Source organism: Neltuma alba, unplaced genomic scaffold (assembly GCF_004799145.2).
Source record: "Neltuma alba isolate B1F8T4 unplaced genomic scaffold, ASM479914v2 tig00013372_pilon, whole genome shotgun sequence".
In the NCBI taxonomy this organism is placed as follows: domain Eukaryota; kingdom Viridiplantae; phylum Streptophyta; class Magnoliopsida; order Fabales; family Fabaceae; genus Neltuma; species Neltuma alba.
This window is the reverse complement of record NW_021637635.1, coordinates 229,296-367,086: the sequence shown is the minus strand read 5'-3', so window position 1 is coordinate 367,086 and position 137,791 is coordinate 229,296. Positions and strand designations below refer to the sequence as shown.

The window sequence follows — 137,791 nt, the reverse complement described above, 5'->3', positions numbered from 1 at the left end:
TGTTTTAGGTATGTACCTTAATTATTTATATAAAATTATGGTCTCCAATATATTGTATACTATTACTGCCTAGTTTTCCTAACTAGGGATGCTAGTAATGTGAAAACCAGATCGAAATGAAGCTCTTTGTGCGATTTTTCTCTGGTTGGTGAATCAACATGTGAATTCGACTTTATTTTTCCCTTTCCCGTGGAAATATTAATCATTTGGTTTGTTTGCTCCTAGGACTGGACGTTCTTGGGGAAGTTAAGCTAAATATCCAATTTAATTAGAATTTCAATTGTAGTTCCACTGTTGCGAATTTGTGGATATTGCTTCAATTTTACCTTTTGCACCAATATTATCGATTACCTAGTAAATTCTTTAAATTATTTCGATTTGTGGGGTGTAACTCTTGGTTTTGATGTACTATGTTTGCGCCCCTAGGCATTGGACATGCCTCTGTGTCTACTGTCTAAAATCCACGCATCCATCCAATTGTTCCAAGATGTTCAACTAGCAAATAAAAAATTGTTGTTATCATGCGCTTCTTATTACCAAGTACAGTGTAGGTCTTAGCTTGCGGTGTAGTGCCTAGTTCGTGTAATAATATGAAATTTGGATAGGAAATCAAGCACAAAACATTCAATGATGACATCAAATAGAATACCTTGCCATCTCTCTTTGCTTATCTTATCGCTGACTTGTACAGCGATAATTTGGATTAGATATGCCCAAAACTGAGGATCCTTTCGTTATCAGTTAACCCAAAAAATTATCTCATTAGGGTTATGAAGTCCCTATTATCATTTCAATCACTGTCAATCGACCAACTTAACAGAAGACTGTAATTTTTTAGGGTGAAATCGTCTTTTGCGGTAGGCATAATACCCTGGAGGTTAGGACAATGTTTCAAACTCAACAACTGCGAGTAGTTAGGACATAGCTGTCAAAATATCTGAACCTGCAAAATGTGGTGAATTGTTTTATAGGAAACCATTGGAATCCACAGACGGATAGTGGCAGGCCTTGACCTCATCGCCTTTTTATTTTTCAGTTTTTCATTTCGGGGCTGACTTGACTCGTCTCCTTTGCAGCAGCAATAGTACTGAGAACCCTTCTTCCAATTTTTGTTTCCACTTGTCAGTTGTCTTCCTGGGTTTTACTTGCTGATAGAAACCATGCGACTTTGCCCTCTTCTATGCAGATGCAATTACACCAGAAGATGTTGGCTTGGAGCCTGATATGCCATATTTCAGGACAAATGGCACCCAAAGATTCCCAAGAATTACGTACCTGCATATCTTTGAATGTCCAAATTTCTCGGTAAACAAGATCTTGAACTGGTAATTTGACAGTTTATAGGGAGGCATGCTATGCCGTTGATTGTAACTGTATTTCTACATTGGATGCAGATGGGAATATTTTGCTTGCCGCCTTCTGGTGTTATTCCTCTTCATAATCACCCTGGCATGACGGTTTTCAGTAAACTACTTTTTGGGACCATGCACATCAAATCATATGATTGGGTGGTTGACTTGCCCCCTCGAACTCCCACCAGTCTCGAACCACCGGAAAGTGAGTATTCATTTTTCTTAAAAATAATATTGACCTGTTTCACTGTTTCTAAGTTATTTTGGTCTTGTACATATGCTTTCTTCAATTCTGCACTGTATAAGCATATAGCTAATGAGTTGTATTTGGGGATATGCCATTTTTCTGCCTGATATTCTGGCAGAGATGTGAAACAGAGGGTTTGAATTAAGGATAACATAAAATACAAATGGAAACTGTCTTTTGTTCCCTCTATATCTTCTGTCTCTCTAAAATGGTTCTGTTGTGAATACTTTTACGATTTATCTGGAGCATCATTGAGCGTTGGCATCCACTTGTAGAGCATCCTATAGGGGGGAAAGGCAAAAGTTAAAAAAAAGGAAAAAAAAGGTTAGGTGCAGTTATGCAGTTTTTGCATTTTGTACGTTTTGTTATCAGGTTCTCTAATAAAAACATGACAACTAAGTAGCTTTTACAATTTAAAATCATATCGTTGTGTCTTTTAGGAGTTTCGTCTACATGTTATAAGTTCATTGGAAAACCTCATCGCTAAAATGTAAGGAACTGTTGTTAAATCTTGTCTAAACGACATGCAAGCACTGTCAACAAGCATCACAGACAAAACTTGTTGCATGAGTGTTATTATGTATTTTATTTGGCAATCCCATCAGAATGCTCTAATTTGAGTTTGGTTTCACCGGTTGCAAATTCCTTTAGATTCAGAACATAGTCTGACTTAATCTTGAGCCATGTGTAGCTCCCTGTTGCACATCAATGCTTTCTTGGATTAAAGTATTATTTGTGCATTTAAAAGCTAAATTCAAGATGTTTGGTTTTTTTTTTAAAAAAAAAAGAAAAAGAAAAAAAATTCCATCACCTTCAGTTTTGTACATGAAGATAATCTTTTCTCAGACTTCTGTTATGTGTGGAGAAGCTTGAGTGGCATGGTAATATTTTGATGGAGTGGGCCTTGTTGGTCATGCTTTTGCAATCTTAAATCTCTTCTGCAAGTAAAATTTTTCTCTCTCTACTATGAACCAAACAAAAAGTAAAAAAGAGACTAATATGCGTATTCCAATTATGCAGTTCAGAGTTCAGAAGTGCGGTTGGCTAAAGTGAAGGTTGATGCTGATTTCACTGCTCCTTGCAGCCCCTCCATCCTTTATCCCGCCGATGGAGGAAACATGCATTGCTTCACGGCAGTGACAGCATGCGCAGTTCTTGATGTTCTTGGCCCTCCATACTCCGACCCTGATGGCAGGCACTGCACTTACTACCTTAATTATCCCTTTTCCAACTTTTCAGGTATTATGCCACTAGCTTGTTACTTTCTCATCAAGTCCACCCCTCAAATTGGTGGTATGCTATTATATTGATTTCTCTTGATATTTTATTTTTTTGAAGCTTCAGTAGACGGAATATGCATAGCAGAAGAGGAAAATAAGTCTTATGAGTGGCTTCAAGAGAGGGAGAAACCTGAGAATTTAGAAGTAGTTGGAACCATGTATGGAGGTCCAGAGATTGTGGAAGGCTAATCTGACGCCATATGTCACTCATCTGAGCCTTATCTGAATCGGCGGTGAAAGTTAGGCTGATCCTTGTTCATGTCTTGTTCCCCCACCTTTTAGTTTTAATTTTTCAGATCTTGATGGAACGTGAGGCACCTGGGGACGTTTTCAGCCGACAAATTTGTTAATCATTAATGTACAGATGATGAAAACAGGAAATGATAAAAAAGAGATATACAGCACCGGAAATTGATATTGGCATGAAGGTGCAGTGGCCTTGATGTCTGAAATTGAGCTGTTGAGTTCACTTAGCCTTCCTTGGGGTGATTTAGAGATAATAAACAATGGATGTTTTATTAATCAGGATTAAATATGATTCAGCTTCTGTTTCGCACCCTATTCTTGGGCTATTTTAATGTCCATTATTTCCTATGGTGGTGCCATTCCTTTCCCTGGGCGTGCTGCTTTTCAGGGATCCTCTACATCCAGAGTTGTTAATATTTTATGGAAGTTTCGTCGGGCCAAAAAGAAAAAAAAAATTTTCACATTGTACAATTCCGGTGTCCCCCGAAGGATCTGAATTCTAAACTATGTGGTACGCAAGTACCATTCACGCGCTGTCCCTGTCTTGTATCAACCTATGGACACGTGGTCGGTTGGGTAGTAATATTTCCCGGGGGACCAACCTCTTGGCTCTCTCTCTCAAGGGCCAAGGCTTTGTGGATTTTATGGCAAAAGGAAAAGAAATAGTAAGAAAATAAACGGGTATGTTTCCCTTGCGTTATCGAGAAGAATAAAAGAAGAGTCGGTGCCTGCATCGTCTTCATCGGTGTTAATTATTTCGACATGAACTTAATGAAGACATACCGTTACGAAATATTGAAATTAAGGATGCTTGTATTTTGAGCAATACTGCAGTAAGGTTGAGCCGAGGTTAATTATGTGCATGGTTGAGTTATAACCCGTCCGCATGCACGTCATGTACATTGCATACTTAACTGCAGTTGCTGATATGGCACCAGGAATCTGCATCGATCTTATAGTCATGATCATGATAAGTATTTGGGAGAATGTAAAAAGAGATTTGTCTAAACATTGAAACAAAATGTTACTTTTGAAACGAGAGAGATAAAGAGAAAAAATGAGGCAGGAGTTTAAGAGAAATTAGATCTATGTCCGTGCTGGTCAGTGCTCACTTCTCATTATCCACGGTGTCATTGAAAGCTCTTAATGTCGGTAGATGCCAAATTTAGTAATTCAGATTTCATATAAATATATGGGACAAGTATATTTGTTCTGGAGTTGGTGCTGTCTGATATGTGACATTGACACTTCGCAGCAGCCGATAGATGGATGGAACAATGAAACATGCACGTTGGATTGGATCTCTCAGAAGGGTTTCTCATGTTCATTAATTAGCTTGTTTATTTCATTTTGGGTCGGAACCGTTTACTACGTTTTGGGCCTATGGGTATTTTCAGATTTTCTTTTTTTTTGGGGCAATACATTTCACAGCTCACAACCCACGACAACAATTTGTTCTTCCCTGTCACCAGCTATTGAATAATACGTAGGCTGGAGAAAGGTAGTTGAGAACCTTATCAGAGATTTTAATACCATCGTAATACCATGATGCTCCAAATTTAATTTTAGTTTTCCCTCTGAGGGAAAAAAGTAACGATGTGTAGTCTAAAACAATGATTATGTACTACGTTTCTTTGCGGTGAGTCAATGATTGATGCCAACTTCAGGCGTACATTGCAGCGGTAAGAAAAGTTTCGTACGTTCACGCAGAAGCTAATTATGCAAGGTGAATAATATGGAGGCTCTTGAAAAGTATTATCTACAACGTTTGAAACCTCTTGTTATTATAAATAATTTTTTGATACAAAGAAATTAAAGCGAGAAGTGAATCGTCAGCATACTTTTGCTGTTTTAAGTATTAAAGATCACTTCTTCAGTTTCCGTATTAGTGGTATCTTTGTCATAAATCTCAGCAGGCGATTTTCCATTTTAGTAAATAACTTCAAAATATACAGTAGTTATTACTAGTAATCATAATAGTACAATTAATGAGCTTAATATAAAGCCAACTGTTATATTAATTACCCTCATCAATTGAGCCGTACCATTGGATCTTATCACATCTAATTAACAAAAATATAAAGTGGGAAGTCTGATACAGGAGAACGTTAGTCATTAATTAGAAGGGCATGCGTAATGGCCATAGCACATGTTTATAGCATAGCTAGTCACTTAATTCAAAGGCTAATCCTAAAAAAACCATTGACCTACTTCACTAAACAAAACCTCAACTTGGTTACTTGCCCCCAAAAGTCTCTGCCTCCACAATTAACAATCACACAAAAATCATAAGGTCTCTATAGACTGACGCAATTCGACCACCAAAAGATAAAAAAAAGAACTAATTATCTCTCCTCTCTCGTCATTAAATATTTAATTGTTCTGTGAATTATTAAACACAAGTTCTTGTTGATTACGTAAGCCGTGCAACCTCTTCAAGCTTTGCAGAATAATTAATTAAGTCGCAATAAAACACGAAGAGGTTAATTAGATATAGTAAGGCCATAGATGTATAGGTAATGCATATTTACTTTTATACGCCACAGAAAGACGACTAGCTAGCGTGCTAACAGCTAACCGGATAGACTGAAAAATATTTTCAGTACGTAAACGCTTTGAATAATAAGACCGCTTCAACGTAAATTAATTGAACACATTATCAAAGAAAGGTGAAATTAATATTATGACTGGAACCCGAATCTGTAAGGCATGAGGTCCAAAGAGGCGTCGCCAAACTTAGAGGTTAATTAATATGACTCTTATATGCCATGGATCAGATTTTGACAAACAATCAATTCCAAAGGCCAATATATATATATATATATATATATATATTTATATATAAGTGAATATAAATCACGGGGTTGGGATCAGATTGCTTATATTTAATCTCTGATTTAAAACCTCGGGTTATTACTTAGTGGCCAAGTGATTTAAGTGTAAAGGGGATCATCACTCTTCACACAGTCATGTATCTAAAGAATTAAATATATGTGTAAGTATATAATGTTCATAGTTAATGACCCTTTATATTGACACCGTCGTAGGTTTTTTTTTTTTTAAATCCAAGTGACGACTTTCAAGAATCCAAAGAGTATTTTAATTTTTTAAACAATTGCTTATAGCTTTCAAATGGATGAGATTGTTATATAGTACTCAGATCCCGAGGCATATATTTTGTATGCCAGTGAGAGACGTATCATTTTTAATTAATTGGATTCTGCGATTCAGATGCTTGAAATTTCTTAATATTGAGGTACTTGTATCAAACAATTGGTCTTTAGCCATCCAAGTTTGCATTGTTTGCGACCGAATTCATGTTTGGCACACCTAACTGAAAAGGTTGGAATTTGTAGAACTCATCAAATTTGATGACTTGGACCATCAGTGTGAAAACTTAAAACTAGTAGTTTATAAGCGATCCTTGCTTTGCAACTGAGAATTTGAGAATTTTTTAGACATTCTCTTTCGAAACCAACGATTTAGGTCACTTGATAAGTACCACAACCTTATCGTATTAATATTATATACCATTCTTTTCCATAAGTTATATGTTTAATGCTCAGTAAACTTCTCACGTTAACGGCGCGTTAGCTATTCATACCTAATTCAAATGCAAATGGTTTAGTGTCTAACTTAAAAGATATATAAGAGGAACCATGAGAGGAGACTTGTGAACAATTTTAATATGATCTCTAACAATATAATAAATTCCTTTTTACACGTAGAGAGATAGAGAATCTTGATTTTATGTATCAATAACTGAATAAACAAGGACTTCTATTAATTAAGAAATTAAATCAAGTCAATGGGAGTGTACAGCAGTGCAAGTGCAAGGGAGCATGCAAGAGGCGTATGGACCGCAGAGCTGAGAGAGCCAAACAAGGCTTCACCATTGACAAAGACGTACGTACAGATCACAGAAGAGTTCAGTCGCCGCCATGGCCAACCCATTACATATTGCTACTTTGACTCTTCAGCCATGTGACGTCCTCTCATCTATACGAAGCTCCAACTACTATTGTATACTAAGTAATTACATATACAATTTGCACTCTCTCTCTCTCTCTCTCACGATGAATGATGGCTTAGATTTCTGAGATATAATTATTTTATTCTTTCAAATATACAAAGACAGGAATGAGCTTGGCAGAAATGTTGACCTTTCAGAGTCGTGGCTGCGTAATGGGAGGAAGATGAGCACTCGGATCTGTATTGATTTATATCCTTAGCTTATGAGTTATAGTTGATTGGTTTGTGAGGGGCTATATATACAAATATGGCTATAGTATGGATTGTATTAACGAGGTAAAAGAAAAGGTCAGCCTCTGAAATGTCAGTGGAGACCACGGCAAACATGTGTGGTCCTCGTAGTCTAGAGACTGGCGAGAAGAAAACAATTTCCATTTGCCTCGAAGAAGATCGCTGTGTTCAAGAGGTTAGGAACTACAATCCTGTCTATTTTCTGTAATCTTTTCTTCTTTAGGAATTCCTGTTGGTTTTATGATTTTTTTATCCTGACTTTAACCTCAAGTGTTATCAAAATGTGTACTTTGTGAGAGATAAAACTGCATAACCTGCTTCTCATGCAGATTTCAACCATCGTCAAAATGCTTATCAGGGTGTGCATTTAGATATGGATCTTGTATCAACAGGGTTGTATAAGTATTCATGATAGTAAGGTTTAGTTGAATTTTATTTTATATACAAAGAACACTGCTTAGATGACAACGCAGACTTATAGATCAGGTATCATACAACAACCTAAATTTTGTCGGTAACTAAAATACTGTGGGAACTTCAGTTTATCTTGAGGTGGCGGAACAAGTGCTGCACAATTCATATACTTTGAATGATCCATAAGCGTTCACTCTGATCAGGGGCAACCAAACAGTAGTTTAACATAAATTGAATACGGCCCACGGCTTTTCTTATATATTAAAGCAATCATTCAGGAATTCAGGTCAAAAGCTAATTGGTTGTATGTTGTTATTGATTTTCCAATGAAGAAAGATGAAATCAAGTCTGCTAAAGAAGAGATGGGTGGGGTCAAAGAAGAAAATGAAGAACGGTTGGACATGATGCTGGACCAAGTGGGAAAGGATTACCAGTCCCTCCAAATGCGTTTCTTTGACATCTTGCGCAGAGAAGCTTCTGAAAAAGGCAAAGCAGATTCAGCTGATTCCCATGATGAAACTGAAGAGCCTGAGCTCGTGTCACTTTGCCTGGGAAGAGGTCCAAGGGACCCCAAAAAAGATACAAGAATCGGAAACACTACTAAACCTAAAGAAAGTGAAGATTTGGCGGCTCGCCTTACCCTCAGATTAGACTGCAATTGTGAAACGTCAACGGAAATGGTGTCTGATCAGAGCCCAGGAAACAGCTCAGGAGAAACAAAGGAAGCAGAAATGGGGGGAACATGGCAATCAAATAAATCTGTCAAGGCCAAAAGTGGAGAAGATGAAATTTCAGAGCAGATACCAGCTAAGAGAGCGAGGGTTTCTGTGAGAGCAAGATGTGACACCCCCACGGTTTGTATTTGTTAAGGTTTATATTTGCAGGTTTTACCTATTTAAAAGTTAACTTTGATGAATTTCTTGTTTAGTGTTTTCATGTCTAATGGCAATTGAAATGGCTTCATAAACAGATGAGTGATGGATGCCAGTGGAGAAAATATGGACAGAAGCTAGCCAAAGGGAATCCTTGTCCACGTGCATACTATCGCTGCACGGTTGCACCAGCATGTCCAGTCAGAAAGCAGGTAAGCATTATAATGCACTACATAAATTTGAAAGTCTTTTCAGAGAGATAGAATACAGATATTTCCACAAACTAGTTTCAGATTAGAGTAACCCTAATGAAATGCCTGGCTTCAATCAGGTGCAAAGATGTGCTGAGGACATGTCCATCTTAATCACTACATATGAAGGGACCCACAACCACCCACTTTCAGTTTCAGCCACAGCCATGGCTTCCACCACTTCAGCTGCTGCTTCCATGCTATTGTCAGGTTCCTCAACATCTCAGCCTGCAGATAACAGTTTTGCATCATTTACAAATGCTCCCACACTCCTTAATGGCCTAAACGTTGGACATTTTGATCCATCAAAAGCAAAACAGGTCTTCTTGCCCAACCCTGCCCCACCTTTGTTCCCCACAATCACTCTAGACTTAACTTCTGCTTCCTCCTCATCAACCCATGTCAATAATCGTCCCCCTTCAAACTTTGCTTTAAACCCAAGATTTCCTCCAACAAGTCTAAGTTTTTGCTCAAAGGAGCCAAACATTCAACAAGCAGCATTGGGTAGTGGAATCCTTCATCATGCGAAAACCCACGTGAGGTCAGTTGACCTGTTAAATCAATTTCATGAACAGTTCCATCAAAACTGCATGCAAAACCAAGCTCCTTCACGAGAGGCTTTAGCAGAAACCTTAACCAAAGCAATCAGTACGGATCCAAGACTTCGATCAGTAATAGCTGCAGCAGTTTCATCCATAATGGGTCAAGGATCCACCAGTGTGAATCAGCCAGGGGAAGGGGAAATTTCAGGGTTAGGGTTGAACTTGAAACTAGGAGAACATTCTCGGTTTGCTTCTTCCAATCCGTTGACCCAAAATGGGAAAGGATGCTTGCCAGGTTACTTCAACAGACTGTCATCAAATTCCTATGTTGAAAACTTCTTGCCTCTCCAACCTCCAGTTCCATTTTCTGTCTCTAAGAGAAGCGTGCCTCCTGCCATTAGTGATCAGGTCAATCGTTAAGTTCTCAAGAACAACTCACAGCTTTAGATTCTCTTTCTTAACCGTGTATGTAGTTCAAGCGCAATTCTGCTAAACTCAAGGAGGGGAAGCTGTCCTCTGAAATTACCTTTTATACTATCATTTAAAAGAATCTCTAAATAAAAATAGCGAGTGAGATACAAAAGATGAAAATCAGAGGCTGAAGAACAGCAGGAAATGAATCTTGTCGTCTGACACTGAGCGGATTTAAATTCCCTGCTATGCCTAGATCCATGTAATACTCAAGTACAGTGTAAAAATATGTCATTTTTATATTTTTATTTTACTCATAATAGATTCCCCCACCCTTCTCAATATGCTACATTCGAACACTTCATCAAATCCGAGTATTTCACGGAATCCAAATCCAATTAGGGGTACTAATAACTTGGAAGAATCCATGACTCTCTAACAATATATGTCGTTGGGTGCATTTTATGATTTACATTATTGTAATAAAATCTCCGGGAAAAAAAAAGATTATTGTAAAATCAATGAACGGAATTATGCAATGGACAGCATTCCGCTGGCTCGTAGAAGTAACGACACCCCGCCTTATTGCGGTTTCTGCTTTTTGAAAGTGAAGAGTACAGTTTGAATGATAAAATGCCCCTTGCTTAACTATTGATCGAAGAAAATTCAAAGATACAGCGACCATGCTTTTTCTCACAAAATAACAGCAAGATCCCACGTGTTTGCGATAGATTTTGGACGTAACTGGTTCCATTTCTAAACGTAAAGACAGATCACAAATCATAAAGTGAGAAACAAATTAGAGAGCGTACTTGAATTGCCGAACCAACAAAAAAATGAGAAGATAAAAAAAAATAAGATGACAAAATAAGAAGCAAAACCGAATAACTTGCATTGCACTAGTGTAAAGCAACAACCACAACAGAAACCGCATAATTAGGAAAAAGAATGTCATATTTATTAAGGGATTTTTCTTTCAAAATTGTCACTACATATCAAGCTGAGTGGCCCTCATGAGCACCTGTATTATGTACAACAGATTGCCGCAACAATGAACTATAAGACAACAATTCTCTGTCTCCTAACCCTATCACTTCCGGAAAGAAATCAGTCTTTGATATCCAGATCCCATAAATAAACAATACACAAATTAACACCAGTTCAAATATAATAAAGAAATTTAGAAACATTATCAACAAATATTAAACAGCTACTTAGGCGCCTCCCTTGCAACGAGCTTACTGCTTTCACTGTTTTTTTTATTCTTTTACGCAGCCCCCTGTCCTTTGTATTGTCGTAGAGTTATGTCAGGGCATTGAAATCCCAAACCTACTGAACAGAAACAGGAGTAAAATGGGGGGAGAAATTTTAGTTACTTAATAACATGATTATCAGAATGCCTGTCAATTTTCATGAAGTTCCAAGCATAATTATACAACTTGGAAGGTGGGACCATGTAATCCAACCAACAACTTCTAAACAGAAACTTAATAAACGAATTAAATAAGCCTAACGCTTGTTTTGAATTGCTTTTGTGCTAGATGCTCAATGATGATGAATCACACACGAAACCTTCATCTATATACAAAAGGCGCAAAGGAATAAAGTAATTAGTTCCTGGCTTGCTACCTATAATTCCGTGGGGAAAAAAAAAAATTCATACAAAGCCAACAGTTATGGCCTAGCCTCAAAATATTACGTTAGAATTCAGAGTCGTTTAGTCTCAAACATTGTGTTGGTTGAGTTATAACTTCTCAAGATGCACTGTAATTCCATTGGAGTGCAAAAGGGAAAGTACAAGTCCTTACCAATTTCTAACATGCTATCGGTTTCTGACATGGCTGTTATGAAACTTTCAATAATTCATGGAATGCCTCTTGCGGTATATCAACAGAACCAACTCGTTTCATTCTCTTCTTTCCTTCTTTTTGTTTCTCCAATAGCTTCCTTTTCCGAGTAACATCACCGCCATAACATTTGGCAAGGACATTTTTCCTCATTGCTGAAATCCTAAAATATTGTAAAGAGCGTCAGCAGAGCAGAAAGAGAAAAGTCACTTCAATCTCCCAAGGCATGAGAATCAATGACTTGATCCTCCATCCTATCCTTTAGTTAAAAAGGCTCAGAATCCATTTGCTTAACAGCTACTGAATATAAAAAGATTTATAGATGGCGGAATCTTGATCAATCTTAATAATTGCGTAACAAAAGCACACAGCTCCATACCAACCCCTCTACTGAATCAGTCACTCGCAAAGACACATTAGCATAACAGAAACTTACGTCTCCCTTGCTATAACTTTTGACCCAATAGCAGCTTGTATGGTTATCTCAAACATTTGTCTGCACAAAATTTAGAAAACATTGCTGTTAATAAGGCCAGAGCAGAAGTTTGAAACTAATACTCTCTTTGGATGCAAAACGAATACCTGTCTATAACTTTCTTCAACTTCTCCACCAGTTCACGCCCTACTCTATATGCTTTCAACTTATGAACAATGGTTGCCATTGCATCAACGGGTTGTCCATTCAAGAGAATGTCAAGTTTCACCAAATCAGATTGCTGATAACTGCAATAAAACCCGTCAAATGCATCATAAAGGAGGAAACATGCCATACCAAATTTAATTTCACTTGCCTATATTATTTGATTACACAGGACAGCCAATAAATACATAAAGATAATTTACAGATTAGAACACTCCTTTCCATCAGTTGTTGTAGGCGTTTTACACTTTTTTAGATTAACAAGCATCACATTACAGCATGTCATCATTGTATAGGAGCAGATAGGAACAATGCACAATATTAATCATGCCAAATAAAACACAGGGAAAAAGAAACAGGTTCTTACTCCGCATCCTCATAATCAAATGAAGCATAGCCTGATGTTAGACTTTTTAATTCATTGTAAAAGTCAACAACAATTTCCCTCAAAGGCAAGCGATACTTCATGAATGCCCTTTGACTGCAGAAGTGAAATTTAAATCATCACAGCTTCAGCCACAGATAAGGCGGTCAAGTACGCACTAAAGTCACAAAATTTCAAGAAAAAGAAAAATGAAAAAATTGCGTAACATCTTTCCCTTATTAATGGCAGCCGTAGAAACACACACACACCAACACTCACACACACACACACACACACACACAGAGACCTGTCAATGAATGAGTACTCCAATTGCTGGCCTCTTCTCTCAGAGCAAAGGGTAATAACAGACCCCACATACCTTTGATCAGCAACAAATAAGATAGTAAATATGAGCTTTGTTAGCATCAAATAAACTTTCTCCAGGGTTTGCAAGAGCTTACTGACTAGGAATAATAATTGTAGCTATCACTGTTGGTTCCCAGCATGCTGTCACTCGTTGCTTGGGATTAGAGGGTAACGCAGCAGGATTCTCAACTTGCAATTTGCTGGAAAAGCACAGCAATTATATTAGTAAACAACAGAGGGAATTTAGCCTGACATACCCAACTTTATTACCTACCTTCCATCCGAATACTCAAATATATATGGTACAGTTGGAACGGTTGAGATAACATGAGCTCCGTACTCCTGTTAGTTCACAATAAAAGGCTTTATCAGCATAGCAAGAAATGGCGCAAACAAATTAATGCTTATTGAGAAAACCAACCACCAATGCGGATTCATAGCCAGGTGAGTTGCAGGACAAGTCACATTGACAATGTGTGGAGCACAACCAATAGAGGAATTTGCCCGTTTCATTTCATAAGAGAAATATTGACCATCAGCCTGTAATTATTATTTGGATTCCATAAGAAGACATGTTGTTACCTGTTCAAGCCGCTGATGAAAAACATCCATGTGTAGCAAGCCTAAGAAACCACACCTGCTTTTAGATCAGCAGAAACATGAGAAAATCATCCCACTCAAAGCCAACTACAAGCATATTATAGTAGAAAAATAGTCTCCATTCTTTCAAAAGTAGATACTAGACCTGAATCCCAGACCTAGGGCTGTGCTACTTTCTTTGGTAATAGAGACGCTAGCATCGTTACATGTTAGTCTCTCTATTGCATGATTGAGGGCTTCAAAATCAGATCCATCCGCCGGATAAAGACCAGAGAATACCATATGTTTTGCTGGCTTAAAGCCTACAGTTTGGAAGCATCGAATCTATATTTAAAATAAAGACATTTTGGATAAGGAAGACAAAGGTACAAACCAAAACAAACTATAAGTGATAATGTTGGCACAGATACGGGCTGTAACAAAACTAATGTCACATTTATTTGATTGCTCATGCATTTTTAAAAAAGAAAAAAAGTTTTCAAAAGAATAAAATGCACTTGGGTCAGTTCCAGTAACTTAGAAGTTCCAAGTTTATGATATGCCTGCAACGAATAACAAGAAATTCTTGGTGGTAATGAGGAGTAAGAATAGCCGGCATGCATGGAACTCACAACCCACCATCTGAACCGGCAGATAATGAATTTATATATAGTTCCTTCATCAGAAAGTTGTCAACTAATGTCGGAAGATGGAAGATAAAGCATGGTAGCTGTACCTGGAAGAGGCTCTATGGTGCTTCGAGTATGGAAAAGTGTATCTCCAACGCGCGCATCTTTGGTTGAACGCATGCCACTAACAACATAACCAACTTGTCCAGTAAGCAGGATTCCAGTAGATTTGAGTTCAGGATGCATGATGCCTACATCCAAAGCTTCATAAGCCTGTCCAGTTGCAGCAGATGAAATTTTATCCCCCTTGCGCAGGGCACCATCAACAACGGCAACATGGCATATTACCCCTTTGTATTCATCATAATAAGAATCGAGCAAAAGCATGCGCAGGGGAGAACCACTCTTCCCAGGAGGTGGAGGCATGCGCTCTATGACAGCAGGAAGGACTTGCTCAAGACCCTGTCCTGTTTTAGCAGATGTTAAAAGTGCGTCACTCGGGTCAAGATCAAACATTGATTTTAGTTGCGCTTTAACACCATCAGGATCAGCAGTCGGCTGATCTATTTTGTTTATGACAGGAATAATTGTTAGGTTGGATTCAAAAGCAAGATAAAAATTAGCAACAGTTTGCGCTTGCACTCCTTGAGCAGCATCAACAACTAAAAGAACACCCTGACAAGCAGCCAGTGACCTCGACACTTCATAACTGAAGTCTACGTGCCCGGGAGTATCAATAAGATTTAGCAGAAAGTTAGCTGGACCTTGGTCGTCACTACATGTGGCTTCCTGAGTGCTGTGCTTGTAGAACATTGTTGCTGTCTGGGCTTTAACTGTGATACCCCTTTCTCTTTCTACCTATGACATTTCTAACTTCAGCATATAAGTGGCATTATGGAAGATGAGATTAAAAAAACAAGGAAAGTAGTTTCATCCATCAAAGTTACAGATTATTTCCCCAGTAATAAAAGGCATGTGGAACACTACTGCAAGGCAGATGTTAATAGATGACAAAGAGGCTGCTAATTCGAAGCAACAATTTTAGAGATGCCCTTTATGGTAAATGACGCTCTTATGTAATCTAGTACTGAAAAAAAGATGTTGCACTTTAGAGTACCTGCAACTTGTCAAGATACTGAGGCTGACCATGTCCCTTCTTGATAGTCCCTGTAAGCTCGAGCAGCCGATCAGCAAGAGTGGACTTGCCATGATCTATATGTGCAATTATAGAGAAGTTCCTAATTAGCTCTGGGGGGTATTGAGTCAAATCTATGCGACTGTTTTCTTTGCTGTTTTGGCGCGGTTGAGAACAGAACAATGCGCGGCTCAGAGCAAGGCGACGACAGATTAGTCTACTTTCTAAGTCCAATGATTTGCCTCCATAAATGGTCGACAATGGTGAGGAATTAAACCACAGGGACAAGTACCTAGCTTGTCCTAGCCTCTTCGAAGCTCTACTCAGGTAACCCATTTCAGGGTTTCAGGTTTCAGAACTGCTCGCTCAGAACAGAGGCGAGAGAGAACAGAACGAAGCCGCAAGCGACGTCGTTGGGGCATCTGATCTGAATTCTCAAGGGTCGTCAGTGGCTCGAGAAGGGACAGACATCCTACTTTATGGGCTTGAAGATTTCTTGACTGTGGATCCTAACATGCCAACAAATGACCCGTTAGTTGTTTAAGGCAGATCTGGGCCCAAAGGCCGCTGTTTCGTTGCTGATCAAACATTTCTGAGGCTCATGAGTTTGTCCCACTCTATTCCTGCTAGTAAGTCTGTTTTATGTTGACTTTGAATAACTCGAACGAAATCTAACCGACTTCATGCCTCCCTATTTCATGGTAATAATTTTTCGTAAGATCAAAAACCGGATTATATTTATCTTTAAGTTTTTTGGTCAGATACATTTATGTTTACTAAACGTTAAGAATTCATTTAAGGAAAAATTTTAGTTAGCCTCCCCTAAAAAGATTTAATCTCCAGATTTTGAAACTTCATTTTAACTCTTTTAACCAAAATAAAATTAAATGTTATAGCTGGTGGCCGGCCAGAGCGTCGGCTGCTGAAATGAAGTTTAGGTCAGAAGAACTGACATAGAGTTTCAGGATTTTGTGGGAACTAAAATTTTTGCTTAATTCAATTAATTTGTCCTACATATCAATATGGCAACGTATATAACGGATCACTCACAAATATGTAATTTTCATTCATTTTGGTCTACTTCATGAAGAAAATCATGAATCTAAACACTGATGTTATTACAAAGGGATTTCAATTTATATTTTACAATGAAAAGGCCCGAATTTATAGATCTTATGCTTTGAGAAAACAACAAAATGATACGAACCCATCACAACTCATCATAAAACTACCACTCATCAATAATACACTCTTTTATAAAGACTGCACTAAAATAAAAGCTAAAGCTTCCAACTCATGATTCACGCAACATAATGGATTCTCTTTTATAAAAAGAGACATAGAGGGAAAGTAGACGAAAATCACAAAATGAGAAATGAGCCAAAAGCTTTGATAGATAGCTGGCTCCCACTGTTCACGTTTATATATAGGGAAGCGGTACAGGGTAACCAATATACAAGAGCCACGTACTGATACAAGGACATATACAATACAATGGTGATAACTTTATTCTCATCCTACAGCAATGTCTACTATTATAAAATGATTTTATTCTCTGACTCTCTCCCTCAAACGAGACGGGGGGATACACAAACCAAGTTGGCGGCGAAAAGCAGAAAACTGAGGGAAAGTTAAAGCTTTGGTCAAACAGTCAGCTACTTGGCATGGTGAAGGAATATGTCGAACATCAAGTGCTTTCGCCAATACTTGATGCGAACAAAGTGAATATCGATTTCTATATGCTTTGTTCTCGCATGTTGGACTGGGTTTGCTGCTAAGGCATTTGCACTGAGATTATCACACCAAATAATCGGAGGATGCTTTAAGAAGAGACCCAGTTCAAATAATAAAGAGCATAGCCAGTTGACCTCTGCTGCAGAATCAGCCAAAGCACGGTACTTAGATTCAGTGCTTGATCTTGACACAACTCTCTGTTTTCTCGAAGCCCAATTTACCAAAGTATTGCCCAGATATATGCAGAAACCTGCCATAGACTTGCGATCATCCACATTTGTACCCCAATCTGCATCTGTAAAAGCTGTCAAATGTAGGTTCACAAATGGTTTAATGTGAAGTCCATAGTGATAAGTTCCCTTGAAATATCTAAGTATCCGTTTCACCCCCTAAAAATGAACATCCGTGGGTTTTGATAAAAACTGGCTAAGTTTATTAACTGAAAATGCAATGTCCGGACGAGTTGTTGTAAGCCATTGAAGTGCTCCAATTGCTTGCCGATATTTTGTAGCATCAGTGAGTGGTTCACCATCATAAATAGAAAATTGTCTTCCTGTGACCATTGGTGTAGTTACCGGTGCAGCATCAAGCATATTAAAACGCTTAAGAAGATCAAGAACATATTTAGCCTGATTAAGAAAAATGCCAGAACTATCTCGCACCACCTCAATACCCAAGAAATAATGCAAGGGACCCAAGTCTTTCAAAGAAAAGAGAGAATTTAGCCTATGCACAAAGGACCTTAAATAGGACGAATTATTCCCAGTAATCAAAATATCATCAACATAAATCAAAATGAATACTGTGAGTCTGTTAGTGCGAAGCATGAATAGGGACATATCACTTCGAGCATTCTTGAAACCCCACTGCAACAAAGTTGTTCTTAATCTCTCATACCAAGCCCGCGGAGCCTGTTTCAATCCATAAATCGCTTTGACGAGCTTACATACATGATCTGGTCTCTTAGGATCAACAAAACCCTCTGGTTGATGCATATACACATCTTCTTGAAGGAATCCATTAAGAAAAGCATTATTGATGTCCAACTGCCTTACTTCCCAATTAAAAGTGACAGCAATTGTAAGAACAACTCTAATGGTGGCTGTTTTAACTACCGGGCTGAAAGTTTCACTGAAATCAACACCAGGAGTTTGTTGAAAACCCTTGGCCACCAACCTGGCTTTGTGCTTCAACAGAGAGCTATCAGCATTGAATTTTGTCTTAAACACCCATCGGCAATCAATGATCTTTGAAGACCCATCATAGGGTACAAGATACCATGTTTGGTTTCGTTGGAGAGCTTCGAATTCACTCACCATAGCTTGTCTCCACTGAGGTGAAGCTAAGGCTTCAGGAATGCTATTGGGCTCAGCTACTTGAGTTAAGGACTTTGGATCTTCAAAAGATAAAAGCCCAACAAACGGGTATTTGGGCTTGAAAATACCACTCTTGGCTCTAGTGGTCATAGGATGCACATTAGTAATAGGTTGATCTGTGATGTTAGTGGGACCACTTGAAGAAGAGGAAGATGATAAAGAGTTGCTCCCCGATACAGAAGAAGAGACAGCTAGTTGTGCAGTGATATCATCACTCCTCAATAAATGTTGAGGTATGAAAGTGGCTGGTGAGCTCTGTCTTGGTGAGATAGTGGTGTGTGAGCTCTGTCTTGGTGAGGGAGGCAGCGTATCAGATTGCTCAGAGGATAAAGCTGCTGTAGAATGAGGCACGGAGTGAATGACTATGGGGACCACACGTACACTTTGAATCCCACTAGACTTGCGATTTAAAAAACCTGTTGCAAAGGGAAAAACTGAAGGATCAAAAACTACATGCCTTGAAATGTAAATCCGTCCAGTAGAGCTCAAGCACTTATACCCCTTTTGTTGAGAAGCATAGCCAAGAAACACACATTTTTGACTATGAAACTGAAACTTGTGATTATTATAAGGCTTAAGACAGGGATAACACGCACACCCAAATGGTTGCAAGGATTTATATTCTGGCTCTGTTTTGAAGAGTTTAAACAGAGGAGTGCTATTGTTGAGAACTGGTGTGGGGAGTCTGTTAATTAAAAATACAGCAGCTTGAAAAGCATCAACCCAGTATGTTAAAGGCATGTGAGCTTAAGCCAAAAGAGTTAAACTAGTTTCCACAATGTGCCGATGTTTGCGTTCAACATGGCCATTTTGTTGAGAAGTATATGGACAAGTGTATCTAAGATTAATTCCATGAGTTTGAGCAACATTAACGAAGGGCTTGTACTCTGTTCCCATGTCACATTGCAGGCTCTTAATTTTAGTTCCAAATTGATTCTCAACTAAAACTTTGAACTGATTGAAAGCATGTATTGCTTCTCCTTTGCTCTTTAGTGGATACAACCACATGTAACGGCTAAAATCATCAACAAAGTGAATATAAAAACGATGCCCTTGAACAGATTGAACAGGTGAGGGTCCCCAGAGATCAGTATGAATTAAATCAAGAGGAGTAGAAGCATGAGAGCTAGAATTAGGAAAAGGTAAATATTTAGATTTTCCATACTGACAGGCTTCACAAAAAAGTTTGTCTCTAGACTTGATTTTCACATTACAATCACTTAATATTTGTCTCAAAACTCTGTCACAAGGGTGTCCTAATTTATGATGCCATTCAACTAAATCAGAAAAACATGCTTCTGGAGCAAAAGATAGTGTAGCAGCAAAATGAGCTTGAGCTTGATCGTGATTATCATGCCTCATTGGATACATTCCTTGTCGTGGTTTCCCTTGAAGCAACACTTGTCCTGTCACTTTGTCCTTCACAATGCAGCCATGATCAGTAAACAAAACATCAACCATGTTATCTTCAATCAACTTATAAACACTCATTAATTTCTTAGTTGCAGTGGGAACTATCAGAATATCATTCAGCTTGAGTGAAGAAGGAGAACAAGGAATAGTAGTTGAACCAACAGCTTGGATTTGAGTTTTCTCACTAGTGCAAGTAAGAAGATGACACTTACCAGTTGGAAGAGTCTTATCTAAATGATCAGAAGATGGAGAAACATGGTAGTTAGCACCGCTATCCATATACCAAGCTAAATCAGAGACGGTACTTGGTGAAGCAAAATAAGCCTGAGGAGAAAAGGCCCCTGATGATGCATTTTCGAAGTCAGTTGGTGGCTGAAAGGAACGATCATAGCGATGGTAACAGTTTGCGACTAGATGACCAAAGCGACGACACAGGTGACAGTAGGGACGACCACCACTTACTCTCCGGAATGAGCGCCCACGACCGCGATTGTTGTTTTGAGTCCCTCGTCCACCACGCCATGAACCTCGACTAGCTTCAGGACGGTGATAATCTCGCTGTGCAACATTAACAGTAGGTTGAATAGTCAGAGATGAAAACTGATTGAGCTGTTCGATTCTGCTTTCAAAAGCTAACAACGAAGCTTGAGCATCAATCCATGTGAGTTTGGGTTGATCAATAAGTTTAACGACTATGGCATTATAGTCTGCATCAAGACCATTTAGAGCTTGAGCAATGAGATCTTCGGTGGAGACAGGGGAGCTGGCCAAAGCAAGCTGATCTGTGAGGTTCTTCAGTTTAGTCAGAAATTCGTCTATACGCAACCCATTTTTGCGTGTTCGCTGGAGCTCCGACTTGAGCGCCATGACTTTGGCTTTGGTTGATGCTGTCGCAAGAGCTTTAGCTCCATCCCAAAGCTCCTGAGCAATACGACAATGAAAAAGTTGTGCTTCTATCTCCATGCTCATTGTATTTCTAAGCCATCCAACAAGTAGTCAGTCAACAGCAGACCATTCTTCATAAGCAGGATTGAGTTTCACCTCAGCACCTTCTGGGATGAACTTCTGTGGAACAGGGCCGACTCCATTGACATGAGTTTCAAGTTTGTTCCCTTCAATAAAAGGTAGAATAATTGACTCCCAAAATAAATAGTTCTCTCGGTCCAACTTGACTGAGGTAGCTTGATTATGAAAGAGGGGATTAGTTTTGGAAACAGTATTGACAGTAATGGTGGTAGGTGTATCATTGGTTCTGGTGGAAACAGAGTCCGACATGTTTGGTGAAAAAGAAAGCCCCTGGCTCTGGTACCAAGAGGGAAAGTAGACGAAAATCACAAAATGAGAAATGAGCCAAAAGCTTTGATAGATAGCTGGCTCCCACTGTTCACGTTTATATATAGGGAAGCGGTACAGGGTAACCAATATACAAGAGCCACGTACTGATACAAGGACATATACAATACAACGGTGATAACTTTATTCTCATCCTACAGCAATGTCTACTATTATAAAATGATTTTATTCTCTAACTGACATAAAGATAAAACTAAAACTCATGACTCGTATAATAAGATAGAAAACCATTTACAACGTAATTTAATCAAGATAGGCAACCACTAATCTATCATTCCCTCCGAAGCTGGCCTTTATCTTTATGAATCACATGATCCCCATAGCACTGCATATCATTGCTAGATCAAGACAATGGAAGAGTTTGCCAGAATCTATCAAGTGTTCTAGAGATCTAACTCTCTATGAGCTCATTCAAGTAACATGTCATGAAGAACTTCTTCATAAGAGGCGACCTATCCAATTATCTCAACTGTTTCTTTTCTCATGTAACAACCCGGAACCAGTTTCGGTACTCATCACTTTCATGAGCACTATAAACTCATTAAATCTGGACTGTCTATATCTTATTTAGATAGTTCAGATTTAAAATCTTTAATTAATTATTTCTAAATAAAAAAATATTTTTTGAAAGAATGATAGTTAAGAAATTATCTCTATTTTAGATTATATACATATTAAAATAATTATTTTAAATAAATAAAAATAAAAAATAAATTAAATCTGAACCATCAAAATGAGACATAAACGGTTTAAATTTGAAGAGTTTGGGGTGATGAGTACCGAAACTAGTTTCGTAACAATCCCTACCCTATATTGCCCTGATGCAGTCATATGATGATGAACTTTCTGCTTAGATCACCAGCCATTGAATTCTTTAACAGAGAAAAGGAACTTTCAGAAATTAAAAGGAACCCAGAGTTTTTTCTTTATTTAAAAAAAAAAAAAAACAGTTTTCATACCAATATGTGACAGAGCCACTTACATAACTTTTTTATTTTTTTGGACCATCATTTACATGGCATGAAACACGTGGATTGCACCTCAACTTTTTCAAACTAAACTTAGGAACTAGCTAGAAACGTCTATCAGATGTACAAGCTGATTCGCAATTAAAATGCAGCAAAATATTACAAACCATGGTAAAAGTCATCTCAAAGCCTTTTTTTTAATCCTAGATCGATTTTCCCCTCAGAGATGTTGAGGAAGCAATGAATCATAGACTCATCAATCCCGACTTGCCGTTCTTTTGCCACTTGACAAAACGTCGCTGGCACACAATAAGAACAGAGTGCGTGAGATATATAGATCGCATCGGCTTGCGTCATACACACATTCATTCATATTTCATACATGCAAGATAACGTTTAATAAGAGAAATCATTATCTCCGCGGACGCCTAAGTGTTGAAGACAAGGATGCCTCAACATCAAACTCAATATTAATTGCCAACTAGTGTACGAAGTCAGATGCTACGCTAGTTAATATACTTAATTTACTCAAGTTTACAGCGACCTGTGATTTCTAATTTGTCATTCAAAGTCAATACAGATGAATAATTTAGAGATGGGTTATTTTTATCAGCAATGCACCGCTGCCTTCCTGTGCCGGTAGGGCTGTCTTGAAGCCTATAGTTTCTCAAACTCAATTCTTTCTGCTTGTAAGAGCAACCATCCATTACCATGGCTCGGCCTAAATACGCCTTTCATCTATTTCTCTTTCTGCTCTTATTTTGTCCTCTTGCTGCATTCCCTCAGGTATAATCATGCCTTCTTAGTTACCGTCGTATTTTACACTCATTATTGAATTTTAAAGAGTATTTCATGGCAAAATAGAGGGGTGTCCTGAAAACTTTTGAAGATCTAAACGTAGAACTTGTTCAATATGCTGCAGGGGCCGTCTGGGGCGTGGTTGAATCATGGTGGAGATTTGTTCAACAGAAGATTCGCATCCAAGGAACGTAAGATCAGCCCCGAAACAGTTCACAAACTGGCTTTGAAATGGAAATTCTACACAGGCGATGACGTTTCTGCCACTCCAGCCATCTTCAACGGAACCATTTATTTTCCAAGCAGGAACGGTAATGTGTACGCGGTGAAAGAGGCAACTGGTTTTCTTGTATGGGAGCAAAACGTGGGCAACGTAACAGGATTCAATGCTACTGGTCTTTCGGCTGGAGCTAGCTTTTCTAGGTCAACTCCCACCATTGTCCATGATGCTGATTTGCTTATCACTGGAGTCTACGGCCCTGCTGCGGTCATGGCTCTTAGAAGAAGCACCGGCGAGCTGATGTGGTTGACTCGCTTGGATCCTCACCCTGCAGCCGTTATCACCATGTCCGGTACTTACTACAACGGGTTAGTAAGTTGTTATAGACTGAAATTGATCGTCTTGACAAATTTATGACTTTGTTAATTGAAATATACGAATTGTTGATTTTATTTGCTTTTGGCAATCCTCATATATAGGAGTTTCTATGTTGGCGTATCTTCAGTGGAAGAAACTTACAGCATTAACAAATGCTGCGTATTTCGTGGGAGCCTCGCGAGGTTAGATGCTCGAAGTGGCCATATCTTGTGGCAGACCTATATGCTTCCAGATAACAATAACCAGAGAGGAGACTATTCAGGAGCTGCTATTTGGGGAAGCAGCCCCTCCATTGATCCACTGCGAAACCATGTCTACGTCGCCACAGGAAACCTATACTCCGCCCCTGATCGTATTGTTCAGTGCCGGCGTAGGCAGCTGAATCGAACTGTGCCCATTGAACCAGACCCATGTATTGAGACTGAGAATCACTCTAACTCAATGCTGGCCCTTGACTTGGATTCCGGGAATATCACATGGTACCATCAATTGGGAGGCTATGATGTTAGTAGCGGAGACTGTCTCAACGCTTCAGCCGCTCCTCCTTCTTGTCCTCCTCTGGGTGACGACCCAGATACTGATTTTGCAGAGGCACCCATGGCTCTCACTATATCTCATGCCAATGGAACCAAACAAGACATTGTTGTGGCTGTCCAAAAGAGCGGTATTGCATGGGCTCTGGACCGAGACAATGGAAATCTCGTTTGGTCTACGGTGACGGATTAACTTTCATATATATAAACTCAAATTGATTATATCCTTAAATTAGCAATTAAGAAGTAAGTTATATATATGTTTTAATTTGATGAATGCAGAAAGCTGGACCTGGTGGTGCAGCGGGAGGAGGAATGTGGGGCTCAGCGACAGATGAAGCAAGGGTTTACACCAACATTGTGAACTCAGATGGCAAGAATTTCAGTCTGTTACCATCAAAGAAGACGACGAGAGGCAGTGGGTGGGTGGCGATGGACGCAAGCAACGGCAAAATCTTATGGTCCACATTGGACCCTCAGAACTTAACGCTTGGACCAGTGAGTGTGGCAAATGATGTTATGTTTGCAGGATCCGCAGCCCCAGATGGGTCTATTTATGGGATTCATGCAAAAACTGGTCACATTCTCTGGTCCTTCGAAACTAACGCAACTGTTTATGGAGGCGTATCCATCAACAATGGCTGCATCTACGTTGGTCATGGTTATATTGTGGGCCTCGTCCCTTTCTTTACCAAGGGAACCCATGTCTTTGCCTTCTGCCTCTGAATAAAGAGGAATCACGCTTACGTAGTTAGGTCCCGAAGAATAAATTAAATAAAAGTATTTTTAAAACGAAAACTCAAATATGATCAATGGGCAAATATAGAGGGCATGAGATTGATTGCCTTCGGCTTGGGTCACAACACACATATTTAAATAATTACCGTTATTATTTGAGGCCATAGTTTCTCAAACTTAATTCCTTTTTTGCTTGCAAGAGAGCAACCACCCATCCCCATGGCACCTATAAAGAACGCCTCTCATCTATTTATTTGTTTGCCGTTATTTTGTCCTCTAGCAGTAATATTATCTCAGGAATTATAATCATGCCTTTTTAATTTACCCTTTTATTTTACCCTCAGAATTTGAAGCTTAAAAAGAGTATTAATTTCGGAGCAAATTAGAGAGCTTAACCCCCTTAATCACTGCTAGCTAGGGACAGATGAAGCCAGGGTCTACGCCAACATTGTTTAAGGACATGGATGCTCGTGGGCACGCAGGTTGGCTGGTGCGAGAAAAATTAGTTAAGAACTTTGGGGGTGAGAGATCGCGCGATTTGAAAATTGCAAACGTAAATACACAATAATCAGATTGTTAATTAGCTATAAATATTATATATATATATATATTAACTCTGTCAGATTTGACATTTGAGGAATGACTATCAAGTTTTATTATTTATATCATTTATCTATTTTCAATAACGCAAAAGCATCTATTTTGTAATTTTCTCATAGAAGAAGCGATATTTCCACATTACAGTTTTACTATCCCTATAAATTATTAAAATTTGAATGATGGTGAATTGAATTTAAATTTTGAACATTTTTTTACTCAAATTATTTTATTGACCAACTGTGTTAATAATACAAGGTAAATAGACTTTATTTGGTCAATGAATCTTTCATTCCATCAATTTAATAATCTTTCAAAATTATATGATTACTTAAACTTGTATATACGATGTTCAGAATTAAAAAAAAAAAAAGACAAAGAAAGAAAGCCTGGATGTTTGATTATTCATTGTCAGGAGTTGTGAGCTGTGATATCGTAATTAACGTGAAAATTGATCTTCTAACAGGAAATTTTAGTTAAGAAAAATGTCAAGAGTTCTTTCTCATTCCATATTGATTCTTATGTGTGTAGAAGACTTTCAAGGTAAGCATTTGTTTATGGGTCTCTAATTATCAAATACTGATATTATGTGCGCATTACACTGCATCTGTGCTAATATTATGATGTACATTTCTCAAAGTCAATGAATTTCATAATATATCTGATACTACATGTGAATGTTCCCGTACTTAATAACTCGATTCATGAATGGACGAGGGCATAAGATAGAACGATTAAACAAGTGACTAATATTCATGAGTAGCAACTACCAAATACAAAATTATTAGATGATTTTATTACTAAAAGTATGCCAGAAGAAGTCGTCCTCAGGGCCAATGCATATTAAAGCTTAATTGACTCTGTCAGAATTTATTCAAGAAGTTTTAGAGATAAGGCGCACGTCACGGCACCTTATATGTAGAAATCATTAATTAACCAAGTTCCACGTTGAAAATAAAGCCTCGACTTTATTTTCAATAATGAATTAGCCAAGGACGTTGCTCCTTAATTATTATCTTTAAACTTCAAAATGAGAAATTTCCATTACTATTTTGTACCCGGGGGCCGGTTCTTGTCCTTTTTATCATGTCGGAGCGTTTCCAATCATTTCATTTACTTCGCAAAGTAGGGACCGCGTGGGCATGGCGGACGGAATTGACCAGTCGGTGAATGCTCCCCATAATGAGGCGAGGTGAGCGGCACTTTGCATTTTATAACCCGTCAAGCAGTTCTGACTTGTGAGTCTTGAAACAGTATCTCCTTCTTTCTATCTCGTTTTTCACATGACAATGTCCAACACCTTTGTGCTCCTATGTCTTCTCTTAACTGCTTCTGTGCTTGTTAATGGATCTGTCGAGAAGAAGATTCGGATATATGAGCTCAAGAAAGGTGATGTCTCTTTGAAGGTCACTAACTGGGGTGCTTCCATTTTGTCTCTGGTACTTCCTGATAAGAACGGTATGCCCTCTCTTCAATTCTCAAATGTTCAAATAAATAGCCCAACTTCTAAGCTTGGGTTTTCTATCTAATTCTGTTTCTTCCTCTGTGATTTGACTTCAGGAAAGCTGGGCGATATTGTTCTTGAATATCGTTCAATCAAGGATTACACTGTAAGTTTTCCGTACTTATTTCTCCTCTGGCATTTTCTTCAACAAATTCCTGTGGTTATTAATTACTTCCCTTGCGTAAATAATGATATTGAGAGGGAAAGCTTCATGATTCTTGAGCTTGGAGTGATTCGTACAAGAGGTCTAAATCAAGATAAAGACGCGACATTTGTGATCGAATTTTCTTTTCATTCCCATTAGCAGCATTCATTTCGTTTTACTCTTCAGTTGCATAATTATCTTACTAGATATCAGAAAAGGCACAAACGATACAAAAATATTTCAGAGCAGTGTCAATGCTGCAGTACAAGTGAATACTAATAACACTGTGAGTGCAAATGCGAAAATTATGCAGACAAACACAACAAACTTTGGTGCTACCGTTGGTCGGGTTGCTAATAGAATTAGAGGAGCTCAGTTTAAGCTTAATGGAACAGTTTACAAACTAGTTGCTAATAGTGGAAACAATACAATTCATGGTATGTATGGATCGTTCTTTCTCCTCATTAGTACATATTTTACCCCGACAAATGTTTGTTAATTTATGCCGCTAGCTACCACATCTCATATATGAAGAGACATGCCTAAATGATTAGGTGGAGCCAGAGGTTTCGCTGATGTTATCTGGAATGTTGAAAGGTATCAAAGAGAAGGTGACAATCCAAGCATCACCTTCAGCTACCACAGTGTTGATGGTGAACAAGGTAAGTTCAACTGCACTTTGAGACCCATATGTTACTGTCAAGATATGGAACTGTGAACAATGCATGTGATTTGAATCCAAGGGCGAAAGCACAGAATTAATGAATGCTCTAATTCTAGAGTAAATGTTCTGTCTCTAACTCATCCGAGAGGTAGATTAGTTGAAGTATTCATATCAGTTGACAGACACAGGGTAGAAGAGTACTATACTGTGAAGATTAATGTTTCTCTAACTCAAATGAAACATCCATGTGATTTGTGATATTTGAATCGTGCGTGCGGCAGGATTTCCTGGCGACCTCATTGCAACAGCCAGCTACACTCTTCTTGGGAAAAACCAGTTGAGCATAACTATGAAGGCAAAAGCCTTAAACAAGGCTACACCAGTGAACCTGGTGAACCACGCGTTTTGGAACTTAGGGAATCATAACAGTGGCAATATTCTGGGTGAAGTAGTGCAGATATTTGGATCCCAAATCACAGCTGTGGATAGCAAAAACATCCCCACAGGAAAATTCACATCAGTGGAAGGAACCCCATATGATTTCCTGGAACCACGCACTGTGGGAAGCAGGATCAATCAGTTGGCCAAAGGTTATGACATAAATTACGTGCTTGACGGTGAAAAGGGGAGGATGAAATTGGCAGCCATAGTGCATGATAACAAGTCTGGGAGAGTGATGAAGCTGTTCACAAATGCCCCAGGTGTGCAGTTTTTTACTGCTAATAGCCTCAAGGATGTGAAAGGGAAAGGTGGGTTTGTGTATCAAGCTCATGCAGGACTGTGCTTGGAGACTCAAGCCTTTCCTGACGCAGTGAATCACCCTAATTTCCCTTCAACAATTGTGACCCCAGAAAAGCCTTACCAGCATTACATGCTTTTCAAGTTTTCCGCGTGACTAGGCTTTTGAACATTCTCTCCTTCCATGTGTAGCTTGAGGGTTCAGCTCTTGATTACTTCACCGAAATTGTGATTCTCTGAATTGAATAATAAAAACCTACGTTGTTCCTTAAATGAATAATAATAAACCTATGCTGTGGTCTTGTGGACATTCCTTCACACATCCATCAATTCCTTCATTAAAATTCTAAGAAGACAATCAGTTTGAAGCAAAATAAAAAATCTAAAGTGAAATCAGTTAGAAGAGAGGAAGCGTATGCTTAGTTTGATTTTTAAGGATTATTATTAGCATTTTTTTTTTAAGCAACAGCCATGCTTTTCTTTTCCGCCAAGAATTGAAATAAATAGAGTGGCTTTATAATTCATACAAATAATTTTATTATATACGGAATATTAATTAATAATTAATAACTAAATTTCACAATCCTTGCGAAGTTTGGGGAGTCAAGGTAGCACATGGTGACAGTCGTCTTACTCTATAATTTTAACACCTTGTGTGTTATACAAAACAGGAGCCATGGGTAAAGAAACAGACCTTTTTATTTAAAAAAAAAAAGAAAAAACCATATTGGAGGTACCTATACTTTCTCTCAATTTTTAATTTGGTACCTATGTGTTTTTTTTCCCTTTAATTAAACATTTAATTTTATCTTTTTAGCAACATTAGCTTTTATAACTTTATTCTATTGATATTTTTAGTCTCTACATAAGGATTAATGATGTTAATAGAGGAAAAATAAAGATTTAGTTAAGAATAAAAAACACATAGATACCAAATTAAAAATTAAAAAAAAGTATAGGTACCTCTAATATGATTTTCTCTAAAAAAACAAAGAAACAGATTTTAAGTAAATAAAAGAGAAAAATTACTATTCATCCAAAGTGCAAGGTAGATTTTACTCCAACATGTTGATGTTATCATGTTAAAACCACCTAGGTGTCCTCTAGTGGGCCCATCTTCTGTTGCTGATGTGGAAGCTGGTCATAGACAAAGGAGGGGGAAAAAATATATATAAAAAAAAAAAAAGAAGAGCGAATCGATTTACTGAATCCCTCATCGTTGAACAATGACACTACCACAGAAGATGTCGACGCTCTGGAATCCCGTCATTAACTTCCAGAGCGAGCTGCCTTGCTTAACTTTAAGCTCAGGTTCGCTCCTTGCGACTCTCATGCTTGTATGATTCTTGACTATCACAAGGACATAATCTGTTCACATTGATGGATATCAGCAAAAATTTGGAGCATAAGTAGAAGAAACCCTTGGTACAACTCCGATTCATTGTGTTCTATACATCCCGAGAAAACCCAGTTGCGGTATAATCCTTGTTTGTCAATGACTTCCTCCCCCGAGACGTCTGTGTTGGGCACCGGTAAAAAATCGAAGGCAGTATGGATATGGACGAAAAACAAACAGGTCATGACGGCTGCCGTCGAAAGTGGATGGGATACTTTCATTTTCTCGCCGCAGCATCGACAGCTTGCCACTGACTGGTCATGTTTGTACTCTGCGTTCTTAATCTTTCGTTTCGTTATCTAGAAGAGCGAACTCCTTTTACCCATTTGTTATTTTGAGTCTCATGAAAGATGAATCATGTCACTGAAACTGAATATAATGTGTTGAATACCAAAATTTTGTTCTTTGACTGGTACAGCTATTGCGGTAATATGTCCTCTATTTATCAGCGAGGGAGAGATTCTGGATGGCCAGAGTAACAGGGTTGCTACGGTTTTTGATGTTTCAACTCCTGATGAGTTAGAGCGACTTAGGCCTGAGGACGAGCAGGCAGAAAGTATTGTAGTTAATTTGTTAGATTGGCAGGTATGCCCGTTGCTCACTGCACTAATAGCAATCATGTTGACCTTCCACGGGAGATGAGGTGTTTGCTTTGCGTTAAGATTAACTCGTCTATCATTACGATGAAGTGTCGTTAACATGGGAGATTTTGTAAGGTCGTGCTAGTTCTAACTCATTGTTTTACTTAGCTGTGAGATCTAAGTTATGAATCGTCATTTGCAATCAATAATTTCTCGATGCGTTCTGTAACTTTGGCAATTTCAATTTGCTTTGATTTTTTGTGATTGCTTGATTCTCAGATATGCTTGGTTCTATGATTAATCTAGTGGAGAGTATTGTTATAGCTTCTATACTTGGTGTTAGTCTGTTGGATTCTTGGAGTTATTGAGTTTCCCAGTCATCTTATGGGCATTCATTTGTGTCATTGGCTTCAACTGTAGCATGATCTGTTTTCCAACTCATGTTAGCAGCGTCCACCTTATCGACTGACGTTTTTCTCCTGATACTGGCTGACTTCAGTTTTTTGCTACAAAAGTTTGGTCTGTCTTTTGAAGTTATAATAATAATTTGTCTTAGATAATCGGCGTTTATGATCTTGAGTAATATGCATAAAATGCTAATTCTCTCTGTATGGCATTGCTTAGGTAATACCGGCAGAAAACATAATTGCAGCATTCCAAAGCAGCCAAAAGACAGTGTTTGCTATCTCCAATAATCCATCTGAAGCTCAAATCTTTCTTGAGGTATATAACTGGACTAATATAAATGTATTACTTTCAACTTGTGGAGGCTCTGTAAGCTGGACAGCAATTTGTAGTCCTCTTTCGCTTAACTTTCATCTCGCTATTGCTCCATTTGGATTTAGTAGGCACTGGAACATGGGCTGGGTGGCATAGTTCTGAAAGTAGAAGACGTTGAACCTCTTCTTAAGTTAAAGGTAAATCTTTAGCTGGGTGAAACCTCTTTAGTAATGAGGCTTGACCTCTTGTTTCACTATGGAACTTTCAGGAATATTTTGACAGAAGAAAAGAAGAGAGTAATCTACTGAACTTGACCAAAGCCAGTGTCACACGTGTCCATGTGGCTGGAATGGGTGATCGTGTCTGTGTTGATCTCTGTAGCCTTATGAGACCTGGTGAAGGACTTTTGGTATGCGTCCAGTTCCTCTTTTAACAATTGTCCCTGAGCTAATTTAGCGAAATTGACATTTGTATATGCAAATGCTTTTCACAGGTTGGGTCTTTCGCTAGAGGACTATTTCTTGTCCACTCAGAATGTTTGGAGTCAAATTACATATCAAGCAGGCCTTTCCGGGTGAATGCAGTAAGTTCTACACTCAAGTGTTGTCAAAACTATTTTAAAACTCATTTTTCATAGTCAATGACCTCCGGATACAATTGCTCCTCCTATCTCCAGAGATTCTGCGCAAACTGGTGTAGTTTGAGACCAAATGCCCTAACCCTGTTCCTTTATTTGTAGCCCATCCACGTGCTTGGGAAATGAAAAATCACACACACACACACATCTTTCTATTTCTCTCTTGCATTCGAATGTTTTAGAATTCCAAATTTAAAAGTTAATATTATGGTGAAGAAAAGTTGCGGTTTTTCCTTTTACCAAATTACTGGCTAGTTACCCTACTTGGTGTTCAATTTTTCCAACAACTATGCAAACCGTAGTGACCAATTACATTTCATAATAGGGGCCTGTGCATGCCTATGTTGCTGTTCCAGGAGGAAAAACATGCTACCTGTCAGAATTAAAAGCGGGAAAAGAAGTGATAGTGGTTAATCAGCTGGGTCAACCACGAATTGCAGTTGTTGGGCGTGTGAAGATTGAGAAAAGACAACTAATCCTTGTGGAAGCCAAGGTTTGTGCATGAAAATGGAAATAATTGATAAAACTGTTTCTGCAAATGACTAGACAAGAACTTCTGCAAGTAATATTGTTCCTTTTGCAGAGCCATTCTGATGATCAGACTATCTACAGCATCTTTCTGCAGAATGCGGAAACAGTGGCCTTGGTTGGTCCTTCCGAAGGTAATAGTTTTATTTACTATTTCCAGCAAGTTTGGGTTATTTCTATGTGATTCCTAAATTGTTAATTGTTTTCAGGAAACACACAATCGATCACAGCTGTTCCCGTGACCTCTCTTAAAGTCGGAGATGAAGTTTTGTTGAGAGTACAAGGTGGGGCTCGCCACATAGGAATTGAAATTCAAGAATTTATTGTTGAGAACTGAACTGATAAACATTACATGGCTATGTGTTAAAAAATAAATATTCCTTTTATTTTAACGAGATCGCAAAATTTTCAATCTAGTCCTCTAAAATATCAACCTTTCAATTTTGTCTCCTGATAAGTTTTTCTCCCAACCCAGGAGACAACCAACTAACCGATTTCCCAATTTGAGAACTGCACAAAAGCTCAAAGTAACAAGCAATATGAGACTTTGATGCGTGCAAGAATGAGAAGTAATTGTAACTGGAAAAACTACTTTGTGTGACGTTGCAGAAGAGAAGCGACGCCGTGTTGGAGAAGCAAGGGTTTCGTGAAGTCAGAAGCCACCACCCAGTGGACAGAACCCTCCTGAGCATTGACGTGAATTAATTAGTGAATTTTACCAAGCGAAAGTAGCTTGTTATAGTGCTTGATGAAGAGGCCATGCTTGATGTCCAAACAAGTCCATGAAATTAGACAGTTACAATGGTCGTTCTCATTTCATTGATCTAATGGCTAGATCAACATTACATGATAGGCTAGCTTGATAAAGGAATTGAACATCAACTTGAAAATCAAAATTGTAACTTTTTCAAAATGAAATGTGTGAGGAGCTTCGTGTGACTTTTAAGCTTAGATTGCAATGTTTGCATGTTGCATCGACCATGATAGAGGGGGGGGGGGTTTACCGGGGGGCTATGAATATGATCCTTTCTAAGTTTTTAACTTTTTTTAGTACTACCTATTTAAAAGTAGGTCTTGTTTATCGAGTTGATTATACTCTTTCGGTATTTAATATAAAATCTAATTGTTAAGTTAATTTTGATCCTAAATATAAGACTATTTTTTATATTTATTAATTTTTTCTAAATTATCCTTATAGATACTCTCTTAATCATAATTAAATGAGAGGGAAGATATTAAGAAAAATAATTATAGTGTTTTAAAAAAAATGTCATTTCTTATAATTAACTAACTTACTTAACTTCTTTAATCTAATCAAATTAGTTAAATAGATATTATATTAGGGACAGGAGAATTACATAACTTTTTAAAAATTTGAACCCGATCTTAACGAAATCCGGACAAACACTAACTTAACATGCCGAGGTTTTATCGCGAAGTCATTGAACACGTTTCCTTTCCTGCATCAACATTAAATGACTATCTCTGGTTCTTAATATAAGAACTAGTTGACTAATTTGAGTAAATTAAAATAGTTAGTTATGTTAGTTATTTGTAATAAATAAATGTTATTTTTTAAAAACTATCCTTACGAATCAAATGTATTGGCTAGAATTATCATTATTACAAGAACTATCTTTAAAAAAATTAGATAAATATGAGAGGTAAAGTGAATTAGGATCTTTAGGACTAAAATAAAAATTAAATAAACTAAAAAGCGAAGCTCGTATGTCAGAAGATGACTCTAAAAAATGACAGCAAATGGGAAAACAGAAGAACAAAAGACGATGCCGACAATATATGTGCCTGTACAGAATCAAATCGACTTGTGTTGTTGCCTGTAAATCTCGATTCTTACCTCTAAGGTCATGGAAGTGAAAAAGAAAAACACGCATTTACACACCTCGAGATCACATTTGCAAGCTAAATAAAATATGTGAAAGGGGCTTGCGTGTGTATTGTGCAGATACAAAATGATTGAGGATAAGATTTTATTAAATATTTAATGAAGTTAGTTAATGGCTGGGCTCAATCATGTTATGTCATTCAGGTCCCTTTAACCTCCAATTATTGATGAAGGCATCAGCATCTGATTCTTTGATATATGATGGCCACTTGATACTGTCCTCACACTTGTCACTCTATCCGCAACTGTGTGTGTTCCTCATTCAATCTGCCTTTGACTTTTCTTATTGCAGGAAGCACAGACAAGACTTCACGATATGCCACTATTCACCGCTGCTTCCAAATAATTCTTCCGCTTCCATTCAAAATGCAAGATTTTGATCATATATGTTTATTGGGTGTTTGAATATAATCTAGCCAAAGTGAAACAAATTACAAGTCGCTTACATGTTTGGTATTGGTGGCGTGTTGCATCTGCCTTTGCATGGGTTGTCAAATGTCGAGTTTTGTATTTAAAGAGAGAATTTTAATTTATACTATTTTGATCCTTAAAATATAAGACTTAATTGAATATTCAATTTAATCCTAAATAAAATATCTCAATTTACTTTTTTTTAATATTTATCTATTTTTTCTTTAAATAATTATTATGGTGATTACATATGTTAAGAAGTTTCTATTAAAAGGCGATTCTAGTACACATAATTAATAATGATATTTTAAGAAAAATAATATTTATTTATTATAAATAATCAATTTAATTAATTTTTTAATATTCACAAATTATATATCTAGTTTTTATATTAAGTTGTAGTGTTATAAAAAAACCGTGAAACAAATTGACAATGCAATCTTAGTTTCTTATTTAACTGACTTCTTGTGTCGAATTTTTTCTCTCAAAAAGAAATGCTATTCCAAATAGCCTCCAGTTTACAACAAAACTTCATTTCGAATTGTGTGGATATCTGGATTTGAAATTTTCGATCCAACTTGCTGCTATTCTATAATCACTCTCACTGATATCGAATTTCAACCAAAACATTGTAAATTAATTAAATTGACGAGCTCATGTTTGGAAAAAAAGCAATAAAGAGAATATATATTCATGTAAAAACATTTTTAAAAAATTTAGATCATATATATGTTTTATTAAATTAATTTTTTAATGATTAATGAACTAAATTTACGTAGAGATTCCTCCATATAGTAGTCTTAGCTTCTCTGCTTAATTATTTGAAATGCCTCATGTATAAAATTTATGACTTAATTTTTAAGAGTTAAAATATAATGAAAAAGGTTTATAATTTTAGTACTCCTCCGGTCCTTATTATAAGACCCAATATGACTTTTTATTTGGTCCTAATTATAAGACCCAATCCATTTTCTCTCTTATATTTATGTATTTTTTTCCAAGATAATCCTTCTAATAATGATAGTTTTAGCCAATATACTTAATTAGCAAGAATATTTTAGGAATAACAACACTTATTTATTATAAATAACCAACTTAACTTACTTCCTTAATCTCCTCAAATAAGTCAATTGGGTCTTATAATTAGGACCGGAGGAGTATTATAACATGATAAGCAGACAGACTCAGTAGGCACTAGCCAACCAAAGCATCCATAATATGTCGGCTACGGATTTCACTATCCAAAAGACCAACGGGTAGCTAGAAACGTGCATGCATGTTATCAATAATTAATTACTAAATCTTACTGTAACCGAAAAAATTACTGAGTCACATTTGAAACGAAAACCATAAAAATGATATGGTTTGGTTAGCATTAATTAATGAGGTTAAGAACTGATGAGAAGGGTATAAATATAAGTTGGCGAAGCATGAAATAATGAAGGGGGGGTCGCAGCGTAATGGGTAATTGATTGTATCTAAAGCAGACTCTATTTGAACCGTATCCTGTTATCAACTTTCTGGCAGATACCTACAAACAAACTTTACTCAGTAACTTTGAAAGAGAGAGATAGAGGGAGGTTTTGCTTTGCCAGTAGCTCACATGGCATCTTCTTCAGCTTTCAGAGCTAAGTAGTTTCCCTTGTCAGACTTATATTGGCAAACGTCGCCTTCATTTCTCAGCGCCATCATCCCACTTTCCCAACTCCTAGCCCTTTTATTATTACTGAATCAATGAATTTCGTACTGTTCACTTCACAATACCAGCCCCACACCTCCTTTCTTTTTTTTAACCTTACGCTTCCTGCTTTATAAAGTACCAGCCAGATTTGGCTCTTCATCCAATAACGACATGCTTTCTCCTTGCCTCATCTTTCTCCAAAATCCCTTCCCCCCTCCTCATGATTCCAAAGCACCAACATGAAACTATTATTTTTATGTTTATATACTCAAACATTGCAAGCACTGAATCCCATTTCTAATTATGCCCCATACTTGATGCCAGAGCTGGAAATCCACTAAGGATCACATGTGCCTTGACTTCAACTTATCATTTATTTTTTATTTCTTGTAGAAGCATATATGTATATACGTTGCAGTTTTGGTTTCTAGCTGAAGTGCATATATATGGTAGGGAAGAGAAGTTGCACGGACTACTCAAAATTCCACCAATTCCTCACATGAAGATGATAAGTAGATATGTTCAAATTTTATACACCATTACTACTCTACTTGAGAAACGTAAATTCAAACCGAGATTGAGAAAAAGCTTAACTTTTTTTTTTCCCGTTTCCAATCAATCTCACCAGAATCATTTCAAGGTTCAATGATAATGGTGCTGCTCTTGAGGCCAGGTCCAGAGGTTCTGCTGCTGATCATCGATAGTGTTGGTGCTGAACATGTTGGAGAAGGTTTCGTCTTGGAGGTCTGATCTTGTTGAGAACTGGAGGAGTTGTGTTATGCTGGTGGGCTTCAGATTAGAGCCTACGAGCTGGCTTTTACCGTTCTGAGAACAAACAGGACTGTTTCTAACTGGCGTTCTTGAAAGCTCCAAATTGATGTCTGAGCAGTTGTCACTTCCATTATTGCTCCAAGAACCCTCGGTTTCTTTCTTCACCAGGCTCACTGTTCCGCCTTCACAGTGATCTCTTCCTTTCAGAGCTTGCAGCTGCCAACACCACACAGTAAAAATCCAAACATTAATCATGGTAGTCAACCATGTAATTGATGATATATCCATATTTACTTCTACGTGGATATCGCAGAAACCCGTTAGAGACCCAAAAGCCCAGGAAAAATGGGAAAAAGAATAACAACTATAATATAATATATGTGTGAAAGATCCAATTTAGAATTTTTTTAGTTCTGTCAAACTGACACTTCACAGGCATGATCAGACTAATTAATCAAGAAAAAAATAAAGTTAAGGAGGGAATCGATGACTTCAAAAGTCACTGATACATGTGGGATCAATAATTAAGTCAATGAAACGGAGGTTTACAGTAAATGTGAAGCACCACAGTTCGAACAAGAAAAAAGCACTTCCTTTCACAATAAACAATAAACCGTTCAATGATACTGTTCGGTTCTCCACTTCTAAACACGAAGATATAAACCAACAATTCAACATCCGATTTTTTGGGGAGAAAAGCTTTAGGTCCATTCATATATACATATATAACTGAGAAAACTGAATCCAGCAAGTTAGGAAGAAGAACAAGGATACTCCATTTTAGTTCTCAAAATACGACTATCGATCATATGTAGTTGTCTGCTGAATAAATCACAAGTAAGAGATCCAAGTTCTCACTTTTCCAAAGAATTACTAGTATCATTAAAAAATGATCAAGGCACTAGAATTGAGTAGACAGATGGGACGGAAAATTGAATAAAGCGGTACCTCTGCATGAAGTTTCTGGTTCTGAAGGTTAAGAGCATTATTGTCGGCTTTGAGAGCTTCGAACTGTTTCTTGAGGGATTCATATTCTTTCTCGAGGTTCTTGGTCTTCCATCGAGCTCTCCTGTTCTGAAACCAAATGGCGATCTGACGTGGCTGCAGACCCAAAGCCTTAGCCAGCTCCAGTTTCCTCTCTGGCTCAAGCTTGTTCCCAACTTCAAAGCTCTTCTCAAGTGCCTTGACCTGCTCCATGTTCAGCCTCTTCTTCTTCTCCCCTATCTGCACCGATCCGTCATCCGACAAATCATCATCAGCTCCGTTCACTTCCATATCGCACTTGCTCTCTATCCCTGAAAACGACATCGATCTCTTCACCATGAAAGGTGCACTCCCTGCGTTTTCACGAACAAAAGATTAATTTTTTTCCTTAAAAAAGTGGGATTTATTAAATTTAATTAATCCTTTAAGAGATAGGGAGGGGCACGGAGAGAGAAAGAGATAGAGGAGGGCTTACGAGTTTGGTAGTGTTGGGGTGGTAATGGAGGGAAGGATTTGAGAGATGGTGATGAGGAGAGGTGGGGGTCGTGATGATGATCTTCATGGCAGTGATTGGTGTGAAACATGAAAGTATGAGAAGGAGGGAAGGCCATGGTTAAAAAACTGGGAATTCAGATGAAATAAAACGTAGCACAGATGGGGATTTATGGTGAGGCTTTGTCTATAACAATTTAAGGAGGTGCCGATCATCGCAGGGTTTGGCTCTCACTCTCATGGTGGCAGAGTTTTCAGATTCAGAGAAAGGGAGGATAATGCTAATGGATGCACACAGACTCAGACAGACTCAGAGAGAGAGAGAGAGAGAGAGAGAGAGCGAAAGGTGTAATTTTTGTTAAAAGTATAATCAAAGTTTGGAGCTTTCCTCGACCCCCACCCTCTGATATAAATGGGTCTTCTCTCTCTCTTTATTCTACTACAGTATAGTAATAAGTGTGTAACAAATCGACCTCGCAATAAATCAATGATTCCAGAATTAACTTCTGGGCCAAACAAACTATTCTTATTTATGCATATTTTGGCCATACATTGCTCACCATAGCTCGGAAACAGAGGTGTTATCGACCAATCTGCTCTGGTTGATCCCTGACCACAGCAAAAATCAAATAAAAGACGAAGAAGAAGGAAAAAAACCCAATAGCTTCCTTTTTATTATTGTTTTTTGGCGGGAGAAATCTAGAAGTTACTCGTATTACTTGGTTGGGTATATGATCCTTGAGCGGTAACAAAGTGAAGAGGTTTACATATATAATGAAGAGAAGTGAGATTAACAAGGGAAGAGGAGAGAAGGACAAAAGATGCCAACATTGACAACTTTAGTTGGAATCTTGCACCTGTTGCATAGGCCAAACAATAGCCACTTGATTTTATGTGCTCAGAGAGGTAAGTTGTTAGGTCATGTGTGACGAGGAAACACTGGCATTCCGAACATGAAAATCCAGAATCCAAGGAGAAGTATGTACATATTATATTATTTTGATATATATCAGCATCTGTGATGGAAACTTGCACTTGGAAAATTTTATTTATTAATTGCTTAATGAGATCTCTGGCTTCGCCCCCATATATATATATATATATATATATATATATATATGGTTATTTTGTACTGGAGATACTCTCATTGGGATTTTCAAATAATACTATATATATTCACTCCTAATGTAAACATGTTTGCTTTATTGTTGTTTTTATTGGTTAATTCATAAACTTAATTAATTAGAGCCCAGAAAGATGCATAAGCAGCTAGCCTCGCCCTGGAACCAGCCTGCTGAATTAGTTAAAGCCACCCCCAGCTTTTCCCCATCATTAATTATTATTTTAGCTTTATTCAAGATTCTTAGCCTGATTTAAGTACAGAGCCCTTTTAAAACAAAATTTTGAGGGGAAAAAAAGCGGGATTCTGGCAGGCATGCAATCAAGTTTTGTGGTGAGCTAATTAAATGTGAGGTTATTTTATTCCATGTGCCTGCAGTTAAAGTGCTTTTGTGTAGGGTGTTTTACAAATTATGGAGTAAAAACGAAATAAAATTAACATAATAAGGAATGAATGAAAAATGGCGAAGATCGATGTTATCATCATATATGCATTGTAAGTATATTAAAACTTAAAAGTGAATAGAGTATTGGCGAGTATAACAGGTGCCAAACTAGATATTGACGTTAATAAGTTGAAATGGCATGCACGTACATATGCTGGGAATGCAAGGTTATGGAGGGAAAAAATGACAAATGAAAATCAGGGTTATATAAAATGAAAGGGAAACACATACACACAATACGATAATGATAAAATTATGTTAGATTGTAGGATTTAAAGGATAAAAATGCACCATTAGTTAACATTACAAATTTAGCAATGGAGGAAGAGATGAAATAAGGTTTGTATAGATATCTCACTTCCCTCCTTATTTTTTTTAATACTTGGTCTTTTTATTACATGGAATTCTCACCCATGCAAATTCTGTAAGAATAATGTCATACATGTGTGTGAAAGAATGAATCAGGAATAAATACTGGAACGTATCCAATGACGAGCTACATGTAAAAAAAAAGAAGAAGAATAATGTCAAAGAAAAAGAGAGAGAAAAATATAGGAAGAAAATAACAAAAACTCGTGGGTTTAATCCTGCAGAGAGGGATAGTAAGTTGAGTAGTGTGATAAAGATGAGAATAAAAAGAAATGATAATATATATGTTCACAATCTTATAATTTAGTAATATGAAAATTTTCTTGTAAATAAAAAAAATTGTGAGTATGATGTGTTTGTAATTTTAGACTCTGAAAGAAGCGCATATGGAGTTGAATTGAGGAGGCGGAGGAGACAGCCCATAAAATGACATAAGAAGAGAAATTAAAGGAGAAAATGGATGGGATGGGCATGTCCTTAATCCTTTATCCAAGCAAGGCCATATCAGTGGCCACCTCCCCTATTCCAATGCTCGCAGTATCTATGGGAACCTCTTTCTGTGGCCCCCTCCCCCACCTTCCTGCCCCCTATCCTACTTCTTTGGGCTACCCTCCATTATCTCTCTTCCTCTTACTATAGTACAATTCCATTTTTATTTTCATTTCATTACAGATATATATATATGCCCTCTTTTCCCCCCATGTGCCTTTGCCTTCCCCCTGTTCTCTCTTTTATATTTATATTTCTCTTTCAATTTTCTTTAGTGGCGAGCTCTGCTTGCTAATTCGTCTTCATACTATATATTTTCCTTCACGATCAAATCTTCCGAGGATTCTTTATCCTCACCTAGTTCTTCTATTCCCCTAACCATGCATTATTTTGTTTTTCGTGCTAAGTTGCTCAATTCACATCTTTATTTCTGGTTCAATCTGGGATCTGATGCCCTCCTCATGCCTGTGTTTCCCAAATATTACTACTTTATTCAGCGCGCTTCCCCCCATAGGACAATCATCCAGCGGATCCCATTCTTTAATTAATTCCTACTTGTCAGTGCTTCCTCAGCTTTAAGCCCTAATTAATTAATCAATCACTTCTTTCTTAGTTCTTGTTTTCGCCTTTTAGTTTGATCTCTTGAAAAATTTTCTCTATTCCAGAATGTATTTAGATCCCGAGCAGATAATCTGGACAGATCAAGTGAAAATGTTGTCGTATAAAAAGAAAATCAGTACAGTGAGGGCAAGAATATATAATCACGTGTGTTAGGTTCTAGATTACAATGCATCATGTTAACCTGTCTGTTAATGATTGGAACTTTGCGTAGTGCTTGATATGTTTTGATAACAACTGCTGTGTTTGAAGCGTCAAATAATGAAGAAAATGATGGTTAGGAACTTAGTTATGAACATACTCATCCAAATTATTATTTGAATGCTGGTACGCCAGGCTTATTTATCCATCTCTGAGATTGAGGGGGTCAGGAAAAACGGGTGAAATATAAAAACCAGAATCCTACTTCTTGCATGATCGTAATTAACTACTATAAATGACATACAACCTAGCTGTATCCATTAAGCAGCGTCCAACATTGAATATTTATTTAAGGAAAAAAACAAAAAAAAATCTCGAACAAGTTAGCCAGCCACACCGGCTTTGGAATGACATTTGGATGGGAATAATCAAATGTCGAACAAATTAATGTGTGATATTATATGGGATATGTCGGAACATTATTCTTTGCAACAGTAACATTGGAGCATTATTACGGTTAATATATGTGAGAATGAGAGTGACCAGGGCGGTGTCTCTATCGTGAAATGACTATGGCTACGGCCAAATAGGGTTAGATAGGGTTTAGAGTAGATGACAGGGATTTAGTTAAATACTATTTACAGGCGCACTAACTTAACCCTTCATGGCAGCCAATTCAAAGTATCACACATCAATGTTTCCTCCTGCCCCCACATCCTACTATCTGCCAAACCATATTGGATTAGCAGCCACATTTTTTCAAAATCTTTTTTCTTTTTGAATCATGAATTTTACTCTTTTCCCCCCAGAATTATTTGTGGGATGCTAATTACGTTAACATCATTTTCGGCTAAATATTCGAGTATTTCATATGTTGCATCGGAGAGGGATCATGTGGAGTGAAATTAGGGGCGTGCGTGTGAGACAGGTGGAGGACAGATCATCTCATTTGATTTCACATGTACTCGGTGCCTGAGACCACGATCGCTGTCACAGCTCTTCAAATGATTAGACATTTTTGCTGTTTTGGGGACTTTGATTTGAAAGGGATTCGTCTTTTCAAAATGATAATTAATTGAATTACGAAGGATTGAGAAATGGCCAGATTTACGTTTACGCGCACATCCAAACAATTCATGGGAACGGTGTGGTGGAATTCTCAAATTATTCACTACGCGTTCTTGTAATTAATATAAGAATTAATTTTGAGAGTTGAATTTGATTTTAAACATGAGAACTCAGTTCATTTTATCTTTTTAAATTTAATTTTTTAATTATAAACAATTTGAATTAAGAGATAATTCTAATATATATAATTAAATAAGATAATTTAAAGAAAATATCATGGAATTATAAAAATTACAAATTAGGACCTATGATAATATTAATATGAGTTTTGACAACAACAGTATGAGTTTTAATAATAATTTTTATAAAGCAATCCCTGTATATAAATTTTTTAATTCCATGATTTTTTTTTTTTTACAATTTTTCCTAATTTAAAACTGAATTTAAATGAGTACAAGTAATGATGCATGAGAATCGTAGAGAATCTACATGGCCCTTGGTCTGCAAAAGAAGCCCCATTCCTTGAGAAAAGAAGGGTCAGAGATGTACGGATGATGATGGTGCTGAGGGAGAGTACAGCGTACTGGCAAATCGCAACCATCCATTTGGACTTGTTTCTGTCATGCATCTTTGGGCTTAAAACATCATCCCATTGAAATTAGACCCCTTTTTTGGTTTTTGTATTAAAAAATTGGAAGTTGGGCTTTGATAGATGCGTCTGAAATTTTGGCTGCGTTCCTCTTCCTCCTTCACGCTCCTTCTTTTTGCTGAATTGCTACCATTTTTCAATTCCTCTTTCTCGAAGTGTTTTTGATCATATCTTTTCATATTCCGGTAAAAAAAAGAAGAGATCATATCTTTTCATATTATACATATATAGGAAACACTGATTAATTGCATCAAACTTATTTTGTCAGATTATATTTCCCCCCTTAAAGTGATGTATATTGTATACAACGTATAAGACTTTTCATCATAAGCACCGTATATTCACTACTCTGATCTAATTTAGTTTGGAAAATTGAATTCCAAGAAGTTAACTTTTAAGAAAGCAGATGCTTTATAGATAATTTTCTTATTCAACATTTCATTTCTTGAGATGTCAGAATTATTTATTTGAATAAAATTTGTTAATTTTTACCATCAAATACATAAACAATAACACGACTCTTTTTATTTCATACTATATGAAGAAAAAAAATATTTATGGATTTAACTATATATTTTCTTAAAATATTATAAAACTCTGGGAAAGTAAAACTTCCCTGGATTTTATTTGGAAAGTTATTTTTCGAATTACTCGTATTTGGGAAGTTGGGCTTCTAAATTCTATAAAAAATTACTACTTCCAGTCTTAATTATAAAATCTCGTTCGTATACTATAAATAAGATCTTATAATTAAGATCGGAAGTAGTATGTTGAAAACCAAACAACAACAACTGATTTCCTCCCTCGGAAGTACCTAGTGATCGGCCCCTTAAAAATTTCTTACTCCCAGCATTTCTACCCTTATAGTTTTGAGGTGAGGTGAACAGGTGAAACCAATAAAACCACGTCCGATTTTGGAGTACAATGAATCTTGTATTCAGAAAGGTAGTATTAAATATCTTCTAGGGAAAAAAAAAACTTAAAGGGCTATGTTAAAATCACATTTTGGCAGCGCCCAAAATTAGTTGCAAACACATGCGTGAATGTCGATTATACCATGATCAGTTATGTAGAAACCATGAAGACGACTTTACATGGGATGATATATGTGAAAATTGAAAAGGTAGCGTGTCCCACTGTAATTAAAATGTATGAGAAAGAAGAAAGAAATAGTGAAGAGCGGTTGGGGAGAGCGCAATTTCGGGGTTCAGGACAAACACTCACACAAAAGGCAGACATAAACAAGTGTTTGCTTACGTAGCAGAGGGCCCCACCTGGTTTCTAATTTCCCTACCCTATCCCCTCTCCAATTTCCCATGCCGCTTTTATATGTGTTACAGTGTTAGCCTCTTTCCATGTATCCATAAAAAGAACAAGGGTCCAAAATAAAACTAATAAGCTGCTGACAATCAGAACATAACGCATAAATTGTTCATTAAGCATAAAGCTATATATATATATATATATATGTGGTTTAGTTGGAGACAGAACGAAGCTGATGAAGAAGAAGTCGTGTTTCTAGCTCCTTGTTGGCATGATTGACAAGGGTTCCCCTTGTTACAGTAGGTGTTGGTTCAATTGTTTTTGATATGCTTTTTCGATCTTAAATATAAGTTTTTTTAGTGTAAATTATACTATAAAAAGAATTTTATAATTACACTATAAAAAGGATCTTATACTTAATATAAGAGGAATAACTAATTTTAATCACAATCAATACAGGTGAAGGTAACACGAATCGTACACACTGGAATAATAAAAGGATGAGAGAATAACGAAAGAGTGGGGAAATTAAGGGGAAGCCGCGAGATCCAATAAGCACAGAACAGCGTGGAAAGAAGTAAAAGGAGGGAGCACGTGGGCATCACGTGGCCCTCAAAGGACGTGTAATAATGAGCTGGACCAATCCCCATGCAGTCCCTGTTCCACGTGTGATCTCATCTGGATAGGGGAATTGAGCTCATTGGAACGTGCATCTCATCCTCCTTCCCCATCACTTCTCTGATCTCTTTCATTTTGTGTATAACGTGTTGGCTTTATTTCCTGCTCATCACGTTATCTCTCCACACGTTTGGATTCTCTACGCTCCTCACAATGAAATCATAATTAGATGCATTTTAAGTTGAATAAGAAAAAAAATGCAAACTTAACTTTCATATTTAACTCTACTCAAGCAAGTGTCATGTTTGGGACAAATTTCAGCCCCGCTTCCCTCATTGTTTCTGTATTTTTCTTCATCCGTTTCTCAATTCAGTTTTAAGCCTTCTTTCTCATTTATATTTCACCAATAATCTCAAATCTATATCTCACCAACATTTCTGATTACAAAAACCCTCCCTTTCCCGCCCCCCTCAGGAAATGAAAGTGCTTTCATTGAATAAGTCGGTTGGACCATCATTTTCTTCTGACTATGACTTCTTCCCTTTCATACCAGTCATTTCATCTCAACTGCTCTGATCTTCCTCCTTTTTTTTTTTTTTGAGAGTATGTATTGAGTATTGACCGAAACGATTTTTTTTCCTTATTTAATGAAAACATTCCATTTAAATTTGCACTTCTACTTATCTCACAAATTAGTTTGATAGGACCGTCTCCTTAGGATATGAATCAAGACGGTGAATTTGCATTGTTCTCTTAAATTCATATCCCGAGCCCCGTGCATTGAACCTGGAAATTCTACTATTTACGGCTCCCAAATCATAGGGGCTTTGATATATACATGTACATGTCCCAACTAAATGATTAATCATGACTTATTAAGAAACAGATTTATCATATTTCAACCTTAAAAAGATTCATCATAAGTTGTACGCGTACGTGTTTCAACTAAATGCAAGCAAATGCCCAGCTCACCGTTTTGTTCCCAATCAGGAGAGTTAGTTATTTATTAGCTTGATTGAAAATATTAAATCTTGACAATCTCCCAGATCCATTCACCTTCGAAAATATTGAATTATCATGTCTCTATCTGAAGCTACTTAATTCCGTTTGGTGTGGTATTTGTCTTTCAATTGCTTAAAACCCACCATCACCGTACAAATACCTTTGATATAATCCGCTGCTTCTTTGTCCACTCTAGTTATTATTTCAATTACTTAACACGTACATTTGCCAACAACAAAAAATAAATAAATTAGGTATGCTATCATTGAACCCACCAGAAATATGTCTTCACCTGGTATTATATATATAATACTGTACTTCCTGGCAAATTTTCCCCGCCAAGACTTTTTCTTTCTGTCCGGTCCTGTTACTGTAATTGATTGGAGCTTTCTTCTGTCTTCAAATGTTTTGCTCATTAAAGTTTTCTTGTTCTGTGTTCACAATACTCAAAGCTTTCTCTATTAAATATAAGTAACTACAGATGTTTCTTCTCTACTGATTTTTGTTTAACACGGTCTTGATCGTCATTGGTTAAAAAATTGGAGCGAGCGGGCGCGCGCGCACACATGTAGATAAATTAATTAAAGTAGGTTTTCATGCATAGCTGTAACACCTACCATATTTATCGGTAGCTAGCTAGTTATTAGTTAGTAGATGCTGTTAAATGATTTCAACCGTATTTTATGCGCGTACGCTCGTTATGTATACCAAGGGAAGAAATACAATTACTAAATCAATATCTATGCAATGCATGATACTATCGCCTACTAATTTGGATTAATCGGGCTCACAAAATTTAGATAATTCAAATGTTTAAGCGACGAAGTCCAACGTATATTACCCTGTGCACATTGATTCATCAAAAGAATCCATTTTTATTAAGACAAATCAGGAGAGAATACAAAGAGCATCTTATATTTGATTGCGTACGCACGACTGATCCATTGCATTTCAATGTTGCACGTATTTTCGTTAGATGGTTATCATCATCAACGGCGGTCGAAACACAAAAAAAGCTAATTTTTCTATAACATACCAGTACATGGAATAAATTAACCAATTGAAATAGTAAAAATACGATATTTTTGTACTCGAAGACAATGACTGTTACTAAGCGTAATAATTATGTGACAGGAAGTTAGTAGAATAGTAGTTTACTTACCTGATGTAACAAGTAACAACTAACACTAATCCTTAAAGAACAAACAAAACTAAAACAGAAGGACCACCCGAAGAAGGAAAACAAAAACAAACGCAGTGCAGCCAATGGTTTTGGATATTAATCCCAATTAAGAGGAAGGTTATAACAGTAAATTCGATGCAGAAGTTGTTGGACGCGCTTGTGAGAAAGGATGATAAAAAGGCAAGTGGGGTCCAGCTAAGCGCGGCACGTTAAGCTTATGGAGAGGGTTTTTCGCCTCACTGATGTCAGTGGAAGGCAGCATACGCGCCATAAAGTGCGAGTGGGGGTGACATAGCAGCCCTTCGCCGCAGCCTCCCGGTAACAATACCCGCTTTTAATACGAAGGAAACAAAAACAGAGGTCTCAGTTCTCACATGGCTAAGAAAGACGTGAAGGAAGGAACAGATGTTTCCGACTCGGTTTGTTCGTGGAGAGTCATTCAAGCAATGATTTTCGCATTCTTGCCTTACTGATTTTCCCGTCTGAAATCATATTTTGTTGCTTTATATTAAAATCTCGGTCATGTCAAATTCTTCGTAGGCCGATGTTGCTCCATAATTAACGAAGTTATTATGTTTTTGTTTTTAATAAAGAGATAAGGGGCCAGCCCGTGTGGGATCAGGGTTCAGAGTGCCATTCCATTATGCTACGCGATTCATCTCTCGCCTTCGTTGTTTGACTTTTCCTTTCATTCCTTTTCTATTAGAGACCACTTCTCCTGCCCCGTTGGTTCATATCTTATATCATTTCCTCACCAATTCTTCAGGACCAATTCAATAATCTTCCCCTTCTGCTTCTTTTGTCCTGAACAGGTCGTCTTTTTCTCTGCCAGCCTCCTTCGCACCAAAATCCCAGCACAGAAGCAAAGAGAACCTTCTCCGTTGGATTCACAGAAATGATTGATGAGCCCTGTCATCGATTTTGGTCGTGGATTTTCCACAGAAGCAAAACCTGTGTCCTAGAAACAAATTGATACAACTCTTTGGTGGCTTCCTTCTGTATTTGATTTTTCTTGTGCTTGTCCTTTTTGTATTTTGTAATCATGGGCTGTGCTAGTTCCAAGCAAAAACGGTGTCGGCATTGCAACGCTCCGTATTCCCCTGTGCCGAGAAGTTACTCGATGCACGTCCACCACCCACCCCAGAAAGAAGGCGATAGCCACCATGTCGTCGCTCTCACATCCACCACATTGGGTTCCCTCAAGCTCGATTCTCCTCTCTCAAATTATCAGAAAACCCACAGGCTTCCTGAATTTGGAAGCCAGAATGGATTCAAGTTTTCCAACAGCAAAGTCAGCGACAGTGATGGTTTCAGCTTTGGCGACGGCAATTCGACTGAAGAAGAGAGGAAGAAGAAGAAGAAGAATGAGGCATTACCGGAAAGTGAGAGAAAGAATAAGGAATTCTCCATGGGGCTAATCGAGGCCAAGACATGGTCCAGCATGATCGAGCAGAAGCTACCAAAATCTATTCCCAAGACTCCAACCAGAACTCCTCCAGGTGAACCGGAGACCATCAACACGTGGGAATTAATGGAAGGTCTTGAAGACATCAGCCCCTACCGATCACCCAGTCACTTCAGGAGCTTCTCTTTCGATCAGTCTGTTTCTGCTCCGGCCGATCCACCTAGGCCAGCTGGTATGGTACAAGATGACACTCGGCCCTCCAAACCTCTCTGGCTTCAAATGACGGAAGATGAATTAAATCCCACTATCCCCCCTGCAATTACCGATTTTGATCCTGAAGTTATTTCCTCATTCAGAATGTCGTTACAAGAGCTCTCCCCGGACAACCCTTTTCACCTGCGGCGAATCAATGATGAGAAACAAGATACCATAACTGCGAATAACTTTCCTTTTGATGGCACCAAAGAGAAGATAATTGAAGGTGATACTCTTCCATACAAGAAAGACAAGGTAGTTCTGTACTTTACCTCCCTACGCGGGGTAAGGAAGACTTATGAGGATTGTTGCCATGTGAGGCTCATTCTGAAAGGATTAGGTGTCCGCGTCGATGAACGAGATGTGTCGATGCATTCGGGGTTTAAGGATGAGCTCAAAGAGCTTCTGGGTGATAGGCTTACTGGGATTGGATTGCCTGTAGCGTTCGTCGGGGGTAATTTCATTGGGGGAGCTGAGGAAATTCAAAAATTGCATGAAGATGGTAAGCTTGAAAAATTACTCAATGGCTGTGAAAGAATTGAGAACGAGTGTGGAATTAGTACTGACATATGTCAAGCCTGTGGAGATATTCGATTTGTGCCTTGTGAAACATGCTCCGGAAGCTGTAAAATTTATTTGGAAGCTGATGAAGAAGATGAAGATGGTGAAGCAACTGACTATGGATTCCAGCGGTGTCCTGATTGTAATGAAAATGGGTTAATCCGCTGCCCACTCTGTTGCTCATAAATTGCAACTTTCAATTACATTTTAACAGAGGTAATTTTTCAGTCTTCTGGGTGTATGTTTTGTGGGTTCTTTATTATACATTGAAATTTTGGTGTCAGAGATATGTAGGAAGGGGCATGGGTGAACAATAATCTTTCACTCTTTCTGTACAACAAATACAGTTTAAAATGTATACTTTTTGGTTCTTCTTCTTCTTTTCCTTTTTCCAAAAGAAATAAAATTGATCGCTATCATCTTTGGTGGACATTATATACATACATACATATATATATATATAGAATGATTGCAGCATCATATTGTGTAATTTATAATTGATAATTGATTTTGCTTCATTTACTTGCCAATTAATTTGAAATGTGCAATGTATGGTATTGATTGTAGAATTATAGTTGTAATGTTTAACGATGATTGATTTGAATCGTGTGAATGATGAAAATGATGGATGTGGAAAAGCAAGCGCGCGGACATATATATGAATAATCTAAATTAACAAAACAGAGAAATTTTTATTCAAAACTAACAATAATTTTTCAACCCAGAAGAAGATAACTTGTAGTCACACAATTAATTGTAGAGTTGAATATCTTCTGTGCAACTGACTTGTATTTATTCCTCTGCTAATTAGAAAAAATGTTATCTTTAGAAAGTGGAGTTTATGAGCTCAATGCAAGGCACCATGCCTGCCATGATGATTAGGAGCAGCACGCTTGTTTTCACGGACCCAGGTTATGGGTTGAATTATTTAGAGGTTAAGAATGAACTATATAATTTTTTTTAAAAAAGGAAATCAATTTTTTATACACATGTCATGAAGAAAGTCCAAATCCGCATCCCTATGTTGAAAGAATGAATGATTTCAGGTCTTTAGTTAACGCGTTGTGAAAAATATAAAGTAACGCATGAAAATGTATTTAAGCACAGTAGAAATTAACATGGCAGCGCGTCAGATTATTAAAAAAGTGTGACTTTTTCATGTATATATGGAGTTCATTTCTGTCTACCTCTTTTTTTTTTTTTTGGCCTGATTCATTTCTGTCTACCTGACATTATAATAGTAGGCAAGAGGATTTGAATACAAACATAAAACAAACGTAGGCCAGAGATGTATCTAGTGACCTGGTCAAATCGCATTTCAAGCTAAATAGACTATTTGGCTAAGAAACATACTCTACACAACAATCCAAAGGCGCAAAAGAAAAGGGGAAGTTTAAAGAAGAAGCGGCCACAATTGTTTATGATGCCACTGAAGTCTTCCGCCTTCTTTTTATTTGTCTTCCAGTTCCAGGCCCTTTTGGTTTTTCTGTGATGTTGAATTTTTGGAGGTTGCTTGGCGGGGACAAGAAAAATCACCAATATTGACTCTGAGGAACAACCAGACAGGAATACTCATATTTAAAAAGGGGGAGTTTGAAATTTGAAACTGGGAAGGTTCTTCAAAAAGTACTATTTTTGTTTTTTTAATGATGGAGGGGAGGGCGGTGCCATATATTTCATTAGGGGAACGGCCACCCAATTATGTAAAAGAAAATGATTGGAAATTCCATTGTCCCTCAATCTCATCTACCCGGGGGGGGGGGGAGGGGGAAGATTTCAACAGTTTATCAACACCCAAATCATCCAAATGATGGGGATGGAACGAAAGAAACTATCGTCTGCATTCATTTCTTCTGGTGGCCTCCTCATCGCCCTGTTTAACAGTGTTCACGTGTTTATATTCATATATACAGGGCTAAGAAAATCCCGACAGGGAAGATGTTTTATGCCATCCAATCAAAAGCCTATCGGTGGAATTTGTCAGTGGTAGATGGCAATTGCTTGCCGACTACAATTGGGCCATAATTGAAGTGCCCATTTACCTATCTGCGATTATTATTATTAATATATATATTCAGAATTATATTTGACGGTCAGCGTCGGAAAGAAAAGAAGAGAAAAGAAAAGGTCACGGTGGCTACAGTGGCGGTGGCTGTTTCTGAAAAGTGATGCATGAGATAGAATCCAACCAGAACTACAACGACATGAACATGGATTAAAAGGGACTGCATGAAAGACGCATTTCAGAAAGAAAAAGAGGAACCCATACAGCAAATAAAACCGGCGGATGTCTGTCTGTAATAGTGCGCACCAAGCAAGGTATCTACCTCACTCCCTTTTCCTATTAAAACCATTTCTGCTTCCTTCCCATTAATCAAACACCACCGAGTCAAATAATAACACTAACAAAGGCTTCCCATTTATTTGTGATGCTGTCAAACTAGGCCGGCACAGGCAACGCAGCCTCTGGCTTTTTCGACACCATAAAAATCATTATAAATAGTTTTCTCTGAGATTAGTTGAGTGGGATGCCTATAAAGTGTTAACATCATCTGGTTGGAATCGAATATTTAGCCAGCAACAGTTCCATTAAACTATGACAAAGCAATTCACAAGTTGTTATTTATATTGCTCCAATGTGTAAGCAACACCATTTGGCACGCGCCCTCATCAATATTTAACGACGCTACGTTTCTCACCTGAAATATTTCGTGCCAAGCACCCCAAGAAAACAATATTGTCATCTTTTTTTCTTCTTCTCATTATTGTGTCAATGTCTTGTTTAATTTGCCTCCCTGTTTCACAATACAATTCCGTGAGAGTCTAGTCACGGGCGTCACCTTACGTATTTTGCCGCAACGCGTTTCAGAAGTCAGACATCAGTTCGCGTTTAGACACTCAAGTTTATTTCTGCATATTATACAGAATTATTTATGCAATACAAAGCAAGAAAATATGAAGATCAACATGTTATTGTTCTGTTGACAACAGGAAGCTTGAGTACTTACAAGTTAGCTGCTGATCTGATCTGGGGTCCTCCAAATCTAATGCTCCCAATCAACAGATGTTCCAATGTTTTAATTTAATACGCGCCCATGTACAGCAGATCAATGGCTTAGGCCCAATCACCATCCCAGTATCAGCACTTCATTACTTGTACAGATAGACGGACGCACTTGACAACTGCACAAAGTTCCTAAAGATATTCATCTAGTTTTATACCAAAACCAACCTTAGAATACGACAGTTTCAGTTTGAAGTTTCATTTGTTGCTTCGCTGACCCAAGTCAGCAGTAGCTTTGGCCGCATTAGTCAACATATCTGAAACCCAGAGAGCTCCCTTTGCAAAGTAACTGCTATTGACGACGGCATTACCAGCCGTCACTGCCGCCCTCCCTGTAACTTTAGCCAAAGCTATAGCAGCTGTCCCTGTAACTGTCGCAGCTGATTTGGTGATATCGGTAACATGATACTTCTCGTCCACTGATTTGAAAGTTTCCCGGCTGGAATTAATTGTATCAGTCAACCCAATTTTTTTGCTGAGCTCCGCAACTCTGGCTGCCGCTGTGGATGATACTCGATAAGACTCGTCAAGATCTTTTGCCTTGATCAGTGCACCTTTCCCCAGCACATATCCCTTGGCTACCATTGTTTTCACAACCTCCTGCGCCATAGTTACTGCCTCCCCTGGGGTGGAAACAAATTTGTGCAGATGAATATCCTGTAAAAGAAAAGGACGTTCATTTATTCAATAATAGAAAGAAACAGACTTGAACAGTTGGTATTAATTACATTTTTTAACAGGGAAAAGTAATGAAAAATCGCAGGTTGAACGGAGTTTTGTTTCCAGAATTCAATAGCAAGGATACGTGCCTTTTTAATATAGAAAATCGTATAAGCTAGGTAAAACAATTGAGATGATGGATCAAAACAGTCACTTGTGAGATCATCACATAAGTTACTCTGGGAGAAGAGAACACAAATGTTTTTGAGATATCATAATGATGAAAGGAGCAACTTATTCTGCTTCACATGAGGGACAAACCAGCAGAAGTTCACAGCTTTGATTTACATTTATGTCATTCGCTACTTTCCCATGAGAAGGAGAGAGTTGTGCTCATAGCAGGCCTCCAACGGACAAGAAATAGCGGTAGTTTATTCAAAGCATCCAACCTTCTAAAACATTAATTCATCACGTTCTATAATTGTAAACTACGATATTACAAAAAAAACCAAGGAATATTCATGAAATTTGAAAGGAATTTTAGTTTCTTCATAAACAATAACATGCTTTTTCTTAAAAAGGTTAATACAAATCTTAGTTCTTCAAGTTTACTCTCATTTTGATTTTAGTCTCTCAAATTTCAAACCATAGGCTTTGATCCTTCAAGATTTTTTTTATTTAAAACATTGGTACCTAGGATTCAATAAAAACTTGGACAATTTTTCTCTTGAGAGACCAAAACCTATGGTTTAAAACTTGAGAGACTAAAACCGAAATGAGAGAATATTTGAGGGACCAAAGATTATATTAACCTTTCTTAAAACACCATAAAACAGAAGTTCATTTTATGGATGGTTGTTATATTGTTCTGTTCAATTAAAGCAAAAAGCTTTCTAACGAAGGGTTTCAAGCATACTGATGAGCTACTGTCTTCAGGTCTTGATGCAAGGCTACTCCAGTTATCACAGTCATCTATGGAACCTTCCCAGCGAGAAATGCATATGGGTTGATCGACAATCACAGATCCCTGAGATGGGTGGAGTGAAACACAATATTAAGATTGAGAAATATATTAATGATCAATACCAGAATATTGAATAGCTAATGTTCAACCGCAAAAGATGAGCTATTCCAAAAACAGACTGATGAAGGAGTTAATATTGAAATCTTACAAGGTATCTTGTCATAAATCTATTATAAAGGAAAGTTATTGCGTGTCCTGTTCTAAATGTCCCGCCAGTATACAGTATCACCAGATAGTATTTTTCCTTCCAGCTTTATTATTCTTTGTCCTTAACGTCTTCATGCAATATTTATTCCCGCACAGGCGAATTCAGTCACCAGTCTAGATGTTCAGATGAAATTACTCAAGTGTCTTGTATTCATGTAAAAGGATTTTTATAGGTTTCTTGTAAGCCGATGGGGATTGACTTGGCCGCTGGACCTCAATTGTTGACATATTCTAGGAGAAAGAGGATGAGAGATGGGTCTTTTTTTTGACTTATACTAGGAAAAGTGAGAATAAGAAAGAAGAGGGTCCGTGGGAGCCTTTAGATGGTAAAGGAGGAATTGTGAACATTTGACCGTCAGAAAGAGATAGAATAGTGAATATAGCGGGATGACGGGAAGGGTAGAAGCAAGTGGATTGAGAGCAGAATTTAGATGGAGAGTCTATGCCTCTCTAATGCATTCGAACGCGGGCTTTTTCTTTCCTCTTTGTTTCCTTCTTGCTTTTGCCATCTGTTTAGCTAATCCTGTGAGACTTAGACCCTAGCAGAATCTTTATGCATAAATAATATTATTCTAGAGTAGAATCCATCATAGATTAAAAGTTGGACAGAGACTGTTGACAGGCTGCAATTAAGTCACTAAAGATAAGCTTCTTTAGGAAGACATAATGTAGATGACATCAATCCATGATATCAAACATTTTAAAAACAAGGAGGCAAGACTGATTAGCATCAACATACATTCAGCAACAAGGCAGTTTCCAGAGCATAAGCATCCCTAAAGGTCACATATGCAGTATTCGCATCTTCGTCAGATCTGTATCGTGACAAAAGAGGAATTATATAAACAAGCGTCTTTCACCCCAAGCCTTGCAAGTAATGAAATTTCTATATAACAGTAATGGGAAATAAAAAGTACTCCTCTGGTCCTTAATATATGGCCTATTTAACTAATTTAATTAGATTAAGGAAGTTAGGTAAGTTAGTTAATTATAAGAAATATGACATGTTTTTCCTAAAACACTATAATTATCTTTCTTAATACTCTCTCTCTTTCTTCTACCTGATTATGATTGAGGGAGATCCATAAGGGTGATTTAGAAAAAATTGATAAATATGAGAAATAAATCTTATATTTAAGACCAAAATCAACTCAACAATTAGGTTCTATATTAAGGACCAGAGGAGTATTAAATGAAAGTATCGATACTCAGTAGATTTTGTTCAAGCTAACTTATCAAAAGGGAAATGATCATTATATATTTATATTTCTTTTCTGCAGGTCATTATTATTAAAGTCTATCAATTTGACAGAGGGATATCCATTAAAAAAAAAAAAAAGTTGAAATGTTGTTGGGATAGTAAACAAGGTTGGCCATTAAAAATATCCCATGTTTGCAATGTCTTGTCTTCAAGAAGTAAAGACCAAATAAGCATCGCATCAAAATGTCGCCATGGACTAAAATCATATGTTGAACATATACTTGGTTTGATTTAACTACAGGATTACACATTGCATTCAGTAAATAAGATTGCAGAAAATTACCTGATGATTTCAATATGCTCAATTACACCAGAGTAGGCAAAAAAATTGTGCACATCCTTCTCTGTCGCTCTAGGGGATAATTTGGTGACTTCGGCGGTGTAACCACCGGAATTCATTATTGTCCAGTGACTGAAGCCTCAACTGGAAAATTTGGAATGAATAGACCTACGAAAAGCAACGGAAATCAAATTCCACCGAACAAAAGAAGATGTCCTCGTAGTAAATCTTTCAATCACTCCAGAAATCACTTGTCAGAAAGCATACTTAAGCCACACCTTTTCCTTTCATTGCTCCATTCATAAGGCCTTGTATATAATAACCATGCCGTTCAAGGTACCAGACATTATCTAACAATTCGGAGTATGCTTACTTCCCTTGCCCATATCGAATTCATTCCAAAACATTCAATACATAAATTAGATATCGGCATTGACACATGACATCACGGGCCATATTACAAGTATCTTATTTATTTTTCTTTGGTATTAATCCGATGCTTCAAAAAAGTTATTTTTTTCATCAGAAAAGAAATGAATAAGAAGAAGGAAGAGTGAATTTCACAGTTAATGCAGCCACTGTTTTGGGGGAGAAAAGCTCGCACCTACTTCATAGAAACAGGCTACATAAACAGATTTTTTTTTTTTTATCCTGGTTTTCAATTTCAAGGACGGCAAGCTCACATTCAATCGACAGAACAAATAGAAAATTGACTTGAAATATATACAGGACAAAACAGAAAGCATATATAGAAGGGAGTAATAAAGTAAAATCACCTGAAGGCAGTAGAAGAGCACCGAATGTTATTAAAGAACTTGACGAAAAAGCGAGAATTTGAAACTGAGAAGAAAGGAGGGGCTGAAGTCTGAAGATAGCAGTGGATCTTGAGAAAATAGAAAATTGAGATGAAGCAGGGTATCAGACGAAGGATAGCGCCCAACCAGTCCAAAATTTGGAGCAGGCACAGGAGATTCTGATCCCACGCGCACGCCACTTGTCTCTTTGGAATTTTGGACCGTAATTGATGACGTTCTCAATATTAATGGGAGCGTGATCCCCACTGTCTTTCAAAAGCGTCGATGGGACTTCAGAAAAGCAACTGGCGGGTACTGTAGTTACAGGGGCCGGTGAGGATGACCTGCAAGCGGAAATCGGTAACAGATGATTACCAAATAAAATTACAAAATTCCATTATGCTACCTCCTATCCTTCGAATTAAAAGCTACGTTTCATTTTTATTTTTATTTTAAATATAAAATCTAATTTATTTTGCTTTTATATTTATTTATTTTTTAAGGTAATTTTTATAATAATAATAGTTCTGGCTAATATACTTGATTAATAAATATATTTTCAGAAAGATAAAACTAATTTATTACAACTAATTAACTTAATTAATTTTTTTAATTTATTCTAATTAGTTAACTAACTTTTATATAAGTACTGGATTTAGAATAAAAAAAAAACAAACAAGAAGCAAGTCAAAAGAAAGTATATATATCATTATTATTGTTATATATTAGTAATATAAAATCCGTGGGAAAACTTTGGGAACCAAAAACTAATATCCCGTTTGTAGAATTAATATTTAATAAAAAATAAATCCTTTTTTTTCATAATACTCAGACGGGGATTTACAATATCTGTTTTATATTGTTGTTGTTAATATAATAACTCAACAATACCTACTCATTCTTTCTCTCATATTTCAGTGTTCTTTTTTCAGTTTGATGTTATCACTAAAGTGTGTTTTCTTATGAATGTAGGTTGTCTTACTCACTGTCACCTGTAACTTTCTTTATTTTTAATATAAGCCATTTTGTTTTTTCAGAAACAAAAAAAATTCCTCTAGGGGCTTGGTCCTATTGTGTTGTATTTATTTTCGATTGGGCACTGCTTTGGGCTATACGACAGATGGACAATGCAAATTAGACGAAGGAAATGGGCCGGAATGGACTGGGCCAATAACCCAAATAAGATTCATTTTTCTCCAGTTTGTTTACGGACTAAAGCTTGTCCAACTTTCTTCCGAATCCCGATACTCGCAACACAATTGCACAACTGGTGTGGTGAGCTCTCTCTTTTTTTTACTCGAACCCGGTTAACCTGCATGCTTTTAAAATACAAATTTAAATAACTGCCTTTCAGAAATGATATATATATTAGTTCTGGTTCTTGATATAAGAACTAGTTGACTAATTTGAATGTATTAAGAAAATTAGTTAATTTAGTTATTTATAATAAATAGGTGTTGTATTTTCTAAAATATCATTGTTAATCAAGTATATTAGCTGGAACTACTATTATTAAAAAGACTATATTAAAAAAAATACATAAATATGATAGGCAAAGTGGATTGAGGTCTTGTATTTAGAATCAAAATAAAAGTCAAACGAGCTCTTATATTAAGAATAGGAGGTAGTACATATACAAGTTTTTTCAGCAACTGAGCATATTAGGGGTGTTCATCAAGCCCGCTAGCCCGGTATGCCCGCCCAAGCCCGCAAGAAAATGGCCCTGCCCAGCCCGAAAAAAAAATAGCCCAAAGAAAAATGGGCATTTTTGGGCTGGGCATATTATGGGCAGGGCAGGGCTGCGGGCATGGTATGCTGCCCTGCCCATTTGGCCCTGCCCGTGATATATATATTTATAATTCTTTTTTTTTGCCAAAAATACTTAAAATGATATATAATATATATAATAATATATATTATTCTCCCCTCTTTCATTTGCCATAGATATATTTAGTGGTATGCGTAATTCTTCCTTCTTAGTATCTTTTTAATTTTTTTTAATTTGGTTTAGTATCTTTTAGTTTGTTTTTATTGTTGGTTGTCTTGCAAAGATGCAAAAGCAAGCTCACTTTAGTGTTATATTAAAAGATATATCAATTTAAGACAAAGCAAAGTTATTGATTTGTTGAATTTATTGTTTATTCAAGTATTTATTTCTTTATAGTTGTTATAAGATACCTTTACTTTAACTAAAAAAATTTTCACCAAGGTATCACTATTTGGGCTTGGAAGCCCGCCCTGCCCAGCCCGTTATTGCCCAGCCCGAAAATGGTTAGGGCTTCTGTGGGCAGGGCAGGACAGCGGGCCGCAAAATGCAGCCCGCTCATTTTTCGGGCTGGGCATCGGGCAGGGGGCATGCCCTGCCCAGCCCTACCCATGAACACCCCTAGAGCATATTCATTCATACATGAAAATGTAACATAAAAAAAAAAAATTGGTCAGGTAACATTAAAAAAAATTAATTATGCGAGAGATTAATGCATACGATTGTAATTTTAAGGTATTTATTCCACAGTACTGTCATTTGCTGCTGCATATACACATACAAGATCTGTGGTGGAGGATATGATATAGAGTGACCACAGAACTCATGTATCGTTTTCCAACTGCAGACGAGGGAGGAACGTGTGGATATCATATGGGTTGGTTGACAACGTTACGTAATGTCCCTTTCTGCTGTTGTCGGTTACAAACATGAATCTGCAGGAGTAGTTAATTCAATCTCACAGTGCCCCTCGCAACTTTCACGCAACTTGCACTGTAAAGTCAAACTTTGGTAGCTATGTTGTAGATATATATATATATAGCCCCTCTGTTTTTCTTCATCAATTAAATACTATAGTTTCACTGAGATAAAAAGTAGCCATCCACGGCCTATATTCCTAGCTCCAATTCCCCCATATCATTCAATTATGGCCTGCACACTACCACGTTTCTGGTCAATACCGCTTTTTTCGATTCAGCTTTTGTATGTATAGTTATTGTTGGCAGGGAATGCTGCTGAATGGCCATTTCTCATTGAATGTACGTAACCACAGCAATTGTACATTTTATACAAGACTAACTGATAAGTATATTAAAGACTAGCTATATGCGTTTAGTAATATTCAACAGTATAGAGTGTGAATAAGATATCGATTGCATTCTCTGAAACCTTGCTCGCCCACTTGCATATACATGGATATATACGTTCAAACACAGGTTTCCAGGATTCACCGTAACATCAACTTAAGTGTATTCTGAATTCTTTGGTAAGGGATTCAATATCATTATTAAAAGGTGAAATAGGTAATACTACCTCCAGTCCTTAATATAAGAGTTAGTTGATTAATTTGAGTATATTAAGAAAATTTATTAAGTTAGTTATTTGTAATAAATAGATATTATCTCCCTAAAATACCATTGATAATAATATGTATTATCTAGAACTACCATTGGATCAAACATTTAACATATACATCTATTACAACGACTACCTTAAAAAAATAAATAAATATAAGAGATAAAGCATATTAAAAACTTATATTTATAATCAAATTAAAAGTTAAAATAGCTGTTATATTAAGGATTTGAGGTAGTGTATATGTATTAGGAATCTAAGCATTACTGCATGATATATTAATTCTATTGTCTCTGTTTATATATGATAGACAACATATGCACCACATGCGTGGACTAAAAGTGAGTTCGTTGTTGCCTGTCAATTAAATGTAAACTGCGAACTTTTCTCCACCTTCTCACAATAAGCAATGATATATATAGGTGAGATGAGACTTACAGACCCTCCCATGCATATTCACGGGAAAATATCATTAGAATAGTCAAGGATAACATTTTACCATCCAAGTACTAGAAAATTTTCTTTGGTAAGAATTACATGATATTATCTGATACTTTCAAATTGAAAAAGCATTACCTCATTGTATATCCATGCACACGCGCACGCACACACATATATGCGCGCTGTGGCAGAAACACTGCATTGATCATGAGTCAAAAATAGGACAGCAAAAAACAAACTATACTATTTTGTTTAGTGTGATTTAACTCTAGTTTTGGGCGACAAAACAATTTGTGGACATGGTTTTTGATGACATGACGTAGACACTTTTTATTAAAAATGCTTTTAAAAAAATATTGATATCACCAAATATACGAGGCCCCTATGCTGGAGATTCGCTTATGTTTTGATGAAATGTAAAATATAAACTTTCATATACGTACACACACGCGATTGATCCCTGGTATAAACTAGTCTCTTTCTTGATAAGAACAAATATCGATCTTCTCGGTATCAGTGCTTGTAGAGATTTTAATGACGGAGAGAGGGATAAGCACCAACATTACACAAGGATGGAAAGGAAAAATATAAGTAAGAAAAAGGCAATGGTCCCAACTGCCAATGGTATGTTAAGATCGTATATATATATCATCAGTGCCGGTGGTGGAATCTTCTAAAAACCAAGACGAGGCACGTAACATCATACACATAGAAGGAAACAGTGATATCTAAACAGGGAGATATAGAGGGGTGAGCGAGAGCTGATGGCAGCAAATACATAGTTAACGAAGAGAAGAAAAACATAGCAGTACAAAAAGTCCACAATGATGACAGAAGACCATAGTCGATGAAGCGATCGCATCAAGATGACTGACAAGAATGGCATTTTCTAGCAATATTGTCAATTAGAGTCATCACTCGACATTAGGGGTCACGTACGTTGGTACATGTTGGAGGAAGGATATGTCTTAATTGTTATATGATGATACATAAATATATACATATAATATATAACAGCCAATAAGAAGATAATCAAATTATAAATATTCAAAACTAGCAGCAATAAAAAGGAAACTAAACCTAAAAGCTCAATTCCTGGAACAACCACTTCATTCCAAACCCCCTTTTTCACCGTGTAACCGAAAAGGGGAAGAAACTTTTCTGTGGGTATCTTTTATAGTTAGTGGTCTCTTTCTGAATACTGAAAAACGATGGTCTCTACGCGAAAAAGGACCATCCAAAACATTGGATCAAATCACGTTCATATCATACACTTTCCAGTCGGGGCTTTTATATTTTTAAATATCCACATTGTAGAAACTTGAACCCAACTTTACCGACAATATTTCCGAGTAAAACACCTCTAGATATTCTTGTTATTATATTATAGCCTCTGCTGTTTAACAAGTCTACACATAAGCAAACTCTGAAAATATAGATATATATATATATATAACCCAAGCCATTAAAGTACAGCGCTTCATTAAAAAAAGGCTTAAGGAATTAACAACCACTGCATTTTGGGCTCCCATGGAATATAGAGAGAGCGAGCTAGCTAGTACAACTTAATTTTACTCCAAAGCCTTTCTTGCGAGTGCCCTACCTACCATAAGGGGGTGCCGTACAAGCGTACACCTCAAACTGCACTCTTGCTTGCTAGGAAGCTGGACAACCCTAATTAAACGGGGGGGGGGGGGGAAAAAAAGTACACTCTTATATAATCTTGTTGAAGAAGGAATTAAAAGCACACTTAATATCATTGCTTATTGGTTAATTAGGCTCCTAATGATGGAAGCCTCGGCACTATCAGCATCAATGGTGGACAGTAACTGAGAGAGTCGCTCGCTTAAGTCGTCCACTTCTCTGTGCAAGTTCCTGATGTAGTTGCAGGTCTCCTGTAGGACCTTGGACGCTGATACCTGCGCAACAAAAAGACTAAGTACTCTTAATTACTTACCAGTCACTTTCTTCTACCTATATTTTGCCGTCCTGTGTGCCATTATGGGGCAGAGTTTTTGCTGCCTAGCAACAAGTTTCAGGGTCCAGACTCATTCTCTCACAACGTATTGTTGTAGCTCAAGTGATGTCTCCCTTAACCCAGGTAGCCAGTCAAATATTTCTTTTTTCTTTCTGGGGTTCTACGTTACTTTTTAGCAACTTCATATCCGTTTCATTAGACCAGTCAAAATGTAAACACTCTGACGTCTATAGAAATCTGCACGTATTTTGGATTTGTATGGAAACTACGTCCTTAATACCTGGGTCAATCTCGGACTGTCCGGAGATCGATCTTTTTTTATATTTATTTATAGATAATATCGTTTACATGTGGTTCCCGAGCCACCTCACTAAGTTAATTAGATTGTTTTGGGAGGAACAAGAAACAGCATGTGAGGCCCTTAAGCTGGCCATCTTCATCAGACAAAGGGAAACCTTTTTTTTTTCTTTTTGTATATATATTTTATATGAGCTATAGGCTAGTCCTTGCCCAAGTGTGTGACTCTTTATATGTCAATGAACTTCTCTTAGATGGGTAAAAAAATTAAGCAGTTAGGTGAAGGCTGAAAGCCCCACAAATAGTTTTATATACAACGAGTATAGAAGAAGAGGGCATATAAGGCATACCTTACTGGAGCGTCTATCCCGAATCTCAGGAACAAGTTGACGCAACTTGGAAACAAGTTCGATGATTTGGTCATCGGAGATTCTGGTGGAACCTGATTGCTGCCTGGACCTTCTGCTAGACATGTTTGTGCCTAGAGCTTGTTCTTGTGTTGAATTAATTTCTAAAGCGCGAGCGAGAGCCTACCTAGCTCTTGTCGCTTCCCTTCAGTTTTAAAACAAGCAAGCAGATCAGAAGGAACCAAGAAAGAGCAGGGGGAAGGAGGGGAAATTTAATAAGCTATAGGCAGCTCAGAAGAAGAGGAGAAGGAGGGAGGAGAGAAAGGAGTAGCTAGTGTTAGATGTAAGCTTAGGTATGCAGAAATGAAGAAAGTGATAAGAGAAATTTAAAGAGGGGGGGGGGGAGGGAAGGACCACAAAAGTTTGAGGGGGAGAGAGAAAGAGAGAGTACAATAGCACAGACAGCGATGTTGGATAAGCGGAAAACAATTGCGTTGGAGAAAGCAGTGGTAGGCTTAGTGTTTATAATAAGGAGAGAGAAATTTAAAAGGGCATAGGGCTCTTTCTCTGACCGTGTTCCCAATTGGGGCTTGATACTCAAGTGGATTTATAAGAATGTGTTTGTTTTTAAGCTAACAAAGTGGGCCTTCCTGTACATGTCCCTCTAAGCAGCACCATGTGATCGATCATACGAAACTAAAACTCTCCCCAACCCCTATCTCTATTTATAATTTCTCCCCACTAATCACACAACCCCACGCCACTATTCCCATACTACTACGCCAGCGGTTTCACGAGTCTTCGCTCCTATGTTTCAGGCTTGTGAGTCAAACACCATTGCTTCACAAGAACTGACATGGCGGCCAATCATTGGTCCAAACCAAACCCATGGTTTGTAAGCCAAGCCCCTTCATTGACCATTGGATCTGAACTGCCGTGACCGGCGCTAGCTTCACTTTAATTAATGTTTCTTTTTATTATGTGCATTGTTACGAAAAGCAAGAAACATGCATGAGAAAGAACAACCCAGCATTTATATATGTTTGATTGCACCAGGGACGAACCAAAATCTCCCCCGGAATATTCATGTCTATCTTAGTGGTGTGTATCCAACTTAAGATTTTTATTATGTAGTTGAGATGGAGGATGAGAGCTAGGGACAGGGGTACGTGAGGAAGCCTAACCTAATGAGAGTGAGAGAGAGAGAGAGAGGAGGTGATGGGTCACATGCAATTTCCCTGAAGCACACGACACGCCACGTGGCATGTGTTGAGTGCGAGTGGGCATATATATAATGAAGGGAAGAGGTTTCCCAAATCAGGCATGGATCGGAAATTTCCTTGCTTTTCTCAAGCACCGTCACGTGCAGCTTTCAAACTTGGACGACCCCTTTCGCACCTTGCGGGGACCTCCTCCTTTCTACCCTGTCTCTCCCCCCTTCTCTTCTCGTCTTTCTTCCTTTTTAACATTTTTGCTAACCACCGGCATTTCCCTCCCAATTATCATACTCATCATCATCTTCTTCATCCTTCTGCAGCATCCTCCTCACACTTTAATTCCCCACATCACATCGCTTTCACATGCAATTTGGTTCGATCGTTTCAAAAACTTCATTTTACGGTTCTTCCACCAGCAAATTAATTAATAAGAAACGGATATATATATATATATATATATATATATAATCAACCGACTCCATGTGGACATATATCATCATCATCACGCGCGCACACTACGTGCATGCATGCTTGGATTTCAATTCAGAAGCTCTAACCGAGGTTTAGAAAACTCGGTTTGCCCTCCAAACTAAACAACTAAGCCTACCTGAGTTGAATCTGTAAACTCTGGTTTTCGCAAAATTTAGTTCGTTTAAACTTAAGTTTGTAAATGGATTTCCAAACACATTCCGTAACGTTCCTGTTGGAGCTGGGGGGTGGGATATATATTGTGTCAGTAGATCATTGGATATGGATTGGCGGATGATGAGAATTAATTGTTGTGTTGTGCTATATATATGCCCAGACATTGGAGTATATGGATGTTAGTGCAATGATAAGGCTGTGATGGAAACTCCATATCAGTTGTAACGATAGGGAGTGAGGCTCCTTAATGCAGCAAGAACGTACACATTAGATGCCCGCTGGCCCAACTCATTTATGACTAGCTAGGGCAACAGGCAGAAATTTCACAATAACAATAATACTACCTCCGATCTTAATATAAGATTCTGTTTGACTTTTATTTTGATCCTAAATATAAGACTCCAATCCACTTTGTCTCTCATATTTATATATATTTTTTCCAAAGTAACCTTTCTAACAATGATAATTCTAGTTGATACATTTGATTAGTAAGGATATTTTAGAAAAGACAATACCTATTTAGGACAAATAACTAACTCAACTTATTTCCTTAATCTCTTCAAATTAGTCAACTGGCTTTTATAATTAGAAAAGGAGGTAGTACTATATTAATTGTTGATCAGGCGATGACTCTGCCATCACAAATCGAATACATGTCTCGAAATTAGGAAGCATTAATTAATAATTAATGTGAGTACTACGTCATAAAAGTATTGGCAAGCCTACAGTTATATATTATTTATCCAGTCCGTTTATTTTTACGTGTCATGGTAACAATTTTCAATGAGCTCTCTATATTTCTCATCTCCAACCAATCATCCCCTCGATATTAATGTATGCCAAGCATATAAATGAGTTGTGTTATCATATTTAGCACATGCACCTGGGCCTCAAACTTTATTATTATACCGACTACCTAAAAAAAGTATATTTGTGGACCTCCTCTAATAATTTATGCTTCTTGCGTCATTGATTTTCAGATATGACTTAAAATTTTCTTAGCTGAACAGGTGCTATGCGTGTAGGGAAATATGTGTGTGTGTGTGTGTGTGTATAAACCCAGAAAATTTCATATAATTGAACCACATCACACAGATAGAAAATAGGTAAAAATTAACGCGATTGAAACTATCGTGTTGTGTGGTATTAATTAATATACGGTTGGCTTTATGTTGCACTAATGAAAGCCATTGCTCCCACCAAAATTATATAGGCCTAAAATCAAATACAGACGATCTTAATGCCTCGTATAAAATTGAAGGAATCCTGGTTCAAAGGCTCTGCATTTTTTTCAATGTCCAGTCAGCTGATAGCGATTGGGGACAAAGATTCCACAGTAAGCAAGATTCTGAGTGAAAATCCTAAAACTAAGAATTAATTTGGGGGGGAGGGGGGACGGTCTTCTCTGTGTGGAGTATACTCCTTGATTCAACTTCTCAAAAAAGTTTTAAAAAGGGCTCTAGATCAATGAGTTCTATTTGCCTCTTGGATGATAGGAGTCAAACGCTTTTTGTTTCCTTAATTAGTTACAGATAGCTGATTAGGACTCAATTAAAACGTGTCAAATCAAAAACCAGCATCAGGTTAGTGTGGTGCCCTTAACAACTGATTAAACCGACCGGTTATGTTGCATTTTGGGTTTTGGCTTATTTTTATGCATTACCTTTTCAAATTTGTGTCTGTGCATGCTCCCGGTGGCTTCCTGCAAATATATAGATGAATAAATTCATGTTTAAAATATCGTTAAAGTATTATATTGTGTATCATTAATAATCCTAAAATGATTCCAATAGGTGAACTCGTCGATATACTACTTATATAACAAACAAAGCACATATTCTTTGTTTTTCTTTTTCGCTCATTAATTAATCGTTAACAAGCAATATGATTTTAATTTTGTTAGTTAAGCAAAGAGAGAAATATTCAAAGTGATGTGTGTGGATCTCCTGCAAAATTTATGAAAAGAAAAGAATTGCCGCCGTTTAGAAAAGCTGTACGCACAGATTAAATCAAATCTCCGACTTGATAGCACTAAACAACAAAAGTAATTATAAGTAATTAGTTTATTAGGAAAAAAATAGCTAATACATTGGCCAACCTTAAGAACTTCGTAATCAAGACCTTTTTGTCTAAACATTCTTGAAATGTAACTTTTATTCTAGAAAATAGTCTGGTCCCACCGGAAATTTCCAAGCTTTAAAATGGTTCGCATACATAAAATTTGGGTTTTATTTGTTACTTTTAAAGTCAAAAAGAGGGGGCAACCCCATGATCATGTAGACTCACATATCTAAACCCGACAAGAAGTTGGAAGTTAGAAATCTGTTGGAATGCATGATGAACAATGAAAGATTCAGAAACAACAACAGGAAAGTTCAAAAGTACTTTATAAGCACATAGCCCTTGCCTCCTCATGACAGTGCATGCGTATAGCTCCTACTTTAGTTACTTAAATCTGAAGAAACTCCCCCCCCAATCTATCTTTACATCTTTTTTCCAATTCCAAATCCATTGCAAAAAAAGGGTCATTAGCGCCACGCTTAAATGCTTTTGATGATTTTGCAGCCTAATGATAAGCACATTTTTTCCACTTTATTAGGAGTAAAACTAGGAGATTAAGGAGTACTTCTTTTGAACCTCCGACATTCAGTTAAATTTTGTCTTAACCACATGCGTCAAAGTTGCTGAGGCCAAATTATTATTAATGCACTTTATAATTTTCTTTGGGAACACACAACTATTGATGACCCAGGCCAAGCGACTCCTGGGAGAACCTAAATATTCAACGGATTTCGTGGAACTAAAGCTGCCCTTGAGCTCCACAAGATGCTTACTATGTCCATCCACATATCATTGTCTACGTTGACCTATAAGCGTTTCCATTCCATCCCACCGTTCACGTTAAGTCGGTCTTACTTTTGATTTTTAAGGCTACGTTCAAACTCCCCACCATTCTCAATCTTTTTGCCTAGTTCTCATTTTCCAAAGTCATGCTGTCTAATAAAGAAGCATCCCCACTGACATTAGACCAAGGCGCTTTTTTCTTCACGTATATTATTATTATTATTATTATTCTCTCCATCCTATTTTATAAGTAATAACTACCATTCTTGGTCCAAAAAAAAGTAATAACTACCATTAAATATAAGTAAAATTTACAAGTTGCCTCAAATTTTTATAACAAATTTCCTATTTTGCCCTCATTAATTACTTATTTTAATACTTAATATATTTATTATTTCATTTCTCAAACCATCATCTCTCTATCACACATTCTCTCTCTTCCATAATTCTTTTTATTATAATAATTTTCTATTCTCTCTCTTATACTCTTTTCCCCCATAAATAAGGGTATTTTAGTAAAAGAACTTCTAATTTCTACATATTTATTTTTTTAACTAATTTAAACTAACATTTTGATTTACGTGATGAACTCTAACGTTACTTATAAAACGAGACAGAAGGAGTACTTTTTTGGCACACATTATACTGTTACTGCTTACTTTTCCGATCATGCTCACTAATCAGTGGTACGTAGATTATACCCTCTTTTTTGTAGCTCCTCAATCAGCGCAGTACTTAAAGTTTTATGTTGTCCCATGCGTCTCTTGAAATTAAAATGGCAAGCCCTTGTGAGTTTGTCGGAACTTTCGGCCTAATTTATGTGTTATGCTCTTCAAGGGTTTCTGACTGGACCTTTGTATAGACTAGTTCCTCTGTAAGTACACGCTCCTGAAGATCTCAGAATGAGAGTTCCTTTAGAGTTAGATTGGCCCAACAGCCCATTGGGCTCAGAGTAAGTCAACCATCTGTATCCTCTTGGTCTGGTCTTTTTATCTTGTAAAGGAGCAATCATGTTCACTTCTCTTGCTCGAGAGAACTAATAACGGTTACACGCAGAGAAGGAAACCCGCAGGTTGTTTTTCCTTCGGTGGCTATAGTAATGGAAGAGAACTGTTAAATAAATGTTACGATCAATGGTATAGGCCGGTTCGGTCATTTTGTTACATCCAACTTGGAAAACTCCATTCATGTAGAGACAGCATATTATCGTTAAGCTGTTCATTCCAGCAACCAGACAACTTTGAACAAATCGAAACCATCACGCAATCTTTACACAACATTTCACCGACTCAACACGAGGTTATTCTCATATGTGTGTCATTTTATGAATCCCACAATTCTTATCTATAAACCCAACATTGAGTCCCTGTTTAGTACAATCATTGGTCGCTCGCTAATAATAGAGAGAACACATTGGTTCCACCCCTGATCAATTCAGTTCCTCTATCATGATGACATAACACTGCTCATTTCATTTGTTCATGAAGCAACACTACGGATACCGGCACGTAAGAAAAGATTTTCTCGCATCCTAGTTTATTCCGTAGCTTGCTGTATTCATGTTGACCATCTATGGTCACATTCAAAGTTTCTACAGAGTTATTTGCCGACTGAAATAAGTACTAAATAGAGATTTAAATCAAGCAGTAGCCTTTATTACTCACAAGAAAGTGTCAGAGTGAGAGCAGAGGGGTCAGGTAATCAAGCTCCAACTTCACGTCATAAGAAATCGTCATGGGTCCCCTTCCGTGACTAGATAATGAGAAAAAGCCAAACTGAGGTGAAACCGGTGACCCCAGTGCTTTAGTAAGCGAGAACAGTAATTATTTGCTGTGATTTAAAGTTTCTTCAGCCTGCAATGACAGCAAAACTATTCAATTACCGAATCCCAGGCATGGAACAAGAAGAATGGGCATGGCCTCAGACTTTGATTTTATTATTATTATTTTTCCATTGTGGGGTTCAGACATGAGACATTGGCTTGCTGGAGTCTTCAGAGGCAGACCTTCCTGAGACTAATGGTCAAAAATGGTAGACTCAATTGTCATTACTACCCTCATAAAAGCTGTCTTAAGTTACAGTACTTGTACCCTCTGAGAATCTAACTTGCATATGAAAGGACCCACGCGGACTGCAGCTTCCTGTACAGCAGGTGAACCACCATGCCCTCTTGATTCATATGTATCTACCATCCTAAATCTTTCTTCCCAAGCATTAGCTAATTGTCCGGTTACATAATGAGAGACTCCTGCATTAACGTTCACAATGGGCTTTACAACTATCATTTGGCGATTATATTCGTCAAGTTCTCAACTGTTCATTCCCCAGCATGCGATCTTTTCTTTGGGCCTGATTCCCCAGCTTGTGATTGAAAGATTAGCATTGTAACTAAACTATGCATTAGGATTTAGGAACTTGAGATTGTGGGAAGCAGCTGAATGTTTTCCCTCCAAGAGAGAGACAAGAAGCAGAAAACAAAACTGTACGGTACATGACACAGACTGGCGATTTACTCATTTCGTCAGCCACAGTATTCAGCTCAGGTAGATTCCTCCCTCGAAATATATCAGAGGGAGGACTAGATTCATTTCATCACTTCTGTGTAAAATTTCATTTTTCACCTAATTTGGTGGGAAGGAGTTCTTTGGAACGTGCCGCCTCAGAATTTACCTGTTTGCTGGAAATTTATTTACTTGGGAACCTTTTGCTTTTGTTCGCATACATAGTCTTTGCTCATGAAGTGTCCATAAATGAACCCCTGCATTATGCAGCATCAGTACCCACCATGCAGGCATTCACAATTTTGGTTTGGCATTTACGAACTCTGATGTGATGCAGCAACTCTCTATTTCCTCTCCTATCTTTATTACCTTTAATTATTAATCTTTGCTATGTCTTGGTATTTGTATTATTGTTTCATTTCTCCTTGAAACACTAGCAATTACATCGGAACTGCAAAAACCCAGAGGGGCCAAGCCCTCGTGACCTTTCTCTGTTTTCTTTTGGGGCAGATGAAGTACACACATGGATATGCAGCATCCATTTCAGTAAAGAAAACAAGAAAATCAGATCAATCTGAGATAAAGGAGCTTGTGTGAGAAATGGGCCATACTTGTTCCCCCACAAAAACACCGCCCCGGGGGGGGGAGGGGAGATAGAGTTCCACTCTGTTAAGTGAGATCTGTTAATTGTGATGATTAAAAAGGTTCCCCATATAAAGAAGAAAAGGAAGGCAGAGAAGAGAAAACCTGCTGAGCCAAGTGGGTCAGTCCGAAGCTTTCAAAGAACATATAAAATAAGGTTATGTCCATCCCTTGCTTTTAACAATAATTCCGACCATCGCCTTCACTGATTATGTCTCCTAATTGTTAAAAGGAGCCTCTGCCCTCCGAGGGGCCCTCCACAAAAAAGTTGTGCTTATATTCAAATACAACTATCAATTTATGAATTTAAATTAAATTACGGGCTACGAATTAAATAAGTTAGCCATTATCTCAAATTCATTTTGTCAAACGGGTTCGCCATTTGAGTCAAAATAGTTGATCTATTTTAACTTTTTAACCTAGAAGATAGAACTGTTCTTAATTACTATTCCCTCTATGAGGAAAGTACAAAGCATCAATTGGTGCAAAAGGTTCTCTGTAAGTCTCTATCTATCCATTTTCACTGTTTTCCCCTATTAAGATTTCCCCTAAACCAACGGAGCTATGAACTGAAAATGTGAAGAAACTCACCGCAAAATATTAAACTTCTTGCTCGAGATACTGAAATTTTTGCGCCCATACCAAACTTGGTACTTCTTAGACTCTCGTTAGAACATCGGTGATGCTTATCTTGTTGCTGGGAATCAAAATTTAACTCGACCCCACTGATAACTTCAAGTTCAGTAGTTGAAAAGAGAGGAATCCCTTGGTTAATATACCGAAATTCATTGGTTAATGTGCAGTTCACTAGGGAAAAATTATTAAAAAGAAAAAAATGATTAGCGTATGTAAATCATGCGGCGATACTCTGCATAATATGTGGAATGACGTAAATTGAAATAAAATTCATTTAATCAGAACAATCCAAGAATAAAACCGAACTTGGCCAAGCCATCCTCATGAGTTTGATGTTTTGACTGGAAATGCTCAGAATAAAATACACATGCAAAGCAAAAAGGCCGGAAAGGCAGTCCTGACTCCTCAGGGACGCATCATGGCAAGCAATAGGGGGACATAAGAATGGCTCAAGCAGCTTAAAAAAAAATTTGATAACTTCTATGCTCTGTTTGTAATCGATTATATAATACTTGCTGGCTGCTACTCCATTGGAAATAGAAGACTTGTCCTTTAGGTACATAGTACAAAGCCCAATATCTCACATAATATCTACATCTAAAAGAAAACGAAAGCACAAGGGATAATGACTTTATTGGGACCCAAAACTCTCCTCACATATGATGATTTTGTAGCTGCAAGAGTCTAGAATATGCACCCTCTGGTCTGCTCACAAGTTCTCCATGGCTTCCCTGCTCCACAATTCGCCCATCTTGCACCACTCCAATACTGTCAACCCCTCTAATGGTTGATAAGCGATGAGCCACGAGTACGGTGGTTCGACCTCTCATCAGCCTCTCTAATGCTTCTTGCAGGACACACTCTGATTCAGCATCAAGTGCACTCGTGGCCTCGTCTAGCAGAAGTATTGTAGGGTCCTTAAGAACTGCCCTCGCAATGGCTATCCTCTGCTTTTGCCCACCAGATAACTGAACCCCTCTCTCACCAACGGGAGTCTTGTATCCCTCAGGCAAACTACTAACAAACGAATGAACATTGGCTGCACGAGCAGCTTCGATTACTTCTGCTTCTGTTACTCCTTCCTTGCCGTAAGCTATGTTGTCGAGAATGCTTGCTGCAAACAGAGCAGGCTCTTGTTGCACTAAGCCAATCTTGAGCCTTAAGGACTTCAAGTTCAATCGTTTAATGTCTTTTCCATCAACCATGACTTTTCCGGCTATGGGATCATAGAAACGCTCGATCAATGCAATGACAGAACTCTTGCCTGACCCACTGGCTCCCACCAGAGCCTGGCTCTGCCCTGCACGGATTCTAAGATTAAGATCTTTAAACACCATCACATCAGGTCGTGATGGGTACGCAAAATCGACGTGTCTTAGCTCAATCTCCCCACGAATGGACTCAACTGGCTCAGCATCGGGATCGTCCGGGTCGATCCTAGTTTGACGATCGAGAATAGAGATGACAGAACCAACAGCTTCACCGCCTCTGATTATTTCAGGAGCGAGGCTAACGGTTTCTGCGACGGAATTGGCTGTGATGACTAGGACCACGAAAACTTTAATGACCTTTGAGAAGGTCGACATGCCTTTGCTTACCAGATGCGCGCCGTACCACAGGATGAGAGCTTCAGAGGCATAAAGGGCAAGCTGGGAGAGGCCAAACAGGAGGCCAGCGGTTTGGCTCCGGCGTAAACTGCGGCGTTGTGGGACACGAAGCTCGTAGCAGAATAAAGATATGATCTTGTTCTGAGCATTGAATGCAGAGACCGTCCTGATATTACTGACTCCCTCTCCGGCAATCATACTCGTCTTTGCATGAGCCTTGGCTGTGTCTCCAGCAAACCCTTTTAGAGAGAGTTGCTGTGGAATTCAACGATAGAAAAATTCACTCTTAGCACTCCACAATTATCTAAGAAAAAATATGTAATCGAGTCATCGTAAAATGATAACATTCCCCACCAGAGAAATTAATATATATTTTATTTAATTTTCATCTATCTAAATCACTATAAATATATTGGAGCAATAAAAGAAAATGTTCGTTGGTAGTAGGCATGGGATCCAGATTGGGTGAGTTTAATAACTGCAAGTCCTCCGATAACGGTAACTTGGCAATTTTGTGGGATTAGCTTTTGCCACGTTGAAAAAAAAAAAAAAATTTGGTGACGCGCCAACAATTATTGCCCTGTAAACATAATAATATGGTGAAAAAGAATCCAGGCAAAGGGGACCCACAAAAAATGAAGCAGAAAGGACTAAAAAGGGTAAGAGGCCTTGGCCACGGCCCACGGCAGATGATTTCATCTAACATGGACACAGGCACCTACATTTACAAGAATAATTTTTCTTTTTAAAACAGACATTGATAGATGGAAATTGATAAGGTACATCCTTGACCAATCAATCTATTTATTGCACTGTTCTTGAGGCACGCGCAAATTTAGAACACTGTCCGTTGCCGGACAAATCATCAGTGGTTTCAGAACTTGTTTGAATGCTTTGTACTGTGGTTCGAAAACGAACCCCATTCTCAGGAACCCAATATGATTCAAATCCTGAGCCAGAAGGGGAAGGTAAAGGAAAAGAAGGACATGCGCAGAAAATGAAGAACAAAAAAAAAAAGGGCGTGAGGGGGTACTGCACACCCAGGCGCAGGCTAGTAAGATTCATTGTGACTGTCACCCCTGACAAACACAACAAAAGATCATAAAATATCATGCCAAGAAAAGAGACGAAATAATATCATATTACTTATGATAAGATCAGAACTAGACTCGGATTTCTATTGTTCACAATTTAATGAGAGGTCAGGGGGGCTAGCAATGGAAAAAGATGTGGTAAAAACCAACTGAGGGGCACTGGAAAAGAGGATCAGAAACACTAGTTTCAGTGGCATTGAAATTGATGCATAAGGGGAATATATTATATATACATGAGATAATAAACTTCCACTGTTATTTTATTTATGAACTTGCTATTATTATAATATAATGACGAATTTCCTAAGAGTTAATGCGCTAGTGACTCGACGGGAGGGAAGCATGTGCGCTGTTCAACAATGGTCAGAGTACCTTATTGCTTGTCGTTTCATGCCAGTTTGTTCATAAAGTTATATTCTGAGAGGAAAAGCCAGTGTAGGTATCTGACAGACTGACCCTAGTAAGAATCTCCAAAAAAAATAACCCGGTGGCTAGGGTGTTATCCCAAGTTTTATTTCCGTCCGACAAATCTCGAATGAGCCGTTAACAAAACGGTATTAAGAAATTAAATGAAATATGGGGTCACTGAGTTTTACCTGAGCAAAGTTAGCTAGAACGAGCAGGGGGAAGGTTCCCAGGATGAGCAGGGAAACTCTCCATTCCACAATGAAAGCAACTATGAAAGAAGTGAGAAGAGATGTCATGTTCTGCAGAATCACTGAGATCCTCTCAGCAATAGCAGACTTCACAGCAGCAGCATCAGTGGCAAGGCGAGCTGCAACTAAGCTTGAATTGTGCTCCTCTTCATCGAACCATCCTACTTCATTCCTTAAAATTGCTGGCAATTGAAAAAAAAAACACACACACACACACACACACAAAAATTGTCAAGCACGTTTAAAGCAGAATATCGAGGAGATATGTTATAAAGAATTAGATCCATCAGCAAAGAGATTAAATCATACCGGCAAGCATCATTCTTCGAACCCTTGTAGTGAGATTTTCACCCATAATACTGAAGAAGTAATGCTGTATCAAATATGCACCAACGGCATAAAGACCAGCTCCAATGTAGATGAAGACGTACTCCTTGGTCTTCCTCTCCATGGACGCATAATTTCTATAGTAAAACACCTCGATCATATTGCTCATAACAATGGCAAAAGTCGGGCCAATAAACCCAGAGAGGATAGATCCCACGGCTCCCATAAATGAGTAAGGCCATTCAGGAGCATTTAACTTGAGTAAACGGAAGAAGTATCCATCAGGAGCTGGATTCTTCCTGTCTGTTTCAGCATTTGATATCATCTCAATGCGACCATCCGCCCCTGTGCTGTATTGGTAACTGAGGTTCCTCAAGCTTCCAGACCGGAGGCTTAAAGACTTGGTTGAAAGCGAATGGCTCAGTCGCGATGAACGCGTCCGGCGAGTTGATGGGTTGGAGAAGTCTCTATTTCCAACCATTTCTTGGAACCGTATTAGCGAAGCGTACGTCCCAGGCTTGGCAATCAGCTCTTCATGAGTTCCTGTCTCCACAACCTGCCCTTGCTGTATAACTGCGATCCTGTCAACATTCCTGACGGTGGATAAACGATGGGCCACTACTACAGTTGTACGACCAACCATAAGGCGATCTAGTGCTTCTTGAACAATGCTTTCAGAACCAGCGTCAAGAGCACTAGTTGCTTCATCCAAAAGAAGTATCTTGGGGTTTTTCAGCATAGCTCTAGCAATGGCAATTCTCTGTTTTTGACCTCCAGACAACTGGACTCCTCGCTCTCCCACCTGTTGTGCATAACACAGAATTGATTTATACCGTCGGCAAGCGTACGATGCTCAGTCTGAGTAATGATAATGGTTTATATATACCCACCTGAGTGTTATACCCATTAGGAAGCAACGAAATAAAGCTATGAGCATTTGCAGCAGAGGCAGCCGCTTCTACTTCAGCCATGGTTGCATCAGGTTTTCCGTAGAGTATATTCTCAAGTATGGTGGTTGCAAATAATGCGGGTTCTTGATTCACCAGACCAATTTGATCTCGTAACCATTTTAATTGTAATGTCTTGATGTCTACGTTATCCAGTAAGACTTGCCCTGCATAGCCATTTTAAAGAAAAATGTCAGCAGTAAATTCATTCAGGAGAAAAACTCGAAATCTTTAAGCAAGAATTGCATGTTTCGTTACCTTCATTAGGATCGTAGAACCTTTCTATCAAGGAAACAACGGTGCTTTTCCCCGATCCACTACCCCCAACAACCGCGACAGTTTTGCCGGCAGGAAAAAAGATTGAGAAATTGCGGAAGATGAGTACATCTGGCCTTGATGGATAGCTGAAACTTACATCCTTGAGTTCAATATTGCCATTAATCTCAGACAAACACTTCCCCTCACATAGGTCTTCGACTATGGTGGGTTTCTGCTTAATGATTTCCATCAATTTGTATCCCGCTGCTTTGCCTTTACCAAATGCCCCTAAATTTGAAAATGACTGTCCCAAACTCCTGCGCGAGGCAAATATTTTTACATTATAATTACTAGATGACTACTTCCGATCCAAATAAATTTATAAGTCACTAAACTCAGTCATGTGGGGGTCTTACATGCCACCAACAATGGCGGAGAAAATAGCAGTAAATGCCTTTCCTCCATCAGTTTGGCCGTTCCTGATGAAAACTCCAGCATACCAAAACACTAATGCCCATGACATGCAAGCAATCCCATACGTACATCCCAAGCCTAAACCTTTAGCCATTCCGGCCTTGTATCCGAGCTTCAGTGTGTTTTGTATCAAATCAGAATAAGAATTCAAGGCCTTGCTCTCACCAACATACGAGTACACAGTTCGAACTTGAGCAATTGCCTGCACATGTACAGATTGACAGATATAGAGATTTGTCAACCTTTTTTTTTGGGGCATCAACCCACGATTACTGATTATGTATATGAAAGCACTGTATGTACCTTTGTCTTAGAGTAACAATAAAAAGCCATATTTTCCAGGTAAAAATCATCTCGAAAGACAAAGAAAGAAGAAATGGAACAACACAGAAGAGACTCGAAAAGGCTTTTCCAATGAGTTTGTCGATTAAAGGAACAAAGTCCTAACCTGCTCAGCGATTATTCCAGCATTCGCATAGGATTCGCGACTCTTTGAGGTAAGGCCTGTGAGGGTATAAGCATACAACCCGCCGGCGAAAGCAATGCCCGGTATCACTGCAACACTTAGAAGAGCTAGCTTCCATGCTGACACAAAACCAACCACCAGACCCGCCAGGAATGTTGACAGATAATGTATGAAGTTTCCCACCTGCACATTCCCTCTTAGACATATTAAACCCAAAAAAATAATAATAATAATAAGGAAAAAGAGTAAAACAGAACTATGAAAAAATTCAGTCATCTGTAACCTGTAGCCACGATTTACATCGCCGGCGCACATTAAACCATGGCAACTAACGTGCGCCTTCCTGTGCTAGCCTAACACTGAAGGCATGTGGGAGTGCATAATATGGGTCCCGCTTTTTATGGGTAACCAACTACCCAGGAGAGAGCATATTTTGATTTTGGGTTCTGACTTTTAACCCAAACGGTAGAGGAAAACAGAAACAGGAAAAAATCTATGAAGAGGAAGGTGGTAAATTTATGGAACCTTCTCGCTAATAGCATCTTGAACAAGCAGAGTGTCAGTGGATACACTAAAAACAATATCCCCTGTTCTTGCATCCGTGTCAAAGAAACCAACGTCCTGTTTCAGCACCGCCTCCAAGTACTTCTTTCTCAGCGTGCTCACTTGTCTCTCCCCGGTATACATCCAGCATGCAATTTCTGGTAGAAGATAGTCCATTATTTGGATGTCAAAAAGGTCCAAACTTTTTCCATAATTTTTGAGCAGGGCAATTCATTTAGGACGGAACTACGTGCTCCGCCACAGCCATTAATCATAATAAAATGATAGATATGCAGCTTAAGCAGGAAAAATCGAAGTGTTGATATTAACAAGTGAAAGAATGAAAGGGCCTCAGCTCACACCCATCAGTTCGATGCGAGCTGTCTACAAGGTCCAGCTATGGCCTAACAAGAAAATCCAAGGAGATGAATAAATCAATACTGAAAAATGAAACATGAATGGCATACCTGCATAGGATGATATGCAAACGACGAGGCCAAGGTACACAAAATACAGAGCATACTGTTCAGCAGAAAGAAAGCAGAGAAATTATTAGATCCAAGATCTGAGAGAAATTTGTTTCTAGAGATTGAAGCTTGGGAAATTTCGAACCTGCGATACTTCTTCAGTCAGTTTCTTCAAATCCATCTGGTTTTTGCCAAACCCATTGACCATCTCACCAAAAAGAAGGAAGAAAACAGGCATAGATGAGCCATGAACAACTGCTCCTAAGCTCCCAGAGATCATGAGCAGCCAGTCATACTTGTCTGCAAAAGAGAAGAGCTGGTAAAATGGCAAACTCTGCTGCTTCTTCTTCTCAGCCTCGGGCAACGCTTTAGACTCTGTAGCCTCGGCCATCACCAACCTCACAAATACAAGCTTCCAAAGTGAGCAGTAGAGGGTCTGTAACTCCTACTCGTGGCTCAATGCCATTAACAAGGAGATCTGGGCAGAGCGAGGAAGTCAATAAGGCGCCAATAACTTTTTATGGGCATTGAAGAAAAGGGATCTAGAGAAGCCCCTTTCTCTTTCCTCTGTTGCGAGGAACTGTCAATGTCTTTTAAGCCCGAGACTTCGCTATAAGCAACTTCCTTTGCGGGATATCAAAGCAGAGAGGCAGAGCATATATAGAGATGAGGGAGAGTGTGTTGTTGAACCAGTGGTCAAATGAAGTGAGAAGAAGCATGAGTTTTGAAAGAGGGATTGCCAGATGGGTATGATTTAATAATGCTTTTACTGTGGTTGTGAATTACAGCATCTGATCAGCCTCAAGGTGAGGTGAAAAAAGGGGAACCTGGTTAACAGCGTTGTGGGGTTTTGTGCTTTTGAAAATGTACTCTACTGTATTGATTATTTATTGCATTATTGATATCGATATAATTATAGGTGCATACTGCATGATAGGATTTGAAAGCCGGGGAGGAAGAGAATCAGGATAAGAAAATGACGAGGCGGTCAATGGCTTTGGGGAAATCACTGGGGAATGGTGTTGCTCTCGGAAAGATGTTCGTGGTGGTGACTGAAAGAGATTATTGCTTTTGTTACCTGTTCAGAAAAAAGGAACGCAAAGACAGAAAGCGCGCTTTTTTTCTTTTTTTTTCCCAATTTCTTGTTGACACGCATGCCCCTTCTGTGTCCCCAGATTTGCAACGAATGAGAAAGGTAAATGTTTTCCTTAGAGGCCGTGACTATTATACTACCTCCTCCCTTCATTAATATAAAAATTAATAAACTAATTTGAATAAGTCAAAAAAATTTATTAAGTTAGTTATTTATAATAAATAGGTGTTGTCTTTTTAAAAATACCTTTACCAATTAAATGTATTAACTTTAACATTTGATAAAATATTTAACATATGCAATTACTACAAGAACTACTTTGTACAAAAATAAATAAATATAAGAGACAAAATGAATTGGAATCTTATATTTAAAACTAAATTAAGAGTCAAACTAATTTTTATATTACAAAACAGAAGTAGTATATTGGATGATGTAAAATGTTGAGCTCTCATCTTATAACCGAAAGGAGACATTAGCTTATGTTTTAATTTGATATTAATATAAATTTTGGTCCCTCAAATTTGCCTTCAATTTGATTTTAGTTCCTCAAATTTTAGATCATAGGTTTTGGTCCATCAATTTTTTTTTTCATTTAAAACATTCGTCTCTATAATCCAATAAAAAATCGAACTATTTTATCTCTAGAGGGACCAAAACCTGTTGTTTGAAATTTGAGAGACCAGAACCAAAATGAGGACAAACTTAAGAGATAAAAAATTATATTAACCCTTTAATTTGGTTCATTTGTTTAATGAAAATAACATTTTGCTCTGTTAATTATTGGGCGGAAGTACTGCTGGGAAGGGTTAACAATAGAATTGGCGTTGATTGCAATTGAGATGCAATTGCATGTGATTTGTATCGCAGCAGGACATGACACATCAACCAACAATCATGCATATCATTTCGTGGTGTTCATCTGTCCTTCAATCATAACGAACACAGTATTATCCCTAAAATATTCAAGCGTCGTTTATATATAGTCACTCCGGACAAGAATATATCGGAGTGAAATTCATGTTATATAAAAATTACTGTATATTAATTTGAGTTTTCTTACTCTTACAAGGAGCCGGTCAAAAAATTTGAAGATGCAAAAACCAACGATTTCATTAAGCTTTTGTTTGTCATTATTTTCCCCCGTCAATTTAACTGCTTTTTCACGTGCAAAAAATCGAAATATGAAACCCCTGAATTTTGTTCTGACGAATTAGTACATTTCTTTGAACAAACTATTTATTATAACACTGGAATCTGAGGGGGAAAAGTCGTTTTACTGTGTTAGTAGTTACAACGCATTATTTCTTCGGACGAAAAAGTTGTTGCATTTTTTTTTATTTTTTGAGCGAGAGAAAGAATTTCATTCAAAATAGACTTGGCAATATAAGAAGAAACCAGAGTTGAGATGCACAAAAAAGCCAAACAACAAAAAGAATTAGGCAGCCTGGCCATTATTCAAGGCCTTGACGCAAATCAGGGGCTTTGAGAGAACTTGTTAGATATTTTTGAAGTGTCACGCCGTTCATTATTGTTTGATAACAATAATAATAGTAATGGTGATAATAATACCAACATCAATATAACCAATAAAAGGTAAGGGAAATCATATTTTATTCACAAATCATACTATGCTCTGTAAATGCCGTGAATAGTTAACCATTTTTATATCCACTGTGCATGCGTGTTATTGAAATATTGATTTAGTTCCTGTTTGGATAATTCCCAAAACCATGGTTTGGGTGGAATGTCACCCAAACAGCATTAATTTTAATGCCATAATCTGAAACCATGGTTTTGGAACCCAAAACCATGGTTTCAGGAGAAGTGAATTCATTCTACTTCTGGTTCAAATTGGAGAGTATGATTGTGCCTGTCAGAGTAGATCTCAACAATAATATGGCTTTAACATCACTCAATTAATTTTTTATAAACATATTAATCTTATATCTTATAAATATATATACACATATTAATTATTTATTAATTATATTATCTTATGTATTATTAATTATGTTGATAAAAAAATATATTATTAACAATTTTATTCCTTCAAATTAAAATATATCATAAAATCCATCTTTTATGTAATTATCATATTAATTTATGTCTTTTTTAATAATTTGTATATATAAAAAGTACTTCTGATAACAACAATCCAAACACTTTCACTTATCGAAATCAATTTTTCACAAAATATATTCTTCTCAAAATCTATTCTCCCCATAAGCTATTCTCCAAACCATAGTTTGGTTTCATCCAAACACACCCTTAATTATATTCCCTGTGCAGCTATTTTCATTTTTTAAAAAAACACGCAAATAACATGATCTTATCAAGTGAAGCAGTAATATTTTTGCCTTGTGATTTTGAAATATTGGCAAGATTAATAATCAAATTCATGATCTTTCCCCATAGTTCGTTGTGCACGGTAAACCAAAAAAGGGCTTGAAGCATCGAGTGGCTGAAGTGCAGTGCGGGTGATTAGGCATGTAATCACAGTTTTGAATGCTGACTAGTCCCAGTGATCACTGCTTTAATTTACTGCAGACTAACATTAATCTCTTCCCTTTTCATAAGTTTATCAAACTGGATGTTCAGTTTCCTAGTCTGACCTTATCCAATAACAATCACTGCCTCTTTTTTTGGTTAAATATATATCCTTTCCTTCCTTTCAAAGGAGGTCTTCCAATTGGAGTTCTCTAACTCTGATAGAGATGTATTCCAAACCTAGTGCCATATTATCTGGCCACGTACAGACAAACAGAAACCAGAAAAACACATGTGTTAATGCATCAAAGCGTTGAGCTCCCTTTTTTTTTAGTCCCCTTTTCTAGCACGGCTGGTCTTCTATTGAAGTTTCGAATTTAAATCACAAGTTTTAAAATTTATTAAAAAATTAAGATAAATAAAAAATACTCTATACATAGCTGTGGGGTGGTCCCAGTAATGGAAATACAAAGATGCTGCTTTCCCTAAATGATCATCACAGCCATTCAGAAGAGGGAGACAATCATTTCCATTTTCCAGCGCCAAGCCGCTTGTTTATGAGCAGTCGAATGCCCATCAATAGGATCAGCTTTTCCTCGCGATCCAATCATCCAATTCGAATCTTTTTAACACAACAAATTTGTTTAAAATTAGCATGGGCATGCACGGCAGCTGGACTTTAAAACAAGTCATATATTGTTTAAGACCTGCAAATAGTAAGCTTATTAAATTTTTTATATGATATTTAGACTGGATGGTTATACCAATGATAACAGTAAATGAGTTGCATAATTTCTTAAGGAAAAGGGACATTTACCCTTCGTTACTTACGCGTAAATCCGTGCCAATAATACGGTGTTGCCAGTTCTATCACTGTTGTGTTCTGACTCTTTGGGTAAGCAGTTAAAAATGTCGTTTCCACCCCAGTTTCCGTTATAAACCAAAACCAGCGAATATTTTGCTTTTCACGAAAAATCCCGTTTTGTTACCCGCGGCCATTTATGTTCTTTTTTTTTTGCCAACGGAATTCAGTCTACTTCTGAACATGCGGCTAAAACACTAAATCACATTCTTAATGTAAGGTTTAATTAATTAGTTTAAAAAAAATAAAAAAAGTTATACCAACATTGTTTGCTATATTAAGGGAAAAAGGTGAAAACAATGTCAGGGGTGATAGAATGTGCTAGTTTTATTTATTTGAATAGACATGCATGATTAACCATCACTAGCTCGTTTAAGCTGAAATTTAGTAGTAATATAAAAAGCTTACTAGTTGAAGTAGCCATGTTAGGTGTTAGAAGTTGGGAGTAGTTAGGGAGGCAAAATCAAGTGACACGCTTGGATCCTATGATCCTATAATACTGTATCTATAACACTCACACCTTGACAATAAAAGTAAATGTCCTCTCTGTCACCATCACCTCTTTAGAACCACACCGTTTGTCATCTTCCCTCCTTACCAAAACATTCCTTCCTTCATATTTTCAGGTCACAATCACATCACTTCTCTTCCGCTCTTCTCCGTCACCCTCAGCTCTTGTGTTGCTCTCCCCCGAAAAGCAAAACCAACAGTTAAAGTCGTTTCTGACCTGGACTTCTCCTCCGTTACATTGGATCTGGGCCAATAGACCCAACAAATGCTTCGTCCTCGAAGACATGTTCAGCGATTCATTTCTCCTGGGCTTACTCTCTGCGCTCTCGTCTGCCAACCCAAAAAAAAAGGGTTGCGCCAGGAGCAAAATAAATGTGCTCTTGAAGAATTGCATATAATTTGGGGTAAAATTCTGTGTCCAAATCATTAGAGCACTCACGCGTACTCATTAGTCATTACTGATTCAATTAGAGATTTCACTATTCAGTAACAAATAGTTGAAATCATATATTAAGTATACCTTTGTTCTTGCCGGTCAAAAAAAGTATACCAATGTTCTTGTATGTATAGACTATAAAGCGGAAAGAAATATTCTCTCGCGTTTTTCTAGGCCTACGAAACTAGGAACGGGTTGGAACTTGGATCATTGAGCCGGCAAACCGCGGGCGCCCAATTAGTAACTTAATCTTTAAAAAAGTGATTATGAAATAATCCATAATTAGCGAGCTGCTTTACACTGAATGCCACTGAAATACAGGTCGTAAAGAATGGGAAACTTGCCGGCTAATCCTTCAGCAGTCAAATATCCTTTTCCGGCGAGGACCCGTCCATGTTCATGAGCTCATTCCACTCTGAAGTTGCAGAGTAATATAGTTTAAATTCGTACTTATAATAATACGACCTAGTGAATAACTTAATGTGATGAAGGGAAAAAAAACAATACAGGTCACAAAAGGCCGAGGGAAAATACGAAGAAAGTGATGAAACCGAGCGGCATGGACTGCGCTGTATGGTCTTTTGGGGACAGGAGATCCATTTTGGTTAACTAATGGAACTGTAGTGCGTATATTACGTACAAGCTCCACAGATAATGCAGCATGTGATATGCTTCTGCGCATCACTATTGTTTTCATTTATTGTCCCACAACACTCCCTAGCCACTATTCAAGTGCGTCCTCATATATTTTATGATTGATAAATAATATCCTAAACCAATAGTTAATTGACGAGTCTGAGCAAATGGACGCAGAGTCCTAAGATAAGGACCACTTTTTAGACTGTTGACTCCTACTTCTTAGGTTGGCTGTGCCGTTTTTAACCGGCAATCCACACATTTCGTAGCCCATATCGCTTCTGAGCTCGCATCCCACGTAACCCACTCTGTTCTTTCCCTTTTATAAAATAGTTGCTTTGCATTAACATCGAATCGGTGCTTTCATCTCCTTAAAAGGATATATAATCAACAGCGAGATCACGTATTATTGATATGATGAGGCTTTTAAACTGTAAAAGCAGTGAGTTGATGAAGATCGCACTGCGATTTTGACCCACATACCCCAAAGCTCCATAATGCAGCATGGCATAGCCATAGCCAATAGGTCAGGCGGCTCGGGCTTTGATGGGACCGTGAGACCATCATTATCCCAATGATTCTCACAAACACGCACCTTCCTGTGATCCTACTTCATAAGTTAGCCTATGATTTTGGGGGAGCTGCGGCCGAAAAAGGAACTTGTATGACTGCGAATGATGAGGGGTAACAAAGCAGGTTGCTTTTGACATGTGGAATTCTTCACATGAATGATTATGGGCTTGCCATGCCTGCCTCTTCACAGTCACAGCAAACTTTAAACTCGCCTTTCAGCTGAGGGAAAAATCAAATCCAAAACACAATCATAGCATGAAACGCGATTACTTAATTCAAAACCATTAGTATGCCTTTTCCGTATTTGAACTTATCATTATTCACTGATAAAAATATATGTTCTTTTACAAAAAATTGAATCTTGGACGCTGCCCGTATTCACCACTATCTTTTTCACCCGAGCAAGCAAGCATGACTGCACAAAAATAGAAACTTGCCTGTAACATTGATAGAACAACATTATAGCCTTACGAAGTATAAGTTCTAATCTTTCAAAGTACTCCTCCATTCTTTAATATAGACTTAATTGTTAAATTAATTTTAGTTTTAAATGTAATATGCATTTTTATATTTATCAATTTTTCTAAATTACCCACGTAGATATTCCCTCAACCATAATCAAGTAGGAGAGAATGAATGATATTAAGAAAGATGATTATGATATTTTAAGAAGAATATGTCATATTTGTTATAATTAACTAACTTATCTAATTTTTTCATCTAATTAAATTAGTTAAATAAGTTTTATATTGTAGATTATGGAACCCAGTCCATTAACCCAGTGTCCGGCCCAAGCAGCCTGTCCCTTATCCGTTGCCAAGCAAATGAGCCCAAAGGATGCGGTCTTCACAGAAATTACAACAGTGCTGCGCGGTCTAATCGTCCCGGTTCGTTGAAATTGTCGAAATATTAGATTTATTAGCTTATTAGCTAATAAAAGTTGTTAATCACGCCTTAAATCTGCATATAAAGGGTTCTGAAGATGTTATTTGACAATACATGAATGAGGTAATTTAAAAGCAAATCCCTGACGCAGCAAGCAGTATTTCATTTGGGGCGGCTAACGTTCTATTGTCATGATTTACCCTAACGGATGAATACCGAGTAGTGAGTAGTACAAAATTTGCAAAGTTTTCATACTTTTTGTGCAGAAAAAAAAAATTATCACACCCTTATTGTCAATAAAATTTTTAACGGGAATTTTTTTCCTTAATTTTCACCATAATAAAGTTGTGCAATTTTTCATTGTTTCCGTTTTTATCCTTTGATCGGATCCCATGAATTTTTTCATTTAATGTAGTCGGGCTCAAATATTTCTCTCAGTATGAAATTTTATATAGACTAAGTTTAATCCCAGGTATTACGTTGCTAAAAGGCTTCAAATTTTCTATCACCGAAGAAAAAAGGCTTCAGATTTTCTTCAACGCCCGCTTAATAAATATGAATATTATGTACAAAAACCCGACCGGGAGAGATGTCAATATCACAGATTCACAAAACCGAAACAAGAAATTTTGCAGTCGTGGGCTTTAGGCCCATGGAAAGCCCATACCTGGCTGTGCCATTTTCTGGCGCTAAAGTGTCCCCGCAGGCGCCAACGTTGGGTCGTGGGCTACACCAAAAATGCGGCCGTTTTGAGGTCCTTAGTATCCGTTCCGTTCTGACTCTCTCTCTCCCGAGGTTGAGGCTCCTGTTCTGTCTTGCCCACCTTGTCTCCCAAGTCGGGCCATGCGCAGCCAGTATCCTACCCCTCCGTGGTTTTCTTCTAAAGCACCATTTAAGGTACTCGTGCTTTATTTCTGCAGGACTCCCTGGCACTGTGAGCTTCTGGTTTTTCTCTCTAGCCAACTTGCTCTCACTTGGCCATTTGCTCAAGCATGTCAGCGAAGTGGCGGGCTCTGCAGCACCGCGAAGTGGCGGGCTCTGCAGCACCGCCATCGCTATACCTACAGTGCCGTAGTTTTCCTCACTCATATGTTGAGTCCTTGAATCAATTGCTGTCCCATGACTCTTGTTCAAACTTTCGCGCCAAGTTGCAAGAATTAATCTCTCTCAATTCCACTTTTGGTAGCTTGGGATATAGTTTTTTAGTTTGAACAGTGTGGTGTCTGAGACAAGTGAATGGGCTCGCCCGTCGCCTATTGTTATGGAACAATGCCAAGAGGCTCTGTCTTGCATGTATTACTTGCTTCAACGTTTCCCATCTAAGTTCAAGGAATTTAGTAGCCATGAGAACGGTTTGATTCAAGAAGAGTCGAATGTTATGGAGGGAATTGTCACTATCATTTTGAGCATATTGAAGTCTCCCGCATTTTCGAGAGATTGCTTTGTGGCTGCGGGGGTTGCCTTCTGTGCGGCTCTGCAGGTTTGTATCAGTTCTCAAGAGCTTGGCTTGGTTATAATTCGAGGTATATTTAACTCAAGTCCGTCTAATTCAGATGTTGATTGCAATAGTGAGTTTAAAAGCTCCATTGCAAAAATTCCTTTTAAGGGAGATGTCTATACAGAAATATGTAATCTTTCTGTGCTAAGTAGACTTTGTTTGATTAGAGGAATCCTTACAGCAGTGTCAAGGGACTTGCTTAATACTCATTACAATGTGACAGCCAATGCTTTGAATGGTTATGAGGCTCGTCAAGATGCTGGATGCCCTATCATGACTATATTATATGATGGAATTTTACCTGAACTATGTAACTACTGTGAGAACCCTATTGACAGCCACTTCAATTTTCACGCCTTAACTGTGATGCAAATCTGTTTACAACAGATAAAAGCATCAATGTTATCTAATCTGACCAATCCTTCAGGAAACTATGATCCTATTCCTGATAACATGGGGATGCGAATACTTAGAATTATTTGGAATAACTTGGAAGATCCTTTAAGTCAAACAGTGAAACAAGTTCATCTCATTTTTGATCTTTTCTTGGATATTCAATCATTGCTCTGTTGGTCAGATGGTGGTGAGAAAATAAGGTCATTTTTGCAGAAGATTGGTTCAGATCTTCTTTGTCTGGGGTCTCGATGTAAGGGAAGATATGTTCCTTTAGCATTGCTAACTAAGAGACTGGGAGCTAAGACAATGTTAAACATGAGCCCAAGCCTGCTATATGAAACAATACAGGCATATGTTGATGATGATGTCTGTTGTGCTGCCACATCATTTCTCAAGTGTTTCCTTGAACATTTGCGTGATGAGTGTTGGGCCTCTGATGGCATTGAGGGTGGGTATTCTCTTTATAGAGGACATTGTCTCCCCCCTATACTGTATGGACTAGCTTCTGGATTCTCAAAGCTCCGCTCTAATTTGAACACTTATGCCCTGCCAGTTTTACTGGAGTTGGATGTGGATGGTATATTTCCGATGCTTTCTTTCATCTCAATTGGGCCTAACTATGATGAAAGTAGGGTTCTGTATCCAGTACTTGCTTGTGCAAACGTAGATCTGAATCTGGAACAGAAAATTGCAGTTCTGGTTTCACTGCTGAAGGTATCTCGATCACTTGCTCTGATTGAAGGGGACATTGATTGGTGTGAACATCCTGTTGCTGACAAACAAGCTGGCCTGGGAACAGTAAGTCGTGCTCTTGTTTGCATTAAAGGAATAAAGGTTGAAATCCCTGTTCAGTGGCTGGTAAAAGCATTGACCCATGTGGATGAGTCCCTTCGTGTAGATGCTGCTGAGTCTCTCTTTTTAAACCCCAAAACTTCTAGTCTACCTTCCCATTTAGAGCTAACTTTAGTGAGGGAAGCTGTGCCTTTGAATATGAGGTGTTGCTCCACAGCTTTCCAAATGAAGTGGGGCAGCTTGTTTCGTAAGTTCTTCTCTAGGGTTAGAACGGCCTTGGAAAGGCAATTCAAACAAGGAAGTTGGCATCCTCTTGAGTATTGTAAAAGTAATGAATTGCATCCCTCTAATGGGTATAAGGAAATGGAACTTAAAAGGGCTGATGATCTCTTTCACTTTATGAGGTGGTTGAGTGGCTTCTTATTTTTCTCGTGCTATCCTTCTGCCCCATATAAGAGAAAAATAATGGCCATGGAGCTCATGTTGATAATGATAAATGTCTGGTCTATCATGCCATCATTGAGAGAGGAATTTGGTTATTCTTCATCAGAAAATAGTCTTTATCCATACCATCAAGGAATCACTTCATCCGGTTCAACTCTACTTTTAGTTGGTTCTATTATTGATAGCTGGGACAGGTTGAGAGAGAGTTCCTTTCGCATATTACTCCATTTTCCAACTCCACTGCCTGGAATTTCAAGTGATAACACATTGATGAAAGTGATTGCCTGGGCTAAGAAATTAGTTTGCAGTCCACGTGTAAGAGAGAGTGATGCTGGAGCTCTAACTTTGAGGTTAATCTTTCGGAAGTATGTGTTGGAGCTAGGTTGTCTGGTTGAAGTCTCATCTAATGTTGTTCATTTCGCCCCAAAGCCTGAATTGGCAAACGACACTAATCAATCGGGTTTCAACAATCCTGTGGTACTGTATATGAAGTCCATGATTGATTGGTTGAGTGTTGCGGTGAGAGATGGAGAAAGAGATCTTTCTTCAGCATGCCAAAACAGCTTTGTCCATGGTATATTACTTGCTTTGCGATATACGTTTGAGGAATTGGATTGGAATGCGGATGTCATATTATCTAGCATCTCAGAGGTGAGATATTTGTTGGAAAGGCTTTTGGAGCTTGTCATGAATATAACTTCATTGGCATTATGGGTGGTTTCTGCGGATGCTTGGTATCTGCCTGAAGATATGGATGAGATGGTTGATGATGATAATCTTTTAACGGAGATACCAAATCAGGAGCATGAACACATGCCTTCATCAGAAAATGAAAGCAATGATTCAAAGCTTTCCAAGGATGTTAGATCCTCAGAACAGATTGTCATGGTTGGTTGTTGGCTTGCTATGAAAGAGGTACATAACTTGAATGTTGTGCATATAATTGATAATTTTGTTGATTTATGGTGCCCAGAAATTATTTTGTCTAAACGTTATTGAGTGAAAGAATAGGTCATGGTTCCAAAATAGCATTAATTATTAATAATTTCATTGATGATGATGATATTTTCTTTAAAGAAATGATGCAGAGGTGTTGTCTTTACAAATTATTGCTTAATGTTTTTCCAATAAAAAAAAGATCAACTAATAGTTACCCATGTTTTTTTAACTTTATATAATAGTAAGAATAGCCCATCTCTTGCATTTTTTTAAAAAAAATTTTTGGTTTTAGGTGAGCCTTCTTTTGGGGACTATAATAAGAAAGGTACCGTTGCCAAGTGGTACGTTTTCTGATTTATCAGAAGGGGGTTCTTCTGCTGGTACTGCTAGTTTTCCATCTGATGCTGTGCTTGATCTGAAACAACTCGAAACAATTGGTAACCACTTTTTGGAAGTACTGTTGAAAATGAAGCACAATGGTGCAATTGACAAGACAAGGGCAGGATTTACAGCTCTTTGCAACCGCTTGCTTTGTTCAAACGACCCAAGGTAAAAATATGGCTTCTCTTTGTTTCTACTGGAAGCTGTGTCATTTCTGTATCTTAATAATGTCCATTGTTTTCCTATTTGATAAACAGTGATCTTTTGTGTTTATAATTTAGTATATAACATGATTTTTTTTATCATGCCTGATGATTCTATTTTATGTTATTACCCATCGGTCTAATGAGGATGAAATTAAAAACTATCTTCACCCTTGTACTAATAAAAGAAATTGTCTTTAAGAGTTGCAAAACTGTTGTCAGCGTAGCGTGAATCAAATCTGACTTATCAAATGACAAAATCTTATTTTTCCTTTTTCTTTAGCTCTGGTCCCATAATCTATGCCTCAAGTAAGCTTTTTTTGGTGCCTCAATCATGAATTTTTACGTAGATTGGATTTTGACTACCTTGAATTTTCTTTACTTACTCCATGGGGCACTGCATTATAATGGACTATTGTATACAATGGGCGTTTCAGCCCTTGCATGAGTTCAAATAATGAACTCTGGGGTTATGCACGTGCTAATTCTGTGCATAATAAAATTTGTGTTTGACTCGACTGAGAAAGGTTGTGTGTAATGTAACATTTTGATTGTGCGTGATATTAATATTACAATTAGTATCTTGATCTTCTATGATGAACATGTCTTCCTTTTCAGACTTTGTAGGTTGACAGAATGCTGGATGGAACAACTCATGCATAGAACTGTGGCCAAATCACAAACAGTGGATGATTTATTGAGAAGAAGTGCCGGAATACCTGCAGCATTTATAGCTCTGTTTCTCTCTGAGCCAGAAGGCACACCAAAGAAGCTCCTTCCACAAGCATTACGGTGGCTTATAGATGTGGCTAGTGGGTCTTTGCTTGAAAACAATGAAACTGAGAGCAAGAACGGTTTGACATGCAAGTTTGTTTCTAAAGGTTGTGACCGAGAAAATGTATATTCACAGGCATCGAAGATCAGGGATGAGGGTGTCATTCCTACAGTACATGCATTTAATGTTCTTAGAGCTACATTCAATGACACCAACCTGGCCACTGACACATCTGGTTTTTCTGCTGAGGCTTTAATTATCTCTATTCGCTCTTTCTCTTCCCCGTATTGGGAGATTAGAAATAGTGCTTGTCTGGCCTATACTGCATTGGTTCGTCGGATTATTGGATTTCTTAATGTTCATAAGCGAGAATCAGCGCGGCGTGCAATTACTGGGCTCGAGTTTTTTCATAGGTATGATTTTGACCATCAGATGTGTTGTGTTGAATTTGCCTATTTTGTTCAGTGCATTATATCCAGAAACTTTTTATTAAAAAAAAGGATTTTAATGGTTAGATGACTGCTCAAGAACCATTGTTGAAGCTGCCAGAACTCTATGTTACCTCCCAAAAAAAAAAAAAAACCAGTCATTGCTAATGCATGATAAAGCAACTTTATTGTTGTCTTCTAGCCTTTTATTAATCATTCTTGAAAAGCCAAAATTATGGAACGGTTTATGAAGAAAACAACAAAGCCTCTCACTACCTCTGCATATCCAACGGAGACACCTCTATAAAATATAACCATAGCAAACTAAAGGGACGCCAAACGCACTTCCATTTCCTACTATAGTTGCTGAGACCACAAATGGCTATTAGAAATGCAATCATTCCTCTCCAAGAAATTTCTTAGGCTTCGTATTGAATGAAAAACCTGTGAGGGACGTTTCTATGAATATTAGGTAACCTTGTCTATTCAGTATTGGATAACCTTGAGGTAAATTGATTCGTTTTCTGAGCCTTTTTTTAGCGAACTCTTCATCATCTGGGGGTGACATGGCGAAATTAAGGCATGTCATCGTAAAAAATTGTCTGAGAAACATAAAGTTGTTGGTTTGTTGGATAAATTTTCCTTTTATTTCTTTTCATGCTGTCTGCCTTTATTGTATAAAGAACTAATCTCTGCAGATCAGAATCATAATCCAGTGCTGGAAATTCTTCATGAGATCCTGGCTCCTAGAATTCTTGGAACTCCTTATTTAAAGTTTATCTGAAATTATTTTAGCCACGTGTCATGCTGTTATTTGAATTTTACTTCAAAAGCTATTGACTTGTTAACATTTTGGGTTTTTCCTAGGTATCCACCACTGCATTCATTTCTGTTAAACGAGCTTCAAGTTGCAACCGAGTTGCTTCAGCCCGCACCTTCGACCAATTCTGAATTCAACCTGGGAAATAATCTGCATCCAAGCTTGTGCCCTATTCTGATTCTTTTGTCTAGGCTTAAGCCTTCGTCAGTCACTGGTGAGACAGGAGATGAACTGGACCCTTTTCTTTTAATGCCATTTATTAGAAGGTGCTCTATCCAAAGCAATCTACGAGTTCGAGTTCTTGCATCCAGAGCATTAGTCAGTCTAGTATCAAATGAGAAATTATCTTCTGTTCTTCTTGAATCTGCTTCTGAGTTGCCCTGTGTGGAAACCCTAGTAATATCAGCTCCTTCTTCCAACTTGCCTTCTCGAATTCAAGGCTCGGGTTGTATGTTCAACTTAATTCATGGTATTCTATTGCAATTGAGTTCTCTGTTGGATACTAATTGTAGAAGTCTCGCTGATAACTCAAAGAAAGATCGTATCATTGGTGAATTGCTTCAAATTCTCATACTCCGCTCATGGATTGCAAGGCCAATTCATTGCCCTTGCCCTATCCTGAATGCTGCATTCTTACGGGTTCTGGATCAAATGCTTAATATTGCTAGAGCATGCAAAAGCAATCAACATTTCTACCCTATTCGTAACTTGCTTTTAGAATTATCTGCAGCATGTGTGGATTCAGAATTTTCTTATGGTCTGTCATATTATGACCCAACCATTGCTGAACTTCGTGAACAAGCTGTTAAGTCTTATTTTGGTTGTTTGTTTCAAGCATCCAAGGATGAGGAAGAGGTCATCTATGTGCCGTTGCTGGGACATCATCCTTCCTATCTAACCTTGTGTCCTACACATGAAATAGAGAATGCTTTTGATGGAATTTTGGACAGATTGATTCGCTGCTTGGCAGACTCAGTATATGAAGTTCGACTTGCAACATTAAAGTGGTTGTTGAAGTTTCTGAAAGCGGCTAAATCTGATGTTCAGGTCTATGATCTGTCTGGTAGTGACATTAGGGTTATCCAGACCTGGGCAAAAACTAACCTTCTTGCCACATTAATGAAGATTTTGCCAACAGAAAAGAACCATAGATGTAAATATTACATTTTGAGGATCCTGCTCGTTTGGAATTTGATGCAGTTTGAAAAGCACGGCCATGGCAAATGCAGTGGAACATATTATGTTGGTGAGATGGACTTTTACTCGGTGTTTCAATTTTGGAATGAATTAGTTTCCTTGTATCAGCAAACAAGACATGCGAAGACTCAGGAAACTGTGGTTTGTTGTTTGGGTGTATGTGTTAAGCAAATTGCAATTTTGCTCACAAGCTCTGTTCTGTCTGATGAAGAAAGAAGCAAATTTGCTGAATGCAGTGAAGTTATCCGAGGGGAAAATTTTGGTCCGCTACAAGATTGTATTGTTTTTTTCAATAACTTGATTAAACAACATAGTTCCTCATCTGAGCCAGCAAGCATGCGAAAGGCCGCAGCAGAATCCTTGATAGCTTCTGGTTTCCTACAACAGGCTGGGCGCATTGGTTTCCTTGTGTCCAATCAACATGGTTCCTTGGATACTGCAGCCTTCAAAAAAACTGAAGCTGTGACTTTGTATGCTCATCAAATACTTGATGTGTGGTTCACATGCATCAAACTTCTGGAGGATGAAGATGACTCAATCAGACTTCAGCTTTCGTCGGATGTTCAGGAGTGTTTTACTTTCGAAGGATCCAAGAGCAGTTCTCCTGAATTGGTTCGAGCCCAAGTTGATAGAGTGATAAGATTCTGTTTTGATCATCTCTCCTCTGTTTTTGGTCATTGGATTGAGTACTTCAATTGCCTTGCTCAATGGGTATTGCATGCTGCACGCTATGCAGTATCCCAAGGAGATCTCGTGAGGCGGGTTTTTGACAAGGAAATTGACAATCATTATGAAGAGAAACTGTTGATTAGCCAAATTTGTTGCTCCCAGCTGGAAAAACTGCCTAGTTCTAAGTCTTGGACTGTCTATATGAGGGACAAGGATAAGTTCAGGAATTATTTCCATGGATGGAGAATGAGGTTCTTCAATCAGTTGGTGTCCTTTGCTGAAGACCATGTTTGGAAACAGGATAGGATTGATTGGATAGGAGGCGTGGGTAACCATAAAGATGCATTTCTGCCATTGTATGCAAATTTACTTGGTTTCTATGCCCTCTCAAACTGCTTGTTCCGTGTGTCTAGCGACAATGAGGCTGTAGGATTCTCATCTGATGTCGTTGAGCTAGGTAGAACCATCAAACCATTTCTTAGAAACCCTTTAATTGCTAACTTATATTTGTTGGTATTAAAATCACATGAACAAATGACTGGCGATGCTGCTAATCCTTCTGTCCTCGAGTCTGGTGTTGACTCTATCTGGGAGAGCTTCAATCCTTATTTTCTTCTTGCGTAGGATTTGTATTTCTAGTTATATATCTTGAGTGCAAGCCATTTTACGTGGGGCTTGGAGGAATTTTGACATAGCTTCAGTATATATGTCTTCGGTGATTGTTTATACACAACATTTGTAACTACAACAGCTTTGTAATGGATTCATCTAATGTTAGAGGCTCAATTGAGATCGTTGATATGATATTTTATGTTGTCATTGTACCTGCTGTCCCCGATAATCCCAGAGGGTGTTTGGATTAGTAAAAAAGTATTTTTTAAAAGTACTTTTCTGCAAATTGAGGCAATTTTTTTTTCACAATTTATTTTGTATGATGTAAAAGCATTTTTAAAATTATGATTTTGTTTCCATTCAAACATCTCTCAGTAGCACAGCTCATCTTGGTGTTTAATCATTTATTAGTTGATTCAGACTTTGTTCCTCATTGATATTTTTATTTCTAAATTCTTATTGTTTTCAATAATTAATCTCTCTCTCCTTCCCCTTTCTATTTTTTTTTTATATAGTTTATGATACGTAGTTATTATATTATATTAAAACTTTTTTTGTATTTCTATTCTCATTACCCTGTTTAATAAGCTTGTGAAAGAGAACTCATTTAATTTTTTTTTTTCAGTATGAAAAACTGTTTTATAAACCAATTAAAAAGTACTTTGATAATTTTTTTTTAGTTAACATAATTTTTGGTTCTTCAACTTTGTTTTCATTTTAGTTTTAGTCTATCGAGTTTTAAACAATAGATTTTGACTCTCAAAAGGCAAAATAGTCTAAATTTTTATTGAATTATAGGGATTGTTTTTTAATGAAATGAAACTTGAAGTATCAAAATCTATAGTTTGAAATTTGAGAGACCATAATTAAAATGAAAACAATCTTGAAGAATGAAAAATTATGAGTTAAAGTATACTTTTAGTTCTTTAATTTTATATAAAGTTTTATTTTAGTCCCTTAACTTTAAAAAGTAAACTTTTAGTCCTCTGACCCTAAAACTATTAATAAAAAATAGTAATATTGAACTTCTGAATGTTGATAGAACATTATTAAATACTAACATATTAAGTTTAATTTTCAAAACAACTATGATTGTTACAAAAAATTATTGTTTAAGAATAATACTTTTAGGATCAAAAGATTAAAAGTATACTTTTTATAGTTATGAGATCAAACTGAAACCTTATATAAAGTTAAAGACAGAAATGTATATTTTAGCCAAAATTATATTAACCTTTTTGTTCTTGCCAACGACAACGAGTACTTTGATCAGTATTTACATTTGATTTGATATTATCTAATAACAAATACTTGTACATTTCTTTTTATTTTTATATTATTTTCATCCCACCAAACTCAAGTTTGGTGCCAAACCCGCAAACCCCCAATTTTTCCCTCAATGTACTAGATATAATAACTTTATCTCTTTTTTACAAATTTCATGCGCAAAAATAATTCCGCGCAGCCAGCAGGCCATATTCGTGTTCGTTTCGTCCTCTCCTTTCGATATTTGATATTTGATATTTCTCACTGCATAGAGTGGCCCTCCTTATCTGCCTCTGGACCTCTTCTGTGTTTTCTCAAACTCTCTTAATTCATTTCTAGTTTCTGTTGTAAGTTTTGGTTGTTTGCATCACATTTCAGTAATTTTATTCAGATTAATTCGGGAAATGCATGTGCCAGCATGCAATTTGCTGTCTCTGGGAACTCCCACAAGCTGTGTTCTTAGCCGACGAGAGCTCTTCTTCGGTGGCGTGTCCTCTCTTCGCTCTCATTCCCAAGAGTTGCCCAATGACGCCGTTGCTTCCCAACCCATATCCATTTCAACTTCAAGGTTCCCGCATATTATACTTCCACTGTTCTTTAAATTATGTATATTAGTATTGAAAATTAACTCATAAATGAATCACCCTAGCCATTGGTTTCATATTGTAATGGTTCTACTGGAAAAGGTGTAAGCTTTGTGTGTTGTCATTGTCTCTAACATAGTATTTTCATTGTCAGTGTCTATTTTTATATCTGTGGGGTCACGACCTTTTTATGTTTATAGGACTGCTAAAGATCAAAGACAGGATTTGGGTGCGATGTTAAGCAAAATTATTGCTTCCCCAACTCGACGGGTGTTGTTAGCGAGTTGGGCTGCGTATTCCAGTTTCCATCCTTCAAGGTACTCGTCAGGTCCGCACAGTTCTGCTTGTTTGTTTCTCAACTTACTGTTTGATGAAATCTCTTTTTCAGTATGGGAAATGCATACTAAAATGATGACGGTTTGGCTTCACTCAGCTTGTAAACTTTAATTTTCTCTGGGTTAAGCCCCAAAACCATGTGAGACCAACAATAATAGAAGTTCATTCATAATGGACCATTGTGATATAACATGAACCTAGAACATGAACCTGAAAGTGCAACAAACTCCCTGTACTATTTGTCAAGTGCTGCAAGCTTAAAATTGCCTTTCAGTTAGTGAAGAATCATAGTCAAAAGCTGCCGTGGTTTTCGCTCATTATATATTGTAATATGTGAAGTTTATCTTGGATCTGTAAGATATACATGTTTACTGGCTTGCATTTCTGGCTAGGTGTTAACCAAGCGCTGTTTTTAGATCCTAAGGTTTCATCAAAATGTATAATTCTTCTTGGGACATACCTCAGTCAAATTCCATGTATGAAGAACTCGTTTAGAATATAGCCGAAATCTCATATTGATCGGATTAAAATTCTCATGTGATAAATTTTAAATATAGCTCAAGCCTTGGGGGATCCATCAGTTACACTCGAACAGGTTACCCCTCCTGTGTTTTCTTCTGGGCCTCTGTTCCCCTCTGAGGTCAGCTTTCATTTATACTTCTGTTTATTATCTTTTGTGATTCTGGCGCTTGTTTACTCTGTGTACCAGTATTCCTGGCAGATTATTCCATGTCTTGTGATTTTTAGGATCGCATTGTCCAACTTTTTGAAAAGAACACATACACTGTCGTTAACATCTTTGATGTTACATTGCGTCCTCAATTAAATGTAACTGGTGTGGTTGAGGTACTATTCTCGGCATTGAACACCACAATTGTCTCTTTGCCTTAAAACTTGCTGCAACTTTTGGGCATAACATAAATGTAACTGCTTGTGGACTTGTACTTGCAGATTCCTGAAGGAAATGGTTCTGGAGTAGTTTGGGATGAAGAGGGGCACATTGTTACAAATTACCATGGTGAGAACTGAGATCCAATGTAGAAAAATGAAGTTTCGTGTTTAATATGAACTAACTTTCTAGTAGTTCCTGAGCAGTAGATATATGCACTCAACAATGTATCTCTTCATTAAGATTTGGGTGAGTTAGTTTCTGATGTGGATAACCATTAAGTCTTGCACATGTTGACTGGCCGTTGTACTCATTTCAATATTATCCTGAGGTTTCCTTTTATTTTAGATCCCAATTTAGAATATTGTAAATCATAAAACAAACCTTTATCCAAAGTCCTATTAATCGCATCAATTTTAATGTTATTTATCTGGAGTTGACAAAAGTTCTAGCGTCTGGAATATCTTTTGATTTGTCTTTTCTCCCCGCTTTGGAGCTTTCAGCTTCCTGTTGTTACAGGCCTAGCTTACTTGCTATGCTCTCCTGGAGCGCCGTATGTGCTCAATGCTTTTGCATATTTTTCTGTGTCCGAGTTAATTAATCAATTAAGCTTTAACCATGGGAAGATTTCTGACTGTTGTTTACTTGTTTTACTCAGTAATTGGTAATGCCCTTTCAAGAAACCCTGGCCCTGGTCAGGTTGTGGCACGAGTTAATATACTAGCATCTGAAGGGTGAGGGGTACAGAGACTTTACATCTCTTCATATACTACCACTGCTAATGTAATAATCATTCTATCATTGCTGATAACTTGACTTCTTATTTCTTATGAAGAGTACAGAAGAATTTTGAAGGCAAACTGATTGGAGCTGACCGAGCAAAGGATCTTGCTGTCTTGAAGGTACACATTCTTTTTAATTATTCCGTCATTATTCCTCATACATGAGCTTGCTATGTAAATCATGTGTTGATTATGCTAGTCTTGTTCAAATTCTGAATGTGATAAAAGGTGAATGTCTTTTTATTCACATGTCAATGTAGCATAGAAGTCCTGGGATATTAATAAATAATTATTTTTGCAAGTATAGGTTGAAGCCTCTAAAGATCTTTTAAGACCTGTCAAGGTTGGGGAGTCATCATTGCTAAAAGTTGGGCAACAATGTTTGGCAATTGGAAATCCATTTGGCTTCGATCACACCCTCACAGTTGGAGTTATTAGCGGACTTAACAGGGACATTTTTAGTCAAGCTGGTGTCACAATTGGCGGTGGTATTCAAACAGATGCAGCCATAAATCCGGGGAACAGGTTACAGCAGGCTCCCTTCCTTGCCTAAATTAGAAATCTCATTTTTCCATTTAGTTTTCTCCCTTGCCGTGTCTTGGAGTGTCCTTGTTCAAAATGCTTTTCTTATCGAGTGTATAAACTAGTGGCTCTAAAACACAGCACTGTCTTTCTTACTTGTCCCGTGACTGTAATAGTGGAGGCCCTCTGTTGGATTCCAAAGGAAGATTAATTGGGATCAACACTGCAATATTTACTCAGACAGGCAAGTTTCTTTCATCTTTACTACTCTTTTTCTCTTTTTATATTTGTGGGGAAGGAAATGGAACAGTCTTAAATTTTTTTGCATGAAAAAAATGTCCCCATAAGTTCTGTCCGGGTCCGTGACTTTTGATTGCCTTTCTGTTTCTAATTTTCTTTTTGCTTTTTCAGGAACATCAGCTGGTGTTGGATTTGCCATCCCATCTTCAACTGTACTTAGAATTGCTCCTCAGTTGATTCAATTTGGAAAAGTAAGTAGCTAACGGAGATGGGCAACGGCTAATCTTATTCTTCGTGAAAATACTTTATGTGCAATTTATATTTCTTGCTTCTTGCCGTTAGGTTGTGGCCTTTTATATTCACTGCGTGCAAGATGTCGCCCCTTCTAGTGTTTTATCAGTAACTGCTTTTGGAAACTTATAATAAGTTCATCTTTCCTCGATGGAAGGTTGTTAGAGCTGGTTTAAATGTGGATATTGCTCCGGATTTAATTGCAAGCCAACTTAATGTTCGAAATGGAGCCCTTATTCTTCAGGTAAATCCAAGAGATCTTGACTTTTTCCTCTGCAATTCCTTTTAGATTTTTGTACTGTAACTAAAAGTTGGTAGAACGTTGGCTTCTAAACAATCTCTGATATGCAAAAGCTTCATAATTTCTTAGGTTCCCGGGAATAGTCTTGCTGCTAAGGCTGGGCTGAATCCCACCACTAGAGGCTTTGCCGGCAATATAGTCCTTGGGGATATCATTGTTGCAATTGACAATAAGCCTGTGAGTCCTTTCTAACTAAACCTGTTTTATTCAGAGTTTGTACCTGTATCATGTTCGTCAGATGCCAAAATATGTGATTTTCAAATATGTCAAATGACCAGGTCAAAAACAAAGCAGAACTGCTGAAAACATTGGATGATTACAATGTAGGAGATAAGGTAATTTTAAGAATTCAGAGGGGAAGTGAAAAGCTGGAAATGCCCGTAGTTCTAGAGGAACAGAGATCTTGAGATGACACGTTTCGTGTCACCAGTGTATAAAATGCTGCGAGTTACAACCCTTTAAGCAGGCTTATTTTTGTTTTGTACGAGGGTCTGTTGACATGATAGGAACTATACCATCCTCATTGAAGTACTGAAGATGTCGTGGGATAGAGGGTTTTGGACCGCGTTGGGCATTCTGTCACTTTAAGGTTCTGTTGTGTTTGGGCTTTCCTTGGGCCAGAGACCTGTTCCTCTTTTTTTTGCTTATATAGTCTGTTGTTTTCAATTTTGCAAATTGACTTTTTGGGGGGAAAAAAAGTTAAATTGATGATGAACAAAACATTTGCTACCAATATTCCATGGCAATTTTATTTAATGAAAATTCCATGGCAATTTTAATTGGTTAGCTTAACCCTATCCAAATGAAACGATAACGATGGTCTTGCCAACCAAGTCAAAATACTTCATTATCATAGTATTTTCACTTATCAGCTATCCAGTCGTCCTTGTGAGGGAAATTGCATCGCCAAAATTCTTGAAATTGTTTGGTAATGTTGTATTTATATAAATATAACCACGTAATCCATTGTGACATGCTTAAATTATTTTCATTTTTCATTTCTTCGTTCCGGCCCCCCAGTTTCCCAAAGCACCTTAGCCACTTATCCATATAGCTTAATTAATTATTTTTTTTTATAAATATTGTGGAAGCTGCATGGAAAGAAATTGTTACTAGCTGATGTTTCCATGGTTTGCTTCCTCAGTCTACTGACTAATAAATATTAAATATTTTAATTAAAGAGGATTTCAATTTGATTGGTAAAAATGACTCATCCAGGCTTGATCCTTCACGGTAATTAATTAACAAGTGACCGCCTCCTTAATCTGTCAAATTTGCTTTTACAAGGGATGTGATCTGAAATATGACAGTAACTTGAAAGGTAAGCAAATAGAATTTGGGAGGGGATAATTTACAGAACATGACGCTTGCTTTTATATCAATATTAATGTGCCACTTTAATGGAAATTTTGACATCTGTTTTAATATATTTGCTTCCTCAATCTATTCACCGATTGTTTAATAATTAAAAATATTTAAATTCAGGAGATTATGGTATATTAATATGGCTATATGATTCATTGAAACTTAATACCACACGTTAATAAATATTAATTCACGGTCTGTCAAATTTGCTTTGCCTTTGCAGCGGATAAGTTTGGAACTATGATGGCGTCTTAAATGGCAAGTATATATAATATAAAAACTTTAATATCTCACATTATTCGTAAAATGCAATGGCCTGCGTCTATCAGAGAATAGAACGTAGTTTACAAAATATTATACACTGGTTAAATTAAATTAAACTTGCTTTCCAAAACGTGTAAGTCTGATTAATCTAGATTCTTTCGTGCTGATATATTATGCAACACAAGGGCATGGTTAGTCAAAGTAACGAAAATGTAAAACATTTTCAACTTTCAAGGCCCAAAATAACTGCGATATGATATACATAAATGATAGTTATTCTTTATTCAAAATAGAAAAGATAGATTTTATTTATAACATTTTTTTAAGAAAAATTTTACATTTCAAACCACATATGATGGAAAGGAAAGATGAAGAAAAAGCTGTATGAAAATATGACACGTATTGAATTTCTCTTTTTCTTCCCTCTCCTTTTTCATTCACTCGTTTCTTTTTTTGACCAGCCATTCACTCGTTTCTGAAACTGTTTTTTCTCTCGAAAGAATAATATAACGTCTCTTCGCCTGCATTATTCGGATTTCAAAGAAAAGATGCGGACTCTTGTACACTTTTTTTTTTTTTACCAGAGACTCTTGTACGCTTATAGCTAGACAAGTCACATGCAGAAGATAAAAATTCGTTTGCAGTCGAGTCTTATTTTAAAAATATTCTATTTTATTGTTTGTTACTTAAAACATGTTTAAAAGAAATTGATTAAAATTAAGAATATAATTCATTCATTCTAAATTAAACAGCTCTGAGTATTTTTATTTACTAAAAAAAACAGTGTTTTACAGGGGTTACACAGCAGTATGTCATCAACTTGTTACAATACAAACATATACTTAATGTGTTTAACGTATTATTGAGCCAATCAAAGTAACAATTAACTAATTCTGCTGTTGATATGAGGACTTTATTAATGAGCAACTTTTAAGTACTTTTTGAGTTGAGAGGCATAAATTAATTTTGATGAGTTTTAAAATTCAACTTACATAAACTTTATTTTTACCAAAGAAAAAGTGAAGAATGACTATCAAGCCATCACATAAATTCATATGCTCCCTCCGTACATAATTTGTTAGCCTGTACTTTTTTTTAAATAATATATGGTTTAAAATTCTATGATGTTTTAAAAGATCTTTTCAAAACTACCTCTATTTAATGATTTTCTCTGAACCCTTAACAAATAATCTTTTTAAAAATACCATTATCTAATTAGGAGTAGATTTGGGAAGAATAAAAATTATTCAGATGCCAACATGTTCCTCGATCTGGGTAATATACGTGTAGGGGCGAGGGAAAATTGCGATCTCTGAGCGAAGATAGTTTGAAAAAACATGCGCAACGAGTGATAATAAATTCCAAATGTTCCCCAATAAAAATATTAATCCTCTAGTCCTTAATATAGAACTTAATTAACTAATCTATCTAATTTTTTTAATCTAATCAAATTAGTTAAATAAATTTTGTATTAAGATAGGAGTAATACACAAAATGAGAGTATTTATTCATGGACGCTAATTAATTTGCAGGCCAATTAAAAACATTCATTTTAATTACTTTGTCCAAGAATCTTGTTTCTTTTTCACGGTTTCACGTTGTTTATCGACGGTACTCAATAAATGAAATTTAGAATACGATGAAATGTGTATTTTTAAAATAGGTAAATAAATATGATAATGGGATGGCAAAAAGAAAAAAAAAGATAATGGTCCTTAAATTCGGCGGAGGGTCTTGTAGGAGAAGAAATGTGTAAATGAAATATTTAGATTCGCTTTTAAAGGAGTGGGGGGAAAAAAAGGAAGAAGAAGGCTGCTTCTAAGAAGTTGCAGGTCTTCTTTTCTTTCTTCTTCGGGTGCGAGGAAGGAGTATAAAAATGAAAATAAGGGCAGGGAACAAACAAGGGCAGAATTGGCGCCCATTTTATTTTATCTATTCTCTTCGTAATAATCTTTTTTTCCCGTAATTAAAGAAAATTTATAATTAGGAAAATAGCAATTAATATTGTTATAACTTGAAAACAAAATGTAGATAAAATTACTTCAAGTATAGTAAAAAGTGGAAGGACTGATTCATTATATCTTTATTTTAATTCTTTCAAAAATAAGACAAGTAAATAATTTAACATAGATTTACATGAGTGTTTAGAAAAAATGATATTATGTTATAAATATGTTTATAAAAGTTATAAGAAGCTGCACAAACTACAAGCTATAAGAAACGGAGAGGAGCCAATTTCAGATTTATCTAGGACTGTTTGTAAAAATATATGGGCTCATCCTAGTCATTGTTGTCTTGTTGAACTGATATTGAATTAGTATACCATACAATCAGACAGGGTAGTATTCATCATAAGAAAATATGGCTGGGTGCAAGAATTTCTCTTATTTAGAGAATGAAATGAAGAAAGATGCAATAACTAAAACTGTAATAATTACACTTTAAGAATTAACCCTAATTAAGGAGAATAAAAGTCTGTATAATATGATATTCCGCTCGTCAACAGTTAGGCAGGCTCCATGATGAGCTGTGCAAATTTCGACTGACAACAAGTTTAATTTAATCAAGAGATTAAATTAAAAATTCCAAGTTATTAAATCATTCTATAATAGCTAAATGGTTGATGGATCACACTAACTTGAAATGCCCCAACGGGTTAAAGGGGGTTAAAGGGGCAATGGCCTTCGTGGCCGGAGTTGAGATCCACGTTGGTGGAATTTTAAATACACACACACATATTGGAATTTTTTAATGTCTATTCCGATGATGGATGACTCGCTTTTTATTTGTCACAGAAGAAGGGGAATGAGGCAGAGAATCAATCAAGTTGAATACTACCTCAATATTATTATATAAGCAACAGGGCCCATCCTGCTGTAAACAAAGAAAAATTCAAGATAAAATCTGCTATTAATTTAATAATCAAGAATAATTACGTTGGAAGCTTGCCTTGTCATTTTGTTGCTGTCTCTTTGATTTGTTGAAGATTAGAGCAGGGCTTCATGAGCAAGTTTGAAAAGGGAATAATCAATCAGTCTATAAAGGCCCATAAACCTTGCCAATTCTGGGAACGTGGGTCAGCGAGACCTTCCAGTAAACAACGGGTTTACTTTCTTCTTGACTTGACCCGCTTCATTTCCCTGTAAGCTTCTTTGAAATTGAACCCTTCTCGCCATTAAACTAATCCTCAACAGGTGGCCCAAGCTTGGGAAGCATCCCGTGTCTCTGTTCCAAGTAAGTTTCCACTTTCCAGACACTGTAAACTGCTTCATTTCCGTTATATATGTTCCACTCTGGTTCGGTTTTCGGGAATCTTCTTGTCCGTAGATATGTTTTTTTATATCATGTCAGTTACTGACCAGGCGTAGCTTCTTCTTAGAGAGACAAGAGAGGGAAAGTGGACATGGAGGGGAAGAACGAAATAGACATTTTTGACGATATTCTGCTGCCTGGTTTCCGGTTTCATCCGACAGACGAGGAGCTTGTTGACTTCTACCTCAAGAATAAGATAGAGCAGAAGACTCTTCCTATTGACATCATTAAGCAAGTGGATATTTACAAGTACGATCCATGGGATCTTCCAAGTAAGAATCAATTCTCATGACTTACCTAATCTGTTCTATTGTTTGATTCATGTCATGGTTCCAACTCGTTTATTTTTGCTGATAATCCCAATTGAAAGAGATGGCGAGCAGTACTGGTGAAAAAGAGTTGTACTTCTACTGTCAAAGAGACCGAAAATACAGAAACAGTGCTCGCCCAAATCGTGTGACCAGAGCTGGCTTCTGGAAGGCCACTGGAACTGATCGGCCTATATACTCCTCAAAGGGAAGGTGCATCGGTTTAAAGAAGTCGCTTGTGTTCTACAGAGGCAGAGCGGCCAGAGGCATCAAAACTGAATGGATGATGCATGAGTTTCGCCTTCCTTCTCTTTCTGTTTCTCCTCTTCCCACAAACCTCCCTCCAACTGTACGCGCGCTTCTCTTCTCCTCCATCTATTCTTCATCTTTATCATTTCTCTTTCTCGTACTTCCACTAACTGTTTTCTAACTTGTGATGTTTCAGGACTCATGGGCAATCTGCAGGATATTCAAGAAAACCAACACTCACAAACCTTCATCTCAATCTCCCCCCTGGATCCCCAGCTTGCCGGCAGGTGATATCCTCACTCATGGTGGTGGTGCCACCACCTCCGGCAATCATTTCAGTGCAGAAAATCTGTCTTTCACGAAAGAAAATATCTCCGGCGCATATTTCTCAGCTTCAGATGTTCCCTCCTACAAACCCATCGACGCCCGAGTAGGAGATATTGATGGCGGCTTCAATTTCTCCACGCTGGAAGCGTCAGGACCCATGCTTTTGAACCCAGACTGCGAAGGATTTGAAGGGACAAACCAGCAGTTTAGTGGCTTATTATCAACGAGCGTACCTCAGGATATGCAAGGGAATATAAACAGAGCAACAGGGTTTTCTTTCACTAGGCCCGCTTCTCCTCTGCTATGGGACACCCCCTTGTTCAACTGACATTTGCACTGATAAATGCTACAATTGGCAAAACTGGGGCTATCCAAGGGGTTTCTTATGTTTGCAATTAGTATAAATCTGGGGCCAGTGCTGCTCAGATTACAACTAAGTGTACAGGCGTGGTGCTATCATCTCCTGTCACATAAATAGTGTTCATCAACGCTGGACCCGGCCACGCAAAACAAAAGACGTTGTTCAAAAATTCGTCAGCAGGAGGCTGGGGACTTCACGGATATTTGTATTTTGACTAGTTGTACGTATCTGGTATGCAGGATTTGTTCAAATCAATAGTTGTGATCATGTTCATTTTGAACTGTTCATTACAGGTTTTTTAGTTGACCCTCTGCGTTGTAATGATGCCAAGCAAAGACATGTTAGATTTCCCGTTTTGTCTTTTTTTGGGCCAATGATGAAAAGGTTTATTTTTGTTTTGGACAGAGGGGTTTGATTTGTTTGGCTGTATATATTTTATGCCCCTACATGCATGTTGAAGCACTGTTTTCATATTGCCCTATTATTTACTTTTCTCCTATTTTATCTTCTTATTTAATCGCAATGATGTAGCTACTACTAGGATGACTTTTCTGTATCTAAAATTTCATGTGGAAGAACATCTTGCATTAGGTCCGTTGGCCGACTTGATCTAAGGCGCCACCCCCACGTTATGTTTTCACTTTTAAGAGAGGATTTTTTTTTTTGTTGGGGATAACTAGAAAGAGGATTAATTAAATCCGCCAAATATTTGTGGGGTTGCATCGTCGGACTCTGGATGGTTGGTTATTTGGTCGGCAACTGGGTTCAAAAGTTCTAAGAATATAATTTTTTTTAATATGAAGAATAGAGTAATTTTTTCCTCACGTAAGTTTTTACTTTTTACCACGTAAGATTACGCTGATGAAATTCGTCAATATTTTGCTAAAAAAATTTGTCAATGTGACAAATTTACAATGTCATTCCACAAAACATGGACCAATTTCATCAATGTAATGTTACTTTGGACGTGGTCAAAGTACGGCGCCCAGCATAAGCTTTTCTGACGCTACGTGTAATTTTTTCTTGACCTGGGTTACATCTAATTTTTTCAAACAATCTTTATATAGAAGTTCTTAATTTTTAAAAACATCACAAGTGGATAACATTTTAAAAATGACATAATAACATACTAGTAATTTTTTGTAGGTAAATATTTTTATCATTAAATATCACATGACAGGATTTGTCTTAAAATTTTGTGCCATAATTTTATAATGAAACCAAAATATTAGAAGATTGCACTTAGGAATGATTTTCCTAGATGATCCTCGAAACTCGTCAAACATGATAGCATCCGAGACGTTCACCGAAATCTGAGGCTCTATTCTTGACACAAGTGACGCGCAATGAATATGCCTTTTTTTTCAATAAAAACTCTATATCCATTAATCACAAAAGAACAAAGTCAAGAATATAAACAGAAAAAGAAACTTATTTCATCAACATCCATCTCACATCAAGAAAGATAGAATGTGATAAAAAAAATGCACAATGAATATGCTTTCACTTAAGTTATAGAAGCAGAGGGCCTCCACTTCTCCGTTTTTTCCATTACAAAATATCCCAACATTATACTCCATGAAATGAAGGTGTTCACTACTAGCACTTTTCGAGAGTACCTGCCTGGCAGAGAAAATGAAGCAGGGTAGCATTCATATCGAAATAGACAGTCTAGAAACTCTAAAACAACTCAACTTTAGGCCACTTGACGTGCCTCAATGTTAAAATAAGCCCAACAATTATCGAAGAGAACCTCGCGAAATGATGCAGCAAATCGAGCTGAAATCACCAGAGTCAGAGCCTTTAGCCAGGTGGGATTCGCCAACATGGAAAAGCACCATCGCAGAATAACTCATCATAAATCTTTGGCATATTACCATGACAACAGCTGGGTTGTTCTAAGTCAAGAAATTAACCAGGCTTACTTCAAAATAATAATGCCACTCCTCATAATTTACCACGTCTATAACATGACATTCGTCGATATTTGAATTCACGAAACCAAGCAATCACTTCATTTCATGAGAAAACTTCCATTCATCAATAAATTTAACCTGCTGATAGCTCAATGGGTAGTGGTCACATTTAGAATTATCATTAAGAATGCATCCAATCAGCAAACCTGGTAATGTATGCTAAACGTAAACTATAAAACACAATTATCTTTAAAAAAACAACTCAAATCAAGCTCATCATTCATAATTCCATCCAAAGTCAAAATTTCTTTGGCACATTTCACCCATGTCCCGCTCAGCTTAACCTCTCGATGCTTGCTTTTCTTTCGCCTTTTGGATCTTCAGTACCTTCTTCACAATCTTTTGCTCCTCAACTAGAAAAGCACGGATTATCCTAAACAAATAATAAAAACCTCAAAGTTACCCTCATTAAGAAGAAAGATTAAAAAGGAAATATATAAATAATGATTTCTTAAGTAAATACCTCTCTCTTACAGCTCCTCCAGACAACACGCCTCCATAGGCCCTGTTAACTGTTCGACGGTTCCTAGACAATCTGGACCTCTTGTATTCAGCAGGTCTCAAATGTGGAATCTGCAAATTAAATCAGGACCAGAAAAATTATGGTAGGAAAGTGGCACAATAACATCCACCGTTATTTGACACTAGCACAAAGAACAAAAAACTTCAAAGATTAACACCTTCAATACCAGAGACAAAGCAAAGGGTAGATAAATAAAAATTTTTGCATTCATAATATGCACCTAACATTATAACACTACATGGATTAGTTTAGTTACCTCTATGATTACCAGCAGCAACAAAAAGGAAAATAGATTTTAAGCATACTTAGATCTTCTCCTCCACATGCATACCACATTTATTTCAATATGATATATGATCAAGAATAACAGCTGACTATGCTGCCCTCCTTTCTCCTCACTCAACCTATCCTCATTCTGCCTGGAACCGAGGATGCACAAGTACTGACTGCTGAATAAGTAATAACCAATAAAATATGTACTAGAATAGATAAGGCCAGGACTCAAAATAACCACCTGAAGGGTGATAAAATAGGAAAGGAAAGATATGGTATAGAGAAAATTATATAACCAAGAAAGAAAGGAAATTAACTAAAGTGGATATATGCCATCAGATCAACAAGCAGACCAGGATTGAGGGGACATCAACTTTTTTATGTATTTCCCCACATGTATAACCTTTTAATCACCAAAACAATCAATATTATCTCTTCATAACACGGAATGCTTCACATAGTAGAGAAAATACCAAGCATCCAGCAGTCACCCGAGAGAAAAGTTATTAGAAAAAATTGATTCTGCCGATTCTATATAATGCAGTGCTTGACTTAAAATTCAAAAAATGCAGCAAACCACTCAAGGATGGTAGAGCAAATGCATGCAGGGTTCATAACATTCACACAATTCAGAAAGCATACATACCCCTTGGATCCTCTTTCCAGTAACAGGGCACTTAGGACCGCTTGCTCTCTTCTTTGTGGTTTGATAAACCAACTTCCCACCTAAAAAACATTTCCAGATGTTCAAGCCCAAAACGCGTAAGCAATCAAAAATCCAACTCCATGGCTAAGAGATAAGAACATCTACGTCAGGCATATATTCACACAAAATATGAAGAAAATGGATGAAGCACATCCGAGAGAAATCAGGAAAGAATGAAAAGCAGGAACAAAAGAATATACCAGGGGTTTTCACAACCCTGTGCTGGTTGGATTTGGTGGCATAGCTGTGACGCTTCCTGTAAGTGAGCCGCTGCACCATCTTCCCGTCCTGATTCCAACCTCAACCGCAGCCTTCGCCTTGCTGTGAAACGGCCCCCAAACGCTGAGTGGAGGGATTGGCTTTACATTTTAAGGAGTCAACAAAAACCCTAGATCGTGCGGCTCTCGTCGGCTCTCCCACGCTGGCGAGTGGCGATTAAGCATGTTTATGGGCCCTTGGCTGTTCTGATTACCCATTCAAACAGCCCAAAGCGTAGGCCTCCAACAAAGGCGTCACCCCAAAAACATAAATCACCCGTTTAGAAGAATTTTGGCCAACAATTCTTTAGAGCAATTATTAACAGTCATTCAGATAATTATATTTAATTATTTTTTTATAGAAATTATATTTAATTGGAGAATACGAGAACAATAATATACTACTAGTTAGAAATGGATCTAGTCCTAATATATCATCCATTTTTTCTCCCAAATTTATAATTCATTCTCTAATGTATTCTTATCGATTACATACATTAAGAGGTTTCTATCTAAAAGTAGCTATAATTAAAAGAATATTTTAAAAAATTCAACTCTTATTTGTTACAAATAATTAATTTAATAAAATTTTTAATCTACTTAAATTAGTTAAATAGTTATTATATTAAATGCCAGAGATAATAGAAAGTATCCATAATTTTTATTGCTTTAAGAACAATTTTTTTTTCAAGGTTAACATTTTTATTTGGCTGAAATGATCGGTTTTCAAAAAATAATGCAAGAGTAATATTTTATTATTTATTATCCTTTTATATTGGGGTTTTGTATTTTTTTTAAAGGTTAATATAATTTTTAGTAAGATTTGATCCAATTTTAGTTTTGGTCCCTAAAATTTAATTACATTTTCATTTTGGTTTATAAAATTTGACTTTATTTTGATCCGTCTAAAGATTTTTAGTCCTTGAAATATATTTTTTATCAAACATCAACATCAAAATGAGATTAAATTTTAATAATCAAAATTACTGGTTTTAAATTTCAAAAATCAGAATAAAAATGAGGTTAAATTTGAAATACTAGTACTACTGGTTTCAAATTTTAAGGAGTGAAAATAAAACAAAGTCAAAATGCATTGACTAAAAAAATGGTATTAACTTTTTTTTAAATAGAAAACCAATCAAATCGAGTGAGACACGTAAAAATATATGCAGGTAATATTTCCATACGAAGAGATGAACTGTAGAATAGACATTCAAGCCAAATTTTAAACTGATTTCTTTATCTATTTTATTCGAATGGTTGCCAAAATGGTCATTGTTAATGAATTAGTAGTCTTAATCCTGTTTCCTTGGTACCACTAGTGCTAAAAATCATCTTTCTTTAATAGTTATTTCAGCTCTTAACCTAACCCCCAAAGCCAGCTAGAGGTGGAAACAGGGCAAGCGGCCTGTCAGGGACCTATGGCCTGGCCTGGCCTGTTTTCCAAAAAAGACAGACTCAGGCCTGTTTGAAGGCCTGTTTAGTTAAACAGGCCGGACTTAGGCTTTTTAAAAAGCCTGTTAGGTCGGCCTAGGCCTGTTAGAAATTTATAATTATAATATATGAAAAAATTATTAATGCTATTATTGTTAATGTGCTCTTTTAATTTATTTTTTAATTTTAATATATAGTTAATAGCTTAATCTTTTCTTAGATTTTGAAGTTTAGATAACAAGTGAAGATAAAAATATAATTTAAAATAATAATATCAATAAATAATGTGATTTTTAAATCTTAAAAATATAAAGAAAATAGGAAGGAAAAATTTTGTTCCAGGAATGATAAATTAACTAACTTACGTATTATGTTAATTTAAGTATGATACCCTCTTTATTCATTATAAAATTAGTACTTTTTTCCTCTTTATTTATTTGTCTTAATTTTAATTTTTTGTGTGTACTTAAACATAGTCTTATTCCAAATTTAACATATAATTACAATTAGTTTTCAATAATATTCTTATAAATTATAATTAAGATTTAAAACAATGCTTATGATACTAAAATTTAAATAAAAGACAAGATTAAAATTTAATTATTATGTACGTTTTTTTAATCTTAGCTTTTTTAAAAAAAATAATTATTATAATTTGAATTTTTTAAAAATACAGGTCTTTTAACAGGTTTCAGGCCAGGTCAGCCTTTATACAGGCCATGCTCAGGCTAAAAAATAAGCCTGCAACAAGCCACAGGCTAGGCTCAGGTCAATAAACTCCAAACAGGCCTGATCTGTTAAGAACAAGGCTTGACCTGGCCTGTTTCCACCCTTAAGGCCAGCATAGCATTTGCTGATTTGAAAAATTTTGTGAATGGTGAAAAAACGAGTTTTAAGGAAAGGACAAAAAAAAATGTTTATAGAAAAATGCGGACGCGTTGCAGTCACTAAGAGGAGAGATTGAAATTTCATTTATAATAGACATTGATCATTCTTAATTAATTACTGCTAGACGAGATGAGGAATGATGGTGATTAGGACGGCATACTCATAATTTGCATTTGTGAACACACGCACGCACTCACTCACAAACCCCGTAAACCCCTCTGGTTTATATATATATATATATATATTATATATATATATATTATATTTGTCATTATTAATCTATTAAAAAAATGAGACGCTGCCTTTTCTTCTTAAAAAAGGCACATACATAGTAAATGCTCCACATGTTATTTCGGTGACTATTGGCTTAGTTGAATTGTGATGCTACCAGAAATGGGGGGAGCATTGAAAAGAAAGCTAGGAATGAAGGTTAGGTCGGGAAAAGTAAGAACGTGGGTTGTACATGTAATGTTCGATTTACAAAATTAATCTTGGTTAGTTTATTGCGACACCAAGCCAGTTGATCCGTCGTTATCCTCGACATGTTCACCACTCTCCAAACTAATTTCATATCCACTTGTGAAAAGAAGTATAGGTACTGATCCGTCTCTTCCTCTTTTATATATATATATATATATTTTGTCATTTATTAATCTATTAAAAAAATGAGACGCTGCCTTTTCTTCTTAAAAAAGGCACATACATAGTAAATGCTCCACATGTTATTTCGGTGACTATTGGCTTAGTTGAATTGTGAGGAAGAGATTAGAATGCTACCAGAAATGGGGGGAGCATTGAAAAGAAAGCTAGGAATGAAGGTTAGGTCGGGAAAAGTAAGAACGTGGGTTGTACATGTAATGTTCGATTTACAAAATTAATCTTGGTTAGTTTATTGCGACACCAAGCCAGTTGATCCGTCGTTATCCTCGACATGTTCACCACTCTCCAAACTAATTTCATATCCACTTGTGAAAAGAAGTATAGGTACTGATCCGTCTCTTCCTCTTTCTGCTTCTGCAGTTTCTTCAATATGCAGCTTCCACCCCTCAATATCTCTCTCAGTCTCTTCTCTTTCTGCAACATCATGCCACTTAGCTACATCACCCATACAGGAAAAACAAAACAAAATGAAGAACCACGTTACAACATTAATGAACTCAATTACCTTCTGAAGCTCTGCTCGGACTTGCGCTAGAAGCTCTGCATCTGCAGGGTCTTGGAGTTCTGTTTGATTCTCTTTTGCACCTCTGAGTGCGAGGTTACATGCGTCTTTATCCGCCCTAATGAAACGCCAGATCGTCCTAATTGATTCTTCTAGGATTTCCACCAACATGCCACTTGTGATGGCATCGTCATCCGAATCTCTTTTTCTTATTTTCTTCTTATCCTTTGCGTTGTCCTCTGCACACAAGTAATGGCTCTATTATTCGTAAATGTATGCCTTCCACGTGGAATTTTGTAGTCAAGCTCAAAAAGGCACCGTCGGAAGTCGGTGAATTCCAAATCCGAATAAGAATAAAGACACGGAGCAATTTGCACGAGTATTCCAAAGTTACTCACCTCTTATTACTGGAACTTGAAGAAGATTCTTCATGGCATAACGATTTCTGACGTAATTCTCCACTCGTGGCCCTTCTTGGAAAGGTTCGTTCTCGATAAACCTTTGAAGGAGGACTTGGAACTGCTGAAACTCGCCGGCCACTTCGTTGAACCTTCGTGTTCCGTACTGGTCAGATTCCCATATCTCCAGGGCCTTCTCGTATTGCCACTGAAGGAATTCCCAGGACAGGCTCAGCTGACCCACATAGATCGTTTCCAGATCACTGTACAGTTCCCTAATGAACTTCTTCGCTGGGTCTGATTCTGATTTTTTAGGTCTAGAACGGTGAAAACTTTGTGAAAGTTGGGACATGATCCTTGTAGAAGATGTCTTGTGGCTCGAAAATGACTGTAATGGCTCCTTTGACTGCAAAAAAACTACAGGAGGATTTTGAAACTTTTTAAGTGCCATCTTTTGTCGGTTTGGATTCTTAAACACTAAGCAAAATATGAAGACCACTTAGAATTTACAAACATAAAATGATATTTCAAAGTGTCTTGCTTAGTAAGATATTTTACAAGGTCATGGAACGATCGGGTGGAGCATTAACATCATTGCCAGATCATTGCAGGGAGCGATTTTCTTTTTGGGAAGGGTCCAGACGATATGACGTAGGGGAAATAGGAATTGAATTAGAAACTTGATGTGGGTACAAAGTCTTTACATTGGATCATTTAAATGAACATAAAGAAAGACGGTGGGCAGATTTTCATGAGTATAAACACGTCTGCATAAAACTAGGTATTTCATCGTAAAAACAAGACCTAAAACTCATGCGGATGTCCTTGTCCAGTCGAGGGCAGTTAAAATTCATGTGGGGGACTTGTCGTATCTGCTGTAGCAGGACAAACATTTATGTTTCGAAACTACAGTCCAACCCCTCTTTTATGCAATACCGAACAAAATAAAAATGGATTGCATAAAAAATAGAAATACCATCTCTCCAATTCAAGGGAGTTTTTTTTTTTTTTGAGGGCGTACCGTGGGATTGAAACTTTAAATACATCAGATTAATTGTTTTTCAAAAATGAATAAATACGTTAGATTAATATTTAAATTTAAAAAAAAAGTTAGGAAGCGGTCTAAAATATTGGCACCGTACCCACCCAAAAAGAAAAATGTCCAGCCGTGACTCACTTCTACGTGTTTAGGTGGTTCATGATTCGTGACTTCTGTGTTCAACAAACCCCAGATATAGTGGGTCCTAACCTATAATATGATTTTAATGACTTAGATGAGGGGTATGGGGTTAATGACCGGCGATCATAGAGATTGAATGAATTGGTCATTAACCGAAAATACTCTTTGAAGAAACTTCGTATGGAATATCAAAAGCGTGTTTAGAAAGAACAGGAAAGAACCAGAATCAAAAAGAGGAAACTGAAAAAATTAAATCAAAATATGAAGAAACGGAAATTACTGACCGATAGCCCACATTTTCTGGTAATTCAAGATATCGAATTTTCGCATGCGTTCTCTGTAGCTCCTGGAGAATTTTGGGACCTCGTTGGTCGTACTAGTACCAGGCTGGAATTTGTCCTCTATTTTCCATGGCTTCAAGTCTTCCATCATCCTCGGAAACTCAGAATCCTCAAGAATGGTCGGAAGGCCCGTGGCTTTCACCTTCTTCAGCTCCATCTTCAGCTGCTCCATCAAATCTTGATGTTCCCACAGTATATCAAACCTGTTGGAGTCCTCAAGATCCGAACCTATTGAGCTCTGCAAATTGGGTTTCGCAGAGTCCTCGGGACAATCAATGAGCCGTTTTTCTTTGCCGCCAGATTCTTCGGCTTTGCAACTGTCGTTATTACCCGACAGCTTCTGTGCCTGAGCCTCTTCTTCAAATTTTTGAAGCTCTTCCATTAAGTCTTTGTCTTCTTCATCAAAATCATCAGGCTCGTACCCAACGTCTAAATTATCTGACCATCTATCCCCGTCTAAGTCCATATCTTCTTCTGTTAACCCTGCATTTTCATTATCTTGGTTTCTTGACTTGTCAAGCTCAACAGTGGTTCCCATGTCTGAATCCGATAGTTGACTACCGAGCAAAGAATTAATATTTGAACTCTTAGGATTTGATTCGTGGCCTAAACTTGGAAAAACATTGCTTGTAGAAATATAAGGATTTTTCATTTGATTTTTCCTTGATTCTGGTTGTTCTGTTGCTTCTACACATGGCATAGCTTTCAGTTTCTCAGCCTTATTTTCAAGGACGTCTCCTCCTTCAATCTCAGAAAAGAACCTAAAATTCTTGGTTGCATTGTTTTTCAAGGACCCATCATTCGATTGAACAAATAATTCCTTGACAGTGAGAATCGAAGCCTCGGGTTCCTCCAAGTAGTGGCTGGCACTATTGCCTGAGATGAACTCATATTTGCTGGAACTCATATCTCGGTTGTTGACAAAACGAGAACTTTCATCATTTCTTTCGTCAAATTCTTCAAAGAGTTTCCAATTCTGGTATTGGAACTTGAAGACCAATTTCGGCGAGTCGGCTTCTTCAATGCAAACACTTTCGGTGTCGTCCATAATTTCAGAACACTCTATTTTGGGCTCTGGTTCTGGCTGGGAATTATTAGAGTCTACTGAATCACTTTCCTCTGGAAGAGAATCAGTACCTTCCTCGAAACTTTCAGAATTCAACACTTCATCTTTGGAAGAATTGGAATACCCTGCTCCAGCCTCTGATTTTGGCCCGGAAAAATTTGAGTCATGAGAAATAGTCGCAGAACGAGCTGATTTAATGGCTTCAGGACTGAAATACCTGCCAACGTAAAGCAACAAAACAGGAATACCGATTAACCGGAGAATTAATATATATGGAAACATTTGGGTGAAGTGGAAACTGAAAATAACAAACCTCATGAAAATTCTGTCGAATACCCAGAACAGAGCTTGCCAAAGGTAGGAGAGGAGGACCCCAAAATAACCAGAAAAAAGAACCATCTTTCGGTGCAAAAACCCAGTGGGAAAGCCCATACTCATAGTGAAAGGGGAGGGTTAACCGCAGAAATCTCATGGAGGCACTCGTGGAATAAATCCATGAACCCAAGTTCATTCCAATAGAAGCAAAACAGGGGAAGTCATGAGGAGGCTGATTCGGCGTTTGAAAAAATGAGGAAGAGAAGGGGACATAGTACCAGTAAAGAGGAACGTTCACATGTAGAATCGGATTAAGAGGAGGTTGAAATCTGACCTAATAGGAAGGGATTTGGGAGCAAAAAACTAGGGAAGAAAAGTACATGTCAGCGACTTGGGTTCGAACTATTCTCATTAGAGGTTGCTTGGAGGCATGGGATTCTGAGAACCGTTATGCGAGAGAAAACAGGGGAAGGGGTTTCAATCAGTTGATGACAAGTGCCGAGCCATTTTATACATATGATCCATCTGGGTTAAATTGAAAGTTTACACCTCCGACTTCTGGTTCAAGTTTCATGCGAATTATGCTCGGGCTTTCGTAAGGTGTGGAGGGTGAAAGCTCACAGTACTTCACACCTCTTTTTGGGTCATAATTCGTTGGCTCATAGATTCAACGCCATCCGTCCAAACAAAATGTACTTAAAATCGGCCGGCTCCGGTTTTATTTGTCCTTTACTTTGTCATTTCATTTACTGCCCAGGCCGAACCGTCGTTTTAGATAAGCCGAGTAGCCGACCCCTGTATTGCTATCTCTTGGCTTTTAAAATATCTGCAAACACAGAGGTGTTTTATTACCGGAGCCTAGCACAGCGTTTTTTCTTTCCTTTTTTTTTTTCCTTTTTAAACAATACTCTATTTGTCGTTTATGTTTATATATTTTATTATCATTAAAAAAATACTTATATGATGAGTTAAGCCTAGTAATGCGAAGACAACCCTTGATGAATAGGACGTGCTTACAAGTGACAAATATATATATATTCATAATTTTTTTATTAACAAAATTATCGTATCCAAAATATAATTTGAATCCCCATTATTATTAAACATGAGTCGTGTCTTTTTTTTTTTTTTAAATTTCGACAGTTTTCATTGATTTTACCAAAAGGATACTCATCAATGCCAGTTGTTAGCCAATCAGTATTTTCCATGCATATTCATTGAATATATTGATTCCATGATTAATGTTTTATTGATTAGCGTCTTAAAGAAATATTTATGCACTTCGTAATCAACACATTAATTCCATGCATTCGAATTGAAAACATGCTCGTGAAAGTGACATTAGGGGTTAAAAGAAAGAACAGCAAGTGACGTTCAAGCTTTATTGGGTCTCCTTAATTTATTGCAAAAACTTGTTTGTCACGACTAATCAAATAATTACTGACATCAAAATGATAAAGCAATTATTTCTTAATCCAAAGATATGTTATGTTCGCTGGCAATATATATACGGGTGTATTATGTTCCTTCTTGATTGTATTGAGGGAGGGAATGAGAATTTTTTTCATTAGAACAATTCAGGTGAGTTAAGTTTTGAAGACTTACTGCAACCAAAACATATATTGGACAGCGATAGATGAGTTATTGACAAACACCACAACTTCATAAATTATAAGTCAGATCTTCAACGACTAAGCTCGGTGGAACCAAAATGAGAAGTATCCAAAACAAAAGGACCACATGTATAATATTAAAGACCCTGGAGTCCAGTGACATCAAAGCCTTCCCCTTTGCGAGGAAGGTGACCAATTCTAACATATGCTTTGTGCCTGGGTGTGTTTGGACATATATAAGTGCGTGGTCGATTTTTTTTCTATTAAATGTACTTGATCAGAAATGATACGTATTTGTTTATCAAATGTGGGGACAATAAAACATTTCTAAAGTTAAAATGAGGAAAATTATAAATAAATAAAAAGGAATTGTTTTACTTCTTATATATTTATCCTACCTTGAAATTATGTTTTAAATTTTTCTTAAAACTTCGTAGTTTCATTTTCGTTCGTGTTGGAGTCAGCGAGTTCATGTTTTTTACTTTCTACTCGCAGTTAAAATAAGCACGACTCATAGATATCATGAAGTCTCCTCGAAGTATATCAACAGGGTTAAGTCTAGTAGAAGGAGTTAATTCTTCACAATGAGTGACTCAAAATTTGAATCCCCATTGGGAGAAGTGTTCACATTTAGTGCTTTCGAGTAGGATTGCCTCCGATAGGATAATACTTATGATTTAGTAAAAAAAAAATGTACGAGACTATTCTAAAGGGCCGATTCGGTTAACTTTTTCTATTTGAATTAATTTTATTAATTGATTGCTAGGTTATTGAGGATTTTAGTTTTTTCAACATTGATCTCAGGCTTCAAATTCTTTATTACTCCTGTTAATATTTTATTTTATCATTTCTGCCTAATAAAAAGAGAACATGACAAACACGCCTAAAGTGGAAAGTAAAAACTGGAATGAAAGGAACGTGATAATTTAGGAACCAGTTTTGATATTTATCATAATAATAGATACCATGATACTTATCAAATCTTAACTATTCGAATTTAATATGAACGGTTAAGATTTGAATTTTTTAATTTTTTTTTTTGAAAAATATTTTTCTTTAAATGTTACGTAATTCAAAATAAATTTAGTCTCTTAACTGTAAGTTTTTTTAATAATTTTTATATAAAAATTATTAATTAAAAATTTTAAATCTAGACTATTAAAATCAGATTTAAATGGTGTAGATTTTATTACAGTGATGGGTGTTATGGTGCTGATCACTGCTATGAATACTGCCAAAACAATTTCGAATAATTTAGTCATTGAGAAAAAGGAATGAAAAGAGCAAAAACGGCACAAACCGACCCATTGATGAATTATTCATCATCACGCTGCGTTAGTTACTGTTTGAAGCCGTGTCCTCTGACTTCGGCCTCATACGATACGACGTTTCTAACCCGAAAAAATTATAAAAGGACGCGGCCCTTTCAAAGCCATCCAATGACATAATACTTTGCCATAAAGAAGTTTTGTAGAAAGTTTGGCGCTTTCTTGCGGGTTTCTTCTTCTTTAATTTTTATATGCTAATTAATTACTATTAGTGACATGATTGTGTTGTGTCCATATGCATGGCACGGGAATGTGGGTTGTGTGAATGTAATTAACCAAATAAACAACAGGAAGACATCCTTTTAATTTGGGTTCGTGTGATGGAGACAGAGAACACAAGAATTAATATCTGAACGCGCCGTGTGGAATAATATACAATACCGCTACTGCGTATGTGTGGGGGAAGGGACAGAATCGCGGAAATTGATGACATTTTTCGGTGGGAATTCAAAACATAGGATTCACCAAAAACAAAAAGAAGACGGGAAAGTGATTTACGTGGGGCATTTTTTAAATTGCGTGAGAGAAAAACACAGCAGAGCAGCAGCATCGCGGGCAATTAATTAAGAAAATACAAGAACAAGTTCGCGGCTGATGCCTTTGTTCTTCATTTTTAGATAAAGCGCTGCATCTGGGGAGTGGCGGATCAAAGAAGAAGACGTTATTTTGGTTAAATTCGAATGTGAGGCTGCTCTCAATAATCTAATCCAGTCGATTAGTGGTGTTAATTACGTGTTAAAAAAGGGGGGGTTACTTGACATGCAATTAAATTAATCACCCAGTATGCACATAGCCACGCCTATGCGGTTAGGTAAGGTAAACGCAATGTGAAGCCTGTGACATGGGAAACCCGTAGTCTTGGTTGTTGACTACATTGAGTGCGATGCAGACGTCCAGTGTTGTGAAAAAACTACAAAACCCCACTCCAACTTGCATTGTGTTTCATTTTCCGCAGCAAGTGGTGTCCTCTCAGGATCCTATCAAATATAAGCTTCTTCTTTTTTTTTTGTCGGGGTAGTCATGACATTGTATATCCAATGGAGTCCGAGTGAACTGTATTTTTTATGGCTTTAAAATAATATAACCATTTTTTCAAAAGAAATATATTACTACCTTTGATCTTTAATATAAAAATATATTTGATTTTTATTTTGATCTTAAATATAAAATCTTAATCTACTTTGTCTCTCATGTTTAGCTAATTTCTTTCAAGTTAGTCTTTGTAATAATAGTAGTTTTAGTCAATATATTTGATTAGTAAAAATATTTTGAGAAAGACAATACATATTTATTATAAATATTTAATTTAACTAGTTTTTTAAATATTTTTAAATTAGTTAACTAACTTTTATATTAAAAATGAGATCAATACATATTTTTTTGGTAGAAATCAGGTGATCTCTCCCGGTCGATAGCTAGAGACTAATCCTCTTAGAGTGTAGATATTATCAAAGTGGGTTTTGCCTCTCCCAACAAAACCTTTTCTATGCATACCGCTTATATCAATATATATGGAGTAATAATATCAATCTATTGATTAGTGGCACAGGATCGTATTATTTCTGAGTTAAAAATACGGTTTGTTTAGACTTCATGGATTCAGTGGGCGTAATAGTTTCCTAACATGATAACGGGTGTAATAGTAATAGTTTCTCCATGTGAGACCGGACCCAAATGCAGGCAAGTGTCAGTAAACCATCACAACTTAATGGTTTTTTTTCTCCCTGTGCCGTAATAGTTAACAGTAATACTAGTCATATATATGTTTAAAAAAGAAAAAATACTAGTTGCATAGAAGTTCATCTTGACGGTTATGATTTTATATAATTTTTAATTTAATTTCATATTATTTTAAAAATTATAATTGAATCCTTATACTTAGAATCATTTTTAGTACAGTCCTTTATTTTACTCTGAGGAATTAACTGTGCTTTATCTCATCATTGTGAATGCCAACGATTCAAATCAATTTTCTAGAGTTGCTTAATAAAGGTTGTATCACTTGCATATCCATAATTCTAGTTAGCAGGTTTTTTCCCCTCCCAATTTGGATAAATTTCGTTGGGGTCACAAGTGACATAGGATGTTACTGATTATCTATTAATTAATTTATTGTTTTGGTACAAATCTATTAATTAATTTTAAAAACGAATAATCCGCAGAAAACATCCATGTGATGGGCTGGGCCGGCCTCCAATCCTGCTTTCCGAAAAGGATTAGAGGCCCAGTTAGGGGAATATAGTTTTTGAATGCATAAAAATTCCTTCCCCATTTTACCCGAGGAAAAAAATGAAGCGTTCTCGGTGTTGTTGGAACCCCTGCCCAAACCTAATGCCGAACCCAGTGCCGCCGTCATCCCCACAAGGACGATGAGTCCACGACGGAGTCAGCTGTTACAAACCAAAAAGAAAATCCATGAATTCTAACAATTATGACTTATCAATATGGCTCTAACAGAAAGGATTAATTGACTTAGTTTCTCACATCATGATTCTTGATAGTGCTTAGAAGTATTTCGAATGAAATTACTCCTAATAAAAGAACATATAAGCGGAGCCCCAAAAAAAAAAAAAAAAAAGACTGAGTGGGAAAATTTTCAAAATTTATTACAATAATGACACTTCTCACCATAAATTTTGAGATACTTCTAGCTGCCTAATCTCTAGTAGTCTTGTCAACATGATTTATTTACTTGTAACTCTTAAAAAGGAACGGAGGTAGTACTCTTTTTAGGCATAATCAGAACTATTAGATAATTCTTTTTTTTTATTGAAATTATATTAATGACAAATACCCTTTTTTAATGATAAAAGGGATATTACTCCAGCTTATCACACCTAAATCGACCTGAAAATATTCAAATTTGACCGAACGTTGATTAGATCTTTATATTAGACAACTATACAGAAAAAGACAAATGTAAACTGAGAATGTAAAAGAAAAATTGTTTTTTCCCTAAAGAGAGGATGTACGTATTGGGGGGAAAAAAGGCACTGAAATATTAATTTAAATTATAACTTGTAATAAAATTAATTTTTCAAATGGAGGCAGCCATGCATTTAACTCGCATACTAAAAACATTGAAAGAAAATCAAATATGAAGGGAATGAGGATCTGAAGGATCTCGGGGACACAGCAGATTAGGTCAGAGAGAGATAAAAAAGTCAAAGGCAGAAGCCAACGGGCAACGGGCAGTGAACGAGGCAGGTTCATGTTACTTATAATAATCCGGTGCAGATGTCATTCACGTATTTATTATGCACTTGTTTTCAAAGTAGGATCCCAAGTTGGGTTACCTTGCTTCCCTCCCATCACCGTTTGCATCCCCCATTCTTGAAAATATATATCCCTTTCCTCGCATTTATTCTCTGTCTCCACTCCGTTTAAGCTTTCTCCTTCCCTCTTCTTTTCCTATCGCCACCCTCTTGCTCCACAGCGCAAACACCATAACCACCCCAATATTACTATCTAATGAACATACTTATCAATAATTTGCATCCATAATCAAGGCAAACTAAACTTATTTATAACTTCTCCCATCACCGTCGCTTTTCGAAAGCAGTAATCGGTGGATGAAACCAGGCGGTTTTAGAAAGAAATAGCAGGCAAACGATAAAGTGGAGTACTGAATTGAAGCGACCGGGGTTTTGCTGGAGTACAGCTTTATCTCACTTAATCCCATTAATGGCCGCTGGGGATTAGACTTTTTATAGGGGGCATTAAAAGCAGATAATAGAGCTTTTTCCCAGCGCAGTGTCATTGAATGCCACGCGGTTTTGAGAGCAACAAGCTGACTTTGGCCTCCTCTCTCGTTGCAGTTAATGCTCTTCCTGTCGACTTTTGACTCTTCCGCCTTCCCTATTTACTCCTGTTTAAGTCAGCGTCTTCCCAAACACACCCCTCTCTTCTTCCCCTGTTTTGTCTATATATTCACGCCAACCATTTCTTTCACTTTGCCTTGGAAGCTTGGCTCCGCATAAAGCACTGATCAAGTAGGATTGGAGGAAAACCAGATCAAGAGTTGCAGAAAGAGAGATAGAGGAATTAGAGAAACATTAAGGACAACTCATACGCAGTCATGGGAAGGCCGCCTTGCTGTGACAAAGAAGGCATCAAGAAAGGACCTTGGACGCCTGAAGAAGATATCTTATTGGTGTCATACATACAGCAACATGGCCCTGGAAATTGGAAGGCTGTTCCCACCAATACAGGTAGGTTTATTACCCCACTCTCTTTTTTACGTTGTTTTGCATGATTACATTGACTTTGATGGGGCGCCTTTCTCTAAAATCGGTTTTTTTTCCCTTTGGTTTTCAGGGTTGTCGCGGTGCAGCAAAAGTTGCAGACTCAGATGGACTAATTACCTCAGGCCAGGAATCAAGCGCGGCAATTTCACAGACCAAGAAGAGAAGATGATCATCCATCTTCAAGCTCTTTTGGGCAATAGGTAATCCATCTAAAACCAAACTATAGCGACATAGATATTACTATCAAGTGTTTAATATTAGGAGACACGCGCTGAACTGGAGAGTATTATTGATTGCGGTGCAGATGGGCTGCGATAGCTTCGTACCTTCCGCAGAGAACAGATAACGACATAAAAAATTATTGGAACACCCACTTGAAGAAGAAGCTGAAGAAAATGCAGACGGATGTCGAAGGAGACAGCGTGAGAGATGGGTTTTCGGCTTCGCATACATTGTCTCGAGGCCAGTGGGAGAGAAGGCTCCAAACTGATATCCAAATGGCCAAGAGAGCTCTTCGTGACGCAGTGTCACCTCATAATAAGCCTTCTGGCTTATTTCAGTCCAACATCTCTAATACCGTCTCCTTCTCTTCCACATCTGCGAAACCAACCCAATCCTTATGCTATGCGGCGACTGCTGACAACATAGCTCGTTTGCTGAAGGAATGGAAGAAAAATCCGCCAAAGAAAAATCCCTCCCGCACTATCTCAACAGTGACTCAGAACTCCCTCGGAAACTTGGGTGCTTGTAGCAAAGAAGCCCCAAGTGATGAATACAACAAGGGAAATAGCTGTGAAACATGCGAGACGTTTGAGTCATTGTTTGGGCTGGAGTCTTTGGATTCTTCAAATTCTGAGCTTTCCCAATCTCTGTCTCCTGACCCTGAACCTACTACTCTTTTCCAAGATGAAAGCAAGCCGGAGTGTGCCGCAGAATTGCCATTTTCTTTTCTTGAGAAATGGCTTCTAGATGAAGTTGCTTTTCCAGGAACAAGTTAGGGGTGGCGTGTAATAACATTATAAAACGTCAGTTGTTATTGCAGATGCCAATCATTTTAGACTGGTTAGTTTCGTGTCGCGTAATTAGGACTCGGACTTGTTGTTAAACTCGGTTACAGGACTCAATCAGCTCATCTGGCTATTCTTTTGCATAAATCAAAAGTGGGACAGAGATCTCAATCCTTCAGTCTGCCACAAGTGTATATGATATCACTACTAACTATCATATCATTCTCATGATCCTATATATGTATATATTGCATATTAGTATTTGTCCTAGTGTAAAATTTGCATTTCTCTCGTCCAGTTTCAAATTATGAGATTAAGCAGTTTAAGTACACTCTGATTTGTGTTCTGTGCGGTAAGTTTCAATGGATAATATTATGCAGAGGTGGGGATGCTCTACTTAAAATGCTGAAGCTTATAATTCTACACCGTCGAATCTATCGTAGTGTTTATCTAAAACTACCATTAAATCTCGACCGTTAGATTGCTTTAGTGAAAAGGAGGGTCCATCCGGTCAGGAGAGCTGTAATACTATATCCAATCTTTTTTGGACAAGGTCATGTATTTTAACTAATTTCCTAAAATCAAGGAAATTAATTAAAGTTAATCAAGTGTTAAGAAATTTTTTTTTTGATTGGTATAACTCATTCGAGGGAGAGAGAGAGAGGTGAAAAGGTCATTATAAATTAAATAGATAGATAGTACATTTTTGGAGATAAATTATAAATGTTTTATCTATCTTATACGAAAATTCAATAAATAGGATCTTGTAGTACTCCTACTCCCTCTAGTCTCTATTATAAGCCTCCTTTTAGAAGATATTTTTAGACCTTTTTATAAGACCTCTAAATAGTTTCAATGATAATTAAATTTTTTTACATATATGCTCATATTTAATAAAAATATTAAGAGAATATAAATTAATATAATATTAAAATTTAGCACTATTAATGAGAATAATATTAAAAATACTTAATAAAAATATGAAATAATAATTTAATTATTTTTATTAATACGTATGAATTAGTTAGGATGTTAAGCAAAAAGAAAGACTTGTAGGTCTCTATCTTTAAAGCTAACCATGTCAGAGATAAATATAGCTTGTCTGTGATAAACTAATCTCACTTGATTTTACTAGAGCAGTTTAGAATTGACGATTATTCAAAATAACTATTTAATATTTATCATGAACGTACCAATTAGTTTGTCCTGTGTCTACCTAATTGATTTAATTTTGAAAATGACCAGTGACAACAATGATAAACATGATTTCCGGTTGGGAAGGGCCTCGATTATTAATTTGCCGAAGATTTTAAAGCCATGTTTCACAAATATTTCAACCTAGGGGTAGCCTGCAAAATTAAAGTTAGCATCAAACGCAAAGACGAAAACTGTTTACTTAACTTATGTATCTGATCGAATTAAATACTACCTCCTATCCTAATTATAAAACCCAATTGACTAATTTGAGGAGATTAAAGAAAGAAGTTAAGTTAGTTATTTGTAATAAATAGGTATTGCCTTTTTTAAAATATCCTTACTAATCAACTATATTGGCTAGGACTACAATTATTAGAAGGACTATCTTGAAAAAAGATGCATAAATATAAGAGACAAAGTAGATTGAGATCTTATATTTAGGACCAAAATAAAAGTCAAACAGGGTCTTATATTAAGGACCGGAGGTAGTAATTTGTATTTCCACCATTTGCATTTTAGCCAGAAATATTAAATTATAACTTTTTATCTTTTTAAAAATATCGAATATAATGAACGATCCAGCGATAAAGTATTGCATCACAGGATACTCTTGGATACCCATCTTCCTCATGCTCTCATTCTCGTAGCAGTCTGTAAGAACTGATTGGCCATAAATGCACATGGGATACATACATTTTCTGGTTCACTTGTTTTTTTCTTTTTGGTTTAAAAAAAAACTCAGGTTCAATTTGTTACAGAGTTCTGTTCATGGCAATGCAAGCGGAATCCATACTGTAAAGGGATATTCGTAAATGAAGAGGAAGAAACCTGAGATCCTCATGAGTCCCGTTATGGCAAACCCAAAAAAGCATAAAAGTAAATAGTAACTCTCTCTAATTTTCTTGCATTTTGTTCTGAATATGGGACCATTCCATTAATAAATACTGCTCCTCTGCACCTGTGAATCTGTGACGTTAGATTACTACACCAGTGCAACAGATCTACGCAAAAGAACTTATTTTTGAGGTGTAAAACGAACACGAATTTCCTCGTCAGAAACCTCAACGATAATTATTGCAACTTTGCTTGGTGAGCAGCATCTCGAACCTTGCTCTTCATGTCATAGGTAGCTTTTTAATGCAGAGGTTTTGGAAACAACTCGAGTGTTGTCTTGTGACATGTGAGTTCGATTCTATTTGGGTAAACTCAGGGACGTTGGATCCTAGCGGGTACTACTCCCACACCTTACCAGCAAACTTGGGGGATTTGTAGCTGTTTATGGTTTATCGGAATTTGACGTATTGTGATGGTAGATGATATTTTAAAATCTGCGCATGCATGATAAAATATATTATCTATAATGGACCATTTGTTTTAAAATTGAACAATCTGTGGTTAGTAGCCGAAAGAAAAATGAAACTAGCACCCTAGAGCGGCCAGCCAGCCAGGCAGCAGAACAAACTTGCGAAAGAGCAAAGACAGGATCATGTGCCTCCCAAGGATCACCTTCTGAACGCAACTCATTTTGCATTAAATGCGGCATGTGGCTGGCTACATTATAATGCTTGCATTAATTGTCATGCGATACACGTAACTGAGGAGGAGGAAGAAAAGAACTACACAATCACATACCGTATATATATGACCACGAATCATAAAAGCTATCATCGACCAAAACTCTCTGGTGTGAGAGATGTTTAACGTTAAACCAATCAAAGATTAACCTTCGAACGAGTCCATGATCCAGTGCACCACCGGAAAAGTGAAAGCGTCGTTCCTAGTTGCACTTGGAGGCATTGAAGCATGTGTAGCTGTGAATTTCATTGAGCTGCTTCTAGAATATCGGTCTTACTTGTTGTGAAGCAGAACATGAAAGGGTCAAAACCGAAAAACCTGTTTCTAGAAAATTGAGAAAAAGTCTATGCGCACATGTGAAAATGTGAAGGGAAGCACAATTTTGCTCAGATTGACATGATGGGATGAGGCTGGGTGGGTCCTATCCGTGGAACATGATTGGTTCAATTTACAATACGCCAACTCCAGCAAAGGATGCCATTATATATACCAAAGCCAAAACCCATAACTTACGACTCCGCAGAGCTTGCAAAATTAATAATTTAGAGAGATGAAAACACAATATTTTAACCCATGTGCTTCGGCCCAAAAAAAAAAAAAACTACGGCCAGTGCTGCGGTCCTCTTTATTTCAGCGGGCAGGAGACATGGGAAATAAAGGATCCGTGAAGAAATATGAAAACCGCTCAAAATTCATTGACGGGCAATCTTGATTGTGGTTTAGATGGTCCAATCCAGGTTAATTTAATATTATCAGTGCAAGTTGACTGGGCTAAGCGAATGATGCGCAAGTTTCTTGAATTTGTTTTGTTGAAGTCCATGACAAGAAATAGTTCATTTGATGAATATATCCTTTTGTGTTTGATCTTTATAAGCAAATCAGTTTAGTTCCAGTAAAAGTAAAACCAAATGTTGAATAATTAACATCACGTAATTATGATTGCCAGCGTCTCATAATTATGTGTTTGACCTCATATTTCATTGAATAATGAACATAAAGATTAATCCGAGAGCTCAAATTTGAAAGCTCTGCTGCTTCTTCATTATTGCATTGGCATACCAAATTCGGCAAATTATACTAGTAACTGTAAAACAAAGAGTTCAAACTATCTATGTATAAAGAGAGACATAGTGACGCATGATGAGCACATGGTGTGTCAATCCAGGCTCGAATGTCAAACGAATTTAAAGTGACATGGTTTTGTTAATGTTAGTTTAGAGTTTTGTGGTTGTGTGATTAATATGGAACTAATTATGTGATTAGACAAGATTTGGTTTGATAATGATGATAAGAAAAGGGCCCAAGATGAGATGGTACAGAGTATGGACTTCTTGGAAGGTGGAAAGCGGTCCAAATAATTTAATCAAATTGCTAATTGCGGATGTGACTCCTCAATTCAACTTGATTACATCGGGAGCTGGCTTGCATCCTCCACGGATTGAATTGACGCATCGCCAACCCTTGCAACCCTCAAATCCACAAAATGTGTCAGTGACCCTATTCGCGAGATGATCCGCGCTTCTGTGATATATGCAACTATTTGTTTCAGTACCACATAAGAATCATAAACTTCTTCTATATGATATATGGAGAAGCATATGTGGAGTTTAATTAGTTTGTACTTTGTCTTAATTGGACCAAGTGAAAGATATGTTAGCTGCATAATTTTCATTTCTCAAAATCAATAAAAATAGCTGAAAGTTACGTGCATCTCTCGCTTAGTCACTTCTGATCACCTGAAAACGTTTTACCAAGAGTCGTGACTCGTGTGAATAATTTTTAAGGTTTTTTACGAACATGTTTTTTTTTTTTTTTGGTAGAAGCCGAATGCTGTATTAGTTTTTGGACTTCTGGTTTTAAGGCCTAAATGGACATTGAACTTGACAACTCGTTTCCATGAAACATCAATTACATTGGATGTTCGGTTCATTCTGGATTTTGATTCTGACAAGCCAGGTATCAATTAATAAGCCAGACTTCATAGATAACACATGGGGCTCAAATTAACTTGTGGAGGGTGTGTGCGTGTGAAGCACTTCTCTCTCATCTCTTCTTGCTTTCACATTTTCCATACAGGATTCTTTGGATTATTGCCGCTGGTATTTTGCTTATTACAGGCTTACACTTGCATGAATCCCCAGGGTTTTTACCTTGTATTGGAATTTGATGAAGCATTTGTTTGGGTGGGGGAGGTCCGAAAATACATGCGTGGCTATGAAATTTTTATGTAGCTAGATTATTGGAACGTGAAAAATTCACATGCAAAGTTTGGTATAGTTTGGATTAAGACTGAGTAACGAGCGGGACTAGCTAGCCCGAAAAGTAACTTATAGCTCGCTCATTATTGTTAAACAAGTTTGGACTAGCCTGTTACCAGGTGAAAGCCCTATTAAATAAGTTGGGCTGGGCCTATTTAGACTAATCAGATCATAGACAGCTCGTTTAACTTAAACTACTATAGAAGGACGAAGCAGAAGCAAAAGCGATGAGATAGAGAGCAAGTGACCTAAAAAAAAGAAAGAGTAGAGGGGGCTAGGACACTCACAGGCGGGGAACGGAAGGGATAGGGATTGAGAGGAATATTTTTTTTAACAAAATAATCACTAAATGGGCAAGCACTGGCACCCGCCCATTTAATCTGTTAATGTGCTTGTTTAAGTTTGTCCCGTTTTGGGCTCTTAACGGGTGGGCTCAAACAGGCTAAAAAATTTTGAGTTGCGAGTTGTTTGTTTAGCCTTAATTTGGATTTGAATTGTTGCATAAAAAATTTAATCAGGGATTGTTTAGTTGGGATTTTTACTTGGTTTAATTTGGCTTATAGACTTCGTTAAGAATGCTTGATCCTTGGGTATATATGTGAACTTTCTGAATTTAGTCTCTTGGGATGTCACTGAGTTTGCAAATAGGTCAAATTACAGTGTGTTATATATCTCTGCACGTGCATGGCATTGCATTATATGTCCGCCTATAATATAATTATGAATCATATTGTGTGTATACTCCATCAAAAATCGGAAGGGTCGCTTTGTGCTTATTTGTTAAAAAAAAAAAAAAAAGAATTAGTCTTCCAATACCAAAACACTATCATCAGAGGTATCCAAAAAAAAAAAAAACACGCGCGCGCGCACGCATTCATTAGCATTAGAATTTCCCAACTCTTTATTAAAAAGGAGGGATAATGATTAATGAACAAGCCGAATGTCAATTTCCCTAAGTAAAGATATTTAACATTTTGAAATTAATATTTTTCATCCATTAAAAAAGAAATGAATATTTTCTAATAACAATAAAATATGATTTAATATGAAATTTACTTAATCATGCATTCAAATATGAAATATTTTCTTTGAATAATACCTTAAAAATCAATATATCCAATTCTTCAATACTCTAACGGTCAGACCCGAATGCTATATATAATGAAAATTCAACTTGTATGGAATATTTCCCAAGAGAAGTTCAAAAATGGAAAGCAACCCACTTGTCTTTGAATTCACTCCAAAATGTGCAAAAAATTCCGTCAGAAATTTTTTTGGGCATACGAAAATGATCATGGCCCAGAATAGTGACACGTGGAAAGTGCGGTCCCAGTTAAAAAAAAGGAATCTTGCAGCGTGGAGGGCAAGGTTTTGGTACATGAAGGAACGCTGACAACTGCTCAGAGTGTCCAAGCAGCCCAGGTTTTGGTGTCAGCTGTCATTATCAGTAATCCATATGGACTTCCCCTCTCCCAACTCATTTTTTTTCCAGTTTTATCTGCATTATTATTATTCCACATCTCTCTCATTGCTTTTTTTTTTTTTTTAGCGTGGGGATCGTTAGGGTTTACGTCAATTCATAGCTCAATTTGGGCCTCATTTCACATCCTCCATGCCACTTTCATCTATATTTGGCCAATATGGACTTATAGTTATGTTCAACCGAAATTTACAATGATTTAATTGATTTTAAATTACGCGTCTTGTATTTTAAGTGATAACTATTTGCTTACTGTGACGGAGACGCATATGATGATAAATACATCTCTGATCTTAAATATATGAGTTAATTTGTTATCAATTATTTTTGTTTCTAAGTATAAAATCTTAATTCATTTAAAAAAATACTTATCCCAAGCTTCTTATTATATTTATTATGTCAAGTTCTTCAATCACACATAATCATGTATTCTAATTTTGTTATATAAGTTTATAATTAAATGCTAATATTTCAAAAAAAGTACACATGATCGAATTTGATATAATGAATATAAGAAATTTGATGTAAGTATAAATCCTAATTTATAAATTATATATTATTTAATGTTACACATAAATATTTTAGGAAAATTAAGTCACATTTCTTAGAATTAAATATTTTGAAATTAGTTAAGTAGCTCCTAGATTAAGAATCAAACGAGGAATAACGAACATACGGGTGTCGTGTATTATTTGTGACCTTTAAATATCAAACGAGATTTGTGATTAATTAAGAAGCCTAAGATGCTTAATGCGAAGGACGATGATAATGACGAGTCCTTTTACTGTTTGGGCATCACAATATGGTTGGGTAGTTGAGTGGCAAAAGACTCCATCTTTCTGTATTCTTCCAAAACATCATCATTCTTAAATATCCCCATCACCCCTAAATCCTTATCTTAATCAACTGCCTTTTTATATTCTCTCCCAGATCTCCCCATCTCTCAAATATATTATATATCCTGGGTCCTAGCCAGAATTACAGCTAATTATTATTTAGTTTCAATTAAACATGCTGAGAAGAACTTAGCAATCTGATGATGGCAAATTAAAATTGATTTAATTAACGCAGTTTGAATCATCTCGATCTATCTCTTATTATTGTGTTTCCAGTCAGTAAAAAGGATATAGAGACCCTGCTTTCAACAGATTTGCTTTTGGTAGGTGATAATTAATTTAGCCTGGATTTATATAGCTAAAGCACCAAATAAAGACAAGCACAAACTGGGTTTAAATATGACGTTGTCTTCGCCTAATTAAGCAAGCTAGATGCTTGCAATTGACATCCAAAATCCATGCATTGTCATAATTATTTAGGGATATTTCATAATTAATTAGGGCTCTTTGATTCCTTTAACATATATTAGATGGGAGAACAAAAAGTAACAATTCAATATAAGACATTTATTATTGGCACAACATACCAAAGTTTGAGCACAGAATAAACAGATCAGTAATTACTAATTACTAATTAAGTTATTACCCTTCTTATGTACAGAAATGAAGACAGATAATCATGATGCATGTTTGCATATATAAAAAGAAAACTTACCCAAATGGTCAATGTTACAACTATTCGTAAGTTGTCTGGATAGATTGCCATCAAATTCTTACAGGATGAAGATTACCAAGATGCACGTGAACTGTACTGACAATGAAACAATAACCCACTTGGTTACTTAAAAATGCCTCAAGTACCGAAAGTTGTCAAAACCATTGCCCAGGAAATTTTAGAACATCTTTTATCCCCATTGAATCACATAGGATAGATGTCCATGACAGAGCTTTAGAAAGTAATTAATTACTCCTCCAGTCCTTAATATAAGACTCATTTAACTACTTTAATTAGATTAAGGAAGTCAGATAAGTTAGTTATTAATTATAAAAAATGTGACACGTTTTTCCTAAAACACCATAATCATCTTTTTTAATACCCCACCTCTCTCTTCTACTTGATTATGGTTGAGGGAGGGAGTATCCATAGGGATAATTTAGAGAAAATTAATAAATATAAGAAATGGGTCTTATATTTAGAACCAAAACCAACTCAACAATTAGGTCCTATATTAAGAACCGAAAGAGTAATTAATTAAGGAGCAAGCTCAAAAGTTGAAACGTAACCCTCAATTTTAAAAATCAAAGCTGTTATTTTCACTGTGACCCTATTATTAATTCATCGTATAACTTGCATATCAACAATAACGGCGATTTTTTTTTTAACGGGACAGGAGGGAGAAAACTTAATCGGACACAAATTCTTTCCTTAAACATTGTCAATTAAAGTAGATTGAAGTTAAGACGCACAATCACACACTAGTACCTACGACTAAAAGTTGAAGGGATGTGGATTAAGCCTATGCCTTTTGAGCATCCCGGTGAAAATGAATAAGTCAAGAGATGGAGTTATGGAGTCGCGGGCTCACTCTGACGAAGAACACAGTTCACACACGCCGAAGTAAAAGGGATAACAAAGGGAAAAAAGGAATAAGGCCCTTTTTTCTTCAATCTTCCATTATTATATCATGTACCAGCATCACTTCACCAAATTCCAAAGGCAGTTAAAACGTTAGGAATTTTTGTCTTACTCTTGTATACGCTTTCGCCTCCATGGATCAGTTAGCATATATCGCTCCCATTCTCAAAATCAAAATCAAATTATGATACATTCTAAGGCAAGTATACGTATGTACGCGAAGTGACATACACGTACGGTAAAAACGTAAAACATGTACTACATTGACCCTCCTTAAATTAATGTTTTGGTATCTGAATTCATCTATGCACATTTCATCTGCATTCTTTGAAAAAACTTCCCCCATTTTGGTGAAACATATTGTAGAGAAAAAATTAATGCCGGGCTTGCTATCAAAACAAGAAAAAGAAAATTCAAAATTTGAGTTGATAAGGCCTTGTACCTTTATACAAATCCACGTATATATGCTTTATTGCAGTAGAATACTCTATCTACGCACACCAACACAAGAGTTATATATCATCGGGTGTGAGCCTGTCAAGACCCCCGCTAGATAGATGCGTGATCATGCTTTGAAGGCCACATCTTCCCTTCAAAGTTGAATAAAAAGTTAATTAGAACCCGGAAGAGTTGCAAGAATAATCAAAAGTACTGTTGACAAAGATTTCATCAAAATTGATCATACAATATAATTTAAGGGGAAAAAAACACATACGGAAGTTCTGCACTTGATAATCTTTGTTTATGCACTAATTAAGGCCAGACATACTTTTAACACTGCATTTATGATGGTTGATGTTCAGAGGGTGATGGAAAACTGGCATGGCAGAATGTTATGCGTAAAGAAGAATAAATAATTGCCTATACCAACTTTGCATATATATACATCACAGCGCACATCAACAGACAGCATATATAAATGAGCGCAAGTTTTGGCTCTCCACTTGTCGTTCTATGTGCCTTTTGTCTTCCAAAAAGAATTCAGGGCTGGCTTTTAATCCTAGGTAACCAGAATTAATCTAGCTTAATGGTAAATAATAGTTAGAGTAGCAGCAGATCAACATTATGATGATTGTAATTTACTGGGAGGATGAAACAGTAAACCTTTTTTATTGTGTAAATATAAATCCTACATAGCTACAAACAACAGAATCACGGTGATTTTGTCGTACAGGTTGGGCAAAGCTCGCCTATCATGTTCACGTTTTTAGGTCAAGAGCTATGGACAATTCTTATTGGCATCGTATCAGTGCACCCCACAAAGCTGCCTTTTACTATCAAGTTAGGGGCCACTGTACGTTTTCGGGTTAAATCCTGCTTAGCTGGTCCTTCCAAATTAAACCCATCTTTATTTTTTAGCTAAGCAAACCCATCACTATTTTAGGTGAAAGGAAAAAGTCTTTCCGAATCAAACCCATCACTATTAAGGATTTTCCTTTAACAAGGAGGAATCTCTTTGATTTGATTTTTCTTTTTCTTATTCATTATAATTCATGAATTACGTGGCTCAATATGAACCACAAATAATTCTATGGGTATCATGTTAGTTCCTGATGGGGGATCCCCTTGCGGCATTGCCATCACAACAGCATTAAGTCATAATTACCGTGCATTAGAATCACTAGCCAGAGCTCTAGCTTTAAATAATGTCCTATCTAGGGTTTTTAAGTGAACAGAAATTCGATCACAAGATCAAATTAGTACGCACAGTAAAAAGTGTTTGTGATCAGTTGTTCCCACTTTGGCTTAAAGATTTTAATAGTAAGGATGGAAATCGATGATACTTAATTTAATTAGCATTTAATTATAAATACATATTCTAGGGTTAGGGCTCGATGGGCATATGCATTAGAAAGTAAGCTGTATCCCCTCTTTCTTCATCACTTGTTTCTCTTTCCCCTTCTCTCTCTTTCTCATCGCCGGTTTCTGATTTTGAGCTCATCGGTAACTTGAACATAATATTTGCAGGCAGCGCTGGAACAGAGGGAAGTGACCAGATGAGGAAACGTCAAGTTGTGGTGAGGAGAGAGGAGCCTGCTCGGTGCTCAAGCTCTTCGTCTTTTACTGTTAGGAGTGTGAGATATGCAGAGTGCCAAAAGAATCATGCGGCTAACGTTGGAGGATACGCCGTGGACGGTTGCCGCGAGTTCATGGCCAGTGGAGATGAAGGTACAACCGCTGCTCTGACCTGTGCTGCTTGTGGTTGCCACAGGAACTTTCACAAAAGAGAGGTAGAGACTGAAGTAGTTTGTGAGTGCTCTTCACCTCCCTCCAACGGGACTTGAGCACTCTCTCAATTTATATATCAATTATTAGTTATGGTATTTCGTCTAGCATATCTTTCCTGCTTTGGTTTGCTTTTGATTGTTTGGATTTGGGGTTTTAATTATAACATAGAGCATGATATTCCGGTCTTGCATACATATGGTTTGGAGTGGCAGAACCTTGCGCAATCTCACTGACCTTATTCTCTCTTCTAATCAGCTAGGCCGGGGGAAAATTACTTCATAAACTAGGTCATCTTGTGTTGATACGCTTGTTCTGCTTTCTTTGAGTGTAAGTTCCGTTCTGGGTTTGACTGCCTTGTTGAGAAAGCGATTCTTGGTTTCGAGAATGAAGAAGAGGTGGTTTATATAGACGGGACTGATGCAATTAATTGATGAAGTTTTATAGCTTTTCAGTTTGTGTCTTTTCATAGAGTACTGAGTTTGATTCGGTTTGTCCAGCAGAATCTTTGAGGCCTCGACCAAAACCACGAATACTTCCACATCATAACAACCTTCATTTGCTTTGCGGCCCTCTGTCCAACGTTTTGATGTTTCTACTTATGTAAATGCCGTGTCATCAGGATTTGATCTCATCTCATGATATAACATGACAGTGTCTCCCGCAATTCAATCATTTTTACTATATCATGCATGCTAGCTAGTTTGCCAAGTGTGTGAAATCTTGTGTCGTGTAGATAAAGGTGTAAAAGTCACAATTTCAGCCGTTTCGATTATTGGCCACCACCATATTTATAGCAACATTTACCTACCTCACTAGGCCTTAATATTCTGGTAATGTTAATCACAAAGTTCTTACCTTTTTCTCTGCTGAAAGACGCTTATAACTAGGTTCAGTTAAGCTCTATGTGTACCACAATCGATCAC

At 37.1% G+C, this 137,791-nt stretch overlaps 18 protein-coding genes across 31 annotated transcripts in view; 11 read left to right on the top strand and 7 right to left on the bottom strand.

The window, feature by feature from the left end:
* Nucleotides 1-3,440, top strand: part of LOC114736800 (plant cysteine oxidase 2) — a 4,056-nt gene extending 616 nt beyond the window's left edge. The window contains exons 1-5 of one of the 3 annotated variants that reach the window (XM_028924670.1): nucleotides 1-8; nucleotides 1,187-1,305; nucleotides 1,395-1,557; nucleotides 2,620-2,838; nucleotides 2,947-3,440. The exon at nucleotides 1-8 is cut by the window's left edge and continues 616 nt beyond it. In XM_028924670.1, the coding sequence (XP_028780503.1) occupies nucleotides 1-8; nucleotides 1,187-1,305; nucleotides 1,395-1,557; nucleotides 2,620-2,838; nucleotides 2,947-3,068 (631 nt within the window). In that variant the 3' untranslated portion in view covers nucleotides 3,069-3,440. Of the gene's footprint in view, nucleotides 9-1,186; nucleotides 1,306-1,394; nucleotides 1,558-2,619; nucleotides 2,839-2,937 lie in introns of all 3 variants that reach the window. The other 2 variants (XM_028924671.1, XM_028924669.1) reach the window with 2 other exon arrangements.
* A 3,967-nt stretch (nucleotides 3,441-7,407) lies between these two features.
* Nucleotides 7,408-10,192, top strand: LOC114736822 (probable WRKY transcription factor 72). Of its 2 annotated transcripts, none has more exons than XM_028924703.1 (4): nucleotides 7,408-7,563; nucleotides 8,135-8,656; nucleotides 8,773-8,886; nucleotides 9,006-10,192. In XM_028924703.1, the coding sequence occupies exons 1-4, from the start codon at nucleotides 7,459-7,461 to the stop codon at nucleotides 9,885-9,887; spliced, it is 1,623 nt and encodes a 540-aa protein (XP_028780536.1). In that variant the 5' UTR covers nucleotides 7,408-7,458; the 3' UTR covers nucleotides 9,888-10,192. The 2 variants fall into 2 exon arrangements, with proteins under 2 accessions (XP_028780536.1, XP_028780537.1); XM_028924704.1 differs by lacking the exon at nucleotides 7,408-7,563 and adding an exon at nucleotides 7,767-7,802.
* A 622-nt stretch (nucleotides 10,193-10,814) lies between these two features.
* On the bottom strand, nucleotides 10,815-15,893 carry LOC114736817 (translation factor GUF1 homolog, mitochondrial). 6 transcript variants are annotated; one of them, XM_028924692.1, is made up of 12 exons: nucleotides 15,421-15,893; nucleotides 14,411-15,161; nucleotides 13,841-13,997; nucleotides 13,678-13,735; nucleotides 13,370-13,437; nucleotides 13,191-13,295; nucleotides 13,037-13,108; nucleotides 12,733-12,846; nucleotides 12,308-12,448; nucleotides 12,162-12,221; nucleotides 11,687-11,888; nucleotides 10,815-11,210 (listed from the first exon to the last, which is right to left on the bottom strand). In XM_028924692.1, exons 1-11 carry the CDS (start codon nucleotides 15,772-15,774, stop codon nucleotides 11,723-11,725), a joined length of 2,046 nt encoding a protein of 681 aa, XP_028780525.1. In that variant the 5' UTR covers nucleotides 15,775-15,893; the 3' UTR covers nucleotides 10,815-11,210; nucleotides 11,687-11,722. The 6 variants fall into 6 exon arrangements, with proteins under 6 accessions (XP_028780525.1, XP_028780526.1, XP_028780527.1 ...); XM_028924693.1 differs by having other exon boundaries at nucleotides 10,815-11,207; XM_028924694.1 differs by having other exon boundaries at nucleotides 13,678-13,732.
* A 7,062-nt stretch (nucleotides 15,894-22,955) lies between these two features.
* LOC114736818 (polyvinylalcohol dehydrogenase-like) lies at nucleotides 22,956-25,249 on the top strand. Its single transcript, XM_028924699.1, has 4 exons — nucleotides 22,956-23,068; nucleotides 23,205-23,668; nucleotides 23,780-24,392; nucleotides 24,494-25,249. The coding sequence occupies exons 1-4, from the start codon at nucleotides 22,994-22,996 to the stop codon at nucleotides 24,935-24,937; spliced, it is 1,596 nt and encodes a 531-aa protein (XP_028780532.1). The 5' UTR covers nucleotides 22,956-22,993; the 3' UTR covers nucleotides 24,938-25,249.
* Nucleotides 25,250-26,731: 1,482 nt separating this feature from the next.
* On the top strand, nucleotides 26,732-28,895 carry LOC114736830 (aldose 1-epimerase-like). Its single transcript, XM_028924714.1, has 5 exons — nucleotides 26,732-27,004; nucleotides 27,107-27,156; nucleotides 27,509-27,632; nucleotides 27,750-27,857; nucleotides 28,141-28,895. The coding sequence occupies exons 1-5, from the start codon at nucleotides 26,830-26,832 to the stop codon at nucleotides 28,752-28,754; spliced, it is 1,071 nt and encodes a 356-aa protein (XP_028780547.1). The 5' UTR covers nucleotides 26,732-26,829; the 3' UTR covers nucleotides 28,755-28,895.
* A 912-nt stretch (nucleotides 28,896-29,807) lies between these two features.
* Nucleotides 29,808-33,405, top strand: LOC114736766 (3-dehydroquinate synthase homolog). 3 transcript variants are annotated; one of them, XR_003739373.1, is made up of 12 exons: nucleotides 29,808-29,908; nucleotides 29,989-30,255; nucleotides 30,412-30,578; nucleotides 31,199-31,297; nucleotides 31,423-31,491; nucleotides 31,563-31,703; nucleotides 31,788-31,877; nucleotides 32,257-32,424; nucleotides 32,515-32,593; nucleotides 32,669-32,743; nucleotides 33,069-33,163; nucleotides 33,301-33,405. XR_003739373.1 is itself a non-coding variant. In XM_028924632.1 (11 exons), exons 1-11 carry the CDS (start codon nucleotides 29,824-29,826, stop codon nucleotides 33,107-33,109), a joined length of 1,281 nt encoding a protein of 426 aa, XP_028780465.1. In that variant the 5' UTR covers nucleotides 29,808-29,823; the 3' UTR covers nucleotides 33,110-33,405. The 3 variants fall into 3 exon arrangements, 2 of the variants coding, with proteins under 2 accessions (XP_028780465.1, XP_028780464.1); XM_028924632.1 differs by having other exon boundaries at nucleotides 33,069-33,405; XM_028924631.1 differs by having other exon boundaries at nucleotides 32,669-32,815; nucleotides 33,069-33,405.
* Nucleotides 33,406-36,861: 3,456 nt separating this feature from the next.
* On the bottom strand, nucleotides 36,862-39,066 carry LOC114736765 (homeobox-leucine zipper protein HAT7). The gene is made up of 3 exons (XM_028924630.1): nucleotides 38,688-39,066; nucleotides 38,177-38,565; nucleotides 36,862-37,444 (listed from the first exon to the last, which is right to left on the bottom strand). The coding sequence occupies exons 1-3, from the start codon at nucleotides 38,821-38,823 to the stop codon at nucleotides 37,100-37,102; spliced, it is 870 nt and encodes a 289-aa protein (XP_028780463.1). The 5' UTR covers nucleotides 38,824-39,066; the 3' UTR covers nucleotides 36,862-37,099.
* An 8,997-nt stretch (nucleotides 39,067-48,063) lies between these two features.
* Nucleotides 48,064-50,271, top strand: LOC114736762 (uncharacterized protein At3g28850-like). The gene has a single exon (XM_028924627.1). It carries the CDS (start codon nucleotides 48,712-48,714, stop codon nucleotides 50,074-50,076), a length of 1,365 nt encoding a protein of 454 aa, XP_028780460.1. The 5' UTR covers nucleotides 48,064-48,711; the 3' UTR covers nucleotides 50,077-50,271.
* Nucleotides 50,272-52,731: 2,460 nt separating this feature from the next.
* On the bottom strand, nucleotides 52,732-57,326 carry LOC114736764 (binding partner of ACD11 1). Of its 2 annotated transcripts, none has more exons than XM_028924628.1 (5): nucleotides 57,163-57,326; nucleotides 56,390-56,554; nucleotides 55,585-55,660; nucleotides 54,531-54,641; nucleotides 52,732-53,611 (listed from the first exon to the last, which is right to left on the bottom strand). In XM_028924628.1, the coding sequence occupies exons 2-5, from the start codon at nucleotides 56,503-56,505 to the stop codon at nucleotides 53,153-53,155; spliced, it is 762 nt and encodes a 253-aa protein (XP_028780461.1). In that variant the 5' UTR covers nucleotides 56,506-56,554; nucleotides 57,163-57,326; the 3' UTR covers nucleotides 52,732-53,152. The 2 variants fall into 2 exon arrangements, with proteins under 2 accessions (XP_028780461.1, XP_028780462.1); XM_028924629.1 differs by lacking the exon at nucleotides 57,163-57,326 and adding an exon at nucleotides 56,665-56,776.
* Nucleotides 57,327-62,426: 5,100 nt separating this feature from the next.
* Nucleotides 62,427-64,115, bottom strand: LOC114736824 (transcription factor PRE6). The gene is made up of 2 exons (XM_028924706.1): nucleotides 63,587-64,115; nucleotides 62,427-62,880 (listed from the first exon to the last, which is right to left on the bottom strand). The coding sequence occupies exons 1-2, from the start codon at nucleotides 63,707-63,709 to the stop codon at nucleotides 62,725-62,727; spliced, it is 279 nt and encodes a 92-aa protein (XP_028780539.1). The 5' UTR covers nucleotides 63,710-64,115; the 3' UTR covers nucleotides 62,427-62,724.
* An 8,411-nt stretch (nucleotides 64,116-72,526) lies between these two features.
* LOC114736816 (ABC transporter B family member 19) lies at nucleotides 72,527-79,692 on the bottom strand. Its single transcript, XM_028924691.1, has 10 exons — nucleotides 79,053-79,692; nucleotides 78,908-78,962; nucleotides 78,423-78,598; nucleotides 77,880-78,080; nucleotides 77,374-77,633; nucleotides 76,958-77,274; nucleotides 76,643-76,866; nucleotides 75,735-76,554; nucleotides 75,366-75,607; nucleotides 72,527-73,930 (listed from the first exon to the last, which is right to left on the bottom strand). Exons 1-10 carry the CDS (start codon nucleotides 79,296-79,298, stop codon nucleotides 72,722-72,724), a joined length of 3,750 nt encoding a protein of 1,249 aa, XP_028780524.1. The 5' UTR covers nucleotides 79,299-79,692; the 3' UTR covers nucleotides 72,527-72,721.
* Nucleotides 79,693-87,569: 7,877 nt separating this feature from the next.
* Nucleotides 87,570-95,740, top strand: LOC114736797 (thyroid adenoma-associated protein homolog). The gene is made up of 4 exons (XM_028924667.1): nucleotides 87,570-90,437; nucleotides 90,754-91,010; nucleotides 91,664-92,233; nucleotides 93,116-95,740. Exons 1-4 carry the CDS (start codon nucleotides 87,654-87,656, stop codon nucleotides 95,556-95,558), a joined length of 6,054 nt encoding a protein of 2,017 aa, XP_028780500.1. The 5' UTR covers nucleotides 87,570-87,653; the 3' UTR covers nucleotides 95,559-95,740.
* Nucleotides 95,741-96,974: 1,234 nt separating this feature from the next.
* LOC114736759 (protease Do-like 8, chloroplastic) lies at nucleotides 96,975-101,543 on the top strand. Of its 2 annotated transcripts, none has more exons than XM_028924624.1 (14): nucleotides 96,975-97,029; nucleotides 97,204-97,380; nucleotides 97,597-97,724; nucleotides 98,290-98,372; nucleotides 98,480-98,578; nucleotides 98,684-98,750; nucleotides 99,280-99,355; nucleotides 99,457-99,523; nucleotides 99,711-99,928; nucleotides 100,102-100,169; nucleotides 100,337-100,416; nucleotides 100,614-100,700; nucleotides 100,827-100,934; nucleotides 101,036-101,543. In XM_028924624.1, exons 2-14 carry the CDS (start codon nucleotides 97,217-97,219, stop codon nucleotides 101,162-101,164), a joined length of 1,374 nt encoding a protein of 457 aa, XP_028780457.1. In that variant the 5' UTR covers nucleotides 96,975-97,029; nucleotides 97,204-97,216; the 3' UTR covers nucleotides 101,165-101,543. The 2 variants fall into 2 exon arrangements, with proteins under 2 accessions (XP_028780457.1, XP_028780456.1); XM_028924623.1 differs by lacking the exon at nucleotides 96,975-97,029 and adding an exon at nucleotides 97,070-97,118.
* A 4,047-nt stretch (nucleotides 101,544-105,590) lies between these two features.
* Nucleotides 105,591-107,341, top strand: LOC114736755 (protein FEZ-like). Its single transcript, XM_028924618.1, has 4 exons — nucleotides 105,591-105,620; nucleotides 105,766-105,970; nucleotides 106,069-106,355; nucleotides 106,452-107,341. The coding sequence occupies exons 2-4, from the start codon at nucleotides 105,790-105,792 to the stop codon at nucleotides 106,908-106,910; spliced, it is 927 nt and encodes a 308-aa protein (XP_028780451.1). The 5' UTR covers nucleotides 105,591-105,620; nucleotides 105,766-105,789; the 3' UTR covers nucleotides 106,911-107,341.
* A 1,615-nt stretch (nucleotides 107,342-108,956) lies between these two features.
* LOC114736768 (60S ribosomal protein L34) lies at nucleotides 108,957-110,770 on the bottom strand. Its single transcript, XM_028924634.1, has 4 exons — nucleotides 110,622-110,770; nucleotides 110,362-110,441; nucleotides 109,383-109,492; nucleotides 108,957-109,292 (listed from the first exon to the last, which is right to left on the bottom strand). The coding sequence occupies exons 1-4, from the start codon at nucleotides 110,698-110,700 to the stop codon at nucleotides 109,199-109,201; spliced, it is 363 nt and encodes a 120-aa protein (XP_028780467.1). The 5' UTR covers nucleotides 110,701-110,770; the 3' UTR covers nucleotides 108,957-109,198.
* A 2,635-nt stretch (nucleotides 110,771-113,405) lies between these two features.
* On the bottom strand, nucleotides 113,406-118,154 carry LOC114736826 (uncharacterized). Of its 2 annotated transcripts, XM_028924709.1 has the most exons (6): nucleotides 117,461-118,154; nucleotides 116,025-117,364; nucleotides 114,561-114,977; nucleotides 114,166-114,401; nucleotides 114,003-114,074; nucleotides 113,406-113,613 (listed from the first exon to the last, which is right to left on the bottom strand). In XM_028924709.1, exons 1-6 carry the CDS (start codon nucleotides 117,583-117,585, stop codon nucleotides 113,431-113,433), a joined length of 2,373 nt encoding a protein of 790 aa, XP_028780542.1. In that variant the 5' UTR covers nucleotides 117,586-118,154; the 3' UTR covers nucleotides 113,406-113,430. The 2 variants fall into 2 exon arrangements, with proteins under 2 accessions (XP_028780542.1, XP_028780541.1); XM_028924708.1 differs by lacking the exon at nucleotides 113,406-113,613 and having other exon boundaries at nucleotides 113,630-114,074; nucleotides 117,461-118,153.
* Nucleotides 118,155-124,094: 5,940 nt separating this feature from the next.
* On the top strand, nucleotides 124,095-125,893 carry LOC114736823 (myb-related protein 306-like). Its single transcript, XM_028924705.1, has 3 exons — nucleotides 124,095-124,614; nucleotides 124,721-124,850; nucleotides 124,955-125,893. The coding sequence occupies exons 1-3, from the start codon at nucleotides 124,482-124,484 to the stop codon at nucleotides 125,646-125,648; spliced, it is 957 nt and encodes a 318-aa protein (XP_028780538.1). The 5' UTR covers nucleotides 124,095-124,481; the 3' UTR covers nucleotides 125,649-125,893.
* A 10,550-nt stretch (nucleotides 125,894-136,443) lies between these two features.
* Nucleotides 136,444-137,077, top strand: LOC114736832 (mini zinc finger protein 2). The gene is made up of 2 exons (XM_028924715.1): nucleotides 136,444-136,494; nucleotides 136,608-137,077. Exon 2 carries the CDS (start codon nucleotides 136,637-136,639, stop codon nucleotides 136,922-136,924), a length of 288 nt encoding a protein of 95 aa, XP_028780548.1. The 5' UTR covers nucleotides 136,444-136,494; nucleotides 136,608-136,636; the 3' UTR covers nucleotides 136,925-137,077.
* The last annotated feature ends 714 nt before the right edge of the window (nucleotides 137,078-137,791 follow it).

Excerpts from the sequence above, each read along its gene's own strand:
- LOC114736822 (XM_028924703.1), top strand. The coding sequence starts at position 7,459 with ATGTCAGTGGAGACCACGGCAAACATGTGTGGTCCTCGTAGTCTAGAG. Across the intron at positions 7,564-8,134 it reads AAGATCGCTGTGTTCAAGAG|AAAGATGAAATCAAGTCTGC; the intron begins GTTAGGAACTAC and ends TTTCCAATGAAG. Across the intron at positions 8,657-8,772 it reads CAAGATGTGACACCCCCACG|ATGAGTGATGGATGCCAGTG; the intron begins GTTTGTATTTGT and ends CTTCATAAACAG.
- LOC114736817 (XM_028924692.1), bottom strand. The coding sequence starts at position 15,774 with ATGGGTTACCTGAGTAGAGCTTCGAAGAGGCTAGGACAAGCTAGGTAC. Across the intron at positions 12,222-12,307 it reads TTGAAGAAAGTTATAGACAG|ACAAATGTTTGAGATAACCA; the intron begins GTATTCGTTTTG and ends AATTTTGTGCAG. Across the intron at positions 11,889-12,161 it reads AAAGTTATAGCAAGGGAGAC|GATTTCAGCAATGAGGAAAA; the intron begins GTAAGTTTCTGT and ends ACAATATTTTAG.
- LOC114736818 (XM_028924699.1), top strand. The coding sequence starts at position 22,994 with ATGGCTCGGCCTAAATACGCCTTTCATCTATTTCTCTTTCTGCTCTTA. Across the intron at positions 23,069-23,204 it reads CTCTTGCTGCATTCCCTCAG|GGGCCGTCTGGGGCGTGGTT; the intron begins GTATAATCATGC and ends AATATGCTGCAG. Across the intron at positions 24,393-24,493 it reads GAAATCTCGTTTGGTCTACG|AAAGCTGGACCTGGTGGTGC; the intron begins GTGACGGATTAA and ends TGATGAATGCAG.
- LOC114736830 (XM_028924714.1), top strand. The coding sequence starts at position 26,830 with ATGACAATGTCCAACACCTTTGTGCTCCTATGTCTTCTCTTAACTGCT. Across the intron at positions 27,005-27,106 it reads GGTACTTCCTGATAAGAACG|GAAAGCTGGGCGATATTGTT; the intron begins GTATGCCCTCTC and ends ATTTGACTTCAG. Across the intron at positions 27,633-27,749 it reads TGGAAACAATACAATTCATG|GTGGAGCCAGAGGTTTCGCT; the intron begins GTATGTATGGAT and ends CTAAATGATTAG.
- LOC114736766 (XM_028924631.1), top strand. The coding sequence starts at position 29,824 with ATGACACTACCACAGAAGATGTCGACGCTCTGGAATCCCGTCATTAAC. Across the intron at positions 31,298-31,422 it reads AAGCTCAAATCTTTCTTGAG|GCACTGGAACATGGGCTGGG; the intron begins GTATATAACTGG and ends TGGATTTAGTAG. Across the intron at positions 31,878-32,256 it reads GGCCTTTCCGGGTGAATGCA|GGGCCTGTGCATGCCTATGT; the intron begins GTAAGTTCTACA and ends ATTTCATAATAG.
- LOC114736765 (XM_028924630.1), bottom strand. The coding sequence starts at position 38,823 with ATGGCCTTCCCTCCTTCTCATACTTTCATGTTTCACACCAATCACTGC. Across the intron at positions 38,566-38,687 it reads ACCCCAACACTACCAAACTC|GGAGTGCACCTTTCATGGTG; the intron begins GTAAGCCCTCCT and ends GTGAAAACGCAG. Across the intron at positions 37,445-38,176 it reads ACCAGAAACTTCATGCAGAG|CTGCAAGCTCTGAAAGGAAG; the intron begins GTACCGCTTTAT and ends TGGTGTTGGCAG.
- LOC114736762 (XM_028924627.1), top strand. The coding sequence starts at position 48,712 with ATGGGCTGTGCTAGTTCCAAGCAAAAACGGTGTCGGCATTGCAACGCT.
- LOC114736764 (XM_028924628.1), bottom strand. The coding sequence starts at position 56,505 with ATGAATTCCGGTGGTTACACCGCCGAAGTCACCAAATTATCCCCTAGA. Across the intron at positions 54,642-55,584 it reads AAACTGCCTTGTTGCTGAAT|GGATCTGTGATTGTCGATCA; the intron begins GTATGTTGATGC and ends CACCCATCTCAG. Across the intron at positions 53,612-54,530 it reads CTGAAGACAGTAGCTCATCA|GATATTCATCTGCACAAATT; the intron begins GTATGCTTGAAA and ends TTTCTTTTACAG.
- LOC114736824 (XM_028924706.1), bottom strand. The coding sequence starts at position 63,709 with ATGTCTAGCAGAAGGTCCAGGCAGCAATCAGGTTCCACCAGAATCTCC. Across the intron at positions 62,881-63,586 it reads GGGATAGACGCTCCAGTAAG|GTATCAGCGTCCAAGGTCCT; the intron begins GTATGCCTTATA and ends TTTGTTGCGCAG.
- LOC114736816 (XM_028924691.1), bottom strand. The coding sequence starts at position 79,298 with ATGGCCGAGGCTACAGAGTCTAAAGCGTTGCCCGAGGCTGAGAAGAAG. Across the intron at positions 78,599-78,907 it reads TTGCATATCATCCTATGCAG|AAATTGCATGCTGGATGTAT; the intron begins GTATGCCATTCA and ends ATCTTCTACCAG. Across the intron at positions 73,931-75,365 it reads TTCTAGCTAACTTTGCTCAG|CAACTCTCTCTAAAAGGGTT; the intron begins GTAAAACTCAGT and ends TGAATTCCACAG.
- LOC114736797 (XM_028924667.1), top strand. The coding sequence starts at position 87,654 with ATGGAACAATGCCAAGAGGCTCTGTCTTGCATGTATTACTTGCTTCAA. Across the intron at positions 91,011-91,663 it reads CTTTGTTCAAACGACCCAAG|ACTTTGTAGGTTGACAGAAT; the intron begins GTAAAAATATGG and ends CTTCCTTTTCAG. Across the intron at positions 92,234-93,115 it reads GGGCTCGAGTTTTTTCATAG|GTATCCACCACTGCATTCAT; the intron begins GTATGATTTTGA and ends GGTTTTTCCTAG.
- LOC114736759 (XM_028924624.1), top strand. The coding sequence starts at position 97,217 with ATGCATGTGCCAGCATGCAATTTGCTGTCTCTGGGAACTCCCACAAGC. Across the intron at positions 100,417-100,613 it reads AGTTGATTCAATTTGGAAAA|GTTGTTAGAGCTGGTTTAAA; the intron begins GTAAGTAGCTAA and ends CCTCGATGGAAG. Across the intron at positions 100,701-100,826 it reads ATGGAGCCCTTATTCTTCAG|GTTCCCGGGAATAGTCTTGC; the intron begins GTAAATCCAAGA and ends ATAATTTCTTAG.
- LOC114736755 (XM_028924618.1), top strand. The coding sequence starts at position 105,790 with ATGGAGGGGAAGAACGAAATAGACATTTTTGACGATATTCTGCTGCCT. Across the intron at positions 105,971-106,068 it reads CGATCCATGGGATCTTCCAA|AGATGGCGAGCAGTACTGGT; the intron begins GTAAGAATCAAT and ends CCCAATTGAAAG. Across the intron at positions 106,356-106,451 it reads CCACAAACCTCCCTCCAACT|GACTCATGGGCAATCTGCAG; the intron begins GTACGCGCGCTT and ends GTGATGTTTCAG.
- LOC114736768 (XM_028924634.1), bottom strand. The coding sequence starts at position 110,700 with ATGGTGCAGCGGCTCACTTACAGGAAGCGTCACAGCTATGCCACCAAA. Across the intron at positions 110,442-110,621 it reads CAGGGTTGTGAAAACCCCTG|GTGGGAAGTTGGTTTATCAA; the intron begins GTATATTCTTTT and ends AATGTTTTTTAG. Across the intron at positions 109,293-109,382 it reads GGAGGAGCTGTAAGAGAGAG|GATAATCCGTGCTTTTCTAG; the intron begins GTATTTACTTAA and ends TTATTTGTTTAG.
- LOC114736826 (XM_028924709.1), bottom strand. The coding sequence starts at position 117,585 with ATGAGTATGGGCTTTCCCACTGGGTTTTTGCACCGAAAGATGGTTCTT. Across the intron at positions 114,978-116,024 it reads CCAGAAAATGTGGGCTATCG|TTTTTTTGCAGTCAAAGGAG; the intron begins GTCAGTAATTTC and ends ATCCTCCTGTAG. Across the intron at positions 114,402-114,560 it reads TCAAGTTCCAGTAATAAGAG|AGGACAACGCAAAGGATAAG; the intron begins GTGAGTAACTTT and ends ACTTGTGTGCAG.
- LOC114736823 (XM_028924705.1), top strand. The coding sequence starts at position 124,482 with ATGGGAAGGCCGCCTTGCTGTGACAAAGAAGGCATCAAGAAAGGACCT. Across the intron at positions 124,615-124,720 it reads GGCTGTTCCCACCAATACAG|GGTTGTCGCGGTGCAGCAAA; the intron begins GTAGGTTTATTA and ends TTTGGTTTTCAG. Across the intron at positions 124,851-124,954 it reads CAAGCTCTTTTGGGCAATAG|ATGGGCTGCGATAGCTTCGT; the intron begins GTAATCCATCTA and ends ATTGCGGTGCAG.
- LOC114736832 (XM_028924715.1), top strand. The coding sequence starts at position 136,637 with ATGAGGAAACGTCAAGTTGTGGTGAGGAGAGAGGAGCCTGCTCGGTGC.